Here is a 144179-nt window from a genome sequence, read left to right on the forward strand (position 1 = left end):
AACAAACAGAAGGCCAAAGAAAATCTTCATCCTTTACTGGACTCAAGAGGAAATATTTTAACCAAGGATGTTGAAAAGACTTAGGCACTTAATGCCTTCTTTGCCTCAGTCCTTGACAGAAAGAGCAGCTACCCTCAGGGCAACCAGCCCCTTGAGCTGGTAGACGGGGTAAGAGCAGGACAGACCCACTGTAATCCAGGTGAAAGTAGTTTAATGAATGACYTGCTGCATCGTTTAGGACACTCCCAAGTCTGTGGGGCCCAATGGGAATCACTTGAGGGTGCGGAGGGAGCTGGTGGAAGAGTTGCCAAGACACACTCTACTGTTTATCACACAGCACATACAGGACAATGAGAGGATTGGGCTCAGTCATCATGGATTTAGAAAAGTCAGGTCTTATTTGACCAGCCTGACATCCTTCTATGATCAGGTGACCCACAGATTTGCAGATGACACCAGTTTGGGTGGGATTGTTGATCTGCTGGAGGGTAGGAGGGCTCTGCAGAAGGACCTGGACAGGCTGGATTGATGGGCCAAGGCCAGTGGCATAAGGTTTGATAAAGCAAAGTGCTGGGTCCTGCACTTTCACCAAAACAATCCCTGCAGAGCTACAGACTGGGTGAAGAGTGGCTGGAAAGGGGGATAGCAGGGATCACTGGTCAACAGTCACCTCGTGACCCAGCACATGTCCAGGTGGCCAAAAGGGACAATGGTACCCAGGTTTGTATCAACAACAGTGTGGYAAACAGGACCAGGGAAGTTATTGTCCCTCAGTTATTGTACTCAGCCCTGGTGGAGCCACACATCAATCCTGTGCCCAGTTCTGGGCCCGTCACTAAAAGAAAGACATTGAGTGGGTTAAGCATGACCAGAGTAGGGCAACAAKGCTGGTGAAGATCTAGAAAGTGAGTCTTATTAGGAACAGCTGAGGGAGATGGGTGTGTTTAGCCAGGAGGAAAGGAGGCTCAAAGGAAACCCTGCCACTCTCTACAACTGCATGAAAGGAGGTTGAAGCCAAGGGAGGTCAGCCTCTTCTCTCAGGYAAGTAGTGACARGGTAAGAGCAAACAGCCTYAMGATGCAYCAGGAGAGGTTCAGGTTGAATATCAGGAAGAATTTCTTCACTGAAAGGATAGTCAAGCATTGAAAAGAGCTGCCCAGAGAAGTGGTAGAGTCACCATCATTGAAAGTGTTCAAGAAACAACTGGATGTGGCACACAATAAAACCATAGTGCTATGGTTTAATTGACAAGGCGGTGTTCGATCAAAGGCTAGACTCAATGACCTTGGGGTATTCTCCCAATCTTAATGATTCTATGATTCTTTAACTCAGATATACTTTATCAAACCATGCAGACAGAAAAGAGCCATTGCTAAATAGACTCAGTACAGAAAATGCTTAGTTGCATCGGATACTGAAAAGTCTATAACATATTGAAATAAATATAAGTAGCACTGGTTTTTCCTAAATTTATGTATCTGTCGTGTAGTTTGCTACATGAAAACACTGTCACTATGCTCCAATTATAATCTCTAGAGAGTTAATCAATAGAGTTTGTGCAGTTTTTGATGCAATTTATTTGATTAAATGCAGGGACCTATAATAAAATGACACTAATTACTTGTATTTTCCTTGGATGTTAATGACTAGATTTGCAGTAACTGTAAAAGAACAGGCACTGAGGCTCATTGCATTTGTCTATAGTTAGAGAAAATGAAACTCTCCTGAGATTAGATAGATTAGATATCTAGATGGATAGATACACACACATAAAAATTCTGCATGTCTATACAAAAGGAAGTTCAAAACCAGTGTGAGCTGGCATAGCCATCTTAGGCTGGCTAACTCTGAGAAATRGGTAAAAAAGTCATCATGGTACACATTTCAGTACAGTGTAATAAGAATACATTCCCAGGATTACCAGTTAGCTTGGTATAAAATTTATTTATTACTTTCATTGATCAATATATGAAAGTTAAGATGAATATATCAATCYAATTGCATGTCTTCATATCCATTCTAATTTTAGCATGTTTGACATGTTGCTGTTTTTTTCTTAATGCTTTACTAAGATATGGAAATATCTATGAAGCAATAGCTTCACAAATTCAGGGCTCTATCTTCTCTACCATTTTGACATGGCATGTAGTTACTAAAATGATGGTACAAAATCCTGTTAAATATTACTTAAATCTTGAATTTGTTCTTGTAYATACAAAGTCAAGGCAATTGAGGTTTGTTTTTTTTTTTTTAATATAAGTGGAAGAACTAATAATGGGTCAACCTTTTTCACATGTTCAGAAAGTAATTGGGTGGATAGAAAAGCTCATGACTTTTTTAAAAAGTTGATATCATTATTTTTATTATATTTAGAAAATAGTAGATTTTGTGGTCATTTACCTTGTGGGTATTCAGGCTTTAGTATTACTGGCCTCAAGCTTTTGCTCTTAATCATATGACTGGACTTTTAAAAGTGTAAATTGATCTTTCTACACATTGAAATGATCTCAGAACCTACAGCTTGAGGAGATGCACTAGCTTTCATATGAAGAAAAATGTGAGACTGGCAAGACAGCTATGGAGTTCAGATTTATGAGATTTCAGTGGTTTAACCTCACTGCTTCAACCTACTGATATGAGAACTGGCCCAAGTTCTGAAAACTCAGTTTTAAGAAACCTGCACTGTTCTGTGCTAAACCCTTAAGTGAGTACAATTTGGTGATCTCTTTCTAGGACTGGTGTTCAAAAATCTTGGACTCCATAAGCATCTTATGAAGAAAATTCAGAATAAAAGGAACAAGGTGATTGTTCAGAATATTGCCAGTTTGGGGAGTGGTGAGTCATGGTGGGGGGTGGGTATGTTTTAGAACAAGAGGGTGGCTGGATCACTATTTAATGTGGGTGGTTTCTTTTTAATACAGAATTTACTTATTTGAAATTATTTGACATTACACAGTATTTTTAAGAGTGATACCACAGTGTACCGAAATCACAATGAAAGAAAAAAATTACACTTGGCAGAGCATACTGTTTCAAATATAAATGTGATTCTTAGTACTGATATCTATAGTATGCTCACTGTCATGATGCTGGGTGTCCCCTCTCTCAAGGAGGTAAGGAAATTGCATGAAGCAAACTCAAGCCTATTCCTCTTTTCCAAATTTTTTTGTTGATCATTTTTTTATTAAAACAATTTAGAGTAAAAAATTTACACAACCTGGTACTCCCATCAACTAATGTAGCTACCCATATGCAGTAAAGCACACCCTTTATGTTAGTCTTTCTTTGTGGGAGGAGTAGTCAGCCCACTCATTCTTCCCTAAACTTCATAAGCATRCTGCCCTTGCCCATCATCTCTGAATTTTCTGTCATTGTAGTTGATTGGTCACAAATAGACATAGAATCCAACAGGGAACAGATGAAATGAATGAATCACTGGTATTGCTTTTTTTTTTTTTTTAATGCAWGATGGCACCAGTCTGCACTCTCCATTATATAATATTATCTTAAAGTAGTAACTCATTATATTAATGCTTTGAATACTATATAATATATTTTAGTGAAAGCCATGAGACTTGAAAAAGAGGAGGTGGTTTGGCAGCTAAGTGATTTTTCTTCAGACATTCTGTTTGAGTAAAAATACCTACACACTGCCTGAAGCGTGCTTATGCACTCTAATCACTTAGTGAATGTCAGCCTTACTGGCTTTTCTGAGACTGTCACAAATTAGCAGGTTCCTAAGTCAGCCAGACACATKAAATGAAACATCTGAATCTGCAAGTCTTCGACAAATTCTGGACAGATTAGTGAGCTCTGACATTAGCCTTTTCTGAATCATGAGCTTCAAGAAGGTAATGTTTAAAACAGAATAAACTCAGATTTTTAAAGTGAGGAATATTAGTAAAAAGGGGTCTGAAAGCACTCTTCCTTTTCCCAAACCCCCAAGCCTGTTTTCTTGGAGTAGCCTTGTTTTATTCCAGGAAACTTTGGTGAATAGTAGGGCCTAGGAACACCAGTTTGGTTCCTGCTCTCGGATGTTTCCTGTCTGTGAAGTGAAATGGGAAGTTATATTTATTGGATGGAGAATTTTACTAATACAGATAATTTCAATAGTAAAAATATAAATTGGAAACTAATTCAATTTCCATGTATGCCATTGCCWCACTTTTTAAACTTCCTTAGTCTATATCATACAAAATTTAGATTTTAAAACAGAACATATGTAACCATAATCTAAAATTTATTTCTGTGAAAGAGGGAGTCATTACTATCCAGCAGAGATCAAAATAGTCTTATTGATTGACTTTTCAACATATGTGCCTACCAGTTTCCACTCCCAGCTCCTCCAAGGAACATCATAGTTTGATATATGTATTTAGGAATCATATAATGATATTACTCTGACTAAAAGCTTTATTTCAAAATYACTATCTTAAGCAACATAGTGAATAATAGCCATTATTCATTTAGCAGATGAGAAAATACTACTAGAACAATATTTTTGCATAAAAATTAATCCTTACTGAAAGAAATACAAAGGAATATACAGGACAGGTATATAYGTTGCAGATTTACTCCTTCCCCCCAATTCTTTTTAAAGCACTATCACTTGCCAGAAAGATTCATCCAAAAGAATTAAGGATTGYGTTCTCTCAGTCCTCCCACCAAAAAAGGAAATACATTTTTTCCTAACAAGTCCTACAACATTCATGTCAACAGCTTGTTCCTATGCACTGCACAGAAGATTTTCAAGCTTAAAATGGGATTCCCTACTCAAACAGGAACTCAACCAAGTTGGATGGTGCTGAAATGTCAAGTGGCACAAATGGCTGGCTCACAGAGATAAGCACTAGTATGTGGCCAGCTGCACCTGTTTATTCATTTTGGATCCCCAGCGTGCTAATTGTCTAATATTCTGCTGAGGAAACAAGAAACTTATTTCAAATTTTTACTCTGTATGGTGCTGTGCAGGATTTTACTTCAGAGTCATTGCTGTATTTTCCATGCAGAGTATCCCTCCCAGGATATTTTTCCAGTATTTCTTTTATTAGCATAAATAATAAAAAACTTACAGTAGAAGAGAAAATTATTCATCATCTCACTGCTTAGGGAACCTATAGGAAATGCAAGTCTTTCCTTCAACAAGTTTTGTAACATCATGTATGCTGCCTTTTTCTTCTCCCAAAGCCCCAAGTATCTTTGYAACTAAAGCTAAGCAGTCTTCAGACACTTTATTTTCAGAATACGTTTTAGYAATATTTTAGCATTAGGAAGAATTTTACCCTTTTTACTAGATTAGCCTTGTGGAGGAAAGCTATTTCAATTTTTGTTCATCAGTGAAGGGACTTTGTGATGCTGGGTTTAAAAAATTTATTTTACCAACTTAGCTATTATCCAGTGTACATAATCATTTGAAAGCATTACAGTTGTAGTGGGATTCCTGACATTTGGTGTTCTACTGTTTAGGACATGTAAGCTCCTCTTACAGTTCTGGCCATTTGGTCAGGGTGGGATCAGGAACTGCAGAGCAAATACACCAGCTGCAGACCTGGAGATACACCTTATTTCYACAGTACATATTCTTCACAGAAAATGAGAAAAAAACTGGGGAAAAAAACAGCAATCAAAGCAGAAAAGGGCTTGTGTTTTCCATGTACTTGATGGATAAAAATGAAGAGAAAGGAGGTGACATATTTGTATCAAACAGCGTGATTAAAAAGCAAATGTTCTGTTCTGGGTAAATGACTGCCAGATAAAATATCATCTCCACCTAATGAAGTGAGAGTTCAGTTAACTTACCAGCTATCACTAGTCTCTTATCTTTAATTTTGTGGTATTTGCGATAATGACTATGCTGTGAATGCACAAGGAAACAATAAAATTCAACCATATTAGCTTTGCACCCTCTAACTCTGCAGTTCTGACAGAAATAAAAGAGTTGAGGTTATTTTGTAGTCAATGAAGTGAGCAGATTTTTCTTCATGATACTTAATAGAGTTTTGTTGAGTAAGGTGCCATTAACACACATTTACGCTGAAAGAAATGACCCATCTAATTTTTCACTTCCYTTATAAGAAATTTGCATGGGGACCATTGAACAACCAAGCATCATATCTCTAGATCTTTCCAATATCTCCAACAATGGTGGCTCAACCACTTCCCTTGGCAGCCTGTTCCAATTCTTGATAATACTTTCTGTAAATAATTTTTTCTAATAAATAATTTAAATGTCTCCTGYATAAACTTGAGGACATTTCTTCTCATCCTAGAAGCTTCATGCTTACCCAAAATTAACWTTCATAAACCACAGAGCATTATAAGGAACATATCCCCCTACATTTTTATCAAAATTACAATGATCTTGATCTCTCTAGTTGTCACAGTTGTCCTAGAAAAACAAATCAGAGAAATTTTAAAGAAAAAGAAAAAAATAAATGTATGTAATGCAATGAAGTTTCACTCCAAAGTAATCATGTATGTGGCACCCAAGAGAACAAGACTGACTGACTGGAGAGRGACTATTTACAAGAACCTGCAGTGACAAGACAAGGTGGAATGAGGAAATGGWTCTAAACTGGCAGAGAGTAGGTTTAGATTAGATATTAGGAAGAAAATCTTCATGTGTGAGGGTGGTGAGGCACTCAAAGAGGTTGCCCAAAGATGCARTGGATGCCCTGTCCCTGGCAGTGATCAAGGCCAGGTTGGATGGGGCTCTGAGCACCTGGTCTAATGGAAGATGTCCCTGCCCATGGCAGAGGACTTGGCACTTGATGATCTTTAAGGTCCTTTCCAACACWGCCCTTCTACTATTCTGTGATTACAAGAAGAGCTTTTATCTTCCAGTTGTGGGACTACAGTTGTTAGCAGACACCTCTTCAAAGGTACTTTGTCAAAGGGCAACTATCTCATAGTATAAAACTTTTTTTCCCTTTGAAGTGGTCGTTAATACATAGATTTAAGTCATTTAACACTATGTAAAAGAGAGTTGGTCATAAAATCCACAGCAACAAAATCATAACAACTCCGTGAGAACAAATTTTCAACACATTACAGTGAAATAAAGATTAAGGAAGGAAAACTTAGAGACAGAATCAGAACATAAAGAGATACAAAGCAATCTGATATTTGCAATAGCTCTATTTCAAGCATGATGTTGTCACTAGGACAGAGATGTTGTTCCACAGTGTTGGAAATGAGAAAACACATAAATGTTGGATGCACTAAAATCGAAAGTACATTACAAGTTGCATTTCATTTTCACTGCATGGGCGGTGATGTAGAAGACGTGACTCACTGACTAAAAGTAAGTGGCAAAGATGAAGATGTCCTTGAAAATGCCCTTAGTATTCTACCTGACCTTTTCTCTCTAGGAAATAAAATGGTTTATGAAACATTTGTCTTCGGGCAGGGCAGACRAAAGGAAATGAAAAGCTGACCAGCTTTCCTGCCAGATCGTACCAATTGGCATGCACACGGAGTGTACTGAGCTGGATCCTTCAATCAAAATGTAAATCGTGTGTCATTACTCATTATCCAGGCTCTGAGCAATCTCTCTGCAAGCCAAAACTCATGGCTGACAGATTTTTGAACACTAAATGAGTAGTGATACCAGCAGAAATGCAGACTCAACACAGGAAAACTGATGTGCAATTTATTAGCATACCAAAAGGAAATGAGACCATATTCCAAGAAAGCCAAGYCTCATAAAATCGTGTGGATATTGAGATACAGATGCTGAAGCAGATAYCTTACATGGGAAGAGACATTCCTCTTATAAAGCTTTGAGAGTAGTAAACACAGAAAAAAMCCAAACAAACCATCTAATGAACTTTTATGGAGTTCATGAAAGAGTACAGAAGAAATGCCAYGGTGAATTTGAAAAAAWTCAAGTCATTTAATCAAGGAGTATGGTAGAAAATTATACACATTCAAAGGAAGAAAAATACATTACAAAAATCTCTCTCCATTACAAAGGACATACAAGTAGAAAGTAAGAGATAAAACCAAGGAGAAATAGTCAAGAAATATGCTATTTGGGATATGATTTTTCAGTAGAAGGCTCCACAGAGATYAACTGAAAAAAAGAAAATGTAGAAGCCCGAACATGCTATATGAAAGCAAATTTAAAATTTCAGGAAACTGGAGGTTGAAAATACACAGGATGAACAGAAGAAAATGGRATGATTTTCATAAAAGCAGGGAACATAGAGGTCTGGCAGACCAGAGTATAAGAAAGGACGCACTATCAAAAATAGTTCAGAAAATGATACATATAGCATACTGCTGGTAARAATCTGAATATACTTTGGTAGTAAAGACAAGGAAATACATCCAGCCTAACCTGCTATTCTGAATATTTCAAGGACTTCAGAAAAAGAAAAGAGAAGGTGATTTGTAAGGAAGAGAGAAATTAGCAAATCCAGGAAAGTTCAAAGTTCAAAGTTCAAAGAGACAAATTATTTCGCTAAAATTATTAAAATCATTTCAGTGAACAGAGCAAGCTGGGCAGCTGGGAGACGACATTGTGCCTTTCCAGAACAGTACCTCAGTACAGAGTAGCAAAGATGTCCCCATAATTAGAACAGTAATTGTAGTACAATTTTGGTTTTTTTTTTTAAATAAAATCCACAGGTTTATGACACGGATATAATAATATAATAATATAATAATATAATGCTGATGAGTCAGGCATCCACATCAGATATAAAGCAGTTTGCTGTCATTTAAGTCATGTCACACTGCATGGCAGAGCCCAGCGGGCCTTTGGATGCCCCTCGGCCGCCCGGTGCTGGACCGGCCCGGCTTTTGTGCTCCTGGCTGCTGCTTCTGTGCCGGGAATATCCACAGCTCCACATCCCAGCCCTCTGCCGGCCCTTCCTCAGCCCGGGTAGGTGCCCGACCATGGGGTGATGTGCCCGGCCGGGCTGGCTGGGGCGGCGGGACAGGCTGGGCAGTGAGGCCCGGCCATGCTGCCCCTCTGTCCCGGTTCCTGTCCCCAGGGAGCCGCCCCGGGCAGACAGTCAGCTGGTCAGTGCAAATTCAGGGTGCTACAGTCTCTCATTACATAAGCCTTTGCCACGTTTTCCTCTGCTATGACTCTACACCTGAATCACTGAGCCAACAAAGCCGGCAATGTCAGCTTAAAAAGTCACTGTTTTCCACTCTTTAGGCTCCTTTGTTTGCTTACATAAAATACTCCTACTCTGCTGTGAATAAAAATTTTTTTGTTCCCTGCAAATCTATCACTTGAACAATGACTTCATTTTTAYTAAGCTTTCCCAAAATATGATCATGTAATTTTTCCCATTTCACAGCTTAGATATGATATGCAGCAAAATTACAGTGAAAAGCACGGTCTGATTTTGTGTGCCTGTACCTTCCTTTTCCTAGACTACTGTCACTAACTATGTATTTTAAATCTACTGGATCCAAATAGAGTCCAGAAAACTGCAAAGTTTTGATTATTATAACTTAGTGTCTCAAATTCAATAGTCAAAACTTTCACCACTATTGTGTTAGAAAACTGAGTAAAGAAGAAAACTGAARGCAAGAAATCATAAGAAAGCAGATCAAATCCAAGTTCTCAGACAGATTTCAGCTGCTTTAACTGTGACTCAGTCTTTTCTCTATGTATTTGGCTGTCTTATTGCACATATGACTTTGAACATATCCGAAAAAGAGATATTCTTCCAAAGAACAATATCCATCCACAGGCAATAACATCTTATATTTCATTAACTTAAAAATTTTCACAGTTAATTCCTATATCAAAGACATCCCTGTGTTTCTTCCTGAAAAAAGAGAAGTCAAAGGACACATTTTTAATAAACCTGTATATACATATTTTAAGCGATGTCATTTTGTTGGTGAAATAAATTCATGTGAAAATGCTGAGACAGTATTTCCAAATGTGGAAAAGTTAGTTTGAAAAGGTATGTAGGTCTGACCTTTTAAATGTTTGATAGCTTTTACAAAGAAACAAAATATCTTGTATCCCTTAGACAGTTTACTTCCTTCTTACTGAYTCCCATCTGAAGTTTGAAAGTTGTATATTGGCCTTTCCGAACTTCCACTGGTGCAAAGGGATGCTGTTTGTTTGCAATTATTACCTAGGTTTGTCAGATCTTCAGCATGTGACCTTCTCACAGAGTTTCAGSTAGTCAGTTTGATTAGATTATAGTAACTTGACTACTAACCAGTTGTTACAAACKCATAAAACAAAAAATCATGCCAAGRTTCCACGAARGATCTTAAAGTGTGGCAGATCAATAGGAAACCTACAGGTCTGGGGTTTTTTTCAGTAATGGCAGAAATCATATTTAGCTGTCTATACAGCAGCCATGAAAATACAAAAAGTATGAGTGAAACTTTTAAAAATGAAGACTGTAAGAATATATATTTTTAAAGTGATTTTCATGTTAAATTGTTTTGTATGGTTGGTCTCTTGATTTTTGGTTTTTACTCTAACATCCACCTGTTATGTATCTCTTAGAACAATGTATAGTGAAAAATGATATTTTCTACAACTGCAAGGAKTCCCTTAAATCAGTAAGGAGAATGTCCGTAAACAGGACAATTAGAAAAAGTGTTTTAATTAAACTGAAAAATGTGTTATGGAACAAGTAGTCATGTGAGTTCTAACATCTTTCTTCTGTTAAAATACCACATCTTTAACAAAGTAAACTATGCTTCTTGATTATAACTCTAATGATATAGATAGATTTTGAAAYGCTTTGTGACAGGGTCTCATATTTCCTGGGAACAATGCAAAGTTTCTAAGCTTTAACTAYAATCTCAAATATATCTGTAACCAGGAGACTAATGGTTTTCCTTACTTATTGCAGTGTCCCTGCAGAGGGACTCCRAACATCTGATTCCGGTCAACCAAGGTGACACTGCCTACCCAGCCTGACAGCCCTAAGTGTCAGGTACCTTTCAGTCACTCGTAGTCTAGAGAGGCACTTCTGTACAAAGACAAACAGCCAGTTTTGTGGTCTTGGAGAGGACGTGATTGCAGCTGGGTATTCCATAATACCAGCTTGCTTTGAAGTGGCGAGCAAGGAGCACTTAGTCATAGCTGCTTTGAGACAAAGTATTTTCAGTCATATTAAAAAAGATGACCAATAGCACTTTCGTGTCTTATAGCAAACCAAAAATAGCTATGTATACCTGTAGCTGTATACATGAACAAAGCCCTCACTGGAAACAGAGATCAACTTCCTCTCAAAACACAGATGCAMAAAAATCAAAGCCTTTAAAAAAAACCAGAATTAATAAAATATGAGTATAAGGAAACCCCCAAATTTGGAACATGATATTTTTTTTCTCTAATTTTCCTGAAATGCTCTATGTTTCAATGCTGAAAATTTTGGGGCTTGATGTGGGGGTGATTTTATTTAATAATTAAGTTAGTACATTTTCAAAAGACTTGTTCTATTTGCATAAATAATCAAAGTATATTTTGTTTTAAAAGGCCATTTGGCTAGACTCATCATAGAAATTGGGGGCTTTATTCAATGAAGTAGTTTGGAAAGCCTCACTTGTGGTTTGTCTTTATCTTTAGAGAACATCTGTAGAAAACAGGTCTTCTCTGGTGTTATGCTGTTCATCAGAATTAAGTCTCAATATAGCATCCTTAGAAACTGCATTTGGTGAATTTTATAAAGTGGATATGATTTTTGGTTTGAATTAAATGTTCAGGCATGTATCAGGGGTGAATGCCTTTATGATGTAATGTGATGAATMGGAACAAAACTACCTACCATTGCTTAGGGCAGGGAATTGTAATACACAATTTCATCAGGTTTCTTCCAATCTGAACTATCCTACGATCCTATGATATGCAATAAGAAGATGGGACAGAGATTTACAGTGAGATTTATGGAAAGCTAGAGATGGTGGAGATAAAGGCAAGATATGGCTCAATCATGAAAACATCTAATTTGAGCTCTGAATCTCTCATAAGCAAGGCAAGAAGTATGGTGAACAGGCAAAAACTCTTCTGYTCTAGTTTACACTTGTCTGTAATTTCAGGATGCAGCCAACCTTAATAATAGCACTCAAAACCCACAAGTGTCTGTGTGGTTGCTTAGTATCTTCTTTAGAGGGAGGTGCAATTTTTTGTTCTTTCCTGTTAAAAGAGGCAGATTCTGAGCACTGAAATTTAGTCTCCAGGCAACCATCCAGCTCTTCAGTGGCTGGCTAGACACCACTTGAATCAGCTCTCTGTGTGTAGCAGTTAACAAACAACTGTCTGATGTAAGCCATGTTTGAAATTACAGCAATGAAAGAGACATAGATTTTCTGGTTGAAACTAAAGGGTTCCATCTTGACCTGGGTTAACATTATCCACGGCACCATGTGCTGATGAAAACACATTGTGGAAGTAGTCTTATATGGTATTGTGTTTACAAATTCATATGCAAAACTTATCAAGTTCTAAAAATGGAAACTTTAGAATTGCACTTGCACATGTGCATGTAAATAATCTGCATAGGATATAAATATACATGTATGTGTATACAAAAATGCATAGCTACAGATATAGTTCTGTAGCTAAATAAATCAAAAGAGTAGAATATTACTTAYAGCATTAGAATTCCAGTGTATAACTGTGGCATTTATTTTTCACATTCTATATCATAAAGGCTGTGAAGTTAGTCCAGCAGGCACTCAATTCATATAACCATTTAAAAACTACCTATTGTAAACCTTTCAAAGCATAACATATTTAATACCCCTAATTCCTACTTATTTATCTGGTGTTTTCTGTTTCCATGTCCAGACTAATACTGAATCTCAAGCAGAAAAATACTAATGGAGTAGTCCTCAAGTCAAAATCTTTTAATATAAGCATATCTAAGTTTAATTTTGTATATGTCAAAGTTTTCTTTTTCAGTCAGAGTCTGCTTGCTACTTTTTTTCTATTTTGACGTATTTACTTTCATTAACTTTAATTTTGTGTTCACGATATAATTTAAGCCTTTTTTWAAATCTGAAATTAAGACAAGAATAGTTAAAATGCATCATATTCCCAAGATGGGACTYGTGTACTGTTGAAATACTGATGTCACAGAAAAGAATTGTGTTTGCTTTTTTAATAAGACTTTGATTTTCTCATTCACTTTGCCAATTTGTTTCACAGGAAGTAATCTAAAGAAAAAATGTTGTTTCTCTTAGTATTTTTGGTTTATGTTTCGTATCTTAAGACTAARATATCTAAGAATCTTTTTGGACTGTTTTCTATAATAAATGATAAACTTTATTATAGAAGTAAATCTCTGCAGAACTAGTTGTAAAACCAATAAAAAGAATAATTAAAAAAAAACCAAAACATTGAGCAAAACACATCTGGGAGAAGTGATTTGCTTGGTAATTGTCTCATTTTCCTRACATAGAGTATAGGACTCCGCTTTTACATCATAGTTTAGAACAAATACGTTAGTGTTATTGAACTATATTTTTTCTGTTTGCCATGCAGATGCCAGTAAAATGTGCATGAATGTTTACTAAGAACAAAAAAATGGCTGAGGATTCAAGCTAAGTTCCACCATAAAGTAACAAGATCAGAGTAATTCTGCTGTTCAGCATAACAAGAAACAGGAATAATCTTACCCAAGTATAGAGGATTACAGTGGAACTGCCTAAGTCATTAAGAGAAAGTGTAAACTTGAGTCCTTGGAGTGCTGATTCACTTTCTGCTGGTATCTGTTATGAAGGAGAAATTCTCCATATAGTTCATGGAGACAGTATGTTGATCCTGTGAAGTCTTCTGCTGGCTAAAAAATGCTCCAAACCCTAGACCTACTTTATATTCTAATCTCTTGGATTTGATGTCATGTGAAAGTAGTCTCCCTCAAAAACTATGACTACACATGTTCCCCTACATTGGAGCAACTTAGTGTTAGACTGTAGTTTATGCTGTCAAAACTTGTGTGTGTGAGCAGATGCCAGATTTCCACAGAGTTGATGCACAAAGGGAAAGTGCTACAGCTCCAACTGTCAACACCTCTATTTGTGAGCAGATGCCAGGTCTCGGCAGAGTTACAACACAATGGAAAAATGCTTCAACTGTCAACACCCTATATGGGAGCAGATGCTGGGTTTTGGCAGAGTTAAAAGTAAGAGAAATACAGTATTAGCACCAACCTTGCAAGGGAAGTCTGGGCTTTGCCAGAATTTTTGTCAAAGAATGAAATAGCCTAGTCTTCACTGACCACTGCCTCAGCTCATACATTGAGAAAAGATGCCAGAAGTGTTTATACATTTTTCACCCTCCTCTGAAAATTTAAATTAATGTTWATTGGGAGAACCACTAAATCAAATCAAAACAAACAGAACCAAATAGTTGTCTGTTTTCCTACTGTTGAATTTAATTTGAGATAGCACRGGGTTGTTCAACAATCAACATGTATCATTGTAGCTTGTAATGGTTAGAGAGAATATGATTCATTAAAAAGGCTAAAAGAAAAAAACTCTGCAAACACATAGAGTGTTTCCCAATGGGTGATTGAGATGACTCAAAGAAACATCAACATATGTATCAGMAAAACCACTTATATTGCAATATGATGTTATAAAAGTATGACTTAACAGAGTTTGATTACAGTGTTCACTGTATTACTTCACAAATACTGTAAAAATGATTCAAAACTACCAGATGAGAATCAAAGTTACCAGGACAGAATCAAACTTATCAATACACTATCTTAGCACACTTTAATACAAGGTTATGTGGGATATCAGTCKCTGACCAAAGATCCACAGTTTATAAGAGGAGTTTGCCTCAGTGATGAACCCTGTCTCAGCTCAGGAGACAGCGGCCAGCTCAGAGACATTTCCCAGCTCAGATTCAGCCAGCTCCTGAGCAGGAAGAGCTCAAAGAAAGCTCATTTAGACTGTCATATTTATAGAATAAAGTGGTCAGCTTGTAGTTAAATTACATGCAGTGAGAAGGTGTGCATGAGACTCCTTAATTTTGTTCCTTGATAAATAAGCCTTGAAAAACCATTCACATGTAAGTCACATGACTGGTGCTCCAAACTCACTGTGTCACTGTTTCTTCATGGGTTTTCAGAGAACAGATTGGAATTAAATATGTGCTTGGCCCAATAATGGCTTAGGTTTCTGCCTCTTTTGGAGTTGGTACACAACTACCACTAGATTGATCAAAGATAAACTGAGGAAAATTTTTATGTGCTGAGACYTCTGTAAYTTAAGTCTACTGTAACTCTGTAGWATTAAAGAATYATAGAATAGTTTGAGTTGGAAGGGACCTTGAAAGGTCCCTGCTGTGGGCAGGGACATCTTCAACTAGATCAGGCTGCTTAGAATTCCATCCAATCTGACCTTGAATGTTTTCAGGGATACAGCTTGTATCACCTCTCTGGGCAAGCTGTTCTGGCACTTCACCAACTTCACTGTGAAAAACTTCTTTCTTATACACAATCTTAATCAAACCTCCTACATTTTAAAATCATTACTTTTTGTTTTATAACAATAGATTCTGTTAAGAAATCTGTCCCCATTTTTCTTATAGGCCCCCTTAAATACTGAGGCTGCAATAATGTCTCCCCAGWGCCTTTTCTACAGGTTGACTSTCCCCTGACTGTCTYAGYCTTTCCTCAGAGGAGAGRTGTTCCATTCTTCTTATCATTATTGTGGCCCTCGTCTAAACTCACTCCATCATGTCCACATCCTTCCTGTCCTTAGCTGAACACAGCACTCCATGTGGGGTCTTATGTGCGTGGAGTAGATGACCAGAACCACCTCCTTTGACTGATACAAAAAACTCTCAAGAAGTAAAAAATCATAATATTACTAGTTTTAAAGATATAATTATTTACTACTTACATATTTTAATGGATTTTCTAAACTTTTTTTTTCCATCTTGGGATGTGCAAAGAAATGTTTAGAGGCATGATGGCATGGTGGATTGTTTTGCTATGTGTCTGAACTCAGTGTTCTGTTAGGATTTGAGCTATTGGTTAGATCTTCCATCATTACAATTCATCATATAATAATTATATAATCATTGTAATTCATATTTTTCTCTTGTCACTGTAGATAAGATGTGGAATCTGATTTGACTAAGAATGAAGAATAAGACTTCTAGAGGTGTATTCTAAGAACTTTCTCAGGAGAACCAGATTCTTCCACTTTTACCAGAGTCAGTGGTGATGGAAATAACTCTGGATGGTGTCTCTGGTACAGTTTGTTCAATACCCACTAGTCACTGACATAATTAAGAGTAGCTAGTGGCTTAGGAAATTGAAGAATGAGTAAACTGTTGTTTCACTGTAGGAAGCAGGTAAACATGGCATTGTCCAAATGCATAGTGCATAAACCTGCATTTATTCTGAAGTACACCAGTTATGTCAATATGTCTTATGCTGGAGTCAGGCCAGAGCACAAGGAGGACACCTTAACTGGATTCATAGTGTATAAATACTGCTTATTATTTGCTGACCTTAGGCAACTGGAGCCAACATAGACTAACTCTTCAGTCACTCATAACTTCCTGAAAATGTCATCTGTCAGTCTGAAGTTGTCTAAATTTATCTCCATTCAYGAGTAAACAAGGAGTTATGTTTTTCATTTTACTGGAGAATAATGAAAAATGAAATGTTATGGAATTTTCTGTGTCTTTTTTTTTAAGGTAGCAGCTAATTAATGTAATCAAGCCATTTAGAATTAGAATGCCAAAGGCAATAGATAGGAACAAAGTATTGTAAAAAAWTATTAAAAACTTTGATCAGTGTGAGATATAATAATAGGTAAAATYGATTAAAAATACACATATACTGATKTATTTCCTATATTTTATAATAGTCAACCTAGAACTCTCAAAGGTCACTTAGAAAAACTTCCTTCTGATATGTAATCCAARATTTATGAAAGTTATGGACTTGCTAAAACTAGATTAGGCATTTCTAAAACTTGGTTTTATACAAGAAAAAGTGTTTTTTTCATAAAATTTCTTATTAATAGAACACCTTGGASTTAATTTGCAGAAAGTTTTAGAACATTTAGAATCACTTACTACTTAGTGAGATATGAGCTATAACTGAGTAATATTTAGGTAACTCACAAATGAAAATATGAAGAAATTACTAAATACTTTAATTAAATAAGGACTATATTACTGCCAAAGGCTGAGTGTTCTAGCTTCTGAAATAAAATCAGGTCCTAGCCTGATTAGAGMTATTCAACAAATGAATAATTACTTGCTAAAAATTCTGTTCCTTCATTTAGCATTTACTAAAGCTGGGGAACTGAGAACTCTACCTGCACAGGGCACCAGATGTACTCCAGTTTAATTATATGCTTTYAGCTCTGCTATTGAGAAGTCGTCTCTGCTGCTTCAATTATCTTTGCTAACTGCAGTTCTGTTATATTAAAAATAAATAAATAAATTAGKGTATATCTGAAGTTTTCCAGATACTAAGCCAACCAGATAGGAAAATATTCAGACACTTGACAGTACTTCACAGTGTGGCAATTTGCCTTTGCATATACAAAATGTTTGTCCAAACACTCAGCTTAATTTCATAATTAACCATACTATAAACATTTTAACTTTTATTACCATACTCATAGCATTCTGTGAATCCATCTCTGTTGAATCACTTACATGAAATTTATAAATGTTCAACAGATTACCTGTGAAGATTATTAAGGTACACCATAGCTACCAGGTCAATATCTAATCTAATTAAAAGTTAATCTAAAGTTATGCAAAAATGCAAGGCTAGCATTACAAATTGTCTTGCTTTACAGTAGTTGCGAGGAAGAGAAAAGAAAAAAAAGAATTTTAAAATATTCACATAACTTTTACTACAAAATTTCAGGTCAAATGTTTGCCAAGCACAGTTTTGCAGATAATTAACAGCCTGTGTTAAAGAAAAAAAAAAATCTGTGTTTTAATCAGATGTTAGTTCACATTGCATAAGCACTTGTTTTCTGAGGTACCTAATTAATCAGCACTGCATTCCTATTAAATAAATCACCATTATTATCAATATATGACAGATGAAAAAAAGAATAGGTGTCAAGCCATGTGTCACCAGATGACTGGTGATTTAGCCAACATCATAGAGGAATTTTGCAGCAAACTAGCAAAATGTAACTGCTGAGCTTTTGAATTCCAGACAGTTCTCTGTGGCAAAACAACTTGGGTTCAAGACTGTGGTGGAGACTATTTCTATGGCATTTCTCAGAATCATAGTAATATTTTTTCAGTTCTATTAAATTTAATTCTCTCATCTCCATGCTTATGACTACCATAGGTAAATTTAAATAATAAATAGATTTTTTTTTCCACCACCAAAAAAAAAAAAAAAAGGGTTAAAAAAATTGAAATTATGATGCAGGTGGGAAACAGATTGACACAACAGTTACACTTTCAGAGTTTCAGGATAGCTACTTTCATGACCCTGACTATATACAGAGAAATCTGCTGTTCACCTTCAGGCTTCTTTGCTACAATTAATTTTTTTAAGATATGTTGTTACGTGATACGTAATGGTTCTAAAATCATATAGGCCTGAATCAGGTTGATATTAAATGAATTTGTAAAGCTAAATTGRTGCAGAGGCTGATGTAAAAAGTTCTACTGAAAGCACATCTGTACAACCTAATCAGACAGGATATGAATTCTTTTAGAGCCATAGAAGTTCCCTTGTTAAAGAACAAAATACAATGGACCTTCTCATTTCCATTTCATCAGTTCTGTGGTTTATATGAAAATCTCACTGAAGGGAGGAACTTCAGTTGCATCTTATATTACTTCAGAACTTGAATAAGCTGTTTGAAAACTATAGCAAGACACTTCCAGTTTTCTCTTTATTGGCCACACATGTGAAAGACTGCTTAAACCAGCCCTAATATTCAGTGGGATATGCATGTGAAACACTGCATTGAGTTGATCTTAAAATGTCTGCATTTCTGTAATGGTTTTTGTTAGRTTTTTTTTCCCACTGTCCTTGAGACAATACCAGGCAGAAAACAGTACACGAATTTACTTGCTTATTTCTATCATGGCTTTTTATCAGCTAAATAATGATACCTGACTGTGCAGGCCAATGTTCTGGAAACACACTGCAAGTGTAAGATAAAAAGTTTTCACCAGATTCAACCCAACTAAGTTGTGATAATCCTTGTGAAGATTATTCTCCATTTTAAATTGAAAAAAAAAAAAAATGGCCCTCTATCAGTGAAAAAACTTACAAAACCCAAAAAACTGAGGGCATCATAAAATGTCAACTTTTTATTATCTCATGATACTTTCAGCTGAAAAATACTTTCAGCTGTTTACCAAAAGCTGTATTTTTACCTTATCTCTCTATTTTATCAAGTCAAGCCTTGTATTATTGCTTGCCCACCAGGACTGCAGATAATCAGGTTTTAGGCTCAGCTGTGAACATTCTGCCTACTAAAACTAGACTCAGATTTAAAGAAACCTTCTTTTTCTTCCCCTCCTATTAGCTCCTTACTGGTATTAAACATTGTTCTCACTAGAAATTATTACTGACATCTATATTCTTCAACAGAATGAAGTGTGTTTCAAGAAACTAAAATTTCTTCAATGAAATGGACCRTCTCTTGTTCATGTTTGTTTAATTAAGTGCTTTTCTCTCACAAGAACAAGCTTGTTCCTCTTTAAGTTTTCATATATTGCGCTAAAAGTAAACATAAGTAGGGTGTTTTTTGTTGTTAGTAATGTTGGGGGGTTTTTTTCCAAAATATTAAATACACTGTGGAAAACTTCAGCACAAAAGTATTTCAAAGGTTTTCAAGAATGTCAGGGAGGCTAGATACATCCGGGACTGAAATATCAAAGCCTGAATGCAATTTATAGATCAAGAAAATCTAAATTTACCATTTTCCAGGTGGTAATAGAGATGGCTCAGTTGGGAAATCCTGTTCTTTTTCCTCAATGCTCTCTACTAATGTCTTTCAGAAGAGGGACATTTGATTCACACTTWGGAGAAACTCATAAGTTTGAATCTTGCTTCCATTTTACATTCTTAAAGACATTGAAATACTGATTTGATGGTCTCTACATAGACCTATAATGTGACAATGAACGTAAGAGAAGTTGTTAAAGACTTATAGCTGCATATTAATGTAGACAAGATATGAATAACATAGTAATGAAATGACAAAAAGGATTTGTGCTCAGTTATTGAATAAACTATAGACAAATTGTGCATTCATGAATGTCTCTATGGGAATGCAGAAACAGAGCAAGTGTAACATGAAAAAGATATGTGGCTCTGTATTATTCATAAAATGCAAGGATTGATAACASAGGCTGCAGGGTGCCTGTGTGCAAGGAGGCCTTGAGCCTCCCTGTGCCAGTCAGAGCAGGTYGGGTGACTCTTTAAAGGATGGTGACAGCCCATCATGCCTCAAACCTTCAGCAGGGGAGCACACACTGCCTCTGATCGGGTGTGCTTGAGGAAGGGTGGAAGCTTCTAGGGGTAAGAGACAACAAAGAGAAGGTGAAAAGAGATTGGAGAGGCTGCTCAAAAAAGGACCTGCGAGGAGGTTAGTTAAGAGACAGGTTTGGAAGAATGTGCGAGGGGATATTGTTGGGGATACAACTGAAAATGGCCTGAAGTAAGAACTCCTGAGTCAAAGAGGGATGCTCTGAGAAACTGCAGCCCATGGAGGACCCACRTGAGATCAAAGACACCCCAAAAGGACTTTGGCCTGTTAAAGACCCATGCTGGGGCCTGAGAACTGTAAGAAGCAAGGAACRAAAACTACTGTACACTGACCACTGCATCACCAAAGGGCTGGGAGAGTCTGTCTGTCATCTGTGATGAAAAGAAAGGAAGTTAAAATGAGGAAGTGGGAAAGAAGTGTTGGACTGAAGCAGAGCCTGGAGAGGGAGTAGAAAAGTAGTTTTTCTTCATGTTTTCTTCTTTTCCCTTGTTAGTACCTGAAACAGTAATTAAGAGTACATATTAATTTACAGTGAATTAAACTATGTGAAGTTCAAGTCAAGGCTGCTTTGCTCATGAGAGGTTCATCTGTGTAAATTTTCATTTTTGGTGTACTTTATATACAAATCAATTAATACACACTTAACAACTAATGTATGCATAACCTAGCTATCATGTCTTTCCCATTAATGCATCTCATTTACTGCTGTGGTTTAACCCCAGCCAGCAACTGAGCCCTGCAGCCACTCGCTCACACCTGCCACAGTGGGAATAGAGAGAGAAGCTAAAAGTAAAAGTCAGAAAGCTCATGGATAGAGTTTAAAAGGTAAAGCAAAAGCCATGTGCAGAAGCAAAGCAAAATGAAGAATTAATTCAGCAGTTCCTATGGGCAGACAGGTGTTCAGCTGGCCCCAGGAAAACAGGAGTCCATCACACACAATGTTGACTTGGGAAGACAAATGCCATCAYTCTGAATGTCTCTTTYCTTCTTCTTCCCCCAGATTTATACGCTGAACATGAGGTCATTTGTTATGGAATATCCCTTGGGTCAGTAGGAATCAGCTTTTCTGGCTGTGTCYCAACAAACTTCTTGTGCACCCCAAGCCTGCCCATGGTGGGGTGGGGTGAGAAGCAAAGACCTTGACTATGTGTGAGAGCTGCTCAACAATGGYTAAAACATCCCTGTGTTATCAGAACTGTTTTCAGCACAAATCCAAACCACATCTYCATGCCAACTATGTGAAGCTGTCCCAGCACAACCAGCACATTTACCTTAGTATTTTCTTCTTTTRTCAGGTCTCGTTATCAAGTCTTTTAATCCTTCTCTTACAGGTTTTTCTTGATGAGCAGGAGGAATGYTCAGTCCCTTGACATTTACTGGTTCACATGCAAGCACTTTCTGGCTGAATAGCTTAGCCATTCCATTTTTTTTTTTAATAAACTCATAACACTTTTTCATTGAAATGAAATAGAAATATCACCCCAAAAGGTTTACATTTTCAGACTTAAGGGTAGCTGAAAAAATACTAGGAAGAAACAATTCTGAAGGGCAGAAGATTTCATTATATAATGTCATCTCATTCCAGTTGTATGAGAAAGGAAAGGTAAAATAATTATGCCACTCATAGAATTTACTGTCTCCTCTACTTATGCATGTTATTCTAAAACATTATTATATTGTCATGATGATATTTATTGTTTTTTGATTAAGTGTTGACAATGCTAAATATAYGAACTGTATTTTGATACTTGAAAGCATTTTTTATTGCGTGCGAGGAATGTGCATTCCAGAATGTGATTAACTAATTAAAGTAAGTGAGGTGGAAGTTGAAATCAAAGTCTCACATGTACTAYTGGGCTTGTTTATATACCAATACAGTTTTTAAAGATGGAAAGCCAGCAGAACTGTGCTTGAGAACAATGAARCTGCATGATTTCTGTTAATACCACRTTTGACACAACTTGTTAATATTTGTATATAAACAAATAATCCTATTTCAGCATTCATCTTGTAGTTCTTGCAAACTGTTGTTTCTTTTTCCCTAAAAAGATAGAAGATGCTTTAAATATAGTGTGATTCATCCTTTACAGCTTTTATAGAGCAAAAATTTAGAAGTAAAAAACTGAACAAGTGTTTTAGGCTTCCTATTTAGTTGGTGGTGATAAATGAGTGTGTATCATATTTAATTTAACTCTGAAACAGACATCTAAAATAYGTCAGATGATCAATTTTATAGCATTCTATTTGTAACTGCTGAGGAATCTATAATGTGAAGGTACATAGCTTGCATCTTGTTTTGCAATATTGGCTTAACAATAACTTCTTTAGAAGACTAGAATCCAGATTTAAGGCCAGTTTAGATACCTCCAAATACAGAGCATTCTGTAACAAAATTAATACAAAAAGAAGTATTTTTTGTTCTGTTTACATAATCATCCAACAGCACAAAGTAGTTGTTTTTSTTTCTTTTATATGTTTAACAGTTCAACAGCTGAGGAATATAAAGAACTATTTGATAATTTTAATAATTTTTCTGTGTTTCAAATAAAGCTTAATGAAGATGTTTTATAACATTTTAGTAAAATAACACTTTTAACTTGGCTTTTTTTTCTCATTAATCGGGTGAGATTAAAACTATTTTGCAGAATAGTGATGCAGGAACAGGAGATTGAAACGTCTTTTGAGCTGTTAGCCAAGCTGAATTACRGATTGCCAGTCTTCTTCAAGCCATAAACAGGTAGAAATATTTTCACATCTGCTTTGAATTTATTGCTAGTTAAAAACAAGTCATTGGCATTTTGAAGTACAGTATCAATATTTAATAYAGCATTTCCCATCAAGAAACAGCCCCAGATGGGGAAAGGGAATAGTGCAGAACTGTATGACAGAGTCAGCAAGTAGAGGCTCATTTCCTCTGTGTGAAAGTTATCACCATAAGCCCTTTGCCAGCTTTCTTCTTCCTCTATTATATCTACTCTCTGGTGGATGGCATATTAGAGACTGCAGCCAAAACTCCCTCCATTCTTCACCTACTGGTGCATGAAGGAATCTGTGACAGATGCTGCAGAATCATGCAGTATTCAAAGACCAATGTATTAATTTAATAAATGTTTTTGCAGCCTTATGGCCTTGCCAAAGATTGCATTCTCAGTTAAATGGAAAGATTGCCTCCTACAGGAACTGGAGATTGTGTTCAATAGTGATGTCAGATTGATTTAATGCCATATATACAATGAAACAACAACTAAAAAKAAAGACATAAATAAGAAATTTACATGTTTAATGAGATTAACAGTATTTTTAAAAGTACAACAATTCTACCTGGCATGGTAGTAACTGTGGGAAAAACAATTCAGACTTATAGAATGAGCCCTTTGTCTTACAGTGAGGTGTCATCTGAAAATGAAACATTTGAAGCAGTGATCAAATTAAATCATAAAATTTGATTTTTTTTTCATATTTTAGGATACTTTTTGTGTGAAAAAGGAGTTATAAGTTCATAAGACAAAAACATACATCTGTTTTTAGTAAATTTAAATACATCTTTTCTTATTTATCTTTGTTCCAGATCAGTGTCTGTGGTTTTTTTTGCAGAGATTTTATTTACTGGAATTTGTTTTTATGATTTTATGATCAAGGTTCAGGTGCTCACACTTGTTGGGATGATCATTGTGACTGATTGACTGGATAATCACAGCAAAKGAGCCAGATCTGGAAGAAGAGGCTTAGTAGATGTCACTCCTCTGTAGAAAGGCAGAAAAACACTTGAAATCCTGAGGCAAGCTAACAAACARTACCTTTGAAAATTGTGGGAGAAAAATCACTGGAGAATATTTTCCTAACAACTTAAGTGGCTAGAACTTAGTGATAGGTGTCATGTTGCACAAACACAGGCAAGAAAATCTAATTTCACTAGCTGTTTTAAGCAACAGTGAAGCTTTATAGTTGGGATCTTTAGCAATGCTATTTTTAACACATAAATTTACATAAATGCAAATGTATGCTATATATAATGTTTGGTCAGCTAGGGTCATTTATGGAAAAGGAAAAGAAGTTACAAGCATGAATGCTCTACCTTATTCCATAGAACACAGAAAATTAGAACTTATGTTTTTAGTCAGTATTGTTGACTTGTACTGAATGTGCTTCAAATTGGTACTAATAAAAGGATCTTTGAAAATTTATTAATAAAAAGACTAAACCTGTGAATAAGCAATCTGCAATTTGGAATTTACAATTTTGTCTGTGGTGTTTTTGTTGGTTTTTTTTTTAAATCATAGAAAGTCATGGGTTAATTTTGAATGAATTTGTTTATTCAAGTAAAACAAACAAAAATGAACTTGTTTATTTTTTTTTTTTGTTTTTTTTTTAAATCATAGAAAGTCATGGGTTAATTTTGAATGAATTTGTTTATTCAAGTAAAACAAACAAAAATGAACTTGTTTATTTTATTTATTTGACCTTAACAGATTGAAGTGATGATAATTTTCTGTTTCCCAAGTAACACACAGTAAAATCACATCAGTAAAAAATATATATATAAGCTACTGTATAGATATTATATTGTAAATCATTAGTATAATGGAAAAAAACTTTAAAGTGAAGTGAAAAATAAATTGTTTTAAATCTAAATTATACAGATTTAGACAAGATCTATATTATTCATATAATCAAAGCACAGAAGCAGGTATAATTCTTATTTAGCACAACATAATTTTTATTCCAACAAATGTAAATTTCCTGGGGAAAGCAACTTTTCTTTTTACATTAAATGTCTTTTCTGCAATGCATGAAGCAATTTTTTTAAATCTATCTGATTTTGAACACAGTTTTGTACTTGAAAATTATAGAGACTTATTTCACATACAGTGGTGGGGAAAAACATTGAAATTCATGTAAAAAACCAACAGTATGAAAAAAAAAAAAACCCCTAAATGTTTTAGAATATTTATAGAACTCAATCTTCCATTTTATACTGGTTTACTATCACATTACAGTACTAGCACAGCAGAATTAAGGTTCATTATGTCTCCTGTCTCCTATACTTCACTGTATTTAGACTGGCTGCATTAACATTTAGTCCAGGTTTCATGCACCCTATGCAATCTCCTCTGCTTTTTCTAGAATTTACAGATGGGGTACAGAGATGCACTAAGTTAAATCAAATYAGTCTTAAGACCCCAACAGAATGAGTGGTAAAGCCAAGAACAGAACAGAGGCTCCTGAACTCTTTCAAATTGGTCTAATCAATAACAGATATTTTCTTGACAGCTTCTGTCAGGTTACATTTTCTGGCCTTTCTTTTATATACAAAAAAAAAATAAAACACCATAATGACAGACAAACAAGAAAYGCAAAACCAAAACAAACCAAAGAAAGGGAGATGTTTCAAAGTCTCTTTCCTCAGAATCTTTATGTTGATCTTAATTCACTGTGCACATACACAGAGTATAAAAACTCCAACTTATTCTTTACAGATCACTGAAAGTAAATGCTACATCCTTTTCTTAGATACAAACACTTTCCACTTGAACATTTAACTGTGCTACAAGTCATAGTTCTTTTCGAAAGAAACTCTCCAGACAGTTTTATATCAAAATAAATTGTCTACATTGATACACTTGGTGTCAGTTCAATGACTAATTGTGAATTTAAAAGTCTGAGAATCATGTTAAAATTCAAGCATCCTGTCTCTACATCTGATTAGTCCATGCCAAGGGKCAATGAGCAGTCAGTGGGAAAAATACTGCTCCATTAAACAGTGTCTCTGGGCTTCCAAAGCCCATTTTTTTTTGACAGGCAATCTTTTTCACAGAATCTGAATAATTTCATTCTTGAGAAAATATGTTTTGATTATTGTAAATGATCAGGTGTTATTTTTTTTTTCTTTTCTCACCTCAAGGTTCAACACAGTCCAAAGACACACTCTGATGCTGAGCTGGACAGTAAAAGGCTGTATAAAATAAGGACTCTTCAGTATTAAGTATTTTACTAAATAAATAGTGTTTCAAATATGTAAGCCTGACAGTCATATGCTTTTSTCTGTTGCTCCCTCTGTCTAGCCTCCTAGACTATAAGATTTTAGAGATTTGAATAACAATGTCCGAAACAAAGTCTTTGCAAGTTGGTGGAATACAGAGATAGTTTAATGTTATTCTTTGCTGTTTACTGTATGTGCTAACCTTAAATGCTGGGTTTGGTTTCTGGGCGGTTTTTTTTTTGAAGCATTTTAATTTTAACAAATTGCTAACACCAAAACTGAATTTTGAGTTCAACTCTTAACTGTGAGAAGATAAATTGATTCTGATTGATACAGAACAGGACAGTGTGTCTTGTCACGGTGTGTCAATTCAAGAGAGTCAAAACCTGTGTTTTCTGTGTTTAGAGATGAATAGTCACTGTGATAGCTCATTGTGAAATTTCTTAACAGACTTCTTACCTACAGGTAAATTTGCCAAACCATCTGAAGACTGTGTCCTTTGACAATGCTTCAAGAGGGATATGCAAAAATTTGAGTCAGCCAGAGCACTGAACATTTAGATCAGTGCCTGTTCTTGTCACTCTATGTCTGGGCGCATTTTTCTGATTCTTCTGTATTTCAACATGTTTCAGTTTTTCTCAAATTTCACACCAACCACAACTTTTTACCAGACTTTCAYGGTCAATTGTTACTCTAATCTTATATATACTATATTTTGTGTCTTTATATGTATTTTCAAAGAGGAATAAATGAAGTTAAGAAGATAAACATGTGTCTTACAAAGCTGTGGTGGATTGACCCCGGCTGTATGCTGGGTCCAACAAAAGCCAATCTCACTCCTCCTCCTCAGCTGGAAAGGTGAGAGAAAATACAGTGARAGCCTCCTAAGCTGAGGAAATGACAGGGTGAGATCACTCACCAAATACCATCACAGGAAAAGCAGACTTGACCTAAATTTAATTTATTACCAATTAAGATCAGAGTAGGTTAATAAATAAAAAGTAAATTTTAAAAACACCTTCCTCCCTACTCCTCCTTCCTTGCTTTCTGGCTCCAACTTGATTCCTGATTTTCTCTATAGGGACAGGGAAGGGGGGTCACAGTCAGTTCATCACGCTGTCTTCTGCTTATTTCTCCCCAGGAAAAAGACTCACACTCTTCCTATTTATGATTTTGGGCTTTTGTTGAGGGAGGGCTGTAATTGCAAAACACTGCTAGATTTGAATAATATAAACATTAGAAAAAGAAGTCATYACTACAATTATTTTCTTTTTAAGCACTGTTGGTACTTCTGTTACTCCAGTAGGACATCAGGAATCCCAGTAATATTTTGCAAGGCAGAACACATGTTTTAGAGGACCTTCTTCAGCCTTACTTTTCTTCATGCATGTTCAATATTAAGTTTTATTATACTGTCTGACATTCTGTAAAAAAACAATTTTTTTTTTATTCATTTGGGTATGATTTGGTTTATAAAAGTGGTCAGATATTGAAGGCAGTGGGCAGATGATATGAGGCAGTTTAAAAGATTTTACCAGATTTTTTTAATGTGTCAATATTTTTGCTTTGATGGCTATCAGAAGACCTCAAAAAAGTTTCTCCTTATCTCTTATAAGCTATTCTTATTACTAGTTTAAATGTAATTTTATAAGTGTTCATATTGTTTTAAGTTGGGAAAGTTCAGATCTCAGATTATATTTTCTTGAGAGATCAATTTATTTTTTTATAATTTTTTTTGCAGTAAAAGTTTATAATTTTTAAACTTTTTGTGACAGGGACATTTTTTTGCCATATGTCTATGTACAAAAGTTTGTGAACAGAACCTTAATTTTTATTCAGTTTCCAGAGAAATACATTTTGTACTGTACTTTTAATAAATGTCATGTCTAAACTGTATTACCTGTGTGATTTTTTTCCTACTTAATCTAAGCCAAAGTAATTTTAAAGTGATCAAGTGGGAATGTCAGACAACCTATGAGTTATCCAAAAAGGAAATGTGAAATCTGTTTATATAAGAACATACCCTACCTGGTTTTATTCTGGCTAATAATAATGAAGACAGAAATCAGATACCAGGTCCTTCTGTTACTGGATCAGGAGAGAGATGCAAGAGCTGTCTCAAAAACCTTGCTGAGGGTTGATAGTAATGTATGCAAGCTTGCAGAGGCCTAAATAAATAAATAAATAAGACATTTTCCAGAGGCAGAAATTACTRAAGTTAATATAGGTTTAAAAAATGTAAAGAAATAATAAGATGGAGGTTTGAACAACCTAAACATAAGAGACTATAGTATTTGAATTCTTCTCTTATTCCAAGATATTGTAAAATGAAAGAATAATGCTTATCATAAAGAAAGACAACAAAAATCTMTAGGAGAAAATGAGACATCAAGGTATACTCTTATTAATCTACTTTTGAATGGCCAAAAAGATAACCAAAATTTGTGTTGCCATAATAACCAGTAAAACAGTAGCAGTCCCAATATACAGATACTGACATTTACCACTAAAATACATTTTGTTAATTCCTTAAATTTCTTAAAAAATTTGATAAGGTTCTAAATGACTGACGTTCAAAGATATAGGATGGAATTATATTCCAAATTTTATAGAAGGACCGTGGTCTAAAATGGTAAAATTAGAACTTATTTAATATTTTCAAGATACTTTCTGTAGATAATTTCTGAATTCTTTGAAATACGCTAATATATCTGTCTTTTTCAATTTAGTTTAAATACCAAAAAAAATCATTAGAACTATCAATTGAACTTGAAAGTTATGTTTATGTTATTTAATCTAATTAATTAATCAATTTGTAGGCATTTTTATGATAGGCAGCTTCAGCAGAAAAGGATAAGTAGTTACTGATGCTGAAATGTCTACTTTTCTAGAGGCCTGTTCAGTAGGAGCATACAGTAGAGGAAAAAAGAAATTGTAAATCTATGGCAAAATAATTTTTCGGGCAACAGAAATTTTACAAATTTTCAGAGAAAGCAGTGTTGGCATAAAGGTAATGAAGGMTTGCAATTTTTTTTCTTGTATAAAGGTGAGGACTTGAGAAGCAAATTTCCATATAGAGATAGGAGTTTAACAATTTAACAATGTGGTTAGTGTAATAGCCTTACTTTGAAGTATATTTTTTACTTTTTCTTTTTGTTTCCTAATATCTGTACTTCCTAACTGTACCTAAATATTAACCTATACCTATCTTCATTGTAAAAACATATTTATTTTTTCAGAACTCATGTTTATTTGCCTGAAATAATTGTTTCCTTGATTGAAAAGATTATGTTAATTGAAAATGTAAATATGTGTACATTCAATACACACATAAAATATATTGAAATACCTTACTCTTTCCTAGTGCTTAAACACATGGCTTTGAATATACTCAACAGTTTTTAGCTGGTCAGACAACTTTTCCTAATTTTTTTTTCCTCTCATTATTGCTAAGCAAGTCCTTTCTTCCATTTCTCTCCTCTTCCTTCAGGGAAAAAACACCTAGGGTTATTGACTGTTTCTTGAGCAGGGCAAAAACATAAAACCCAATTAATTCCTAATAAATAAAACATAAAAGGTCTCTTCTGAAAAGTATAAAAACCCTTCTTCAAAAGTTCAAAAACTTTTAAGACCTGACCCTCCCCCCAAAAAATTGCAATACACAACAAAACAGAAGCAAAGCAATGAGCTGTCACTCCAGTTCCTGATACAATCACTTCTCCACTTGGCCAAGACACGTGTCAGTGTTAGCATGAACATGGGAGATACAAATTTCCTCTATTTATTAAACTTCAACTATACGAATCCTAGGCTATACTGCAACTTTCCATTCCCTTCTTAATTAAAAATCTGTTACTTCCCAACAGTATTTCCTGTTCGTGATTTCTGAATTTTTAGTGCAATATTATGTGCTTAAAAATATAAGAGGAGAAAAGAGGAGAATTCCATCCTGTTAGGTAGGTTTGGTTCAGCACAGACTGTTCAGCTCTAAATACTGACCTACTGCAAAGGCACAATATCTGAATATTGGTGAGACAGAAAGCCTGGTAAAGCAGCTCTCCTTGGAASAAGAGAAAGAAAGGGTAGCAAAGTATACTTTATTCTTTCCAAGTTTAACTGAAGGACTTTTTCCTTTCTGCTTTTGCTTTAGTCAGCTGTGAAGAAGAATGATTTTTAAGCCTAGTAGACCAAGGGATTACCAAAGGCTACGCAATATCAAACTACATTTCTATCATTTATAGATGGATGTGTTTACCTTCCTTATTAGAATCACTGCAAATATTGTTACAGATTGAGACAAGAGAAACTTGTCACTTGATTTACCTATTTGTGTTTCCTTGGATAGGTAGAAAAGATGGGGAGTGTAGAAATAGATGGATTGTGTAAATGACACATAAACACTATATGAAGGTTATAGTCCCATCAAGAGTCAGTTTATGCTGTTGGTCAAAATAGCAAATTCCCAGTCCAAGATGTGACAGAGAGCAAAAAACCTTGGGTACCAAGATTAATTATGTTTGAAATATGGCAACAACTTATTTAAAATAAAGAGCTGCATATATCTGTTCACAAAATCCATCCCATAAACTCTGATAGGCCCCACAGATGATTCATGGCTTCTTTCATTTTCAAATCACCACTGACATGTATATGCAAGGCATTTAGTTCTATACAAAAAAATAAAGTATGAATTATTCAAGATTACATTCTAATATGCTCCTTTTAAAATTTATTTCCGCTTTTTGAGAAGTGTGTGTGTGTGTCCCCATTTTCTAGTATACTCAATATCTCATCACAGCTCTATCAGTGGCATGTCTTTGTAACTGAAAATACACCAAAGTATATTTTGTCTGTAGCACAGTCATCACAATAATTGGATAGTTCTGGTAAGTTCCACTAAAACTTATGAGAGTACATGTTGTGGTTTGACCCCAGCAATTAAGTACCAAAGAGCCAGCTCTGTCACTTCCTCCTGGCGAGAAGAGGGGAGAGAATCAGAATCAGGAGAATAAAAGGGAGGAAAGTTTTGGGTTGAGATAAAAACAGTTWAAAAGGTAAAGCAAAAGCTGCACGTGCATGGAAAACAAAACAAGGAATTCATTCAGCACTTCCCATGGGCAGACGTGTTCAGGCATTTCCAGGGAAGCAGGGCTCCATCAGGTAATGGTGACCTGGGGAGACAAACACCATCATTTTGAGCATGTTAGCCTTCCTTCTTTTTCACCCAGTGTTATGTACAGAGTACATATATGGGATGAAATATCCCTGGGGACATTTGGGATTAGTTGTACTGTTTGTGAGCCCTCACAGCTTCTTTGCATCCCCAGCCTCCTCAGTGGTGGGGTGGAATGAGAAGCAGAAAATGGTTTGACTCTTGTGTCAGTGCTGTTCAGAAATAATGAAAACATCCCTGTGTTATCAGCGCTGTTTCCAGCAGAAATCCAAAACACGGCCCCCCACCAGCTACTGTGAAGAACATTAACTCTATCCCAGCCAAAGCCTGCGCAGTACAATGCTTGCACAATCTGTCAGGCATTGCATAGAGATGTATGTTTTTTTCATATTCATATATAAATAATAATTTGCTGAGGGTTTTTAATTTCAAACATGGGGAAAATAACCGATTTTGAAGAATTATTGTACTTATTAACCAGAAAAACAAAACAAACAAACAAAAGAAAAARATCGAAAACCCCACCCACACCCCATAATCTGTAAGCCCTGATTTGCCCTTAGAGTTACATAAAATTGAAAGCATCTTCTAAGGTGAAAAGAAAGAAAGAAGTTCAAAAGCTTTATGAAACTTTTTTTTTTTAGAAAATGAATATTTTTTCTGGCTCAACCATTATGTTTGAAGTATTCATATTACAAGTATATATTTTGAAAAAATAACTAGTCAGAAAGAGCTTATTCTTGAAACAGCAGTTTCTTCAAGAAAATATGAAAATAGATAATGTAGATTAATATATTACCAGAAAAGAGTAAAAATTAAACTCTGAGCTCTTTCCACACTTGTAGATAATGAGACTGTTCAACTCTTCTGTTCCAGTTAATGTACATCTGACCTGTTGAAATCTACTCTCTGATCTTATTAACACAAAGAGAAGATACTTTGAAATGGGCTTGCAACGTGCTGAAAGGGCAAAGTTATGTGTGCAGATGGGAAAGGAGTGAGGCAAGTTCAAATTTTCAAAGGTAAAACACAATTTCATTATAACAATTTAAATAGGTTTTTTCTTTATTATTTGTATTGTCTCTTTTGATTCTTGGTAACTCCAAAAATGTTATGAATGACGATTCAGAAATACATTTCTTCATTAAATTCTCACATTGTAACCATTTTTTTAATTGTCTTAAAGAACTCATATTTAGAGGGTTTAATTTGGAAGCAAGATGCCCGCAGCAGATCTGTTCTCAGCTTCCCAACCACCATCACAAAGCTGAATGAGTCTATGCCCAAAGAAATCTTACTCAAGCAGATGTTGCCAGAACATCAGAAATGAAGAGCTTCCTGCCAGCTCAGCCTCAGGATTTAGATTCCCTGAATATCCTAACAAGAAACCCTCTCTCCATGGAGTACCCTGGCTAAAGATAGACCTAGTGGGTGATGAGGTATCCAGTTTCAGGGCAGATAGCTGACATTTTCAGATTGCCAGAGAGATAAGCTTGCTGGCAAAAAAAAACTTATCCTGGGAAATCTGYCTAGTTACTGTCGAAGATTCAAGAAAATCAACACCTTCTTGCAAAATTTAACAATTTTATTCATAAGTATTCAAATTAAAAGAGATCTGAACAAAACCTCACAAAGATATGTTCTTCCTAAATATGACTCTGTCTAGGCTGCCACTCTGAACCATATCCTTAACATTGACTCAATTAAGTAACTTTAATGAGGTTATCTTACTTCATAGGTATATCTCAAATTTTGCATTACCAATTAAAATGTCATTTAACCAGCACTAGCATTTAACCAGGTCTGTCATAATAACTTGCATTTTTTTACTTTTTAGGGGAGGTTAACTGTTCAGGCTTTCTGTTTTTTTTCTTACTACTTCTTTGGAAAATTATTTAGGACAGTTCAATTGTTTTAAGTATGTCATCAAGCCATCAACATGATAAAATGCCTTTTAAATTAATTAAATTTTCCCAGTACTTTATACACTAGATTATCTAGGTACCACTGACAGCTTTCCTAAGATATATCTCAGGTTTGGGTGGAGAAATTTATCCAGTTTGAATGGATCAATTTGAACTACGTGTTTTTGGGGAGCAGAACAAAACAAAATCAAGAACAACCAGCATAGCCAGTCTGGAATTATAAAATAAATTTTATTAACACTGTGTAGGGATCACAATTCTCTCAAAGTTATAGTCAAAATAATTCTACAATGCTGTCTAGTTTTTTCAGACAAGATAAAAGTCAAAGCTGAAGTGAATCATTTTATCTTCCCATGTTGGAGGGAAATGCTTCTTAGTTTTATGGAAGATGTATTTACATTAGGTAGGGTGAATTTTTGACATTGGAGAAGCCTGAAACAAAAAAAATCTATAGGTAGACTTATAAATACTTTTTTTTTTTTTTTTTTTTTTTTTTTTTTTTTAATAGCTTTGCTTATCCTGGTAATTTCCTCTTCATCTCTGATTTTGTGAGCCTTTAAGACTTTATCCCTTTCCTAGTGCTAGATGTATTTAACACTATTTTAAGAAAATGTATGGCATGTTTCAAATGCTCCTAGATCATCATATATAAAGTATTCCTCATAATTTTATTAACCCTTCCAACTTTTAGGATCAAAGATTAAAAACCCTATATAAACCACATATCTAGCTCAAAAGAGAAAATAAAATGTGTGCCTGTGTCAGATCAGAGGTAACATAATTCTAGGTTATTTAAGTGTCCCTTATATTAAAGAAATTAATTTGAAGGTATGACTTTAGCCTTTGCGCTACATATATTGTATATATATATATATATAGGAAACTTAGCAGTGTGGAGTTTCTATAGTGTGGAAAATCTATGATTTTTTTATCAGGACCTTTAAGTGTACTAATTAATTTATTTAATTTAAAGATTTACATTTGCTTAGCTCCTCGTTGAGCAGACTATCATTCATTAAAGTTACGAGTGAATTATCCATCTGATAATCCCTCCTCTTTGAAACATGTATTCAATTGCATTTCTAAAATAAGTTGCTGACATGCTCCATGTTAACTTAAAATGGTACTTCTTGTTTTCGTGATTGACTCTGGTCTTCAGTTTCACCTGACAATCTTTCAAATCCATATTGAGCTAAAAAATACATTTCAGATTTTTTTTCAAGAGTAATGTTAATTTCACGTGTTATTCTTTTTTTTTTTTTTCTCCCCTCCCACAGATATTATTTTCTACTTTCCCACTAAAGAATGATTATACATGTATAAAATATTGTTGTAGTGTGTTGACCCTGGCTCGATGTCAGTCACTCACYAAAGCCTTCTCATATGGACAGTGGGGAGAAAATATAACAAAAGTCCTACCACGAGACCTGCTCCCATTGAACTTCTCTCTCCCCCAGGACCCTGCTCCARCACAACCTCCCAGGGGTTCACAGCCTCCCTCAGGCATCCCCTGCTCCAGYGTGGGTCTCCTCCAGGGGCTGCAGGTGGATTCTGCTCCCCCAWGGATCTCCATGTGCTGCAGGGGCACAGCTGCCTCACCACGGACTGSACCAGGGRCTGCAGAGGAATCTCAGCTCTGGTACCTGGAGCACCTCCTGCTTCTCCTTCTGCACTGACCTTGGTGWCTGCAGAGTTGCTCCTCTCCCATATTCTTACCCCACTCTTCTGCTGGCCACAGTTGCATCTGCACAATAGATTTTTTTACCTTCTGTTATCATCACAGRGGGATTATCATCAGTGCTGCTGGTCTCCGCCCTGGCCAGCAGCCCCTGGAGAGGATGCCTTTGGCTCTGTCAGACACATTCTCAAAGAAGCCCCCCCCACTTCCAAAACCAAACAAACAAAATGCGATTGGTCACTGGTAAAAACATATTTAATCTTCTGGTTTTTCACTATCTGAAATGTTGTTCAGGGCTGGCAAGTGATCTGAGGCTTAGATCTTTGTTTTGGTTTTTTTTTTTCTTTTCTTTTTTATGAAAGACTTTATGGACAACAGTCTTTTGGARTGAAAACATGTTCACTAAAGCTTGAACTTGCTGCAGTTTTCTTCACATGACATCTAACAAAACAAAAGAAAGCAAAGAATAYTAACACTTGAAATTCACACCCCCTACTAAGTTACAAGAGAGAAGAGGGAGTTGTCATTTCAAAGTGCTTTCCTTTCTTCAAATTCTCTGGATGGTTTCAATAAGGCTTAAGAAACTTTAATATAGTTATTTTTTAGCTTAAAAGGTATTTCTTTAGTCTTTTTTAATTTTATTTTTTCTTCCTATGAGATAGAAAATTATAGAGAAATTCTTTCTTTGGCACCCTTTCGCTAATTCTGTTTCTATATTTTTMTTTTGGGTACAATTTAATCTTCCTTTAAAGTGACCATTATGATGAAATGGTAACSAAACTTTCTGAAAAAGATCATTATAATTCTGTGTATTCATACAGTCAAGTATTTCAGTGAAGGCAAACATTGCATACTTCTGCAAGTAAAAAAACACCTTTGAAATTTAAATATTTGTGTTGTGGAAGATGATCCTTACCAGTTAAAAACAAACAAACAAACAAACAAAAAAAAAGAAAACTGCTTATGTCTACTATCAATTTTAGTATTTAATTGTTTTTATAATATATCACTGATAAGACAATTAGAAAAGTTTATTTTATATCTTTAAAATATTGAGGTTCAACATTTTTTGTCTGTGTCTAACATAGGATTTCTGAATACAAAATCAGTTTGTTTCAAAACATTTTTGGAGGTGGTAAATTTAAATACCTTATCAAAAGACTGATTTAATTGATGTTGATATATCAATTGGTGTCATTTTGATTAAGATCTAATAAAGCAAATAAAAAAACTCTTGACTGAAGAACAGTTGCAGGCTTGGTTAATATTAAGAATCACCAATATGAAGTCTGTGTTGCAGTGTTGTGTTTCTGCCATTGTGTACTTGTATTGTGTGATTTATGTGTGTGACTGCAAATGTGATTTGAAGCTGTTTGTTGAAAATAATGGAACTGATTAAAAATTTATATATAWAAATACAAATACTTGATCTGTGAAACTGTTTCTGTTAGTACATCATTTCTGAAAGGTGAACAGAAAAAGCTGAATGTAGAATTTCTATTTATCTCTGAAAAACCCATAAAATTATCTAATTATCTATGCCTCTTTGCATGTAAAGGTTATTCTTTCGGCCCACTTTTTTTACTGAACAAGGTCAATCTGCTCTCCATTCTTGTAAATCCAAGTATGAATTTAAGAGCTATGAGTGAGTATATGATACATTTTATTTTGGAGGAGGTTTGAWCGTGCTTTAATATCAATGCTCAAGAATATCTTTCCTAATGCATTCCAGGGYTTATGTTTGTACATTTTGAAGTTCGTACCTTAAGGATATTGCAATGAAGCAATTATCATAGAATAAGTTGAAGTCTGTCTGATTAATTAGGGGTTTTTTTTTTAGATTTCCAATCTGTATGACATAAGATCTGTAGACATTGTGAAAGTCATTATTACGTGAGACTGTTGTGCATGTAAAACTCAGTAGATCTTTCCATATGCTAGTAAAATTATGAAACTGGTTTTAGGCTCATTATTCACCTAGTAAATAATACTGAAAGAAATAAAAATCTAAATAATTTACAGAAAGTCCTTTTTTTAACAGTAGTTGATTGCAAAGCAAATGAGATATTAATTTATCATATTGTAGGAAAAAAAATGTTTTAGACCATCTGACTTCTCAAAACTTAAGAATAGAGGAATTTAGGAGGTGAAAATATTAAAAAAACCCAAACAAATGAAAAGAAATAAAGAAAGGGTGATAGGTCATCTGCTTCTTTTATATTACATCTACTTATGCAGCACAGTAATTTAAATCTACAAGCACTTAATACTCTTAGCAARACTAGTTTTTTATACACTATTACAATGGAAATAACATCTGAAATGCATGTTACTGCTCTTTACTGCATCATAATAGTAATTAATTATTAGTAATAACATGAGGGCTAGTGCAGAGCTTTTGAAATGGTGTGGGGAGTGTGTGCATATATGTCTGTTTGTGTGTGTGACAAGGTGACAAACTAAATGTTTCTCTAAGCAGAAGGGATCATTTGGTGATTCATAAGCCATGGAAATTTAGAGGCAATTAGATACAAAAGGGACTGTGGACCTTCTTATGCTGGTTACTCTTCTGAAGTTGCAACAGTTCTAATAATGTTTTAAAGAAATATCTCAAGGAAATATGAAAAAYTGAGAAAACTTTCAAATGCCTCCATAGCAAAAACAAATGCAAAAATTCATTTGTCTAAAATTTCGTTGGATAGTTTCAAGTAGTGAGGAAAAGAACACTGGAAAATAACTGTTCTTGGAAAATTTACCCTCTTTTAGAGCATTAGTGAGCTTCACATGTGAAATTATAGCAGGTCCTTTTTCAAACTGATTATTCTAAAAAAATTGTCATTTTCCTGCTTTAGATGTTATTCTCCCATTTTGAAAACCAGAACATTTTCATTCTGTAGCACGTTGTCATATTTTTTTTTTCCAACAGGCTTTTCGCTTTTACTGGATTGCATCTTTATTTTTTCACATCTATGAGCACTTTCCAATCCTTTCACTAGTGTTAATTTATTGTATCACTGTATGCTCTAATAACCTGTTCTTTGGATGTGTTAAACAGTTGCAGCTCTTAGTGATTTCCACTAAAGAAAGACTATTGTAGAAGTTTATCTAATGTGTTCTTCCTCTCATTGTTTTGGGATGGAGAAATGCTGTGAAGACAGTTAAATTACTCTTCATACATAAAAGCTTGATTATAAAATAAGTGCCAAACACTTTTAAGGCTTTCTAGTATGCCAGTGAGTATGATGACTCCGTTTTATGGACATTTATGAGAGTTTTAAATTTCCGTGTCACATCCATTTTGGAGACATGGTTTTGCATACCAAAAGTTTCAGGATTTGAGGCATCTTGGTCCCACTTTTAGCTATTTCTTCATTATACCAAAAMCAGACAAGCAGAAGAGCCTTGTCAATGTAATTTGAGCAAGTCACACAATCACTCCTGTCCAAAATTTAATCTTGTAACGGTTAAATATCTACTCTGGTATGATTTCTTCATTAAGTTCTCTCCCTCCTAACAATTTTCACAATTTAATCCATGCAGATTCATGGATCTCCTGGGRAAACTACAGCTTATTCTTTGTAACAATGACATTGCTCTATCATCATGATTCTATGACATCTAAGTTCATATTGAGGGAAAAAGGAACTGACAGGAGAAACAGAATAATCTGGGCTTTCATTCATGTTTATAAAATATTCAATATGATAGTGTCGCCAAAACTGTGGGAAAAACAGAAACTCTCCAACAATATCTTGTAAATGTTAGAGAATTAGGCATTGCTTTATTCTGGCCAGAATGTGCAATGGCCATCCTTCCATCCACACATGGCCAGGCTGTGCAGTGGAAATCACTCCATCACACATGGTCCCTTACCAGACTTTTCACATATTTTTACATAAAAACCCCAAAGAAATTCTCATTCATTGGTTCGATATTGCACAATTCTTGGTATTGGATCTCCTACTGATTACTGATCCCTTTACCTTTGATGCTGACTTGGYCCTCATTCTTTGGTTCTCTTATCAAACTGTTTCCAGACCTGGTATCTCTGACCACACCAGGAGGAATTTTATTTAATGTCCATTTATCTCCTCTATCTTCTGGCTACTACAAATCTGTAGATGTTGAATTCTGAGTCTTGGAATCTTCTTTTTGTTGTTTGAGGCTCATCAAACCTCACCATGGGAAACTCAAATCCTTGGTAAACAGAGACTTTTGAAGAGAAACTTCAATTCCTCCGCCCCTGGCCAAAGGTGAACTAAACCATGACTAAAGTTAAAAAAAAATTAAAAGTTGTAGTAATTCCAGCAATAGTATATTAAATATCTTTTAGAGCTATCTTAGTGGGAAATTACTATAGGCTATTTAGGCTGTTATAAATAGCAATTCTTCTCAAAGGGATTGCCTCTAGCACATGATACCTTATAAACAGATGAGACAAACAGGTTAGAGTGAGGTGTGTTCAGATACTTTTTAAGCAGCTATAAAAGTCACAATATATTTATTTTTGCCATTGTCAGGTTGTAGTTCATTGAAAACTTGTTTCAATTTTTGTTCGCTCAAATACTGAATTTCACAACAATTTACAGTTTACAGCTTCATAAAACTGGTTGGCAAAGTTATTAAGATCTCTAAATATATGTAAATATCTGTTCACAAGGTACTTATAGTTCAGGAAGGGCAGTTAAACCATAGAAAAGGAATGCTTGAAGCAAATTAAATTCGGAATAGTTTTTGAAACAAAAGTTGGAAACCCTGCTCAATCTTAATAGATAGAATTGTAAAATAAGGTTCAAATTGGGTAATTAATACTGTATAAATAATCATTGCTATGCGTCTCTTTTTTTCCTGAAATWCTCCTGCACAAATTAAAATTGCTCCCCTGTCATCTCCATCTCCTTCTCCTTTCAAGGGGAAATAAAGGTACAAATTCTTACTGAGTCCTTAGGGTTCAATTCACCTGAAAAGTAGTTGTGACCTTCTGTACTGAGCAAGTCTATAAAAAGCAGCAGGTGGTATCTCTGTGCCAGTTTGACCTCTCCAGATGCAAGGTTATTTGACATGYAAAGTGTGCTTTTGTTATATTGATGAAGGCAATCTCATCCTTCAGAGGGGAAAGTGAAATGAGAATTGAGTTATAGGTAACCAAAGAAACAGAAGTTTTACAGATGTTCTTTAAGGAAACTTCATTGAATCATTTAATGGAATTAACAGAACCTAGAGCATCTTCACGACAACAACAACAACAAAAAAATGCCCTAATTTTTTTTAAAAAGTGATATTTAAATTTTTAGCCCTGTATGAATAATTATTGAGGACAGTAAACCATTAAAAGAAGGGGATAAAATACCACTTACCTTGACACACCTGATCTGAAACATAACAAAATAACGAAGAATCTCTCTCTTCATTTAGTTGGCTCTTGCCATAGCAAACTTGCCTTTTTGGAGTGTCCTGGCAGTGTCAGAACATAACACTAGAGAATTAAGTCTAAAACAACTCTTYTTAGTGTCTTTTTGATTGTGTGTCTTGTTAAACAAACAATTTTAAGAAAAAGGGGGTCTGCAGGACTGAAGACATCCCCTGTTGTTTACTGTTTTGCATTCAATGTCCTGAATAACACCTATTTTAAATAGTGAAACAAAATACCTCATCCAGATCTTATAGACTGGTTGGTCACGTGATCTTTGTCACTAGCCATAAAATACAGTAAATATCGGTCAAATAGTCTTATTATTTGTAGAAGTTTTACACTTCATTGCTTATTGGAACTTTAACTACAAATTTAAAATATTTTTTCTATTAAAGTACAGCTTTGTAAATAATKATAAGGAAATATTTTGTTTTCTTGTTTCCCAGAGCTGCCTTTTTCAGCCTCTACACTTTCTCAGAAGGATTATGTGAATCTTTCTCAAGAAGTTGAAYTTTACTGTCATATCTTGCCCCTTCCAATTTACCCAATTGAAAATAAGGATAATTATATGGATCAGGTTAATTCTGAAACTTATAATTTCTGAGCTATGGAAGAACAGGATTTATGTTCTTTTACAGACCATCATTATTCTAGTCCTAGTAGAGCTCCCTTCCATTTATCTGAAGGGGGAAAGGGAAACAAACAATATAACAAAGGTAAGGAACTGGTCACAGTGATGCAATTGTGGACAAGGGAAGAAGATCAGAGAAGAGAAGCAGCTTCATTTGATCATGGTGGTTAGGTCTGCATAATGACAATCACTGTTGTTTGCTGCTTACAARCCAAGTCTCAGGATTCGGAATCATTAAAAATACAAGAAGAGACAAAGAATAAYGTCAGAACACAAAATATTTCAGTAGCATAACAAGGATGTATTTTTAAGAAACTTTTTCAATCAACAAAAGTACTGAGACATTTTTCCCTGAGAAAAAATAATAATAAAAATAAATGTTGACTAATAATAATAAAAATAATGTTGACTAAATAAACATAGAAATATGCTTTGCTTAATTTAGGCAATTATATTAAACAAGGAAAGAACTGTGCAAAATTACCTGAAATAATTTTTCACAGTTGTAATAATTTACTTCTTTTTTCATATGGTAGTAACCACACAGATTTCTGAAGTCCACTTTCATTATGAGAAAATATATTCTTTACACAGAAGTGTTTTTCTGCAGGTTACATTACTGGGCAGTTTGATATTTCTGGCCATAGATTTGAATGATATTTCCTAAACACTGCTCAAACAGGAAATGTATGTTGTTCAATATATACAAATTGAACTATATAAAGTATATTTTAAAASTAGCTAAAACAACTCTAAACAAATATAAAAGAACTTTCAGTTTCTTATGGGTTGAAGCTAAGACAAACTTAAAGCAGTAAGATCTCTATCAAATCTGATGGGTTCTACATTCATGTTTGCTGAGAAGTGAGGAACAATATCGTTGTAGGTCAGTAATCTTTTAGTGAAAGGAGAAGCAGAAAAGATGTATAAGATTTTCACATTGTTAAACATGAAGATATTTTTTAACTAAGAAATACACTTAAAGTCCTTAAAAAATAACAGTGATGTTTCTTCCTTTCAGTAATTTGTACTCCAATGCCCAATGCTTCCCAAATACCATATTGTGCTGTCAATCTTTAACGAAGGTCTATTTATGCTGAACCAGATCATTGTCCTATTGTGTTCTAAAGCATCAACTTGGTTGCCATTCAGCAGCAGTGTAACACCTTTAACTTTTGTTTTCTGAGAGTTTTTTTCTGCTGCTAGATGYAAATTTTAGAGGGGCATTATTACCCTGTTGAGATGAAATTATCATTGGWATGCAATGATACAGACATAGCACAGGGTAACCTGGTAAAAGTGAGGCTTCCTTGCCTTGCCCAAAGAACATGTGTTCTGATGAGTTCCMTCCCCTTTTGGCCACATGCACATAGCAACTAATGAAGATTAACACTTAGTTTARTGCCAATGTTATAAAAGATAGTCAACATTTAGGAAGAGAGAACTATGTGACTTGCATACATCTTAAACTCTCTTCGAATGTAAAGTACACTAAATTGCAAGTATGGGTGTGTCATAAAAAGGGCAGAAAAATACATAACACTTCATCARCAATAAATGATCTTATATAAAGATTCTAGTTCCTACAGAGAAATCGGTATCTTTTAGTTTAGTTTAGCATCCATTTCCTTTAGTTTTCTGGGCAGGAAGATAAAGTTCTCAATCACCGGAGGTTCCCAACARTAAATCTAGACAAAGAGACCTAGACGTTTTCAGGAGCCTTATAGAGACTTTTCTTCTGAGTAGTTAGTCTGGTAGATAATTTTGAATAATATCCAGTAGTGTTGTTCTGTAAAAACTGTACACATCTCTTCTGAGTGTTGCTTTTGTTGAGCCATTATCTTTTGAAAAGAAGGGTGAGGCCAATGAACCTGCCTCCAGTATAGGAATAGGAGACAGGTCTTCTTCATAGGGAAGAGTATAGTGCAAAATTTCTAATTTTCTTCTAAATTTCTTCTAAATAGAAGAGGAGGAGAGAAAAAAAGGAATTTTCATGAGAAAAAAAAAGGAATTATTTTGTTAGTAAGGAGGGAATTCTTGAAGAAGCTTGATAATGAGCTAGTGTTTGGCCTCTGCAGATCTGTGGTTATTGCCCATGTGCTRTCACAGCAGCAATTAACCTGTGGGGATTTGATTGTGTGTGTTCATGTTGCAGCTGAGGAGATAATAAAGAAATTTATAAAACCAAATGAGAATATGTGCTAAACCTTGTTTAGGGTTTGATTATTATCGCCACTCCCTTTTTCTTTTTTTTCCCTTAATCTTTATTGATAAAACAATAATAAGCAAAGATCTTAAAAAAAGTTTATACATTTTCAGTTTCCATCAGTGATAATAGCTTTGATGAGCATGTTAAACCTTTCCAACCCTATGATCAGCTGTGAAATATAAGGAGTTATTGATCAGAGTCTAGGTCACAATAATTCTAAGAACCCAAATATTATTACCAAATAATATATTTCTAAATAATCCCTTAGTTGCTTCAGACACAAATCACATTYTGCATGAATGAATGCATTTTTAAGAAGAATTTTGTATTCTATGAACTATTTTCTTGAAAACAAAATATTTGAGAATTATTTAGCCCAATCTTTTTCTTCCTGTGTTTTTGTTTGTTTGTTCTATTTCTATACAGAATAAAGTAAAAACATAAAAATATTCATTTTCAGGATGCTAAAATAAAATATTCTGGCATTTCCAAATGGAGTCATTCTATTGAGGAAGTAAAATATGTTGATATTTTCAAAATATTACCCCTAATTTTTGCAGGAGGTCAGCTGAAATTATTTAYTGAGTTTGGCTTATTTCTTAGACAAGTCCAATTAACTTCTGGCTCAGTAGCTTTGCTTCTTATAAAACAATTAATACAATAATTAAAAATATATTTATTCAATTATTAAAACATAGCAACATTTTCATATTCTAAAGTTTACCACTTCAAAAGTACAGAATCTCAGAATCATGGGTAAGTTTGCAAAGGACGACAGCGGATCACTTGTCAAACCTCCCTGATCAAGCAGGGTTATCCCAGRRCACATKGCACAGGACTGTGTCCASATGSTTCTTGAATATCTCCAGTGAGGAGCACTCCATAGCATCTATGGGCACGCTGTTGCAGTGCTCWGTCATTCACACAGTAMAGAAGTTCTTCCTCATGTTCAGGTGGAACTTCCTGGGCATCAGTTTCTGCCCCATTGCCTCTTGTCCTGTTGCTGAGCACCCCAGAGCAGAGCCTGGCYCCATCCTCCTGGCACCCTCCCTTCAGACACTCACAGACATTGRTGGGKTCCCCTCTCAGTTGTCTCTTCTCAAGGYTGAACAGGCCCAGCTCCCTCAGTCTGTCCTTGTAACAGAGAWGTTCCTGTRCCTTAAYCATMTTTGTCACCCTYCCCTGACCTGTTCCAGGGGCTCTGTGTCTCTCTTGTRCTGAGGAGCCCAGAACTGGACACAGCACTCCAGTAAAGCCTCACCATGGCTGAGTAGAGGGTCAGGATCCCTTCCCTCAACCTGTTGGTAATGCTTTCCCTAATGCATCCCAGTACTTGCCAATTTAATTCAGAAATAATCCTTCCCAAGGTTTTATGCATTCTACATTGTATCATGYGCATCAATATCAGTCAACAAAAGTTTGACATATTCTTCTTGTTCATAAATTAACTAAATGCTAAATATCTCATAAGCTTAATTTAAACCACTTTTATGGTCAAGTAATTCAGCATTAAATCAGCTGCAGCACTTAGAAAATATATTTTTCAGCAAAGAAATGGATACAAATTCTTTTAAAACTAATAAAATTATTATCTGTAAAAATAAAATTATTTTTCTCCTCTTCTGTGTACATCCTATAACTGGTACTGTCTGATTTTTTTTTGTACAATGCATACTCATTTTGCATCAATAATGCCTTCTTTAATTCTTCTAAGTATATCAAGAGCATTAGCAATATTTAATCTCTGTCTTATCATGTTTTCTCTTTCTCTCTCTAGGCTTGATGTTATTTGTCTCTTCATCTATTTAAACATGAGTCAATCTATGAACCAATGCATTAAATGCCCACATAAAGATAAAATCCTGCAAAGCAGTTTTCTCCTTATCATTTGATTCTCAGGGGTTTTGCTTTCCAAAGGCAATAACAGTTTCTGCCAGAGTTTTTGTCCCCAGTCCAAGTTATTTATTGAGAGTAGCAAAGGTTTTATCCAAAGCTGCAAAGTTACGCCGAATATTTGATAAGTAAAATTATATAATGTCCTTACTTAATCCAAACTCACAAAAGTTYATAACAACTAGAAATGGCAAGAATCCCAAAGAAAAGATGTTGCACAAGTGAAAAATCAGTTAAGACAATCCTGAGACTAGTAGCCATCATTTATCTGTTAAACAAAGTAGTTGTAACCATTTAGTGTAGTTGTACCATTTATGTAACCATAACATTTGCTTATACATTTTTATGGGACTGCATATGATGAGGTCAAACAGATCCAAAAAGGCTGAGACACAAAAAGATAGACAGAAACTAAGGCTAATATTGGCAAATACTGTCCATAATAAGGGATTTTTATATATATACATATATGAACATGTATGAAATCTCCTAGATTCCCATATATTTAAAGCAAGCTGGAAGTGTGATAGCGGCTCCTAATAATATATGCATTTGCAGTGTGAGTAGGCTAGATGGGATAAGTGACAAAGGATGACATATTAGCAACCCAAACATCTCACAGAATTAYGGCCCTGATCTTTATCTTGCAAAGAARTCATAGGGCTCATGGTGATCTTTTGTTGAGATGGATGAAAGTCATAAGATAAGGTTTTGAATTGTTAAAAACATGATTTGAAGAAAAAGTAAAAATTCTTTTCATAAAGGATGCCGACTATCCCTGAGGGACTTCATAACACAATGAAAACAGATTTGATAATACCACTAATAGATCAGTACAACAATTATGAACGTGACTATAATGTCTCCCAGGTTTGTATTTCAGTGCTGATTTTATCTTGTTTTAAAATGTCAGAATTAGCAAAATGTTTTATTCCTAGGTTTTACTAATGTTTTACAGAAAAATATGTGGAAATATTAATAGGATAGAAAATTTAATATTTGTCAGCATATTAAATATATTTTAATATAATGCTCATTTTTCAAAAAGGCTTTAGCAAGACTTACTGAATGTAAGTCTTTACGGTACTTGTGAAATCTGAAGCACACCCATCATTATGGACCAAAATGAAGTACCAGGCTTATCATAAAACAGGGGAGCACAGCACAGCACAGGTTGAGCTTGACAGATGAAACACAGRCTCCTTTTGTAACTTGATGATTGTTTCTATTTTTAGTAAATAAGATTTAAGCACCTTCTTTGCTCCCTCATAATTTCAACATCTGTGGAAGGTTTCATGTGCTTTGTCATTCAGTTAGAGGCACTAGTGACAATCTCTGACTGCTTCATTTATCACTGTACATTCCGTTCCGCGTTTGGAATTGATTCTTTCAATGATGCAGCCTACTTTGAGTTCAGTAGSCAATTTTATGCATTGTCTGAAATGTCTTGCTTCATGCTAATAATAAAATCTTTTTGTAAGATATTTATCAAGGTCTAAGTAATAAAACAGTTTGGAGTAGGCTTCAGCCTCTAAATTAAGATGCCTTTCCTTTTTCAACAGAGACTGAAAGCCCTGTATAGTGTTCCTCCAAGGAGCATCTCCATTGTTTGAACTGTAGTGGTTAATTTGCAACAGAAGTCAGAATTCTTAAATTGCAAAGGAGAAACATGCACTACAGCACTGACTGTTAATAAAATTCCTAATATGTTCCCTCTTCATAAAAWTAAAAGATTTCTTATAACTTAATTGACTTTGTCATCTTTTTAAGCTTCTCTAGGGGCTGCTTTTTAAACCTTGAAATTTTGCCTGCAGGCTGCCACARAGACTGCTCTTTGTATATTACATACCACAGAAAAATAGATTTTTTTTTGAAATGTACAATGCAGCATTTTGTGCTGAGGTGAACATTTGGAAACATCACAACAATAACGGTTCAAAGTGGGAGAATTTTGATGCCTGAGGGTTTTGGATATGGGAATTTAAATTCATTAACCTTGAAGAAATTTATTTTAAATTCTGTCATTAATTTCACAAGCCAGTCATTATAATTTTCAATGCTATGAAAAYCCTTTTCAGTTGGGTATTAGAAGGTTGTTTTGTGCCTGAGAAAAAAAATGTATCCTTCTTACCCACTGCCTTTTTTTGAGCCCTGGATTTGTAAAAAATTGCAAGTTTGTAATGCATTTGGTGTTGGCATGATCTGAAAGTTAGTTTGCCAGTTTGAACAGCAAATACCAATATACATTTAAGAGGGAGGATGTAGGATTCTTTTTAATGATAAACTACTCTGTCCCATTTTTGTTTTTATACAGTACTTAAAAACATGAATAATATTATCTTTGATGGCAGTTAACTGTTGATTTCTTCAGCTTTAGGTTAGCACTAGTAGTATTTACTAGGCAATCTTCAAAGTTGTGTTGATTTTATCTTGAATAAATTTTCTTTCATTAGTAGYTCATTATCAAGCTATTGTAGAAACAGTCTCTGTATGATGTATAATTTCCTAAGAAATTAAAACATGATAAATATTCCAGTAGCAGGAACAGTAAATTTGCTCAAGTCAGGAATAGGAAAAGTAGTTTRAATACATGTTTCTGTATACTGTCTTTTTTCTGTTGTCACAGTGGTTAGAATATGGATGAAGAATTAAATTAATCCTATGGGTTCACCATTACAGAAACTTCAGAAACAGCTGTAAGTGTTAAAAAATGACAGTGAATTCAAAGGAAAATGGATCTGCTAGGTTTAACATGTAGGAAATTATTTCTTTTTAGAATAAAGGTCAWATTATAGAAGAACTGTAGTTTTCTTTTATTAATCTTTAATACAAAACACCAGAGTTTGTTTTCTGCAAACAAAAAGAATTGATATAGTGGCTTTTATATTGGAAGAATTAGTGTTAAAGATAAAATACCTCAGTACTTTTTGAGAAGTCTATAGTGTCCTACAGACATTGGAAAAGACCAAATAAAAGTYAAACTACCAATTTCCTTTTCGCCCCAATGTTTTTGTCCCATACTTCACTATGGAACATGAGATAGTGTAGTTTACCCCCTCCTGCAAAATAATATCTAAGAGCAAAAGTGATACAGGAATTCTAGCAAAAAATAAAATAAAAAAATTTTCCCAAGACTCTCGTCTATTGCAAGAATGAGATTAGTTCCAAAGAAATGTTGTGTAATCTTGACCACTCTAATTCACCTGAGTTATCTGCAAAGAATCCTACAGTTTGATTTTCTGTCTACAAACAAGTCCAAAACCACCTAAATTGGAGAGGMAAGGATTACAGAAAATAATATCATCCAGGAAAAAAAAGATCAAGATCAGCTGGTTTTTTTTTTTTTTTTCCTGAAATACAACTGCACCAAGTTTAACATGTTCCCCCCAAAAGCTGTTCTCTGTTTTTCCTGACCTCAGGCAGAAAAAGAAATTTCTCAAGTATAAACTCTGAAGTAAAAGGAAAATAAACACTTAAAACTTCCATACTCAACAAGTACTTAGTACTTTAAAAAACACAAAAAAACCTGAAAAAAGTAAAACTTGGAAAATACAATAATAAGAAATCTCAGTAATTCTGAAACAAGGTTGCTTTAATCATATTAGAGTATTAGAGGAAACKTCTGAATCCTTTGAATTCTTATTATACAATAAACATTGATTTTTGTCTTATCCTGATGCTAGACTTGTATTATATCCTTTCATACCTTTTCTTAAGAATTAAACTTAAAAGAATGTATTCATTTTCTTTCAGATATTTCCTTGGTTATTTTTTCATCATTTTCTGTGTTCACAGTTTAATTTAGCTACACTCATTATCTCTGCCTTTTTTGTTCTTTCTTTTCTTGTATCTCAGTAGTCTATCTGATATCTTTTCTGTGTGCAGGTTATTGTAACTGCACTCTGTGATTAGTTTAGTTTATTACAGTGCAAACTTCCTAGAGATTTGACCTTTTCCTGTAAATTGAGGTACAGCACATTTGAATTATATACTTGGGGGTTTCTTGCTGTCTCTTGTTTGGAACAAACAATTGTTATGATCAAATTTTTCAGTGATAGGTTTATTTGTTCTAGTAATTTCCTTTGCATTTAATGTGGATTTAACAAAGAGCTAGAGGAAAAGTATGTTAGAAAACTTGGCTGTAAACCATCTTTGAAATTTCCTGATATTCCTTGTATATGAAASCCACATTCAAGAAGGGAAAATAAGAATCTGTTGATTCACGGAATCCAAAGAGTAACCATGACATTCTTAAGCATGTGGAAACTACCACAACATACTCTCATCTGGGTGTGTCACTGAAATGGCCAACCTTGTTTTMCCCTATCCTATATTTCTAAATAGAGAGAAAATTGTGGGGTTGGGAGACAGGTAGGTTAGTCTGAACACGATGAATAAAAACCTTCCATAAAGCCTTATTTTATAGTTCAAAAACTGCTACAGTTTTCATATAGATAATTCTTCAAAGTTATTTTGGTTTTATTTCTTTTTTTCTGATTGATAGTATAATGTTGTTTCCGTTCATGAAAACTTCTGATGGAAAACTATAGCCTTTGTCCTTTTTTTGGCTAAATATTGAGTGCTCACCTGTTTTGTATCATTGGTTTCTTTCATTCCAAGGTGGAAAAACAAGTCACTTGCTAACTCYGTATAATTAGCAGTCCTTCAAAATGACTCCATATTTTAGCTTGCTCAGTTTAAAAGTAACATACAAAAAAAGCCTACAAAGTCTACAAAACCAACCTTTACATCAAACCATTACTTGTTTAGCTTTATCTAGTGTAGGGATGTAAGGCCTGAATGGGACAAGTAAGCAGAGAGAGAAATTGAAGAGCCCCACCCAGAGCTGTGAGCTGACTGAGGCCAAAGAGACMGACCTGCAGCTGCAGAACAGCTTCATTCACAGCAGCCCTGTCAGACGGAGAGGGAAGAAGAGCCTGGAGCAGTGCCAGAGCCAGCCAAGCCCAAATGAAAGTCAACAGCACAGGAAAGCAGCAGGCAGTGATAGTTGGAGCCTGTTTCCCATGGGGAATGGATGCCCCATCTGCCARTCCTATTTGCTGAGGAGATTTGCTGCCTGCCCAAGGTTCAGATGCCAGATGATAAGGACAGAATCCTGAGATTTGACCAGCCCTTGGATTATTTTCTGCTGCTGTTCAAGCACTTGGACACTGGTGGTACTGAGGGGAGATATCAACCACATCAAGAGTGGTTCCTTAGCTATGGTGTGAAGGCCACCATAACCCACAGTGTTTCTCCTTAATCCCAATGACTAAAGAAAAAGGCTTGATTAGGAGCAAAGGGGTACTGCAGGTCAATCACTGGCTGCACAGGTGGTGACATGCAGAGATTTGGCTTTTACATCATGTTATCTGTTTTGAGACTTGAGGACTGCTGGACAGGCCTAGCTTTTAGGGTCAAAATGTGGGAGGAAATAGCAGTAGAGGAAGAAGAAAAGAATTAGGGACCCCATTCTTATATTGTGACATTTTAAMATGGAAATTTATTAATAATGTCCAAAACAGCAAGAATTTTCTTGTTTCATAAAAGAATTTATTTCCCAACAATTTTATTTTAGAATACAATTCCGTTTWTATCTTTTCCCTTTCTTTGTTCCCTTTTTCACGTATCTGGTACAGAGACCTAGTCGTCCAATAAATAAGTGCATGTTACGTGTTTTATAAAGATTCAAGGATAGTATCACAGTTTACCCTTGATGAACAGTGAGAAAGTCATACATATTGGTAATTAGTGAAGATTCTTCTTGGGTATATGGTAATCATAACTGCCTAAGGCTGGATGGTGTGCTGATAATGACAGGAATGTCCTTTATACAAGAAGAGAAGAAAAGCAGTACAGAGATGAGAAAGAATTCAGGTTTAGAGAGCTGTAATGACATGAAGGAAGGTGCATGTTTTCATCATTTGACAAGAGGACGTATTCTTTTTTAACCTCATCTAATTCACTTTCTCTGCTGATTTGCCAGGGGAGGATGCTTGAGGGGAGAGTGGTTGCACTCCACTCAAGGCTGTATCATTCAATTTGTAGGTTTTGTTCAGAATATTTAGAATATATTGCCCTTTTCATACATATTTAACATGTACAGTGCACTATCCATATATATATATGTATTTATATSTATCTGTCCTCCTATTTGTACCCCCTAAAGAAAAATCTCTCCACCAGGCCTCTCAGAATGAAACCCCTTGTGAGCTCTCAGTTGCAGAGGCTCTGTCAGTGGTGTTTCAACAGAATATTGATGCTTAGAAGTGGCTGAGGACAAGAAAGCAGGACATGTGAGGAGTTATCACAGAATTGATCTGGTGTAACCCAAGGATCTATATATATGACAATATATATTCATAAAATTAGAMAAATTAATTTAACAACTAAGGATAAATGATCATGTAAAAATTGACTGAGCCACCAGAATCAAAGGGCAGTGCTCACTGGTTTGACAGCAGCAGTGACCTGTAACAAATGGAATTCCTCAAGGGTCAACACTGGGAAATGTTGGGCTTTTTTAAGTCTTCARTATCTTAATCAATGATCTGGATAGTAACAGAATTCACCCTCAGCAAATGTATGAATATGACTATAAAGGGAGTGACTGATACACCAAATGTCAGAGCCATTGTCCAGAGGAACCTGTGAAAAGCTGACAATTGAGCCAAAAGAAATCTGTTAAATTTCAGCAAGGAAATTGTACATTAGTACAGGTTAGAATACCAAACAGCTAAATAAAAATGTATCATGCATCTAGCTATGATTTCCTCTTATCATCTCCCTGTCTCCAGTTACTTGAAATTTAGAGATTATGTCAACCAGCTGTGTAATCTTTATGTAAACCTCCTGGAAAAAGTTGTAACAGACTTCCAGGAGCAGAACTGGCTGTGGACAAAATAAGTCAACAACACTCTGAAGCTTTTGCTCCTTTTGTTTTTGTTCTATAGAATTGGAAATATATATGATATCACAACTGATGGCTCATCTCCATTGCCATCACTGGTGAGAGAAGGCACTGGTCTAGGCTGGGCTTGGGAAAAATTTCACAGAATTCTTGTTAAATTGCAAATTCCTTCAGTAAATCTCTAATGCCAGCAATCTCATTCAAAAACTACTGAAAGCAGTGTACAAGGAATAGTGAATTATATTCCATATATACATTTCATGTATGTTCACTGTTTCCATACATGGTCAGTAAMTCTGCAGCAGTAGCAAGTAAGTGAATATGAATATTCATATGCACAAGGAGTAACATGCTCAGACATTTACTGAGGAATTATGATGTGAAATCAAAGCAATCAAATTAGATCCATATGCCAAAAAATAAAAATATTCCTGGAAATATTTCTTCTGAGTTCCTTTTCTGAATGAGTTTTGGCCTTTTAGTTGCATGATAGAAACTATTATCCTGAAGAGATGAAGAAGGCTGCTGACTCATGTACACTGATCTATATCAATGAATTAATGAGGAAAGCAAATTATCCAGTATACATCTAGTAATGTATAAGGTATAGTTCATGACAGAGAAATTCGCACATTATTTCTCAAAAGAACTTGGAAGTGACAGGAAAAAGTGTGACACTAACCAAAGATGGTAATGTGTTGTATGAGCAAGGAAATGCTGAATATCAGTATAGTGATTATATRATCTGCATATCAGTTAGCATTGAATAGGATGGTTTATCTGTAGTTAATATGCAGAAATGATGTGGCAAAATTAGGAGAGTGCTGTAGAAAGAAGCACAGAACTGAAGATTTACTCTTGAAGTACTAAAAGAATTAGTGTAATCATTATGCAAAATGACTTGATGTAAGAAAACCATGATTGATATAGGCTATGTTTCTTTTAAAAATGTTTTGGCACAAAACAAATGTATTGGTAGATCAGTGTCAATGCTGGGACTCATTTCTGTCATGTGCTTTTTAGAAGATTTCACTTCTCATTAGTCTTAATTTGGTCTCCTATGTGTAAAGTCCCAACTATACATGTAATTCAGAGCTTTCAGAAGAACTTTCATATCATAAACCTTTGCTTCTTTGAGTGTGGGCTCTTTGGGGAACCTCTCTGGATGCCTCACATTCTATTTCCTCCAGTCTCACGAAGATGATGACAGCAGATCAAGAGAYGGCTGTTGTCCCCACCACCATGGCCTACGCAAATACTAATGTGCCAAATCTTTAAATAAGGTCCTGTGAAATTTTCAAGTGGTGCAATGTGATTGCTATCTCCTCCATCTTCGCACTAAATTTAGCAGTACTCAGCACGAGGCACTTTACACAGTGGGAGATTTATTCTGAACACCCAGTCAATAGATTTGCCAGCAAGGGAATGGGCCAAGTACTGACTCCAAGGTCACAGGGCACCTTCTTTCCTGGACAGGGGAGATGTGTGGTATAAATAAACTAACTAAAACTCATATGAGAAATTGGTGCTTTCTTTCTGAGCTACGATAACAACATCTCTGACATTTTGGTGATTCCGTTCCAAATTTTGGTAGATGTTGTTTGTCCCTGTGCCRCTGGGTCCTGAGCTTGCCATCTGACAAGGATAAATATGTAAATGGTAAAGGGGCAAGATGGCACAAAATTAGTAAAAGCTGGGAACAGAAGAAGAAATCTGAGAGAAAAAATGTGATGGCCAAAATCATCATCATCATCATCATCATCATCATCATCATCATCATCATCATCATCATCATCATCATCGCTAGCCAACATGATTCCCTAGAGACTAACTCTGGAAAATCTTACCCGTATGGTCCAACTAAAGGGGAAACAATAAGCTTGCAGTGGTGCTAAGAATGAAGAATCCTTAGCAATTGCTACATTTCCCAGACCCAGCAGTCCCCTCTCCTCCAGGAGATCTGAACATCTAAAGAACTCGTACAGTTCTGAAGTCTGGGAGTGCATCTTAGCAGATCAGGTTGATCTCCACTTCTTCCTGTCGTCTTCTTTTGTTATCTGGATGTATGGTTTGGCAGCTCTGTCAGCRCAATTGTCCCCTACCCAGTGCATCCTGCTCCTGACTTTTCATCTCATCTCTAGAAGGACCCAAAATTATCAATCCTGATGAACATCCTGGATAACACCTGCAACAACAGGCTCAGTCATTCCCTCCTCTCTGTCTTCTCCTCTGCCGAAATCACCACCTGGGCACCGGGGCATTATACCTGTGTCAGGATGGCTTTTCTGGCCCAAGCTGCCTCTCTTCTCTGGTAACATGGGGACAAATCAGTGAGGAGTGCATGGATGCTGCAAAACCTCTTCATCAGAGGAGTGCAAAAGAATAAGCCTGTCAGTCCTTAAGTATCTTTGAAGACACAACACATTAACTTTCTAATGTCATCTTTCCCACAGATCACAGCTCCTGAAGAACACAGTTTCTGCCGATAATAAACCTGATCAGTTCCTGTGAGGGATGGTTGAAAATGAGCTCTGAATAAAATAGGTAGATGAGGAAGGATTAGTGGTACCTCAAAGACTTGAGGGCTGGAAGCACATATGAAGGTATTTTCTCTCCATATATCAAAGAAAATCACTTTTTGAAGTCCAGAGTTTTGGAAGACTCAAGTGCACTTGCATAATAGGTGTGAAGTACTTTGATATTCATTGAGTGCAGTCATTTGTTGGTTTAATTTCCCCTGGAAGGGGGTGGGTGWGGGTGTGGGGGGTGTGTGTGAGAGTGTGGTCTGAGCAGCTTTGAGAACTAACTCAGCACATAATAAGTGAAGGGATTTTCTTCAAAAGCTCATTACTTCTCCCATCCAGACTGCAAATGCAGACATGGCCTTAGACAACTAATTTGATTCTGGAACACTTAATACTTGTCTTCTACTTCCAATGCCTCTAAACTACCTTTTTTTTTTTTTTTTTTTTTACTTTTTTTTTTTTTTTTCCCCACAGCTTTTCTATCTAGTGCTGTGAAAGAAATAAATGACATTTGAGTTTGTGGTTTTGGTTGATTGCTTGTATATTGTGAAGGTGGTTAGACTTCATGCAGTCAGACTCTAATATCAGGGCTTTGGGAAATGTATAAAAACCATGTTATATATAAAACATGGAAATATATAAAAACCAGGCTACCTTTGCAGAGAATAGATAAGCTCTGTAGTTCTCCTGGAGACACGTCATATCATTTGAACTAGCTCATACYTCTAATGCTCTGCTGGTTGATGCTTTTATTGATTTATGGCAAATATAATTAAGCAACCTGTCGGTATTCAGTTAAAAATTTTAATGGTTTCTGAAGAGAAAACAGAGAAACAAGAGGGATAAAAACACAGAAAAAGAAAGAAAACCCTATAAAGAACCCCCTTCATTAGCTTTAACTGCTTCAGGGGGTTGTTATTTTGTTTGTTTTAACGTTGAGGGTAAATAAGCTTCTCCTACAGTGCAGCTCTGCCAGAATACATACCTGTACTAAATGAAGGTGAGGTGAAAAGGAGTAATCAGAAATAGGCAGGATGAAATTAAGTCTGCCTCTAGGCATGTTTATATATGCAAATTAAGCAATAGAATATTACAAGGGCTTTTGCTAAGTGTTTTGGAAAACAAAAACTTGTGGACTATTTTGTAAGGGTCAATTCTGAATGAGGCATCAGAGCACACAAGTTTAGTGCATTTCCAAAACTCAAAAACACTTTTTTTTTTCATATTCCCTTCTACAGAATGCATATCAATTTAAAACCATTGAAATATTACATACAAATATGTAAAAATGAGTGGAAATTATTGTACATGTATCAAAAGAGCAAACACAGCCCAGGATTTGGCTGGACAGAGTGCTGGACCATTTTGTGCTGGACCTAGATTGTACATTTGCCAAGAAAGTTTGGACCAGATGATCCTTGAGGTCCCTTCCTGCCTGGTTTTCTATAGTTTGGTAGTTTGAAAAGGTGCAGTTTTAACAGTGTTTAGCGGTGTTTAGTATTTTAATGGTATTAATTTATTTTGAATTCTTAAATAATATATTTCTCTGATAACATTTTYAAGACGGGATTGAGAAAGCTGCGGTGCAACTGCAGTCAGATAAGACAGGAGTGAGAAMATGTGAGAGAAACAAAGCTGCAGACACCAAGGCCAGTGAAAATTGAGGAGGAGGAGAGGCTCTAGACACCAGAGCAGAATGGTAAAAACCATGGTGAGGCAGCTGCTCCTCTGCAACCCATGGATGTCCATGTGGGAGCAGAGATCCACCTGCAGCCCCTGGAGGACACCATCCTGGAGCAGGGGGATGCCCAAAGGAGACTRTGACCCCATGGGAAGCCTGAGCTGGACCAGATTCTTGGAAAGGCCTGTAGACCTTTGGAGAGAGGAGCCCATGCTGGAGCAGATTTGCTGTGAGGACTTGTGACCCCATGGAAGGGGCCCCCATTGGAGCAGTTTGTAAAGAACTGAAGCCTGTGGGAAGGAGTTACCTTGCAGGAGTTAATGGAGAACTGCCTGGAGCAGGCAAAGCGGGAGAAGTGCTCTCCCTGAAGGGAAAGGAGCAGCAGAGGCAACATRTGATGAACTGACCACAACCTCCATTGTCCTGTCCCCTGCAGTGCAGAAAGGGAGGACATAATTGAGTGAAGGATACAGGCAGGGGGAAAGCAWTTTAAAATTTGGACTCCTTACCCTACTATCATTTCACTGGTAATAAATTAAACTAGTTTTCCCAAACTAAGCCTGTTTGTCCTGTGATGGTGACAAGCAAGTCATCTCTGCCTGTCCTTATGTCTGTCCTTATGCCCAGCCAGGGCCAGCCCAACCATCCCACAGTGCTTACTGAACCCAGTCGGGACAAATATGAAACGAAAGCAAGACAGTGCTATAGTGCTATATATTGAAAAAAAAAAAAAAAAAAAAAAAAGAAGAAGAATCACCCCAATTGAAAAAGTTTTAAAAGCTTTTGAGTTTTACAGAGACAGACCTCATAGGCCACACAGACTGTGTGAAATTGGATTCCATGTGATTATTTCTGGGCAATAATTCAGAGCAAATAACATCAAGAAAGCCTTGCATAAATCCTGACAGAAAAAGTGGATTTAAATCAAACTAATAGGTTGCAAAACATATGAAATATGCTTTGTACTGTGCCTTGGAGACACATGGCCAAATCCATATTCAAAAAGTAAAAACAAACCAGAGTGATTTGAAGAATAAATCACTTGTCATCGTGATCTTTAAAAATGCCAGAATTTAATGCAAAAATATAATCCTAACATTTATTGCAGCAAAAATAAATGTCAACATATTAGACTTAACTGGCTAAGCCTTGTGGTAGCATTTCTACAAAGTGAAAGGAACATGACAAGTTGTATTTCACATTTATTAGAATAAGATTTGCTCTTCTTTATCATAAGCAGTAGATTTAAACACTTTATTTTAATTTACTTCACAGTATTGAGAAAAACATTGACTCAGATAAGAAGTGGAATACCATATACACTTTTCTCTGAAGCAATCAATCAACTTTAGAAGCTAAATATGTAATATGACAACACTAGAGTTTTGCAGTGAAATACAAAATGTAACATAAAATGTTTGTGACATTTCACAGACACTACTTGGAAACATATCTGCTGTATCTAGAACATTATAAAAGTTATAGACTACTGTTGGTTATAGCAGATATATCTTCATAAGCATGTAATTACACGTTAGTATACAGAAGGGCTACAAGAGAGAGCATCTTTTGAGGGCTGCTGGGGACATATCSAGACACGATCATTGTTCCAATTCCTTCTCAAACCTCGATTTTGTGTAATGCTTGTGTGCACTACCWCTCCCTCCTTTATTTATGACGTTAAGTTTTCCAAAGTGTGTTCATACACATTGCTAATATAAACAGACATAAGAGACTTAAGCATCATAGAGATTAGCASTTTTAAAAACCTTGTATTCATAAGAAATAATCCAAATTCATTGGAATTTAATGCATTTCTTCCTGTTACAGCAGTGGTAGCTTAGCCTTCAARTGATTTTAAAATACTGTTCTTTGCCTCACAAGTTAAAATGTTTAGATCATTTTCTTTCATACAACAAATAATATTTACAGAAGTTTAGAATAATAAAGTAACATAARTATTAAAACATCAATATGATAACTGCATTAAATATCTATATGAAGTAACACTATAAAAAAGTTTATAATTGAAACACACAAAAATATTTTAAATTTATATTTAAATTTGCAAAACTTAAGCACTTAGAAGATGACACGTTTGTACTTCTTCATGCACTATTACTTCAGCCACTTGTTTTCCATCTGACAGTGTCAGAGGTAGTTATCTCTTTAAGAGAAAAAGAGAATGGCATGTGAGGTCACATAATTAAAGAAAAAAGCAAACAAGGTTGTCTAAATACAACATATTTTTGTATATTAGAATTACTTTTTAGTATAAACTGTCCATTTTACAACCTTAAAATTTATTTATACAGAGATACATAAAATATAGCATCTAATTTCGCTTTATATTTTCTTTTAAAGTTCAGTGTTCAGTTTTTTTGAAAAGATGATAAGAGAAAGAAATGTATCTCATAGTCTCCMAACGACTGAGGGAAGATTGTGTGTGTTTCATGAAAGAATCTACTGTATCTTTCTTGCTCCAGGAGTGGCAGTGACACAATCGTGCATGTGCAGAGCTTGCGGGAGTCACTGATGTGTCTGACTGGGGCTGCTGCTGGTGCTGGTCTTGTTGAAGCTCCCTGGGAAACCTGAGTGAAAGGGGAAAACCTAGAGAGAGAAAAGAGTGCTGGAAATGGCATGAAGAGGTCTCTAGTAATGTAGATAAACCCATTAAATGTGTCCAGAGTCACAGCTGGTCTTATTTACTAAAGCTAATAGGTCCAGGTAACAGAAATTCAACAAAGGAACCGTTTTTTACCAAGTAAAAAACTTCTCCCTTCAGAAGTTCAGAAGTTCCAAGATTACTTTAAAATACTTTTTTTTTTTTTTCCTAATATAAGACACAAACATTTGTCCCAATATTTTAGTTGAAATAAACTAAATTATTTTAGTGTTCACCTGGTTTTCAAGCACTCATAGGTTTGATTCGTAAGAGGCATGAGCYAACTGACTTGTGGTGGATTTGTCCAGGGAAATGGATACTTTTGTTATCTTATGTGGGACTGAGGGAAGCATTTTCCTTTCTGGGACACACAGGCAGAAAAGCTGGTACAGAGGGCTAGATCTGATGGAAAGCTTTACAGCCTCTGCAGTCTCTATTTTTGAGGAGAGTCTCATATAAATCATCTCCCCACACTTTTTGGCAATTGGCATAGGTCAGCTTTGACTCTCAGGCATTTAATGAATTTCACTCCCTTGGAATGCARTTTCTGAAATGGGCCCTGTAAGAGACACATTACATCCTTTGTTGTTTGTAGGGGGCTTCAACATTCTTGCAGGCAAATGCCTCCTTTTTATTCACATAAAATACTATAAAAGTGCACTCTATATAGTTCACATTATCAGTGAAATAGGAAGTTGTGTTCTTTCATCTGAATSACCAAATGTACAATTACACAGTTAACTCTGCAGTATGAGCTAAGAAAAGGAGTTGTAGCATATATTGATTATTGCATTTAGGTTTGAAACTAGTCAGCATTTTTGATAATAAATAAGGTTCACGTATGTTTACAATGCTTTGTAATGTCACAATGCATTGTAGACATGCTTTGTAATGTCACAAAGCAATGTCACAATGCTTTGTAGACATAATAACGACAAAATTCTAATTACATACACTAAAATTATGCTGCAAAGAGTGATAAGATAGTATAATATACTTTTTTAGAGGAAATCAAGCTTCACTTTCAGTGGAATCTTATTTCTGTCCAGATTTTATATCCTTCAACTTACAGATACATAAAGGTGTTTATAGACCTGAAACTGGTAGCCACTTAAAAATGTTTAAAAATTTATATGGAAAAAAATTCATTGAGCTTTTGACATATCACAAACTACATATACTTCTGCTCATATACTTTTGTAGGTTACATGAAAAATTCTCCTTTTCCTCTCAAAAAAATCCCCTTTGTATTTTTATCTCCTCATAAAACATTCACTAAAGCAAACAGAATGTTCGGGTGRTAATATTCTATTTTATGTTTTCTCTACTTTGTATAGGAGCTTTTTTTAAAATTTGATTTATGTTTCATTGCCCCCTGCTGTTTGATAAAGAACCTTTTTTTWWWAAAAAAAATCACCATCTCAGTCTGCTTTCTTTACTAATGAAAAAGGAATTGTACTTGAAATCTTCTCTAGTTATGATCTCAGATTCAATATGCATTTTTTTTTAATCTGAAAGACTGCAGCAGTCAAATAGTGAAGTCATTCAATTAAACTATAGTGGAAATGCTGCAAAATGAAAAAAAAGCATTCAAGTGCCATTTTCTGTCTAACACAAAATATTGAGAAACTGTAATATTATTTTCAAATGCAGTGTTTCTTCCTTTTTTAGTGACTGTCTTGAGACAGAGAATGCCTCATGTGAAAAAGGAGTTTTCCRTACATAAGCAGGTCTTTTAACCCCTACTCCTTGAGAAGGATTCTCTGTTGCTTGATGACACTTTTCACTTAGATATTCTCATCACSTGTCTCAACACAGTTCTTCTGATTTTCAAAAATATTTAATTGAAAAAGCTGAAGTCCTTAGTGGTGTTCATTTTTTTCTTCTGGAAGTTACACAGAAATTTTGACCAAGCGATACTTTTWTTTACTTGAATAAGAATATCTACAAGACTTCTCTAGTGGCATCTTAATATTTAAAACCTAGATATGACAGWTATTTACTGTCTCCACCAGCAAAACATCTGTGCACCCTATGAATGGTTCCTTTCTTCAATTAATCTCTCTCATGCTAGAGGAGCATTGGCTCTACCAAAATGAGATTTTTAATTTTTTTTTCTTTAATAAATGCGATATATAGGCAATGACAGGAAAATCTTGCTGCAAAAGGCTTCCATAAGGCACTAAATCTCATCTATGTCATCAGAATTGTGGGATTATATTTAAAATTCTGGCTTACTTTAAAAACAGAGTTTGGTAAAGTTGTTTGGGCTTCTAATGCAAATCCACAGATATTCCATAAGGCAGCTAAAGGCCATGCAGAGCCATTTGTACCATTGTCACTACACCTGAGGGGTCGATTTACTGACATGAAGGGGAGCCTGAAGAGTCAGGCTAATATCTGCTTTACCTTGGCTGATGAGATAGCCTGAATTAAAACCTCTGGTATCTGGCTGCATCAAACAGAGAGAGCATGACTTAGCCACAACACCTTCTTTCAGTAAGATGTCATTTTATTTCAGTTTGTSAGAGGCAAACTAAGAACACAGCCAATTAATTAGCTTGGATGACTTGGATGACTTGATAATTTGTCTGAGCCCTGAGGCTTCTTATTAAATATCCACAGTTTATAATGTAGTACAGAGCTGGAATACCCAAGCCAGATCAGATGCTGTGTAGGTGTGTTACATCAGTATAAATGCTCAGCTCTGTACAAGTTAATTTAGAATATTCCTTGCTTAAGGGAAAAGGCAGCTACAGATAGAGCCACAAATGCACTTTTTTCTGCCTTTCAGCTAACCAGAATCACGAGTTCTTTTTTCAGAAAAGATTTACAGCCTCTATCTGCCCACATCACAGAAAATTGAGGAACTAAGCTGATTGCACAAGGAATTGCTTCAAAATTTCCAAATGGCAGAAAGATTTACTTCAAAWAGAAGTTTTGTGTATTTCAGAAAGAGTTTTTATACTGACCCTCACAGCATCCTTCTGAAGCAGTTGTCCAACTGCGGGATGAACAGGTTCATGTTGTGCTGGCCAGGACAGAAAAACGATGCTCAAAATGTTGTAATGAGTGGGGCTACAGCTGGCTGGTGACTGGTCATTAGTGGTGTTCTSCAGAGTTCAATTCTAGGGACAGCTCTGCTCTAGGGACAGTCTCTGCCTCCTAATGCTGGAGTTAAAAGCACCTTGGGGTGCAAAGAGTTGAATTAAATATGTTGATGATACTAAACTGGGAGATGCTGTTGRCTCTCTTGAGGGACARGAGGACTTGCTGAGGTATCTGGATAGATTTGAGCTTTAGAAAATCATCAATGGTATGAAATTCAGCACAATACTGGGCACAGCTGGGAGAGGAATGGTTGGAGAGCAGCCCTGCAGAAASGGATCTGGTGGCAGCAGCTCAGTGTGAGCCAGCAGGGTGCCCTGGCAGCCCAGAGAGCAAACCCATCCTGAGGTGCATCAAACACAGAAGCATCAGTCAGCTAAAATCTGTGATCATTCTGCTGCATTCAGCATCGGTGCAGCCTCACCACGAGCACTGCACACAGCTCGGGGCCTCACAGGTTAAGGAGTAGGTTCAGGTGAATGTGTCCAGAGAAGGGCATCAAAGATGGTGTAAAGGGTGAGAGGGATGGTGTAAAGGGTGAAAGGGATGGTGTAAAGGGTGAAAGGGATGGTGTAAAGGGTGAAAGGGATGTCATCAGGAGTGGCTGAGGACTTCTCTGAAGACCTCTTTGTTCTCAGCAGCTTCCCGAAGAGGGGAAGGGGAGAGGGACCCACAGATAGGACATACATGAATGGTTCAAAACTGTGCCAGGGAAGGCTCAGACTGAATATTAGGAAGCATTTCTTTATTGACAGGATAGCCAAACCTTGGATCGGGAATACTAGAAAGGTGGCTTATGCCCCAAACTTGTCASTGTTTAAGAGGTATTTGGGTCTTAAAACATGCTTTAACTTTTGAYCAACCCTGAAATGATCAAGCAATTGGACTAGACAATCATTGCAGATCCTTACAACTGAAATATGAACTTACAACTGAACTCTGTTCTAATTCTATTCCATTATATTGTATTCTGTTCTAATTATTACTCACCCAGCCATCATCTCTTTCATCTGCAAAAAAATGAAAAGGAGCTCAAGACAAGCAGCAAAACAGAGAAAGATTCTGGAAGAGAACGAGAGGATAACTTTGAAGGAGAAAAAAGAATATTTAGGCTGGTGGAAGACTATAGTAACATGCTTTTGTTGGAAGCAAGGAAGGTACAAGATTAAAAAAAAAAAAAAAACTTTGGAGAAATAGGAAGGTGACAAAGGAAATTTGGGAGAGAAAGGAAGAAGACAAATGTGCACAGAGGCATTTRCATCCTCATCAGTAGGAAAAATAAACTGTAGGTCTAGCACTGGAATCTTTGGCAATAGCATTATTATGAATTTACGAGTCTGTTCTTGTTCCTCTTGCAATACTCCCATCCACTCATACATGTCCATATCTCTCAGCTTTGTTTGCAAATACACCCCACTGGATCCAAACCTCATATCCATGAAATAAGAAAATGTGTATTTATCTCTCCAGAAATTCCTACAGTCTTTGTTCTGGTTCAGTGTTGCTTTGTTTTCCTGCAACAGAGCACAATGTGCTAGAAGCTTTCCAAATTTTGTTTAAAGCATCCTTATAATGTTACCAACTAAGAATTTGCTTGCAGTCTTGTCCACAGCTGGAAACTGTTGATGGAAAAGCTTGAAAGGACAAATTATCATTGTTATTTATATAGAAAGTTTTAGCATGTTAGTACAAATCAATGGTGTTAATGTTTTTCTCTTAACATTCTGGCTGCAGCATGTATTGTTGTGATGTTTCTTGGCTCTTATTTTTGAGTTCTGGAATCCGTTTATGCAATTATGTAGCAACAAAGCTATTGGCTATGAAAGTTACCTCACCTGTATAAAGACTTCCCTCCAGCATATTCATCATTTACAAATGACTATCTTGCTGCAGAGCCTAAGATGGATACCAAGTATGCATTTTCACGTTTGGGATTACTTTTAGTGAGTTTGCTTCCTCAGTGACATTTTGCTCTGATTTTCCATCCTGATAATTGCCTTCATCTGTTTCATAAATCTTTCACACTTTTTAGAAATATGTGTTCTATATGGTTTTCCTYCTAGATATTTGAAACTTTTCCCAAGAACTATTTTCTTAGGAAATGCCTTTTTGTGACACTTTAACATCCCAATATTTGTGTCACTTTAATATCCCCATATTTTTCTTTGTTTTTCTTAGGCGTCTGTACCTCTTAAAAGAATTGGCTGTTCTTTATATATCCATACTTACTGTTATTGTTTTTTTACTGATTCTAGATTATAGTGCAAGTGTCAGAGATCATTTCCTTTGTCCAATATATATATATAAAATAAATTAGGTCAAATATGTGCCAAATCTGAGGCTAAGCAATGTGGAGGCTTCATAACAACTGTGGATGGTATAAAATACCATGAAGACTACTGATTAGTTTTGTAGATATAAAGAATTCTGTACCACAGCCTTTCTTTGATGGTAGTGGCAAATTTTYATATTCTCTAACAAAGCCAGTTGAATGAGGTAGAAAGGCTTTTTATTTTTATAGAAATGGAGGAAGTAATCAGAACAGCTTCTGTAAAGGTTTTGTTTCTCTCAGTCACMTTCTTCTCTCTTGCAGCACACCTGAGGTCTGGTAATCGTCCCTAACAATGCCAATTGTTCCAGCTTATTGGGTTGCTCATAGAAACAATAGCAGAAGCTGTTTTGAGAACATAATTTGGCAGAATATTTTTTTTTTTATTTTCAAAATAATTGTGCAAGAATGCTCATTATGTACTTATGAGACATAAGGACATATCTGGAGTAYTTCTCAGCTTACATAATTTATTCTTCTCAAAGAAGAAACTGCACACAAACAATCAAATATAAATATGTAAAAATCTTGATGACAGACAATAATAAAAAACTAATATAGATATTGTGTATCTTCTATTGCAGGTTACACTTTAAAGACTTRTTCTTTCCTATTATTTGCAATAGAAAAGGCATTCTTTTCATTAAGACAAACAAGAACAAGTCATAATAAAGTAGCTCACCATAGCAATAGGTTTGACATGTTAGGTTAAGAATATGCTTGAGGCAAATAAGAACCAGTTTGTGTTAATATCTGCTAATTATGATTCTCTGAGTAAAAATACATATGTACCTGAATATATTCATAAAATGGGGCAAAAGGCAAATATACTTCTAATYATTGTTTTCTAAAAATTCTGATCCAGATTACAACCCTAGTATTCTATCTAAACTCCAAATAAACATTAATAAATATTCTTCATTTCAAAAGGTCAATGTAATCAATATAGGAAAAAAAAAAAAGAACCAGACAAAAATCGTTTTTACATGTGAAGTTAAAGAAAACAGTGGTTCACAGAAGTCTCAAAGAAAGGTGATAGAAAGARCATCTTATTTCCAAAAGGGATTCAAACTTTTTATTAGCTATAACTTATACCCATTTAGAAAGAAAAAAACTATCAGCCTTCCACACATACTAAGAGAAAATATATTACATTGTATTTTTTTCACTCTTGTCTGCAGATATTTTAGTTCTATAAACAAGACTAGGCTCCATTTATAGAAGTCAAACAGCATYATTTCAAAGCCAAGGAGGAATGATTTCAAAYTGAAAGAAAGCAGGTTTAGATTAGATATTAGGAAAAAAWTTCTTTACTGTGAGGGTGGTGAAGCATTGGAAGAAGTTTCCCAGAGAAGTGAATGCCCCATCCCTGGAGGTGTTCAGGGCCAGGCTGGATGGAGCTCTGAGCAACACGGTCCAGTAAAAGGTTACTGCCCATGGCTGAGTGATTGGAACRAGATGATATCTAATATCCCTTCCAAGCCAGGCCATTCTGTGATGCTGTGAATATTGACTTCCTCATATGCATCTTCTTATTGTTTTCTGTTCTGCATGACATCTGTAGGGTTATGAGAAGTAATAAGTAGAAATAAGCAAGGACACTGAAGCAGTCTTACCTCACAATTTATTAATGGAGAGAAGACTCCCTGCTCAGAGGGTGCTTCCACCAGGTAATTATAGGCAAATAACCCAGATGTTCAGATTTAACTCATAGACTTTGATGTTAAACCATTTAGGTTGAAAGATGGAAAACCCATTTTACCTGGATTGTTTACAGTCATGCTTACTTCTCTTTGCATTATTTGCAGGATRGGAGCAGATGTGTGATGATTTGAACCAGAAGTGTGAAATTTGAACCAGAATGCTCTGGAAAGTTCAAGCACTGAGTCAAAACAAGAAATCCTGATCAGAATCTCTGCTTCTTAAGTTTTWCATGAACTTTTCAGCAGTTTCATCACAAAATCAGAGAATTCTCAGGTTTAAAAAGGACTTCTGAAGATCATGTAATTCAGCCTACCAAGGCAGGTTCATGTTTGTTTATGTGTTTATGAGCTTGATAATGGACCTTATTAGAAATTTTTAGGGTTTCTTTTATTTTGGATTTGGGGTGAAAAGCTGATTGACCTTTATCTCTGGAAGATATACTAAATGCACAGCCATGCTATGTCGGCCAAAGGAAAAAAGGGCATTTGTGGATGTTTATGTAGAAGTATTTTTATTTATCTGTAYGTATCTGGGTATATATGCAAAATCTGTTGACATATATATAGATATACTGCTATTCACCCATGTGTATAGATACCTGAAAAAAACATAGTTTCTGTGTAAATGTAATAAAGAATGTAATAAGTATTAAAAAAGTGAGGCAACTGTATACTATTTCTCATTATCTTCACCATTCAATGCATAATTCTAATATGCAATTCTGCTCAGTGTCAAAGGTCTACCCTGAATATAAAATTATTATTTTATTCATGAGCTTCTCCATTAGCATTGTAATATATATAAGTTTTCCCCATATCCTCTCTGTGAGGCAGAATACTTAGTGCAGATACAAAACTGTACAAGCCTTTCACAAACTCAGTGAGAATTAGTCTGCATGAAGGTCTCATTCCCATGTCTTTACTGATTCTTCCAGCTGTCAGTTGCACAAATCACTGGCTCTMCCCCATAGTTTTGTTTCTTGTGTCTTATTAAGGAACCCTTTTTCAGGTGGATTAACTTTTCATCCAGATAAAGGAGTCACAAATTGCAAAGGTTACATTTTAGGTGACTTGACTGGTCTTAAGACTGTGACAGGTATTTATCTTTCTATGCAATTTTAACAACTGGATCTTTCTGTTGATTGGCCAGATGTTATATACTTACTACACACCCTATATAAAATTCTAATTTAAAAAGTGAAGCCTTTGGTACTTTGTCAGGATGGCCTGTATAYTGAAATCTCATTTTACCTAAATTTTCTCACACTCTGTTACAATTCCAGAGAACAAATTCTGTGATACTCACATCCTTTCTTTTGTAAATGTGGTGGACTAATCTTGACCGGTAACCAGAATGCCAGGTACGTRCAAAAATGCTCCAGCAATCCCCTCCCCAAACCAAGGGGGAGAAAACAGAACCAAAAGCTCATGAGTTGAGATAATGACAAGGAGATCACTAAGCAGTTACASTCATGGGCACATTAGACTATACTTGGGTGAAGTTAGTTTTGTTTGTTAGCAGTTAATAAAAGAGTARGATAAAGAGAAGTTAGAACAAATCTAAAACCACCTTTCCCCCATCCCTCCCAGGCTCAGCCTCATTCTCATCTTTTCTACCTTCTCCTCCCTGGTAGAGCAGGGAGACTGGGAATGGGGTTTGTGGTCAGTTTGTCATAAGTCCTGCCAGCAGCYTGCTCCAGCAAGGGCTGTCCCTGGGTCACAGCTTCCTTTGGGGCACCTACACCTGCCCCAGTGCGGGATCCCCTACAGACTGCAGTGTGGCAATGTGCTCCACTCTGAACATCCACGGGCTGCACAGGAGCAATCTGTCACCATCACCTCCTCCATGTGCTGCAGGGGAATATCTAATGCTGGGAGCAGCTCCTCMCTTTCCTCYGTCACTGACCTTAGTGTCTGYAGAGCTGTTWCTCTCAYACTCCAGCTCCTCTCTCCCAGYTGCTGTTGAACAGTATTCCTTYCCCCTTTTTWAAACACATTTTCACWGAGGTGTTAYCAACATCACTGATTGACCCWGCTTTGTCTARTGAYRGGTCTGTCCTGGAGCCAGATGGRACTGCCTGCTTGACATGGGGRAAGTTTCTGGCATGTTCTCACAGAAGCCATCCCCCTACCAAAATCTTGCCCCACAAAACCCAAATATACAACCAGACACCTACTCGTACTTTCAATCACTKGTCTTTCCTAGATGATGGGGGGAAAAAAATTGGAGGAAGGCAAAAATTGCTGTGGATCAAGGTAATAACTGTCTCAAAAAAAAGCAAAACCCTTTTTCTGGACTACAGAGCTGCAGCATGTGTAACAGTGATTGAGAAAACAGAATGTGATAACCATGAACATCCCCTATTCCTCTTTCCTTGTCAGAACTTCTTCATTTTTTGGTAAATCCCTTTGGTCAATTTGGGACCCATTCCAGATTCTAACCCATCCCCAGCCTACTCATTTTGGGAGGGGAAAATAGAGGAAACCTTGACACTGTGCAAGGGCTGTTCATCAGCTGCCAAAACACTGCTATGTTATCAACGCTCTATTAGCCACAAATGCAAAGCACAACATCACAGGGGCTGGTTTGTGAAGACTTTGTGACTTTATCTCAGCCAGACCCAGTACAATGAACAATAAGATATGTGACTAGAAGTGCTATGCTATTTTACACAGCCAGGGATCATTCTCCATCCAAAAAAATAATCCTTAGTGTGCTATTTAAAAATTAAATAAGTCATTATTAAATAAATAAATGAGCAAGTCAAGCGCTTACATTTAGAATGATAGAATCTGTCACCAAGGAATATTTTAAATCATGTTAAAAGCAAACAAAGTTACCTTTCAAAAGTTTTCTGATAGGAAGAGATATTTAATTCTTTGAACTCCTGACAATAAAAAGATAAAAACTTGAAAAAAAAATCAGCAAAGACAAAATAAACCCAACCAAACAAAAATGCTTCAGGGAAACTTCAGAAAATATTTTTTTTTCTTTCCCCAAYATACTGATTATTTTGTGACAGCCAAGCAAAATAGATTGTATAAAATACTGGAAGCAAATAGCAGAACAGCATTACTGGGTTTGTGATGATGATATAGAGTGATGAATTTTTTTTGTGAATACAAAAAAATTTGAAGATTCACATTTTTCCTAAGTTGAAATCCATTGGGGATTTGAGAATGTATTCAAAACTGTAATTGCAGATGAAGTCTTCATATTCTAAAAGCCAAGAAGACAGAGATGTCAATAACAAAGAAGATGGCACCAAGCTATGCCAGAGAACTGCATAAAGGAAGAATCTGCTAGACTTATTTAGATTTAATTTAAATTAAGAAGACRCACACAGGAAAAAGGAAATATCTTTAATTTCCCTTAGAAGTTTTTTATAACTGCTTAGGGGAAAGCAGAAAGAGAAATAAACATAAAACATCCCACTCTAAATAATTGGTTGTAGAGATTGTGTATAAAAGAAATAGCTATTGCAAATTTCTTATATTTAAGTACAGGACTCTGGGAAAGCATCAGGGAAACTGAAGAGGAGAGAATCAATATGTTCACGAGAATAKGAGGCAGTGAGAGAGACAAATATGCTGACAATTACCCAAAGAATATGGCTGATGCATACTTTGAGATACATAAGAGCTGCACCTATTACTGGGACGAATATGTCTAATGTTCATGACTGAAAAGAAGCTATTAAAAATAGAATAATGCGTAATGTAATGTTAGGTTTTCAACCTGAAAGTTCATGTTTTCACACTTTGTAATATTATACAAACCGAGACTTACATGGAGCAAATCTCAGGCAAAATTGATGGACTACATATTTATGTCGGAAGCAATAGGTAAACAACACTTGAACAAATTTTCCTCCTCAAGATTAAATTAACAGGAATGCAGAAAAAAAAAATTGGAAACTGAATTTATGTTTAAACACAGAACCTATGTCAAGTGTTTCTGAAGCATTTCCCATTCATGAGCTTTCCTTCCAGGCAGGRAACATAGAGCATAGAGTGTATGTTAATGCTTGTCTGCACAAAAGGTGTGCGTGTGTGTCCCTCTATCAGTATGAGGGAGAAAAGGGATTTCTTATAGCAGGAATATACATGGAAACCTCAAGATTAAAGGAAACTTGCCTTTCCTTGCCTTTTAAGATTTTCAATTATAGAATGAGAGCTGTTCAGTATTTTTCCTTTGCTTTTTTCTCTGGCTCTATTTCTAAAGTTTGAACTTGCCATAAGGGGTTCTCTTTCTGATTAATTTGGAATACATGGGAGTATTAACATTAAATTTACATATAACTATTTAGGAGGAATAWAAATATTGACATCTTCACAAGCCTACATATAAGTTCCATGTCAAGTACTGACTCAAACTCTGCTGTGTTATGTTTGTGTAAACAGAAGAGAGTGAGAGACCTCACTGCAGTTACAATTTCCTCATTGGGGGAAGAGGAGGGGCAGCAATTGGTCTCTTCTCTCTGGTGACCAGTGACAGCACCCAAGGGAGTGGCCTGAAGCTGTGTYAGGGGAGGTTTAGACATATTGTTGTCTAATGGACAAGAAATGGACAATTAGTCCATTATCTTTACCTGATCTTTTTTGACATGAATACAAACAGAAGAAAATTTCTCAAATATGCTTTATAAAGTTAGTATTAAAAGCAAAGAAACCATGAGGACATGAACAAAAATCTAAGCTTTTTCCATTTTTATAGTTTTRTAATTATTTTTTCAGTCTTGTATACATACACTTGTTCTTTTATAATATTYCTTCTAGCACACTTTCAYAATTTATTGTCCTGGATTATTTAAWCCTTAAGGCTTCCTACTCACTTKCAGTGACACCKGTACATTCAGTAAAACTTTATGTAAAAATTAAAACTCTCTCAATATCCCAAACTTATGAAAAGAATTCCCAAACAACTGTTTACATAACATAGGAATTAAATGCTGCATTTCAATTTTTTTAATGGAATTAAGTTCCAGAAAGTGATAAATCATTTTTATCACAGTATTTTTGAGTTAAAAAAAAATCAGCCAAAGTTATTGATGCATTCATGAGAAGAAATCACAGTCTTTGCAACTGTCCCATAGAGAAACTTGTACTTACAGTGATACTCCCTCAGTACTCTGTACTTTGCTTGAGGGATATTCTATGTTACATTGAAGAAGTGATTTTCCAGAGCCTTTCACTAGCTGAATTTAAACAGAAATCTTCTTATAAGAGCTAATTTACAATTTAGATTAACCTGAAGACAAATCATTATTGTTATTTAGAAAAAACTGAAAATGAAACTTTTCATTGGGTAGCTATTTTCTAGGGCAAATTAGTGATAACTTTCATAAAAATGAGTGCTTCCATCAAAGTGTTGCAGAATTGGGTCACTTTTCTAATTGCAKTGAAAACAATTAAGAATTTCACATTGTCTTTTGTTAKGTATTTTATTGAGAGGTTTTGATCMGAAGTTTTTATGGAGGTTTTGATSAGAAAAGGAACAACAATYAGATTACYTGGATTACTGTGTTGAATTACATATACAAATACATCACAAAAATGCACAATCACCACATTGTTTAAAATTAAATTGACAATTGAAGGTGGAATACTTTTTAAGTATAGTTTTTCCTTTAAGATATTTTTTAAGTTACTTACCAGAGCTAAAGAATAATAAAGGACTTTGGGTCATGGTTGATAAGCAGCTGAGCATTTGATCTCTGTCTGACACTGTAGCACTGCAGGCCAACATAATTTATAAATTATGTTTTAAATCCCTTTACRTGAAAATAGAAAAGTAGGAATTTTGAGGTTGTATTACTTTTGTCAWTAATGAGATTATTATGGGATATATGATCTTGAGAAACTAGAGAATGTTAGCCATAATTTGAAACGAGGGAAACCATGTTTTATAGCAAAAAAAGCAAGACTTTTACTTTATATGGTTGACTTGATCAGTGTCCACAAGTATCCACAAGAACCAGATTGCTGACAGTATAATGGCCTTTGATCTAGAAGAACTGAACATGATAAACCCACTTGTAGAAGAGAAACAAATTTCAGTAGCATCAGCTCAATAAGACCAAATGTTCTAATTACTGAAACAGCTTAAGTGGGAAGCAGTGAAGACTTAATAATAYATGTTAATTGAAGATCAGGACATATGTAGCTGAGGCACATATTATTAAAGGGGAAAATGAAAAAATCACTTGATGTGTCAGAAATCTACATTATTCAGAAGGTCACTATTCAGCACCCATAGCAGATCTTTTTAGCCTTTAAAAATGTAATAATCCACATACTTTAATGATCTTTGCATCACTAAACAAGGATTTTATTTTTTAGCAGTTTTCAAGTTTTGCAGTACCACAATACTTCAGTTTTTTTAGTGCTGTTGAAAAGAAAAATAAAAGTAGATGCTGGAAAAGCCCCATATGATGGCTTAAATCTGTATCTTCWTTTCTGACACTTGCTATGTCATTTTGCTCCATATCTGATATCYATAGCTGATATAAATAACGTAGTCTTCTCCTGGGATTTATACACAGTTCCTCTGAATATAATACCATCTACTAGCCTCATTTTGCATTTTCCTATTAACTGCAATGTATGTAYGGCTTAATGATTTTTGAGTTCTTTATTTACTGACCCAGCCAGAAAGTACATTACACAGTCATAGTTTACTAGTCTTTAATGACAGCTTGTATGCRTGAGAAAATCACCTTCACCATAGCTGCTGTGGAAAATAATAAAAATACTAAAAATGTTTTAAGAAAATATATTAGATGAGCTGATACATCCTGCATCTGGTGTTCTGCCTTGTATTGTTTCACTGAGGTCAATATGGACTGGTGCTGGCTCACARCACAGCTAATTTAGATGTATAACACTATAAAATTTTTGTTGTATTGCTTAGCTAGGAAGCTCTTAAGATAAAACTGGTGCTGATTTCCCTGAGATGAATGTGTGATGACTTTCAGTGTGGCAACTARGAAAAATTTGACCTGTTGTACCAAGCAATTTTAAAACTTCAAATTCTAAAGAAATTTATTGTTGGATCAGTCTGAAATCTGCAACAAGATGATGCTCTAGAAATGTCAACTGTTATTTTAATTTTCTTATGGTAATACTGAAACTAATTAACAATACTTAAACTGCTTAATGTAAATGTCTGTTGTGGTTAAAGAAAACTAATATAATTGGTCAATGGTCTTTAAACCTGCTGGAAACTGTTAATTCTAGATAATGAAAAACAAAAAAAGGAAATTGTCTGACATTTAACAATGTGGAAAACCATTACAAATTATTCTTGATTTAAGCACACACTATTCTTTCCTATATGCCATGTATGGAAAAAAACCCCACAGAAATCTAACAGATACTGCATAGGCTTGTTGTGTTTAAAGTAAATAAAGAATACAAAAGCTACTTTGTTACAGTCTTTATTTAGAGGGACTTTAACATTATTGCAAATGGATTAATTTCATCCCAGTATCTTTGGGATGAAGTCTCAAGTGAGCAAGGAGAAATCAATATGTATTTATTTATTGCACACTGCCATAGTTCTTAGAGTCACTATTGGCCCACTTAACAAACTCACTATGCAGTTATCCCTCTCTGGTGCAATGTCACTGACAATATATTTTAGACTTTCACTACAATTTTCTTGGTGCTCTAGAGAACCAATGGCTTTAGAAAACACTTCAGAACCTCATGTCAAAATTCTTAGTTGATATAGATGTATTTATGCTCCTTCAAAACAAACAACAACAAAAAACTCAACCAAARCATCAAAAACCCCACCAAAACYAAAACAAAACCACCAAAAAAAACCCAAGCCAAAAAATTCYATTCCAACCAAGTTAGATTAGWGAAATTTATTTTCAGAATTAAATGTTTCTACACACTTTACAACTAGTATCCTTTGAGCTTTAAAACATGTTAATGTTTGAAATATTTGTGAATATGGATTACTGTGTACTCATTCAGAATGAAGAAACAATGACATAAAATGGAGGTGGTTTTTTTCTTAATGTGAACTCTAGACTTCTATTAAATGCAGTGTAATATTTTACAGGTGAAATAGGGATGAGGGAGTGCAATGTCACTCTACCTCTGAAAGGCTATGCTAAACACAGAARTTTTCTAAAAATGCTGGACCAGAACCTACATGGTGCTTTCTCTGAACTTAGAATGCATCTGTGACTTTTTTGTTGCATAGTTTCTTTTCTGGCAATCCTTGTTATCCCAAGGTTCTTCTAGCTCACCATAGTCATGTGTCCATTACCTTGCAAATGGACTAAGGTCTGGTTTTCACTTAAATCCTAATCTTTTGCTCATTCCTGCTGTATAAATACAGAATAATTTTCAAGCTTGTGTGTGAAGTTTTTCTCAGAGTTCCATGAAGCACCCCAAAGATTTTGTACCCAAAACCTGTAAAAATATCTAAAGGTCTAAAAAGGTCTTAAAAAGTAGGGAAAGATCAATTATACTGTGCCAATCCACATCTTGCCAGGAATCACTATCTATTTTTTTTTGGAAATTCTGTTGGCTGGTATTAAATAAATCAATCACTTTGGCTTCTTTCTGGAAGAAAGCTGTGTGGTRTGAACAAAGTAGAATTTATATGTTGATGTGGATGCATAAGACAAAGTTAAGAAGTGTGAAGGACTGTAGGCCACTTTCTCATTAAAAAGATGACATATGGCATAGTTATTGTCTTGGACATGCAATTTTTATGCAGTATTACTTCTTTTGTTATTCATTGCTCAGCTTAGCATGCAGTGAATCACCAYCTCTATGCAGAAGACACCTATGAAGCTAATTTTTGGGGTGTATACATGAAACCGAGTGAGTTCCCTTGGACATGCAAGTGAGATTGCAGCACTGAAGGTAAGAAAACAGTTTAAAGGACACTGAAACATTTAACTTTCAAACAAAACTTGAAAGCATAGTCTGTAGGAATTGCAGCCTTTCAGATGCACAGCTGTAAAACAGCTGAATTATTACAGGATACCTCTGGATGACTGATTTAAAACCCCTCTTGAGACTGAACTAAAATTGACCATGATATATGGTTGTTTGGGCTTGAGATAGGTAGGTGATTTGGAATATGGTACTGTTCATAAAATTGCCATCTAGGTCTGAGATGTGTGCCACTTTGATAGTTTAATTATAAATCTATCACTTAAATCTTCCTGAAAGATGGGTTGTTRTTCAAGCAAATTCTGATTTAATCGAGCAATACAAGATGAGGTTCTATGGTTTATAAAGGAGAACAGACTGGACTGCTATAATGTGCCAAAGATGCTTTATTTTTCCCAAATTTGAAATGTGGAATGCTATCCAGCTTAAGAAAAATAAATGTACTATAGATCAGACTGCTTTCTATAGTGCAGATTTAACAGCTCTTGTTAAATTTTTAAAATCCACCTTTCCTTGGACTCATTTTAATTTTGATGTGTCTCATGGGCTTTCTAATTAGGGTAGTTCTACACCTAGTGAGCTGACATAATTTCAGTAAAAATTCTTGTGATTTCATTTTGACAATATCACTTATTTTGAGTCAGGTTTTTTATATTTTTGCAAAACTAGTGCTCAGACTTTCTATAAAGCTTACAAAAGGATCTGAACTTCTGAAGGGTTTATTTAATCATTTGTAGCTCATCCTATTCTTTAAGGGAATCGTTATTTCCTAAGTTAATGAAGTTAAATTAGAACTTTGAACTGGTACTAATTAATATAGAAAAGACAATGCATGATGACCTGGATTTAGTTCAAGGCTGGTGGGTTTGTGAGTACTGTGTTATAAGAATTAGGTTACTGAAGAGGATATGTTTGGATGATCCTTGCTGTTCAGTAGATATGGCCAGTGTCTTCAAGACCTTTTCTCAAAAGTTGCAAATCTGGTCAAGGTGACTGAAGCAAAACAAGTACTAGAGAAGTATTTGTTAAAATAAGAATTCATTTGAAGTGTTATATATATTTCTTTATACATAACATTACATATTTGTCTGCATATGTATTTAATTACATGCATTTATATAACACAGACTCATTGAATTTTCATGTCAATTACTTTTCTGAAGCCACACTTCCACAAAGCAATCTGTTAAGGGCCTGCTAATAGACAGTTCTGCTGCTGTCAGACTGCKGACAGCTCTGCTGTGTAATCTGTGTGCCACACATATTTTCATGTGYTTGGGAAGTGTTGTAATTGTCCAAATTCTGTTGACTGAGAACTTTGATCCAAGCTTTTCATTAAAGCTACCCAATTTTCCAGATGATTTCAAGGCTACAGCTCCAAGTGCTCTAGGATCCTTTGTGTTTACTGGGTTCACAGGCAAGCAGTCATCTGGAAATTTCACTGGGTCTTATACCTATCCCAGACCAAAACTCCCTAAACTATTGGACTTTTTTGAAGAAGTGAGACAACAGTCCTAAGAATCTCTGAACTGTCTGTGGCTCAATACCATGTTTGCAGTAACAATCAATAGGAGCTGTCTAGGACAGATCTTCACAGAACAAATTCAGTGAAGCTTTTCCCATGATCCTGCCCTGATTTCTAACCATTTCTGGGGCAGATTTTCAGAGCAGGTCTAGCGTTAACTTTTTTGGGGGTGTCATTGATTAACTTCAGCCAGCAGTTAAACCTCACACACACACACACACACACACACACACACACACACAGAATTGTGGTAAGATGAAGGCAAGAATCATAAAATAATAGAGTTGTTAAAGTTGGAAAAGACCTGTAATATCATCGAATTCAACTGCCAGCCTTGTTGACCACCACCATGTTCACCATTAAAAAAAAAACCCAGGTGCCATATCCACACATTTTTTTTAACACTTCCAAGGATGGTGACTCTGCCTCCAGAATCAGAAAAGTCAGAAAACTCATGGGTTGAGATAAAAGGTTTAAAATGTAAAGCAGGAGCTATGCATTCAACCAAAGCAAAACAATGGATTCATCCACAATTTCCAGGTGTTCAGCCATTCCCAGAAAGGAGGGCTCCATCACATGTAGCCATCACTCCAAACATCTCCCCTTCTTTTTTTCTTCCCCCAGCTTTAGATGCTGCTGCTGATGTCATGTGGTGTGGAATATCCCTTGGGTCAGAGGGGTTCAGCTGTCCCATCTGTGTCCCCTCCCAATTTGTTGCATACCCAACTCCTCATTGGTGGGTGAGAGGCAAAAAAGGCTTTGGTTCTGTTCAAGCAAGGCTCAACAATAAAATATCAATGTTTCCAGCATAAAGCCAAAACACAGCTCCATACCAGCTACTATGAAGAAAATTAAATCTATCCYAGCCAAAACTAGTACAGAAAGGATATACACTATTTAATATTAGGGGTTAATAGATATAAGTTCAATAGCAAAATGAACCATAAATTTTAGCTTAGGAAAGCAAACTCTCCCAGGACAAATATTGTTTCTGTTAAAGCCCCTTCATGTGACCCTTTATTGTGTGCAGTTCTTGTAATGCCTTAAAGCTAGTAGAAAGGATAAAAATGTCCACTGTGTCTGTTTCATCTATGATGAAAAGCAGCAGCAAAAGCTAAGTAGCAGTGAATTAATTTGCCATGCTTTCTGTGGCTCTATGCAGTATTCTTTACATATATAACCTTTCAGCCTTSTGATACCTTGGAAGAGAATGACATTTTTTATAAAAATAAAAACCTAACTCCATGATTTTAAAGAAATGCTATTAGTATGTTGTATGTATTGAAAACACTTTCAAAATGTCTATTTTTAGTACTTTAAATTGGAACAATCACTGGTTTTACAAGCATAAAGTACAAAATAATGACTCAATGAAAAAGAAAATAAAAAAGAGAAAAAAGAAAAAGTCTAAAATACTTTCATTCGCTTTTCTACTATTCCCCTTTCCTYCACAAAGGAAAAACTGTATTGATCATTGAAACTCTTCTCTCGAGAGATGYTTGAAATGACTGTGTCCTTGAGAGCACTTGTCCTAATTTACTGTCTAATTAAGAGCCACATATCTATTCTTTACTTGCTGTCTCCTACAGTACTTCTGGTGGTCAGAGRGGCTCAGGATATTACAATTCTTCATTACATAGAAATATAATTTAAAAAAAAAAATTATATTAAAAAAAGTCCTAACAAAACAAAACAAAAGCCACAGCTCTTGACTTCAGAGAAAACAGACTGACAAAATAGTGGTGGAAATCTCTGCAAGCAGTTCAACATCAGCCTAATGAAGATATTTATATTGCTTTGKACTGTAATGTTGTAATTATGATGATGCATTAACAAAATTAAGAAAAAACCCACTTACATTGAAAAATTAGCTTTTCAAAGTTTGTTTCAGGTCAAATATTGGCACACAGTCACATCCCTTGTATTCGTTTTAAGTACAAATATTTGGTAGCTGGCAGGGGCTCTATGGGGATGGCTTCTGTTTGAACATTCCAGGAACTTTGCCCTGTGTCAGAGTCAATTCCAGCTGGCTCCAAGACAGACCCATCACTAGACAAAGCTGGGTCAATCAGTGATTTTGGTAGTATCTCTGTGAAAACAAATTTAAGGAAGGGGAAAAAATACTGTTCAACAGTAGCTGGGAGAGAGGAGTGGATAAGAAATAGAAACAGCTCTGCTGGCACCAAGATCAGAGAAGARGAAGGGGGAGGAGGCACCCCCAGCACTGGAACAGAAACACCCCTGCAGCCCGTGGCAAAGATGACAGTGACAAAGTTGTTTTCCTAGAGGCAGATGTGTCCCAAAGGAAGCTGTGACCCCATGGAGAGTCCATGTTGGAATAGGCTCTTTGAATGAGCTGTCACCCTGTGGGGAACCCATGCTGGAACAATCTATTTCTGAATGACTGAGCCTGTGGAAAGGACCTACACTGGAGCAGTTCCTGAAGAACTGCAACCCATGGGAAGGACACAACTTTGAGAAGTCCATGGAGGGCTTCTCCTGTGGGTGGCACCCCATGCTGGAGCAGGCAAAGAGCATGAGGAAGACGAAATTTATTCATTTATATGTAAAAGTACACTAACTAAATGTATGTTTTCAGCATTCTTTCAGTCTCAGGATTTGGTGTGAAAAAGAGAAAGTGGTGTCTGATGGATTTTTCCCCCCAACTTTAATTAAAATACATACTGCAAGTGTCTGAGCAAGGAATAATATGTTAAGAGGTATTTGTTATATAGGACTATAAGTTTCTGGACCACTGTATTCAAATGGTTGAAATTATCAACAATATAGAATTCTAATCAAATCGAGTAACTTGGTGAGGTATCACAGCAAAAAGCCTGCATAAAACTCAYACAGCTTTTATCAAATCAGATTCAAAATAGTTTATTGTTGCTTAATTATATATCATCCATCATTCAATCATTAAATTACAATCTCYCAATCAATGTGCCATATAACAGAAGCTGCAATTCTAGGTACTTTCAAAAGGTTAATAAGCACCTACACTTTTCTAAATATTTTTTCATAAATAATCCCCAAATTTATATCTACACRCAGTAGATATACACCCTCCCATACACCCCTGCCTCGGGATACGTGGGTTGTAAACATATACACCCTCTGATCAGCACTCTTCTAAAGAAGATATRATGGGATATAAATGGCTGAGAAATACATGTCCAAAACTACAAAAAGACATGTAGTAATATAAAACAAAATGGCATATAAACTGTAAAAAAAGGATTGWGTAGAATTTTTTGTAGCAATACTCAGTACAAGAATTTTTATAGCAATACTCAGTATATGTGCCTTCAGATCAGTGAGTGGGGWTACTGCTAATGTCCAAAAGCATGTGGACATAGGCCATGTTGCATTACCATTATTTTTATTAAACAGAGCTCTAGTAGTATATGGGCTCAGAAAAAAAGCTGAAAATTCTGAGTACCTCAGTGCTATAGCTTATAATTAGCTATAAATAGTGAAACTTCATTCTTGGAGAGACACTGAATCCCTAAACCACTGACAAGGTAGATTKGCCTAACTTTTGACAATACTTGCTATGTGTCTTGTTTTCTTTCTGTCCACTCTTAAAGATGGTCTTATGCTCATGGTGACTGCCCAAGGTATAACAAAGATACTTTTTTCCTCTCTTACCCTGTCAAACTTCGTCTCTTGCTTCTATAAAAGGTGAGTTTGGACAGAAGAGATTATGCTCTAGGTCTTATGACTTTGTGGGGACATGTAAACGTACAGATGACGCCTGAAAAACAGGGTCTGGAAAAGCCAGAAGAGGAACTGCAAAATAATCTCTTCCCTATGCGTGTGTACTATTCCTCTCCTTTCCTCTCCTTGTCACTTTSTGTAAAGCCAAAGTGTGCAGAAATATTTCCTGGAGGTAATTCTGCAKYAGACAAACTGGAAATCGTGCAGTCTGCTACAGGAGTGGAGGCAGGGSATAAAGACTTCTGAGAAGCATTTTGAAGTCTTGCAGGGTTCAAGAGGATTTCAGGTAGGAGAGGACTTCATCATTCAAGGTGAGACATGCATCTTGGAAGACATTGGTTATAACAGGTGACAGTGCCGAGAGTGCCTCACAGGATCCATTTTACCGTGCTCAAAATGTTTTACAGRGTTTTCCTGTCTTGATGACATGTCCCTCAACAGACTAAGAAAAAAGTCTGGCTCACACATGGAAAAAGAGTTTACATACTAAAACTAAGAACTAACAACAAAAGAACAAGGAGGTTACTCGAGACTGCCAGCACAGCCTCTCCAAAAGTGTCTTGCCTGACCAACCCAGTTGGTTTCTGTAATGGAGTGATGGCATAAGTGAGCAAGGATGACACCTGTCTGGACTTCTGAGAGGCTTTTGACATGRTCTCCCAGAGCATTCTTCTCTCTAAATTGGATTGGCATGGATCAGAAGGGTGGATAACACATTTGTTTTTTATGTGTTACCTTACCAAGTAAGGTAACATTTGCCTTTCTAGGTGTACCATGGTGAGATGTCAAAACACAGGGCACTCTATTAAACATTGAAGGGATTATATGATATTTCATCTTTCATATTTATCTTGGAAATTTTTCAAGGCCTTATTTTACCACTAAACTCTGAGTGGCAWGAAAATGGCACGTAAATCTTACAGTGTCATGATATTCTCCTGCCTTTTTCAAATTATACTTATTTTCTTATGGTCTAGGTTTGAGACAAAGSTTTCAGAGAAAAAATGTTACAGAGTAAATGTTTCCTCTGAAGTGAAAAAACTTTGATAATTTTTCCCTACCAATATAAAATAGATTTTTTGGCAGAAGTGAAGAGGAAAAAAAGTAGTTTATTAACAAAACACAGTGCCCACAGGACACAGTTAAAAATATTAGRTATTTAAAAGTCCAGGAATGCATGCCGCTCCCTCCCCCACAGACACTCAGCCAAATGGATGAGTGCGGAGAAAGATGGCAGACCCTGTCCCTGGGAAAAAAAGAAACAGAAGAAAAAGAAAAGTCCAAATGGCACTTGCGCAACAGTGGAAAACCTGATGGTAACCTGTTCTCTCTATGGATGTAACAGAGGGCTCGGTGTGTTTTTCTGTCGCCAGCTTGGCTTCTTCCAGAGTACGGGACGAGATGGAGAGGCACTGCTTGTCCCCGTCGGCCGCCGAATTGCTCCAGAAGAAAAAGTACATCAGCTGCAGAGGGGGTGGCAGACCTCAGAAAACTGTTTGCCCAAGCTAACACGAGCTAGCTAAATGGCAACAATAGAACTCTACTGCACGCAGCGAGCAAGGACTCCCGCAGWGCTGATGCTGAAGTCCAAAAAGCCAACRGCTGYGCRGCAGCCCCGGTTTTTAAACTGCTGCACTGCCCCTGCCCCTTCTTCCGGGTCAGTTTAAAGGCACAGACACCTTTTGGGCATACAAGCTGRTGGAATRYAGGAATACAGAATTGGCACAACMTCAACCCAAGACACTTATWCACATATATTCTGTGTTCAGTCTGATTGCTTTGATTACAAGGAGATTYGGTCATCTGTATGAAGAAATGAATCTTTACAGCTCTAAACTGGCACTTACAGAAGTAGAATCTCCTGACATGATGTAAGCATTTGATACAAGATATTAAACCTTTCTTTGACTGATAAAACAGAGGTCCAGTTTAGACTGCCAACGCAATGCATGAGATTATTTTTGTGTTCACCCTAGTTGCACTGAAGCAACTCTGTCATTTCACATAGTAGAATTTCACTTTTTTAACCCTTATCTCCCTTTATTTTAAACATTTTTTTAATTCTGCAAGCCTCATTGAATAGTTGTTTTCCTACTAAGCAGAATTAATGTAATATTTTTGCAAAATGTCTGAAGCCCATTACTTCATTCTATTAATGACAATAAATATAACTGTTACATTGCCTGCTCATTATGAATAGAAGACTTTGTTTAATAAGGGTGAAAACCTTAAAGCATATCTCAATACATAGCAACACTTTCTTAATAATTTCTCTGTATAATTACTTCAGTGTTCTTAGCTTATGGTTTGGAATGGAAAGTTTTACCCTACTTCTCCTGTCTCATGAGTACTCTTTCTTATTTCAATTGCATTTGAAAAGAGGGATTTGCATTTTGGTAATTTGTCCCTTGACTATTTTCTTTAAGTTCCTTGATTCTCCCAGTAAAGAATGGCATGGGTACAAATTGGCAGAGGTTTGAGAACCTTCTTCCAAAAACTGGAGATTTTGTAATAAGAGAATATAATCAAACAACACCCTCAGGGCATAATGTTCAAAACTTCTTTTACTAGCAATATACATGAATTTACTCTTTAATTAAAAACTTGGAGTGTGAGAAGGAAATTGCATGATTGGTAACATATGATGGAAATTAASTATGAAAAATTTTCTCTGGACCAATACTGCTGATATATGAAAATCTGGTATTATCGCCATTCCTTAGTCTGTATTCTGCAGCTGCAGGCTGATTAAAACTCAGCAGGAAGAGCTATAATAAACAAATACCACCTGCTGCAAGAACAGGTGTTTGTGTCTTCATTTAGAAACCAAAAAGTAAAACAGAAGATGCCAAGGGGCTGAAGTAGATCAGTATTTGGATTGACATAATTTGTTACTACTTGTCCTTGAACTTAAAAGCATATTATYCTGCTTTCAAGGCTCCTTGATGGGGATTCAACACTAGTTTCTAGTAATTGAGAAGCTTTTTGCCCTCTCTGTTCAGCTATCCATTCTCCATATTATGTGCACTCAGTGAAAATATTTGTTTCTCCATTCAGCAGTGTACAGCATAGTGCCTTTAACTAAGAACATTCTATGAACAAAACTAAGTAAAACTAGCATTTGATATTTTATTTAATTTCACTAATCTCAACAGTGTTATTTCTGACATTTTTCGTCCAAACAAATCAAKATAGTCATGAGAATTTATCATGATTGATCTGTTCCTTGATGGATTTAATGCATGTTTACAAAAGAAGATTTGCAATCCTGAGAAAGTACAAACCATTCCATTTCTGATATTTATCTCAGTGACCCTTCTGATACAGGTGAGTATCTTTCCCAGGGAAATTGTCTGTTCAATGTGCATCTTTCAGTGTGCACTTTCTAATTGGTGACTTCCAATTGCAGAATTTTTTCTTCATTGCAAYGGCACTTAAGCAATAATAATCAGATACTGTCTAGATAAAGCAGAAATTGACAGGYKATRTAATTGTTCATGTAAACAAAATGTRGTAGAGCACATAGCAATGATTGTGATATGCCTTTAACTAAACCCAGAATCAGTTAGACTAAATGCATTCATCCTGTACCTGGAAAGTTACTTTCACATTATTACAAGTCTTAAGGTATGCGGCAAAGAGATTTGTTTTTTCTCCTGGTTGTAGTTTACAGTGGATGGCTTCAAGATAGTTCATGGTAACAGATAAAACTTTCAGCCAGCAGGCAGAGAACTCCAAGGTAACAGTTTCTGAGAGCTCTATATTTTTTTTTCTTTTGCAAGAGGTGTTACACATAAATAAGTGCTGAAATCCCATAATATTTAAAGCAGATGTGAAGAGTTATTACTGGGAATACAAGCAATATCACAAAGTCATTTAAAATCTGCACACTGCCAGAAGTGTGGATTATAAAAAGGAGAAACTGAGAACTGGAAAGCTTTTGGGAAGATTTAGCATATTTAAGATGTAAAAATTACTTTGCTGACTTATTAAGGGAGCCTTCATGGGTTGAACAGGAGCTGGAGCAGCATGATGCCAAAGGTAGGATTACCTGAGGGTTTTTTGTTTGTTTTTGATTTTCTGACAGTCCAAATACTTAATAATCTTGGAAGTAAACGATATTTAAATCATTCTTAGATCAATATCTTACAAGAGAGAACAGAAAAACTTTTATTTGCTACTATGGCCATAAACACATTGCTAACAAAGTGACTGCATCTCTTTTATGTTATTGAATATTGTAGAATAAAACTTGTCTCTTTCAAGAGGAGGAGACAAGCAAATCTCATCATGTCTATAAAACTGACTTGCACTAGTATTAATGATRAGTGGAACTTATTTTAAATTATGTTTGCTATATTAAATATAATGAAGTATTAAAATGAGATTTAATATAGGTGAGAATACATTTTCTAATAGAATTAAATATCACTTCTAATTTTGCTCACAAAAGCCTACAGTTTTGTGTTACTTTTTAAAAGAATTTAATAACTAGTATAGTTAAATCAGTAATACAAATACATTTTTAATATAACTGCATGCAAGTATGAACCAAGGAGCTGAAAAAGAACTTGAATACATTTTGAAAATTAAGGCAGAAAAAATGATAATTTTTGAAATGGCTCTGATACAGATTATAGGATGATGTAACTAAATTGAGTGAATATTCAAATACATATGGAAACATAAGCTATAATAATGAGCCTTTGAGAAGTCAAACTACATGTTTAGTTTAACAAAATAAAAGTTGAGAGAAATCTCAATTAGCCTGTAGACTCATCAAAACCAGTAAAACAGATCTGTCAAATATTGTGGGCAACCTTAAAATAAATGGCTCACAAATATTMATGAAACTTTTAAATTTAGGTGTAGATACCTATTGGCTTCATAGTTATTTTTTTTAATAGAAATAAAAATTTCAGAATTACATGTAAAGTTATTACATGTAAAGAATTTGAGTTGAATCAGCATTTTTTAAACTTACAATCTATAGAACTTTGAAATAGTTTATTAGAAAATGAAGGTCCTATAAAATTGGAAAACGATATCAAACAATATAGCAGCATTACTAGCTGTCTATGATGTAACAGACCACTAAGAAATCTCTTGCACTTACCACCGGAATTTTCCTTCAACTTTTGTATATTTAAATATAATTTTTTATTTTGCTTGCCAACCTGTTTCTCCTGATTAAAATCTTTATTTTTTTTAAACCTTCTTGTTTATTTGAAAAGTTATTGTCATTATATCTAGCAAAACAAACAAGAACAAAAATTTGTGCATATTGGGGATAATTCTGTGATAAAATATGTTSTTTAATGCTGAGAAATAGTGCTTCATTTTCTTACTTCCCCTTCATTCAGGCTGAGGCTTACAGAGCTGATCTTGTTTTTTCCCTTCAGTATCATACAAAGCACCTCTCCCTTCTCATACCTATTATTTCCCTGTGCTGCTACAATATATAAGTTAAGCAATGCATAACTGATATGTTAGTTGTTTGGGTTTTTTTTTTTTTTTGGTTTTTTTTTCCCCCCTAATGATCTTAAATGTTAAAGCTTTTGCTGTTAGGAAGTGTTCCAAACTGAGGCAGCCCAGGAATGTAGCACTGAATCCTTGTCACATTCAGGTAGTGGGACACTGTGAAAGTGCATCATACTTTACTAAGGTAAATAGACATGGAGTGATGTGCTGAAGGCTCCAGCCCCAAACTGAAGAACTGATCACGAACRATCAAAGGTTATCTTTGCCTGCCTTGATTTTTGTTTACACATGTAATTTCTTATTTTACCTCATAGCTGACAGTTTTGGGACAAACCAGAGTGAACCCTTCTGCCTGATTTTATCTCCAGTGATGTAATTGGACTAGGCTATGAAGGTTTCTTATGAAACTAGATGCATAWAAATATTAAACTACCAGTATGTGTAATGTCTTGACTAGTTAGTTGGCTTGTTTTCATTAGAAAAGCTGTAGCAAACTGAATTTTAAACACTGAGATAGTATGAAGTTTACCCTAAATTACTGCTCAAATAAAGGATTTCAGGTTTGAATAGATTARCTCAAGATGAGATGGAAAACAAAGGAGTAATGGGTAGACTTTTTATGTTATGTGATTTTTGCTGACTTCACACATTTATAACATATTTGAGGCTCAAAACTAGTGGGTAAGGGAAAGCCTGATGAAAACTGTGACAGGTGCTAATTGCTGTTGGATGTAGAGCAAGTCAGAGGTTGGCCTCAGGCTACTTGATTAGCACAGGCAGTGTCATTTTGGGCTGATATTCTGATTTGTAATGCAATAAGAGAGAAGGCAGGTGCCTGATATGGGCTGAGATCAGCACAGACCTCAGAGGCTGAGCCCAGCAWGGAACAGTTTCAAACAGAGCCCAGGCCACCAGGTGGGTGTCCATCAGTCAGCACGAGCGTCCTGAGCCCCTGGGTCTGTGTGCCAGCCTGACCTGAACTGGAGGGACAGCGACTGTGGCTGTGTAGGATAAACACACTTGCCTAGATATTGCTATCCATCACTACACTAAAAATGTTTAGTAAACAAACTCTAGATTATGTCAGAATGATGATGTGGTTCTGTTCTCAGAGGTACTGCACCCAATTACCTTATCACAAGAGTTAATTGCTCTTTAAATACAAAATGTCAGGGTAAAAGTGTTTTCTTGTCCAACTGTTTATGTGTCATGATTCTTCTCTTCAAGAGAATGTGGAGCATTAGAGCTTGAAAAAAAACCAAACCACAAACAAACAAAAAAAACCCATGAACCCAATCAAACCCTGCTTCTGCACCAAAAAAAAAAAAAAAAAAAAAAAAAAAAAAAAAAAAAGAAATCTCACTGTTTGAAAGAAAGTACTGAGAGGTAGGCACCTGACACAGAAATTTTCTTCTAGAAAGAAATATTTTTTCCTTATTCTTGCTACAAAAATTTAATGCACCTGTCYACACCTAAAAGAAAACCTACAAAAATCTGTTAAATTTTCATTTTTGTATTTTCACAGAACTGTGAAAGAGATGTACATGAATTCCAAAGAAGTTACAAGSTCAGGATTATTTTGTTTTTAATTGTTAAATCATACAAAGTATGGAAAGTGGTGTGGGGAGTTTCTTAACCTTGGGTCGTTTTTTTCACCTTTTGTAGTAATGGAAGCTTTCATGTACTGGATTTATTTAAAAGACAAAGCAATGAACCTATTTCAGTGCTTTCAAAAGCCCACAATGGTAAGTGAATAAGGTTTTTCAGCAAAGGTTTTCTGAAAGCACTATTCAGATTCTTCAGATGCTCTGAAAAAGTATTCCCTCCATTCTTCTTTAACTGAGTTTATTAAATAGCTCTTAGTCACAAATTGTTCCCTGTGCCTTCKATGTCAGATGCACTGTTTATTCAGGAAATGCCTGCAGTGTTGCTGGTATATGATGTACATTCCATTAGTGGCTGTTTCACCCCCAACAGCTTCTGTGAATTATTTGAGACAGAGTAAAAAATAAATTATTATTGAACTATATGTTATTAGAAATAAGTGTTCGAGGTGGTGAATCCTGTTTTCTTATCTTCTTCTGGGAAACAGACTTWGCCTGCTTCACTGGACTTAAARGAAAAACTCAGGAAAGCTGCTAAASGTCTGCAATGACCATACAGTGTGTGCATGAATCAAATATAGAATCTATTTCTCAATAATTAATATTTCATATTTTCAGAACCTGTGTTCATATCGATTTTATTCTGTGGTTCCTTAAGCCCTGCTCAATTCATCAGTGCACACCATGTGGATCTTTATACTCCTTCACATTTCCTCTAAAGCTAATGAAGAAATCCTGGATGTGGAAGCCTGTATTCCTAATTTTGTTTTAAAACTTCAATCAAACGCACACTTTTGCAGACTACATGCAATGGGCCTTTGAAGCCTTCAATTTATGACTCTAAGCTTGCTCTCATTTATTGAGAGAAATTTTCACCAAAATTTTCCTTATAATGGAAACAACAAATGGATAAACAAACAGAAGGATTCAAATCTTTGCTAGGAGATTCTGTTGTTTTGTAATATYAGTTCAGTAATGTCTGCCATGTCCTTATGCACACAATGTGGCTGTGATTAGGTTGTTTTTCTTTATACCAGCACCTTTGATGATGAGCTTTGGATTTTTGGCTTAAACAGTGTTAGTAAAAATTCAGTAATTTGGCTATTGCTGAGTAGTTCTTGTAAAATGTTCTCTCTTTTCTACTCTGCTTTACTCCCCAGCCAAAGGGAGTTACYGGGGCTGGGAGGGGACAGAGCTGGGATAGTTGACCCGGATTGGCATTCCAGACCMGATGATGTCAATAAATGCTGAGGGAAAAGGTGAGAAAGAGGAGTGAGTGAGTACTTGTGCAGGCATTTAAAACTGATTATTTGAATTTTAAAATCTCTAAAATAATTTTTTAATTAAATTTAAGCAAATTCTCTTTAAAGAGATCCCTTTTCTCTGCTGTTTTATTTCGAATCAAGTCTTTTTTAAGAAATCAAAGCATTAAACAGAAACTTAGAAACCATATTTGCAAACATTTACAATGTTTTTCACAGACTAGTCCTGATTTCTTACTTGAAATAGTAACCTTAAAAGTATTCTATTTCATATTTCATATTCATTCATTTTYCATAGTTTACAGAAAGGTTTTGAGAGTAATTCAAGAAGCAACTACTCAAATAATTGTTTTATGATCAATAACTGTGATGRAACATAGAGTTGAAAACCTTTTTCTCTATCCTTGGAAGTCCTCAAGACAAAGATGGACTAAAAGMAAAGCATAAGGATCTAAAAGTTTTATACAACTGAGTCAGGCTTTTTACCTATATGTCTGTCTTCTATATAATCTTATAAATATCAGTTATGGTGCCATRTGAATGGTAAAAGCTATTAAAGGCCTCATATAAAGCTATGGACCAGCATTTTTGAGAAATGAATGTTCATTATGTTTTTATTCTAGTTCACTTGTCTTCTGAAGCAAAAAGTCATGATCAAACACCCAAAGATATTGTAAATTAGTTATCATATTTAGAGATATGCTTTCTCTCAGGCCAAAACACAAAAATCTTGGATATTGGTGGAGCTACTATTCAAGCTAATAAAATGTATTGTATTGCCTATTTGTAGACATTTTCTTGAAAGAAATTAGTGAATATTTTTCAAGGGAAATTCTTAAGATCAGGAAAGCAGAATTGCAAGATTTTATTATTTATAAAATCAAATCTTGCAATCAAAACTATAAACATACAGTTTCCTAGTGTGTCCTCTCCCAAATCAGTCAAGTTGGTTTGCAGTTTTGATACCAATTTTATTTTTGGATTATCTAGTATTGTCTGAGAATTGGAGAAGTGCAGGACAGCCTCTGTGCAATAAGGAATGATTTGGCTGAAGCATAACAGTGGAGGGTAATTTGATTAATTAAGCTTCCTTGTAGGACAGATSTAGTTAAAACAGTAGACTGGACAATTCTAACATACATGTAGAGCATTGAAAAATTGACTTGAGTCTGCTGCTGCCAAAATGTYTTTGGAAACATTGCATCTCAAAAGTCTTTGTCCTAAATTCTGTAGACTAGAAACTCCTGGAGTTTTCTAAAAACCTGCCTRCATGCATGTGTGCCCATTCAGCTCACAAGTGGTTTGATCCCTACCTGAGTCACAGACACTCAGAGATCTGAGCCTTTTCATTGTCCCCTTTGTCAGTGATGAGCCTAGTGAAAATGTGAACAGAAAGACAGATGTGGAGAAGGGTGGCTCAGGTAGAGTTATTACTCCCCATTAACCTTTTCCTAGAGAATTTCAGATCACAGCAAGAGAACCATCTTCGGTTTCATGTTGACCTAGAATTCCTGTGTTAATAACACCAAGATGAGACAGTGGATTGAAAACCGTTTCCCAGAGCTCATGGTCCTATTTTTAGCCGTTGAATACCTACCAGTATGTTGTTAGTCTAGGTACCAAGAGATGGATCAAATTCCCATTACAGTCCTTGGAAAGTCTCCTAAATATCCCTGTGGATGTTAGTGCATGCCAATAATACATACAGCAAATTCCACCAAAAGCAGTTTCCAATGGAGTACCAAATCTGCAAAAAAGTGAAAATATTGGCGCTTCTAAGTAAATTGTTTCTCCCAAGCAGCATTCATAATTTAAAACTATAGAATATTATCAGTCTGAATCAGAATATTTCTTGTAGCCAGACCCTCTACCTACATCATAAATCTGTAAGAGCTTTCAGAAGTTCTTTTCAGGGRAGGTTTTCCATGAGGAACTTCTGCTGTAGAAGATGTGTAGATTTTATCTAGTTTCACCGAGTGAAATACACAACCAAGTTGTGCCAGCGTGTGTCCTTGCTGCAAAGAAGGCTGAGAGTATCCTGAGCTGTATTAGGAGTGCTCAGCAGACCAAGGGTGGTGACAGAGCAGCAGGGGTGAGATCCACCAAGTCTGGACCACCAAGATACTGAAGGGCCTGGGACATCTCTGCCCCGAGGAAAGGCTGAGAGAGGTGGAACTGCTTATCCTGGAGAAGAGAAAGCTCGGTGGAAAGTCTCATCACTTTATATCAATATGTGAAGGGAGGGTAGTAATGAGACAGAGACAGGCTCTTTTTGGTGGTGGATTGCAGTAAGAGGCCACGGGCACAAGCTGAAACCCAGGAGGTTCTGTCTGAATATCAGAAAACACTTTTTCATTATGGGACAATGAGCTCACTGTTTGTGCCTCACTGTCACAGTTTGCCCAGGGAGGTTGTGGAGTCCCCATCCTTGGAGATTTTTAAAAGATATCTGCAAGTGTCCCTCGTTCTAGCAAACACTGCTTGGGCTAAGGGGATGGGCCCGATAGTCTCCAGAGGTTCCTTACAACTTAATAAATATGTGAGTGTATGAGTTCTGTGATCTTAAATGTGGACCCTTGTTCAGAGATCTTTGGRCAGGAGCCTTTCCAGCTTTATTTTAAACCAATTTCTCTCTCTGGTTTATTTTAAAGCGCTTCCTCATGGCCTTAGTTTAAAAACTGTTGACTGCCTATCTTGAAAGTAAAACTGGCCCTAAAAGCATTTCTCATGTTTGATACTTTTAACTTTCTTGTATATGCTTGTTCTTTTAATGAACAAATCTTTTTATAAATCTAGCTACACATAATTCAGCTGCAGGCTGTTTTAATTTTGTATTTCTCTGGCAAAATTCACCTGATTAAGCAAAATGTATTTTCATTGACTGAAATTCTCAAAATGTTGTACTTGCAACAAGCTTTCAAAGAAACATCTGTTCAGATGGAAATACCATTTTTTTTCTACCATCAAGCACTTGCCTTTCTGCTCTGCTATTTTTTACTTTGCTCTTTAGAGCTGATACTTTATTCATGAGACCTACAAATGTGCTTAAAAGCAATTTAACATTTTGTTTTGAACTCCAGTTGCTTAAACTACTATTTCTACAACTTTCTAACAGGCTTTTATGTTTTCTGGACAAAACTAAAGTGCTGAGAAATAGCTCATCTGTCTGAAATAGATTTTTTGCCAATTTTCTCATGTTTCTTTATAATAAACAGTAATAGAATGTTACCCCAATAGTGTAATCTGTAATTTCTAGGCCTACAMCTAAGAATAGTATTTTACATCTAAAAATTATGCAATCTCTTATGTTCCTAATTTATAAATATGGTTTTTAATATTTTTTGGGAGCTGGGGGGTGATATGCTTTTTTCAAGATTTCAAAGGCAGAGGCTTTTGAAGGTATAAGGAAAACTTTTCRACTTCTAATGTAATGCCACTGTCAGAGCCTTGTTTTTTCCTAAGCCTTTGATACAGAAAAAATGCTTGTTCCATAATACTTTGGAGACTGAAGCGTTGTGCTAGTATGGGAGGGAATCAAAGTACTGTGTTGTATAAGGAAAAATATTTTTGGGCAGTTTATCTGCTTAGTTTTCCTTTCATATGAGGAAGTCAGCATTTCTTGTGTGTTGATTAATTCATATCACAGTTCTAGGGGAAAAAAAAATTCCATAAGTTGTTCCATTAGCCTAACTTTTTGCTTAATTTTGCACTTAGCAATGAGATTGCTTTTCCAAAGGGATTCCTATAAAGGTACTTACCTACTGTGTCTGGCCTCTTTACACAAGTATAGTGCACGTTGTTCCACACAAAATTTCCTGTTGTGATGGTTTTTAGCCTAGATTTTCCTTTAGAAAAATGTCATGTTGAAATATAAATAACTTTCAACCATTTTATTGCTTCTAGTTCCAGTTTTGTTATAAAATGCAATCTTCTCTAAAAGGGTGGGGATTTTTAATAGGAAAATAGAGAAATTGTTGTTCTGGAAAATTTTATGCAAGTCTACTAGTTGTTTATGCTTGTTTGCTTTTTAAGTTATGAACTGCAAAAATATATAAAATAATTTGTCATCTATTAAGAACAGATATTGGGAAATAATGGAAACTAGAATTCTCTTACTTTCAGTAAATAGTTTTAGAAAAGCCATTCTCATGGGGGGACGGTGTATAGAAAACTCTGAGGTTCTGTAGATTAATCCCTGTAGATTTTTTAAAAATTTTGTTTTCTGAGCTATTTATATATGTAACAAAGTAGCCTTWCTGTGATGAAAGAAAAACAAGAACAGAAGGTTACTTATAAAGTTGAAAATGAGCAGCTGAAGTAGAACATTTACTGAAAYACTGGAAAACCTCTTCCTGGTTGTTCTTTATGCCTTTTGCTGCATGTAAACATAACAAACATCTGTCTTTATACCCTGCAATTTCAAAGGTCCTAAGGAAGTTTGGTTTAGGGTGTGTATGTAGTCCTCTTAGCTGTGTGAGAGTAGCTAGGCACATGTTGTTGTAGGCCATTTGGTTCCTTTCACTCTTAAATGGAACTGATTCGTCCTGTAATAATTYTAAAATCACAGATGAAATGTTTCTTATCGCTTGGAGAAAAGACTTTTCTGAACTGCTTAGAGAATGGTCTTCAGAAAGAAATTCAGCTTAAAGTTAAATAAAGATGATATTCCCTGGAATAGGAAGAATGGAATCAGAAGGAAAGGAAGTTTGTCCTTCAAGCCAGTGAAACAGAGCCATATGACCTAGTGTTTAGGAATTCCTTTGTGATGCTGAAAATTTGCATTCTATTTATGGAAATGATAGCATCCTATTCATTCCCATTTTACCCTAATACTGCCTATGCATTATACWAGACATTCTTTTAAATAAGTGAGTGTCAGGGTCAGAAAGGTACAGTTACACACATTTATTCTTTCCTTTGCTCATGAATCTATTTTCCTWAAACACTGCAAAGCTTTACAAGAATAAAATTGAGAATGTCTTTCTCTTATCYTATTCAAAAATATATTTCTGACAGGAATCCAGAAAAGTGCACATTTTGTGCTGCAATACTCTTCAGCAGATGCAAATCTTTAGTCTCTATTTTTGTATAATGMAATTATACAAAAGGCTGTAACTATAAAAATATTTTAGAAGTACTCCTGTGTAAATCTGCTTCCATGAGGAAGTCATGTGTATAGAAATTAATCTCCTTGAGACCCACTTTTCAGCTTCCAGTTGTCTTAAAGTTCTTATGAATGTTTCAATTTTACAGAGTGAAAGAACATACCCTGACTTGGGCTCTACTTTAAGGCCAGATTCTCAGCTCTAGATTGATTTAGATTTTTTTCTCTCTCCCTTATTTTGAAGAAGATATGTTTTCTACTTCTAGGAGTAGTAGCTTTGCTATTACAAGCAGCATAAAAGTAAAATGATCAGCATTATAATACCAGTCTCTAAACACTATTGTTGAAAATATTACCTTAGTAAGTGTTAGTGTTAATCATTTTTGCACAACAGCAATTGTGGTTTKTTCCCGTTCTCAGATAGTATCAATTAAACACTGAATACAAACTAGAATGTTTGACAATTTTTGGAACAGGTGTTTCAAACTGAATATGTTGTTGCATGTTTGGGCCTGAATGTAGATCCTTATCTTGTTAGGTGTGCTTGACTGCAAGTTCTTTAGGATGGTTAATTGACCATTTTAGTTTTCAGGGAAGATATGCATTCACTTCTGTGTAGCACTGCTCATGAATAGGTGACTGCTAAATAAGAGGGTAAAGCTAACATAAAACAGAAGTTGAAATTGTGATATATGAAAAAAGCCTGTAGCTAGTCCACTCAACTTTTGGGATTATACCAGAAATGCAGAGGGTTTGAGGAATTCTTATATTTCCTTTAGATTTTACAGAACCAGCATGACCCAAGGAACTTTCCTCCAGTAATTGCTCTTAAAATCACTTCATGAAATCACTACTCTTCTGTTCAGCAATTGTGGGTCAGGACCTAGTTATTTCTGATAGTCTGRCAGGCTTTGAAATACAGTTTTCAGTGTGTGAATCCAGCATGGAGTGGGAGTGAATTACAAACTTCTGCAGTATCCCAAAGTACCAGATAATTCTTTTTTTTGTGAACACAGCACAATAATTACTCACCTGTGACTGTTGAAATTCTTCTTACTGCAGAGCTTGAACTTGTGAGTCTGTATTTAGTCTGGCTGAGATGGAGTTAATTTTCTCCATGGGAACCCTCATAGCTTTGTGCTGTGCATTGGTATCTAGAAAGGTGTTGGTAACACACCAGTGTTTGGGTACTGCTGAGCATCAGTGCTGTGTCTCCAACATTTCACCTCCCTCCAGTAGACTTGAGGAGGACATTGTTGACCAAAACTGACAAAAAGGAATATTCATTCCATATAACATCTGCTCAGACGTRAAAGTTATGAGAAAGGGTGAGGAAGGAAAGGCATTCATTATCATGACTTGTGTCTTCTAGAACTCATATGCAAAGCCCTATTTCCCTAAAAGGGACTGGAAATAGTTWGAAGATGGGAAGTAGAGAATAAAATAGTGTGATTTTTTTCTTTGCTTTGTGCAATTAACCTCACTTTTGCTTCATGAAACTGCCTTTGTCTTGACCCACAAGCAGCTTTTTTAATCTTATTTTCTTCCTCCTTGTCCTGCTGAGGATCAGACTGCTAGAGCAGCCTGGTAGGGAACTGGCATTCAACCAAGGCCAACCTACCACAGAGGACATTTCTGAGATTCAAGGGCAGAACCTTTAGTTGGAGTTCTACTGAATTGTTAAGCTGTCCACAAACTGATATGAGGGGTTAAAACTTAGAAAATGTGTTCTACAAACTTCTGAACTAGCAAGAATTCTGCAGTCTATCTTTGAATATAAATAATTAAATACTTGGGAGGAACCAGTATTAGCAAGAAATAACAAGCTTTGTACAACTTTTCAAGGCTTGAAGACTTTGTCAGTTTTGTCTGTTTTTGTCTTAGCCTGTCTGAATAAAATTAGCTTGTTTAACCATCAGTTTTCTAATGAAATTTATTATTGTCCAACCTCTTAGTTTTAATTTAGATTTATATAATCATATGGCATATTTCTTCAATTGATAGTAGTAGAAAGTAATTATCTTATATAGAAGCAAATATTTACCACACTAATAGTAGTAGCAATATAAATACAGATATAGAACAGGAAGAGTCTTGAAAGGGGCACARTGCAAAGGATACAGACACATGACATGAAAAGGAAGGTACAGGAATATATAGTTATAAATAACTCACCAGTCATTTTGGAAAACATAGACTTGATTGCTGGGTAAAAACAATTTTAAGTTCAATAAAGAAAAATTAAAATAATTATCCAAYAATCGCAAGATACTCCATATGTTTGGCTATAAAGTAGCATTTCAATGAAGAAAAGCAAAGTGCATACCTTTAATACTACTTTTTTTTTAAATTTTCTTCTTGTTCTATTACTAAATGTGGGCCAATAATCATTGATTAGTCTTTTCACAAAAAAATTGGCTTGACATATGAAAGTGTGTTTCCTGTGTTTCTCAGTTCCTGCCAAGCACTGCATTTAACTGATTTCAGAGGAGCTGTGTTGCTTTGTAGCAATTAGAAAAATGGTTTATGATGTTTGAACCCTTCCAGTGTTTTCAGTGTCAGGAGATGATTCCTGTTGGCAACAATTTAATGGCTTCTATCAATTTGGCATCCTGGGTTCACTCCAAAAACAGAAAGAATAATTTCTGTCTCTCTTCAGACTTTCTTAAAGGAGAAATAGAGGTCTTTATCATTCCATATTCAATTGGACAAAAGTAAAATTGCTGTCCTCCAGTACAGAGAGAGTATATTACCATTCCAGTAAGAAGCCACAGCCTTGCAGGCCACAAGCAGTGCTGGGGAAGGTTCAGGTTGGACATCAGGAAGAATTTCTTCACTGAAAGGGTWGTCAAGCATTAGAACAGGCTGCCCAGGGAAGTGATAGAGTCACCATTCCTGGGAGTGTTTAAGAAATTACTGCCCCTGGCACTTAGTGTTATGGTTTAGTTGATATGATGGTGTTTGGTCAAAGATCTTGGAGGCCTTTCCCAACCTTAATGATTCTGTTATAGACCATATATGTATTTGAAACTATAACAACTCTTTAAAAAGACATATAAACTTTTAAAATATGTTACTGTATACTACTAATTCTAAGTCACTCTAACATGTAGATGGTGCAAGATAAAGCTTTTAACACTTGGCATGTTCAGAAAATTATTTTCTTTTTCTTTTCCACAGAGATATTATTTTTTTAAAACAGAATAAGAAACCTATCTCAAAAAGTACAATTATCACACAAATATGTGATGGTAACTTACCTTCTATCTGTGAGCCTTTATTTTTGAGAGAAAGTGAAAGCTGTGAAAGTGTATCAACTTAGCCAAATGAGTGGTTTCTGAATAATATTCATTCAACAGTAGATTTACATTAAATGCTACACTTCTGCATTGTATGTCAAAGTCTTGTCTTTGTTCAGATTTTTAGATATTTTGAAAAGTTTAGAGGCTTTGTCTAAGCTTTGCCATAACTGACAACTGAGATGAAATAAAAGAGATGAACGGTTTTCATATGCAACTGGCAGAACTGCTGAATACTGTTTTTTTCTGCGGAGAATGGATTGGCAATGGAATGAGAAAGTTACTAGAGGAATCTATACAATGCARGCTGACAAAGGCTTCATGGCTATAGAATATAACAAAAATACAAAAAAAAAWTTTATTAGACCTTAAACGCACTGCACATATTAATACTCTTTGTAAGTGTACAACAACTTTCTAATCACATTCAGAATATTTCTTGATAAATTAATTTTGTTTATGTAATGACATTGTATCTATTCTTTGGTAAAATTTGAAGATACAGTACCAGCTACAAGAAGCAGCATGGTCACATTACTGAATTGTGTGGTTCAAGCTAATGAATGGGAAACAGTAAATGAATCCAATGAAATCTGCTCTCTCCCTCTGCKGTTATGGTATAGATCTTATCTTGGAATGGTGCTCCATTGCACAGATGCAGAACTTCACAACTGTTTGGAAGCACCAGARCTTGTTGCTGAAAAACTTACAACTTTATTTTGTTTGAATCCTGCATAGTGGCCATAAATACTAAATGCAAGATAAATATTGGTTTATTATTTTATTACTGAAGCAAGGACATGGGTGGAAGAAGAAGCAATTTGTTATTGTCCTGCTCCAATGTTGGGGTTTGTGCAGCTTTATCCAGACTCTTCCATAAATGGCCGGTTTTTAGCATTGTAACTTCACAGTGTTGCTTTTCAAAATACACTTTCTCTACATATCCCCTTAAAGTATTGGATTGCATTGTCCTTCCACTTTGCAAGAGATGTATTTTATGATCTAAAGATCAGACACTGCAGGGAAGGCTGATCTAACTCCATCAGCTTTTGTTTCACTGGGCTCGGTGATTGTCTAATGTCACTTTAAATCTGGAAGGAAACTTACTCAGGTGGGAAGGGRATCCTTAGCAATCCAGCCTTATAACTGGGAGTTTGGATTGAATACCTGCACTAATAAAGCACATTGTACGTATAAATGTTGATTATTGACCTGTGAAAAATTTCATTCTTCTTCASTTATTTTTCAGAGGCAGTCTGAAAGTATTTAGTCGGCTTATCAAATTTGGTAATTTTTATTCTGCAAAGAGAAGATGTATAACAACTATGTTCATAAAATACTTCTGAGATTGACAGAATGTGTTGCAATGCAGTCTCTCACCTGAATGTCTAATAAGCACATCCTAAAAATGTCAAAATCTTACACTGAAGATTGGAATAGCTTCAGGCAACCTGCGGCATTTTGGGAAAAGCTATAGAGAGATAGATGGAAATAGTTGCATATAATTAAAAATTACAAAATTAAATAATTAAATAGTAAACATGGTTAAATAATGAATGCACTATTTTAAAACTATTAAGTATCACAGCTAAAATTTGTGTATTTATGTATTTATTCATTATATTTACATAATATATTAAAGTTTCTTTAAAGCCTCTCTTTCAGAGTTTAAAAAAACAAACAATACCAGAAACCAACCAACCAAAAAAAACAGATGAACCTCCTCGCAACACATTAAAAATTACAACTTGTGTATTTGTTTGGTGGCATTACATGCTTACTGAAACCAGAGAGATATTTCAAAGTGTTGTTCTTCTTTTTTTTTAATTTATCATACAGATGTGTAAATATAGGCTAATGTGYTTTGCTTTCTTGTATCTTCTCTTTTTCATGTTCTAAAAATACTGAAATAAAGGATCTATATTTGAGGCAATGAATTAAAATAATTGGGGCCTTACAAACTTGTGATAATTATCAAAAGGGAACAAAAATGATCAAAAGATGTGAAAATCACTATCAAGCAACAAAAATAACTTTGCACATTTAGTAGTTAATATCAACAAGAATGCTAATGAGATGATAAATAATTAAATTATCWGGTTGTTGGAGAAACTAAAAAAACGACATAACAGAGAGAAATAGATCTTACCTGGGAATTATTTAAAAAAAAAAAATTTAAATTGCAACAGTCACAGTGATGATATCAGAGTTTCCCCAGCAATTCTTTATGTTTTGGGGGGTTTTCAGTATATGTGAATTGAATAGATTTTAAATGAAGAAGGAAGGGGAAAGGAGACTGGAGTAGAAACACTTATTCATATTAAATATTGCTTCATAATAATTACTATATGTTTTATCCAAAACAGAATATTTGAAAAAATAGTGTAGCATAATATTTACTATTTCTTTTAATATTTTCTGTACTTTTTATTACATTTCTTGATTGATAAAGGGCTTTAGTGTTTGATAGCCAGAAAGAGAGTAGCTACCTATGTTAATGATGCAGATAAATAACTTGAAGAGTTTCTTGTTGGTTGTGACATATTTTATATATATCCATTTAATTTTAAGAAGGGCAGCAATWTTTAAGTTGAAGGTTTGTTTACTACTTAACAAATTAAGAATCAGYTCAGTCTTGACAAAAAACACAGCGTTCTTGTAGGGTTTCAAGGAGGATAAAATAACTGTGGCAAGCTCCATACCTGCGTTGGAGGTGACAATGATCATTTCAGTAGCCACAGTTTTAACTGTTGAGCTTGTCCATATTGGCTGAAGGAAAAGCCATAATGACTTTAGCCATTAGCAATAAAATCCATGGCAAAACATGATCCTAGACACCAAARCTCAAATGTTTTATTTAAAACATTACAATATTCATCATATGGCTTTGGCCCAGAGATCTCTCTCAAATTAATTTCTGGCAGGATTAAAGGTTTAAAATAGCTAAAAAATCTCTCCTATTCACAGGAAGCCACTCTTTTCCAGCTCAGTTTCAAGAGCCTGGTAATGGGTCATTAGTCTCCCAGTGCATCTGCCATTAACTAGGGAATCGTTGTATTCCTGTTGATTCACAGTGCTTTAATTTGAAGTACATGTACACAATAAATACCCATAGGTCAAACTGTATTAATTACCAGGAATTCATCTCATCCACTTGTCGGTACCAGAGTTCTTCAGTCCATATACAGCCTTAAATCAACAAATGAGCAACCCAGGAGTAAATAACCTTAAAGTCAACAAATCATCCCCGTGAGTGTAAAGTGGTGGTGGTCTTGATTTGCCCATGCAGGTCTAAGCATTGTCAGCATTATTTGTKTGGAAATATCTACACACTGCCATCTAAATGTAGTTCAGTTTCATGTGAGGACATAATGTGGATCCTTTCCCACCTGAAAGCAGTACAAAATGAAAAAAAAAAAAAAACATTTAATAAACTATGAAATTAGGAAGCTAATTCAAGAGCACTGAAAATTAGTCTGAAATGTTTGCTGAATAAGACAGAGATTCATGCATATGAATGACCGTACTTATACACAGACAAAAGGCTCTCTTATACATAGGAGTTTTTAAATGACAGTTTGTTAAAGGCAMAAATTAGTTAATATTGATCTTTGGGAACACAATATGCTTTTCTATTCACGGTATTTCCAATTTTTTTTTTTTTTAAATTCAAATACTTCATAATGAACCTTTGTCAATCTATTAGGGATTTATGCAAATGTAGATCYTATTCAAAAATCACATTTTCACAGCTTCTGTGTATTTGTTAATATATTTTCAAACAGCCTACTTAAAAGGGAAATTATAAGAATGATCCTTAATAAACAAACAAACATCTAATTCTTGCAACTATGATGCACTTTTAGGCTGGCATTTTTTAAATGGAGAAAGTAAGCAGAATTATTAAAAAAAGAAATCTCACACAGCTCTCCAAATTTTCAAGGCTTTTCAGCTTATCTTTTCTCATTCTTTTTCCTTTGGCTTATGTGCATTTTTTCTCCTTCATCTCATTTGCTATGAATAACATGTTTTGAGGTAAAAACTGTTAAGGAGACTCTGATCCAGGTGTCAGTGTGAGTTGGTTGCGAATTCAGATCAAATGCAATGTCAATGAGATACTTCAAAACAGGAAGCCTAGAAACTTAGAAAGGAATGTGCTTATTTTTTTTTTTTAATTGCCAGGTCTTCTATGGCCTGCTTATTAATGTGCATAATAACTAGGGAAAAAAAAAAAAGTCATTGTTGTTTGTCTATTGACTAATTAAGTACTCCATGGCTGCACTTTTAGATTAGCCTTAAGACTTTGAATTCAGTCTTTGAATGGCTGGAATACACAGAACTCTGGCATGCAACCAGTCCTCTCTGTAGTGAGGCTCTTTTATGCAAAAACAGCTGCAACTTTCATTAAGTGTTTGGRTGCAGCCAAGCAAGACAGAACAGTTAAGATGTAATGAAAAARTGGTAGAAATTATGATCTCTATTGTAAAATAATCACCCAGGAGAAGGAGTTGTCTTCTGCTCCTGCAGTGACATTCACTGCAATATCTGTATCTGAAAGTAACAGAATTTCAGAATTAAATTGAGGTTATGCATTGTTTTCACAACTGCTTGATGTTTTCTGAGGACACAATACAAAGAGACAGTAGCCTTAACTTCAAARCACTGGCACTTTTGGACATCATCAGGTCTTTGGTCAAAACCAAAGAAACTCTTTTGAGCTGCACAAACATTTARCACAAATGCAAGAATGAATCCTCATAAAATTGAAGTTACAGTTTAAAATGTAATTAATTACTTGAGATGAATATGTCCAATAAATTTGTCTTTCCCAACAGTTTGTAATGATAAGTTATTCAAAACTGGATTTTTTCTATGACCTTATTATATTATCATAAATTCTGCCAAACAATATTTCTTACTACAGCTTCATTATGTTGCATGTATATTTTCATCAATAAAAARTGTTAGAATAGCTGAACAYCATATACTCCAGATGGTTCCTCCYACATAGATACTACATTCCTCCTACATAGACACTGTGGAGATTYCATATATTGTAGAATAGTCAAAATGAAGGCCTTTTACAGCAAWGAGAAGCCCTTATTCATTATACTGAGCTGTAATTAGCAGGGTCCCTTTTAAAATGTTCATATATTTTCTGCTTGATTATGATCAATTAAATTAAATTCACTACAGAAAATTGWAGCTCTCTTTCAGCAGAAATAGAGAAGCAAAGTTTACATACTTTATTCTCTTAATCCAATTTCATTCTTATGAGGCACCTTGTGTTTCACCCCATGATCTGCCAAACAAATTGCTTTCAAATATTAAAGGTATCCTCTGCCTTTATCAGGCTCTGGAGACATCACATCATACATGTTATGGCAGCTTGAACCAGGACAGTTTTACTGTGGTGCCATGGACTGAAAGCTCTTCAGCAGTTAAGTTAATTAAATTCAATTCTAGACCACTTCTTTGAGTTTGGTTTCATTTTAAAGGGAATTAAGTCTGCATGATCCAAAGTTGATCCACAGTGAACACCACAATTAAGTAAAAGAGATGATGTGAAAATCCTGCTCAAAAGCACTCTCCAGTTCTGAATTAAAACACTAATGTGACCATTTTGCTTTGTGACTTTTATCTAAACAAAATAGTGTAGGTTTGTATTTARAGAAAATAAAGAAGAAAAACACAATTTATAGAACGAGTGTCATCTAGGCCTCAAATTATTCTGGTGTTGAGAATAATAATAAAATACCTACAGGATGAGAATAGAAAGACTGACAATACCCAAACTAATAGATAATGATTTTGTAAAAACAGTTGATCATATTTAGATGGCTAAGAATATCCACATTCAAAGCAGCTGAATTTTATATATCTTTTAGAACTTTTCTGAAGGAGAATTTTCAAAGGTGGCCTTTTTTTTTATTTTGCTAAGTAATCTGTGAGTGCTTTTGAAAATTATTTCATACTCTGCTTATTACTTTTTGCTTTGATTTTAGTAATAATGTCAGCTCACATCTGGTATGGTTTCTTTTGAACATAAGTGCAGATTTATAACAATAATGTTTCCATAATTGTTCATAGGGTGTACTTCATACTAGAATMATTTTACTTCCCACGTGTCTCAAGTCAGGATATTTAGTAAGAAATAGGCTTTCTTACTAAATAACTTTCTTACCAAATTCTGCTTATATTAGGGTAAATCCTGTATAATCAAGCTATAAGTGACTCATGTGCACCACTGTAGGGTGAAAATTCCATTAATTTCTCCATAAAGTTTTCGTATACATTTCCATGTGAGTTGATATTAACTGTAGAAATCTTGTATGAAAGAAAAAATAGATGTACCATTGTGACCTTGACGTACTAACAAGCCCACAAAAGTTCTTTCATTCCATTCAACACTTCTATGATATACAGGCAGGCACCCATTCACCACATTATTTATAATTAATTGATTGGTCATTTAAATTCTCTGGCATGTATCTTGTATCTTTTAATTTGAAATTACTGGAATGGTAGCTATATTTATTCTTTTTCATGTACTTTCTCTCTTTTAATTCCCTCTTCTCAGAGTTCTGTGTAACTTAAAATCAGATGGGCTTGGAGTTTTCTAAGTTGAAATGGCTAAGTTAGTGCTTTGTGGAATGTTTTATGTTGAGTGAATGCTGCTCTAAGTTTTTGCCAAAATTCTCTGATTTGCTGAAGTTGCTAGTAAAGGTTTTCTTTTATTTTGGCCTCTTGAGACTATCTTGTTGGTATAACTGTTGTTTAGCTCAAAGTACATGAACAACCARTAAGCTCTCTTAAGAGAGTCATTGAGCAAGTGTTTTTGGGCTGCTGGCCCAAACTGAACAATGCAGTATTCCACACCCTATATACAGCCTACAACATAACCATAAAGGTTGAGGGAAAAGGGGAGGATACAGAAACTTTTGTAGTTATGCAGTTTTTCTTTCCAAGAAACTGCTACTCATGTTGAAGCCTTTCTTTTGGAAGTGGATTGGTGTGTTGTTGTTGATGGAAAGTAGTGACTAAAATAGTTTTTTATATTTTCTTTCATGTRCATTTTTTGTTTTTCCTTTCAAATTGTCTTTGTCTCAATCCATGAGCTCTTCCRTCTTATTTTCTCCCTCTTCCCTGTTGAAAAGGGAAAGCAAGAGACCAGCTGATTGAGGTTCTGGTAGCCAGGTACCTACTACAATTTACACCCTCCCTTCTGACATTTGCATACATTGATGAGACCCTCTGAGCCTTCTCTTCTTCAGACTGAATTAAAGAAATTAGGACAGTAATTTCTTGTGGTTTAAGATTAAAATGATAAAWTTTTCAGAAAGAAAAGGCAAAGGCTCAAAGACTTCCTCCTTRAGCAAAATGAAATTGACTTTCCCTTATGCAAGAGAATATTTTTGTTTACATATCATTTTCATTACACACAATTCTTCTATGCCTTCCCAAGTACAACACTTGTGTGAAAATATCTAGAATTATTRTGTATTGCTGCAGTCTTTTATAGTTCATATTCAGGAGAACTATATTTAAAAAAAATAAACCCTGAGAAATATTTGCTTTCTCAGTGCATTGAAATGGAAATCTAGCTAGAAAAATATTTTTAAAGCAATCTTCAGGAAACATCCTCCTGTACTTGCGTTAGGTGTGGAAGAAACAGATTTAAATAAATAGAATGAACTGGACAAAGAGCACATTTCAGAAAAAGGTCTTGATTCCTCAGATATTAATTTTACTTGTTTGCTTTTAGCTTCTATTTTAGGATGACTTAGGTTACATGCTGGGATTGTAAGCTACAGTGATCAAAAGAAAGTAGGTTACCACTTAAAATAGCTTCTTAATTTTTGACATTCTAAGTCAAATCAGAAAATTTTATCTGTCTAAATGTTAGATGATTTTAGTAACTGCACACACCCAAACCTCCTAACCAAAATTAACATTAGCTTGGAGGTTGTAGTAGGCAAAAATAAGTCAGATTGTGAACACTGACAGGGATCAGTTGATTGCRTGTGTAAATGTTCAAAACTGAACTTCTGATCTCTCAAGAAGACTGCTTGCTGCTTGCTAGCTACAATAAATGYGGTACACAATTGGTTTAGGCTGGCTATACATTTTGGGTAAAATGTGAGCTAAAGAGAAAAGTCCTGAATCCTCCAAAAACAAAAAAATGAGACAGAATTATCTTTTAGAAGGCTGTTCATAGGTTCTGCACACACACTACTGAGACAGAGAAAACTCTGATCTTTAAGTCCTGGAAAGGAGGTGAARACCTCTGTTGAAGAAGGGGTCTGGGAAGTGGTGGAAAATTGGGGAAATGAGGGAGATTTTTCTGGCTATGGCCTAGGGCTCTGCTCGTAACACCTGGGACTAGTAACTGCAAAAAAGGTGCACAACAGAACCCTGACTGAAAACAGTCTCTTCACTTGGGGAAGAGAAGGCCAGATGTAGGGAATATAAGTCTAGATGCCATCTAGGAGGGTGAACAGCCTAGTAGGATAGCCTAGTTTCAGAATTTACTGTCTTATAAATTCTGAAACTAATCTAGTACCCAGGTCCACTACAGATTTTTTTCTTTTTCCCACCTGTGACAAGGATTTAGTTGTGTTTTAAAAGGAAAGAAGGTTTAAAGGACAGAAAAAAAAAAGAAAAAAAAAAGATTATGTATCTTCTTTAACAATAATATCAAAGGTTCAAAGGTAAACTTTATTATTTGATGTATGGGTAGCTCCTGCTTATGAGTTCCTTTTTAAAACAGACACTTCTGCTGAATTACCAGAGAAAAAAAMCCATATTTTTGTAGTGTTTTCTAGGGACTAAACCTAACAAAGTGACTGTACAGCTGATTCTTGCCTGGCATGGATACATGTAGGGCTTTATGACACCACTACAATTCTATCACTTTCCTATTCCACAATTAATATGGCACTTCTGTCTGATAAGGAATCAATGGGGCATTTTCCTTGTTATATCCAGTTGTTTAGAGGACTGATTAATGTTTGTTGTTATGGAAACACATTTTTTAGTCATTGTGTTCATCAACCTGTTACAGTTAACCTTTCAAATTAGGTTGGTCAGAAGATGCTGTTGATTGATGACCTGGTGTTACACAAAACATTTCTAGATTATTCATTGCGAATGATATGGCTTAACAAGGGGAAAGATTTACTAGATGTTTATCTTTGTGAATACTGAATATTCCTATTTATTATTTCTCTCCCCTCATAACTTCTTTTCCAAAGTAGTATTTCCAATTGATGAATTTAGAAAATTTACTTCATGTTGTATTATTGAGAAATTGAGACTGGAATATAGCCAGATATCTGACAAAGATAGACACATATAATACAAATAAGGAGTACTTAAATCTTAGTACAGTTTTTGCAAGCACAAAATGTCTATTAATGTCAAGCATACTAATCTTGCCAAAATGAACTTGTACAGATTCTTGGGAGGAAAAAAATATAAAGGAAATACATGAAGACAAGTAGGGCTTGGGGGAAAGAGGCACTCTCTAAAACTGCTGACTAAAAGCACTTTGCAAGGGAAAGGGCCAGAATTATGTTCTAAAACAAACAAAGAGAAAATATAGCGGAACAGTTCAAAGAAAAATGCTCTGAAAGAATTTACTGCCTTGTGGCTAGAGGTGACATTGAAAGTAACACGGACACAAGTTGATTAAGCTGCTGTCAACATATTTGGCCTGAGGAATCAGTTACTATTGATTTACAGYTTACAGTAAAGGAAAAATGCAGAAACTTACAAAAAGAGCTGTATTCAGTAAATTCTATTAGCAWATTCACTGCAAAGGATGAAAAAAAACCTAGTTGGAATTAATCTAGGGAAAAATTCACATCAAAAGATTCTATTAGAACCAAAAGTTTCCTTTGTGTTGCAAGCCCAGGAGAAAAATGAAAGCACAACAGATTTTTTTTTTATTATTTTTTACTTTCTTCATCCTTAAAATAGTGAACTTTTTAAAACAGTATTTARTATATTAAATCAGTTTGTTTCTAAAAATAAAATATGATTGCTGTGAATGTTTTGTGAATGAAACATGTTTATTTAGGCATTCTGAAATGCAAAACATGACCCTTCTTCCCTGAATAAGTGATTGGCTTCTCAATTGTTTAGACCCAAATATGARTAGAAGCCAATCAGACCTGCAGAGCATTTTGTGCCTGTCACATGGGGAGCTATAGCTGCCAGGAGTGTCGTCAAAGACTATCACAAAGCACCTTGCAAAAAAAGATACAGATAGTGTTACTCTAGAAATACAMATGGAAATACAGGAGCTGTTAGCAGCTATAGGTCATTTCTATGGGCTAGCACCTAAAATGAAAGTAAAGCATGGACAGCATAATTTATAATACCAAGGCTTGATAAACTGATGTTTTAGTAAAATTTAATTAGGAAAATTCTATGCACAATCACAGAATTAAAAAAAAAAATTAGAAAGGTGCTTCTTTCCCTCATTATATCATATAGAAAAATACTTTTCTCTATAAGTATTTATTTAAAGGTATCATCTACCCTCTTAAGCATGCCATAGAGATGCAAACCTACCTGTAGTTATATTTGTCCATATCTAATTCTTTTAACAGCTACAAATACCACTTAATTTTCTTTTTTATAGTTTTTGTTGGTTGGATGTTTAACCTGCAAACTATGTGGTGAATCACTCCTTTACTTTTTTTTTTGTTTGTTTGTTTATCAAAATATAGGTGATTGATAAACAAAAAACTGTTTTATTGTTGAAAGTATGTTGTGTTTCTTGATTGCTTAGTACAGTTTCTAATTTACATTTCTGCTACACTTTCTTTCCAGCCCARTATATGCAGAAGAAAGAAGGAAAACATGTAGTTACATGATCTTATTTTTGAAAACCAAAAAATACTTGAAGCAGCTGGACCTGCTCAAATGAAAAGTTGTAACAGATAGGGGCCTGGAACATTGGCGAGATATTTTTACTTGTTTGAGACAGGCAAACTCGAACTAGATACTGTGAGCTGTGAAAATTAATAAGGTGCTCAGGAGAATGGATAGTCTATCATGCAAAAGAAGAGTAAAAATACTCATTTCATGAAGCTAATAAATAATGTGTGAAAGAGGATATGGTAGCAACTCTGGGATAAATGAGGAACAATAAGGTTTTATTAAGCTTCAGGATAGTACTGTGGCAGCACTGTCTTATAAGATAAATATTCCTTCCTGAAGTTTATCAGTCTACCCTTCACTGGTATGACACGTCAGATAAGAATAAACGAGAATCTGTGAGCAGAGGGAGTGAGAGTATGAGATAGTAAGGTGGTTCCAAGAATCAGAATTGTAGTGACACTATCTTAGACCACACTGCTTTCTCAGTTACTAAAGCTGAACAACTTTGATAAATATAGCCTCCTAGAGAAGTGCTAGATAACTCAATCATTTTACTGTACTCAGGAGATTTTAGGTGCTGTGAACTGAGGAGATTTTAGGTAGTGTGAATCACATGATCTCATCCATATATGCAACCCTACTCCACACAACCAGCTGTCTGAAGTAACAAGTTGCTTTAACAGATTTATTAAATAAYATTTAGTTACAAATTTAGCAATCTGCTTGCTTTCTCCTGAAGGCTTGGTTCTCACATTTCGCTGGGAAGTTTTACTTTAGAAACTTGCAACTGTAGGAATGATTTTTCTCTTTCTGCAAACTCAGTGAATAGTTTCTGCTGAGCCTTGTAACTCTGCACAAACTTAACAGACCTTTCATCCACCATGCAAGTTTTCTCTTTATGTGCAGACATTTTATTTTGGGGGAATGTTAAAGTAACTTGATCTCACTCATGTTAGCAGAAAGCAATTTACTGAATGAAACACAAGCATATAAGAAGAAATCTTACTTAATACGARTGGTCAGATGGGACTTTTTATTTAAGTGTTCTAACCTCTCTAAATAAGAACTGTGAAAAGGCAGGAAAATGGTCTCAGGGAAGTATTTCTGAATCATAAGATTTCACATGGTATTACCCTCTTCAAAAGCATGTTCACAGTTTGTGTGTGCTACCTCTGAAGGCACAATGGCACATACAACTATAGATATATATATTTATATTTATATATATTTATATATATATATATATTTATATTTTATATAAATATTAGCCAACCATAAGCTGTTTAGATACCTGGAGGGAAAAGCAAAATAATTAACTTAACGACTGATAATAATAATATATTTTGTTCTCCATGAGTATTAATGCATGAAATAGATTTTTTTGTTTTGTTGTTTGGGTTTTGGGTTGGTTTTTTTTTTTTGCAAAAGCAAGCAACGGTATAGTTCAAACAAAAAGGGAAAACAATTACTGAAAATAAGAAATTACTTCCAGGTTAGGGTAAAGGGGACTTTTAAATTTCCCTTTTAATGTACAGTAGTAACAGAGGCCATCTCTACTGAGATCTGAAAGGCATTTGCCTAAATTTCAGTTTCAACTCACATCAATTCCTCATTCTTCAAGAGATGTATTTTATTYAAATAAAACCCATTTTATTAAATCACAAATATTCATCAAAGATTGACTCMTTTTTCAGTAAGTGATGCCAAATGACTTCTTTGSTTTTGGATATATGRCTTCACCAGACCCARCTTATCAAAGAACSAGTCTGGTTTCATATGATTGGTGCAGYTACCATTTTCTTGTCTATTAACAATATGGTTTTCAGTATGTAAGTTTTTGGTTATTGAGATGTTGATAAAAATTTTGGAATATGTTTGGGTTAGTAACTATCTTGGTAAAATGCTAGTAGCAACATTTTTATTTCATTGGTATCTTTTATAGACAAAAATTTCCTGAATTATTTTGGTTAGTCTGCTTTTAATTTATATATTGTTTGCCATCAAAGACAGATGATTGATCTTTCAGGCACAACAGAGCTTAAGCCTTGGGATGGGGTTTGTTCTAAGAARGATCACTAAAAGCCAGTTGGTGGGATTTTCTGGAAATGATGAGATTGTTTAGACAAGTTCACAAGAGTGAAGCTAGGGGCATCCTACTKCTTTCCTCACATTTGCCCTGGATTTTTTAATTTTCAGCTACTTTTACTTGACAATAAAACAAAATAAAAGACTAGTTTACTATTCCAAGCATTGAAGTGTGTAAAATCAGTTTTAAATTTATTAGGAAGTATGTCAAGCATGYATAGAACAGAGATTAATCAACAATGTAATCAGAATATATGATATATTTTAAAAAATGCAATTTCTTGTAATAAGGCATAGGTGAAAGTTGTGTCATGGATTCATTAGATATGCTACATCTTGGCAGATGGCATTTCACCAGTAATAACAGCAGCACTGACTTTAATAATAAATTTCTTATATAATATTTTGAATGTAAATTTACKTAGTAAATTGTACTTAGTAGCTTGTACATTTATGTAGTAGCAGAGTATRCTATATTTTTAATTAGTTTTTATTGATATAAAAAAGCCAAACTTAAGTCCAATGAAGGCCTTTATMATTTCAGAGACTTTGGGCAACCCCTATGTGAGATGTTAAAAGCAGTCAAATGAGGAAAAATAGATGTAATGCAATGTTATGATTGTTTTAAGGACTATTGGTAACATAAGACAAGCAGTCATGGTGAAATAGAATGGGCAGGTAAGATTAAAGTGTAGAAAACTTTTGGAATGGGAGTTAACTCTGCAGAGGCAGCTCAAGTAATAAATGTAGAGAGAGAGAGGATGTATAAATATGAAGAGTAATTTGGGAGAACATGCACTGAAAGTGTCAGGTTTCTTCATTTCTGATGATCCATAACATGGTCGAGAAAGACTGCAGAAAATACCATGTTATACTCCTGGGTGATTAGGAAAGTAGTGAGATTTTCAAATAGCATTAGTGATTATTGTAATAAAGCTTAAAGCCTGCAAGTCTGTTTTTTTCATTGTACCTAAGTCATGGCTAAGCAAATATAAGCAGAAAAAGCAACACAATTCTATAATTTGAATCTGACCACTAAACAAAACATTTATTTCATGCCACAATAGTGCTTACTACAAAATTAGTACACTGAAGTTTAGAGTGCCAATAGTGTGTCATTATATGAAAGCCTGCCTTATTACTTATTGGTGTCAGGAAATAGCTCAATATTTATGAAGGAGTCRAGTACTTGGCATAAGAAATGAAGAAATTCTTGCCATCATCAAAGCTAATCACTGAGTAGTTAACAGATTTTTAAAAACTATGTTATAAAAAATAATGAAATATATATTTWGTTACGATTTGAATTCATAATATGGATATAATTTCAGGAAGAATTGTATTAAAGGAAAAAAAGGTCTGTGTAATACATTTTCCTTCTCGATTTGTGTAATAAAACCTTAAATGTGTTTGTCCTTGAAGAGACCTAACAGCAAGAGTCTTCTGTATGCCACTGTTCGTAGCTACCAGATCTAATCAGAACTTGCATGTTTAATAAAAAGCATAGTAAGATATTACTCACAATGTGGTAGAACCAGTAATATCAATATTTGGCTAAGAATCTACTATCCAACATGCAGAAAAGTATTGATGTTGATTTTTTTTTTTCTAGATCACTCTCAATTTTAAGAAATGTTGATCATTTCCCCTTCACATTTAAGAAAAAATAAAACTGTAATCTAGTTCAAACAAGATGATGCACAACACTCACAGTTCAATGTATATGAAGTAGTTYTGATAGCTCAAGATATTTCAGGATAAAAAACCATGGAGTCCATCTTGACATCTTAGAAATCCAAAAAAACAGAACTTGGTGATGCATTAATGAACTTGCTGAATCATGATACTCTTTTATCATGATATTATCTGGTAATTTTATTTTTACATGTAACATTTTTTATAAACTGCAATAGATCTATATGAAGAAAGAAGTTTCAATTGAAACATTATTCTATTTGATCAGTTAGTCTGAATGCTCTAAGGACCTTTGTGTGCAATTAACAYACACCCTCCTTTGATACAATTATATACAGCAAAAATCCCTAAATATATAACTTTCATTTTYATCTCATAGACCTATAATGATGTAGAACTTACTTCAGACAATCTTTAGGCTTGTGATAGTATTTTCTCCACAGTTTTGATATTTTCTAAAGATCTATCAAAAAATAGTTGAAAACAAAACAAAACAAAGAGTCTTTGAGTCTTTTATGCTTGTTATTTCTTAGCCTGTACAGATTTTTGTTGGTTTTTTTTCAAAAATTATTCATTACTCTTCAGTTAAGGTTCTAGCTGTGTTGATAACCTACTTTAAGTTAAGCGGTTCTGAATTCTAATTTAACGATAGTGGGAAAAAAAGTAAGATATTTTAGAAATAATTAAGGAAAATAACAATCCCTCCAGGGCATATCCATGGCCCATATTAATTAATTTCAAAAGGCTAGCATTATATCTCTATCCTGATCTATTGACAGGACAGAAAACAAAGAGCCACAGTAACACCAYATTTGTATCAAATAGCAATTGTTTAGGTGACAGCCACACTTTTTKGTGTTCAACTCATCGTGAGAGATATCCTTGCACTTAGCAAAGCAAGTTKTATCCTAAAAAGCTTCTTGGTTGAAGTTATATATTATAAGTTATATATTATGGTTTATATTTTTATATTTATTTATCTGGAAAATGTAAGCAAAATCTTTCATCAATCTCAGGTAAAATTCTAGATTATGTTGCATAACTGTTCTGTGAAAGACTCTAAGAGGAAACCAAAATGGGAATGAAATCTTCCTTCCGCTCAGACTAAAGAAATAGATTATTATCAAAATTCTGAGAAATTGGAAAAAACAACCTGTGTAGTTCATATATAATCTTCTTTTTCACTATAGGTCTTGTTAAGTTTACATATCCTACTAGCAAGAATAATTTATAMATGGAGGTCCAAAATTAACCATTTTAGTCTTGATTTTGAACTATGTGTTTCTGCATAAAAAGAAGCTGTTAGGCGMTGTCATTGTCTCATCTTGGGAAATTGCTTGTCACATAAATGTACGCTTAGTTCTGAAGTGGAATCATAGAACAAGTGRTAGCATCATTCCCAGAATTCTCTACTGAAAGTTAGTTTGCAAGTGTTGAAAATAGATACATGAGTGAAATGGCAGAGTAATGTTGATAAGGAAAGTGATGCATAACATGCACAGCAYAATGAACTAAGCAATCTCTGTGTGTATATATGTAAAATGACCTCAATTCCATTTCTTCAGTGAGCTTTTCCTGCTGGAGAACATATTTCTCCTCCCCCATGCCTTTGCAAAGGAAACTGTTCTCCTGCAGGGCCTGAGATCAAACCAAAGTTTATAATCCGGTGGAGAAGCAGAGCAATTTTTAACTTGTAGATCATCCATAAGTTATACTTTGTTGTATGTTACTCTTTTTGCTGATAGAAAATGCAATTTAGTCTGTGTAGAGCTTTTATTTTTCTGGAAACTTGTATTAAATATTAAATTAATACAGCCATCTAGCAACTGAAAATGATTAAACCTACTGTAGTAATTCAAACATCTTATTCTTTACAGCTAAATAAAATCCTAATTCTAAAGACTGCTGTAATGAATCATGATTTATTTGCATTTCAAAACAACAATAATGACAGCAGTGAAAAATATTTCACTGTTCACTTTTTTTGTAAAACCAGATATGGCTTTAATCTTTATTATAATGTCACCTGCTGCTGCCAATATGCTTAAACATCTTTCATAGTTTTCTCGTATCCTCAAAAATTATTATTCTTATGCATATCACCTGTGAAAATGATTCCTAGCTTCACAGGGGTGTGACATCCTGTGCAAAGCAGAAGGCATTTTCTTAGCCTGTTTAGTCAAGAATTGTATTTAATATGACTGTTTTAAATAACTTTCTAAACCAATTAGTTAATTTCAACGAATACCAAGTAAAATTACAAAAAAAAAGCTTATAGAAAATGACCACTTACATCTAAAGACTCAAGTGACCCTGACAGGGAGAGGGCAGAAATCCRTTTGCATACTTCTTTTAGTTTTAGCTCTCTACCCAAAGGCACACACACTCTCAACATTTTGAATTTGGCTGCAGACTGGAATTGATGGTGCTGTTTCTTGCCTAGAATGAATATTGCTGAAATATGGGAAAGACTTGGGGAAAGGGAGGGAAAAGGCTTTGATGGAACAGCTGGCTGGGTGACAAAACAMAGGGAGTCATATGTATTGATTTCACCATTCAAAACCAGTTTGGTTTTCTTTTCTGTTTTATTTTCATCATTTTAATTTGTGGTAGAAAAAAATGAAAGATTCACACAAAGGAATTCCTTTGTTTGAATGGTTTTTATTCTGAAAACAAAACAAAAAATCCCTTCAAAAAATGTGTGCTTTCAGGACAAAAAAAAAACATAAAAAGTTCCATTATTACATGTGAATTTGACACTTTTGAAAGAGRTGAAGGATCAAGTTCCTCATATTCCTAAGTTCAGTGAAATTATTGTCAGGTTTTCTAGGAATATATTATTATTTTTTTAGCCAGAACACTCTGAAACAACAGCAGTGTCATACAGCTCAGATTCCTCTTCTCTCTCTTAACCAGAGCAGATAATTCTTGTATACATTTATCATRGTCCCAAACAGAGAACATACTTTATAAGTTATTAGGATATGCAAATATAGGCTCAAGGCTTCTGTCAATCCTCCCACAGGATTCCTGCCAGAGCTGGCAAACATCTGACCTACAGAGATGGCACAAGGTACAACTGACTCCAGGAGAACATGTAACCCTGCCCTCTGTGGAGGCAGCTACAGTGACAATTGCTGCAGCTTACAAAAGATTCTGGTTGCGAAAAATAATTTATTAAACAAGCAGTGCCAGTTAGATTGGCAAGTTATATTCTTTGAGGAGTACAGATGCTGTCCATATCCATGGTTTAGCCAGGATAAGCTCAGATTGAATGGTAATTGAAAATTTTTCCATGAAGTTGGCATAAAATATTTGATACTTAGTTTTTTAAGCCAAATGAAAYGCATGAGTTTGTTGCTGAAATGTTCAGTTTAGCCCTGTGAAAAAAACCGTTGCTTTTGAGAGTAGAAACTTTATTTTGGTATATCATAGAAGTTTCATCTTTTAGAAGTCCAAGTAATTAGATAAAGACGCATTTGTTCCCCTCAATTCTCAATTAAAAAAACCTACTTTAACTTTATCATATCAGTACGTTTCTAAAGGTCCATTTTTTTTTCCATATCCCTAATCTTACATTGCACATATGCAGATKAACAGACATCCTTAGAACTGTAATGAGCTTACATATGGTCACAATTCATAAATGAAATAACTTCTCATCTAAAGCTAATCAATATTCTCTAGCCATCTTCAAATTTTAACCTATTAGAAAATTCTGTTGAGATGGAGGAACACACTTTCTACTTTCAATCCTTACTCAAAGCAATTTACCCTATATAGAAGCAATTGAAATATCTTGAACTTTGCCTCCTTTCMTTTTAGGACAATTAATTGTTCTTATCATAACTCAAAGGCTGAAAAGTTTTCACTACTGTTTTATGAAATAGTTTYCGAGTAAATACACTGTCTCCTTTTATATTCCCCTGCAGCGTAATGMAAGTTAAATGTTTTTTTACAAAATAAGTATTTCCAATAATTAAAAAAAATAAAACAAAAAGCACAAAGAGGTATCAACTACTTAGGAAAATCCTTTCYTACTGCTTAGTTAGATCAACTGTAAAAATAGCTACCAAGTTCATAAACTGGGAAACAATCTAGAGGAAGATGGATGTAGGATGATAAAGGAATAGAATGAAGATTCATCCAGCATAGATATAAATCACTAGATTAATTTCAGAATCTTTGCACAGTCTCTTTCATCTAAAAAGAAATATGGTAGGTAGAATTAAATCCTAATATAACACTTACACAAATTTCTGATAAAATAAAGCTCAATTACAAACTATGAATGCATGCCTCATTTTATACTTCTGTGTTACCATTAAGTTAATGAACACATAGCATTTTGCTTGATATATATGATGAAAATATGTATCTGGACTGCAGCTAGTACTTACACAGCCCTATTTGCCAGTGGAGTCGATTGCCTAGTGATCATGGCAATCCTTGGATTATGGAACAAGCCTTATTTGTGTTGTGGATCACTTATTCATCTTTAGCACACAATTGGAAGTTTCATTTGCTTTCCAACTCTGCCGTATAATGAAAATTCTTTGTACCAAATAGCTTGCTTGGATTTATTTAGCAAGAAATATTTGTTTTTGTCTTAAAATACACCTCAATTCCAAGTATTCGAACTTAACTAGGACTCAAGGAAACAAATAACAACCAAAGACGGCTGTTTGTACATCCAACCCAAGGACAAACAGAACAGAGACACTGTGGAGTCAGAAACTCAGCTCCACTAAAAGGATTTTCTCTGCTCATCCATTCTTACTGCTGTCTTAGTACTAAAATGCAAAGCAGATGGTCCTATTTGGTAGTTTTATATTTGAGAAATGAAACTTTGTATCACTTGAGGAGTTTTGATACTTGCTGAGGTGAGCTTTTAGGAATTTTTTTAAAGGAAACTGTCCATCATAATAATGTAAGAGTCAGTGAGCCCAGGATCAGATACACTGCTTAAAGGAACTAATTAATTAAACAAGGTTGAATAGAACAGCATGAAACAGAAGAAATATAAAGCACCTTTTTTTCCTCACTGTTTCTGCACCATGGTGACTAATGTTTATTAAGTTCCCACAGTGAGATGCTGAGAGGTTTTTCTCAAGATCTCGTGCTGTTTTAAAAGGAAACAATGGTTTGTGGTAAAATCAACTCATGCTGAGCTACATTAACTGCACCGAGTTATCAGCTGATAATGGTGTTATTAACACATTACCCACTGTGTGTATTTGTGGATTAGGATATTTCCTTGTTAATGGAATTGAGCCATTTTCTTTGAAATGGCAAGTATTAGGCATTTTGACACCATTTTGGATAGGTTGAGAATACAGCTCCATTTATTGGGTGGATTTTTTTTTTTTTTTTTTTTTTTTTTTTTTTTTTTTTTTTTTTTTTTTTTTTTTTTTTGGATCTTCACTCTTTAAGCATCAGGAAGTATATTGACTTTTACTCCACTGTCTTGCTTTGAGATTTCATCGAGACTATTAAAAGAGCATAATTTTTACAATGAAAGAAAAATATAGAAATATGTTATGTTGGAGAATACTCACACTATAAATTAYAAGCATTTCAAAAGGTCACCCTTTCAGAAGAGTAAATAATGACACTTACATTGCATTATCCAAAAGCTCTTGCTGAAGTATAGCAATTGTTTTTTCCTAGTTAGGAAGCACTGGCCAAACTCTGGAAWGCAGTAGAAAGTCCAGTTTCCTTCTCATTAGAGGAGAGTTGGAGGTAAACACTTTTCCTGTAAATTCAACATAATCAGTAAGCCTACCCAACCACACATTTATTACACATGACCAAATAAAACAAAATGTACTCTTCCTGAAAACAGTAAGTCAAAACATGTTGCTGTGATTTTCATGCTTATTTGCTCCCTCCTGAATCTAAGTSCATGACATGAATAATGATGTAATCATTATATAAATACAGGGAAGCAAATGACAGCACAATTATGTGATTAAAAATGAACTTTATTTGAGCTTTCCCATGTAAGGAAAAGTACATACTGTTCAATTTGTAAACATTGRCAAAAACAAAGCAATACCTTTCATCTGTGATAATTTCATGAAATTGCAATAGGAGGCAAATTAAAGCATTTTAAAAAAATCTGACAAGTAAAAAGCCATGAACTAGTATTTAAGACTAGGAAACCATGGATAGTGAAATTTTAGCTCTCTGTCTACTCACGGCTCCATGATTTTTTCTTGAAAATAGTTCCAGCTGTWAGTAATTAAATAATTAAATAGTCTTAATTAAATAGACAAAGGTKCATCTTGCTGGAAGCCATAAATTTTCAGGTTAATCAAAAGGTTTTGGTCTTTTAATTCAATTCTGGTTATGCAATGAGGGTAAAGACTCAAAATCAAACAATAAGTGTTGATATCAAGYAGTATTATGTATTCTATGACATATCATAGAACTTCACATTTCAGTAACATAAGCCTATAACCCATAAATCCCAAATGTCTCAAATAATGTARCTTAATCATTATCTCCTAAAGGTTTTGTGAATTAGCAGTAACTGATATTAAGAAAATATTGGATTATCTTTCTAGCTCTGTTATGCTTATTTTTCAAGCTTTTGGCTTCCTGCTTTATCCTCTCTGACTAAGCTCCTAATTTGTATCATGGATGTAAAAAATTTTTCACTTGTCAGACCCATCTGTATTTATATTTATTTTTTTAATTCAGGCTTCCTCTTTCTGTGTACTTGGATAGCAACAATTTCAGTGCAATTCATCTCTACACAAGCTTCTAAATGCTTCTACAAGGAAAATAAATCATGAGATAATATAATTTCCAATGCAGACAGTTATATCAAAATGCCTTAAGTTTACCTAGGAGCCCTACACTTCCTTGGATCTCCTGGACCACTGAAATGGAGATATGAAAACTGTCTTTATACCTTTGAGAAAACTTAAACTGAAGTCTTTTGTTTCCTTTTCTCTAAGCCAAAGTGGGGTAGATTTTAACTCTTTTGGGTTTTTTTTTCCCCCAGATTGTAAAGTATGAATGCAAGACAAGACCATCTTTCTTTTATGCTCCTTTTATTTTTAACCTGAAGATGTYTGCTGCAGTCTATATAGTTCAGCCAATGTTTTGTGCTAAATACAAACATTGCATCACACGATATTCAGCACTGCCAGTAAGACTCTGTATAGTTTTATAGCCTTTTTCTAGCATATTGTCCTTAAACTATCCAAGTGTTTATATTGTTTCATTCTGTGAAGTGAAGCAGTACCATCCAAATTCTACTACTAAATATGAGAACATGTTTAGAGAACAATTCATKACTTTAATGTGCAAATATCTAAATATTTATTTACACACATAGTCTGTTTATATGGTTTATATATATMTAYACATATATACAATGTATACTAAAAGTAGACCCAGCACCCATCTTTCAGTAATCAATAAAAGATARATAATTCAGAGCTGGAATTAGAGTTTGGAGAATAGCCCAAAATGAGACATTATCAAACAGTAATAAAAATATCTGATGCCATCAATCAAAAATAGTTAAATTCAAGTGGCAGTGATTTCACTAAATATATATGACTTCACAGCCTACCTTTGCTCATTCATACATTTTGGTAACCTGGAAAAAATATCATTTTTCATGCTGATGAATAAATGAAGGCCAATGTACCACAAGTGCAATGCTGGGGTTTTCTTGTATATCTCTTACCCTCTATAGTTTCTTCTTGGAACTCTTTGTATGAAAATCCATTGCCCACTCAGGAATAGCAGAACTGGAGTTACAGGAAGTATTTTGTTGTCATCCCTCTTTGCTTTTGTGTTTTCTTCTCCCTGTTTTTTCCACTCCTGTCTGRCAGGGAACTGAAATGATAAGACAGTGTTTTGTGCAATCACATTTTTAATAAGTAGACTGGAAATCCTTTTGTTATAAAATATTTATTTCTAAATTCATTTATTTGCAATAAAGCAAAGGACAGGAAAAATGTATTTAGTTTGCAATTGAAACAATATAGTATTGCTTTCTAAATGTATGATGCTAGTTAATTTCACTACTAAATTTCCATATTAATTTATGCAGTTTATTAAGTTTAACTTGCATCTACAGAAAAATGATCTTACAGTTTGATTTGCAGCAGGGGGAGATGTACTCATAATGAATATCTTAGTTGTGCTTTACCCACATATTTTTAGCTTGGAAAACTGTATTTCTAGAGCGGCGTCCTCCGAACAACAACAACAACAACAACAAAATTCTCTTTGCATTTTTATTAAAATAAAAAAGCAGTGAAATGATGAAAAAATAATTATGTGCTTTCAATTTTAAATATTTAATTACTTATTTCTAGGTACAAGTTCTGAAATTTTAAAGCTATTCTGAAATGAAAAATAAATGTAACTGTTTTTATGATTATCATGCATACATATCTTGGTCATTGAGGACTGATGCAAGAAATGGGATCCACTTGAGTAAGAAGGCTGAGTGACCAAGTAGGGGGACTAAGGATTCCTCATATCAATGAAGAAAAAACAACAACCAGTGTGCAACTGGTAAAGCCAAACTATGTACTTAAACAGAGTTTGCTATAGATTAAAATTGCCATTTCTGCTGAGTTTCTTTTTTATTTTACATTTTTCTTTATAAAAACTGGGGAAAAAAAACCCTGAAAATTTACTAAGGCTTAGCTGTGTCTGTGTATATATTTCAGTATGACTGCTAACAGCAAGACCATGAGGGGGAAGGGTGTCATGCAGTAACAAATGAAATTATTATTTTAATTATATTATGAATGGTTAAATGTACCTTTGTTTTACTAAAGCTTTTATGTGTACATAATCAAGATAACAGTAGTTCAGTCAAGCAGTATGTGTAGTAAAAGGAGAAATGTAGCAAAATGAGCATTGTTTTGAGATTTAGAAACCATGGCAAGTAATTCTTGTATGAGTTTCTTTAGAAGTATTGTGAAAGACACAGYTTATAAAGTTGAAAAGGGAAAGCATTGGCAAAGCTAATATGCAGCCTCTAAATCACGATCTTCTTTGTAGTTAAAGAGAAAAACAAAATAAACAGTAATTTCGGATRTGACTTTCTTTTTAAATGAATACTCAATTTCTTTGCTTTAGATATGAAAAAATCAGAAATAAGACTGTAAAAGAAAGAGTGTGGCTCAGATAAGTYGGGTGGAACTAGGTTTATTTAAAAGTCTTTATTAGACATTATTATTGTATTACAATGTAAATATATTTTGTCAGTATCAAAGACAATTGATGAGTAGCAGTCTCATATCCACAAGTATTATCCCATAAAACCTCTGATGCTTGAATGAACTACAAGTCTGGTAATTCTAGGACAATTCTAGGCTGAAAGAGAAAATACTAAGTGAAAAAAAAAAAGTCAAATTTTAATACTGTGAAAAAAATGCAAATGGATATTACTTTTCATTCACTTACAGTGGTACACACATTCAGTCCAAATTTTCTAATTAGTACAAAAGAAATCACTAGCAAAGCTACAGCTAGCAGCTGTTATATCTTAAAAAAAAMCCCCAAACATAACAAAAACCACCAAACCCTTATGACAGCTAAACCTGTTTGTCATCTGCCAGGTTCAGAGACAATGAGCAGGGTCAGACACGGCCCAGTGACTGCCCARGCTGTTGGTGCCAAGACAGGCAGGAGGTCAGGCCAGGACCTCAGCCCGTGGCTCAGGGTCCCTGTCTGGATAAATGAGATAAGTGGCCCAGTCACGCCCTTAAGGACCCAGGATTAGTCTCAAATGAGAGCTTTTCCCATGGACAGATCATCCAGAGTCTCCCTGCTGGTTGTCTGGGAGACTCCACCGCTTCCCCTGCTACATCATTTCTTCAAAGACTGCACCATCTCTAAGTGGGCCATGAGCCTCAGCAGCCAAATCACCAGAGGAGGGATGTTTTCATGGCCATTCCCAATATTGTCAGAGACCCCAAGCCAATTCTTTCAGCACAGGGTCTGAGATGTTGTGATAAGTTGTTGGCATTTTCTCAGCATCCCAGGAATGGGATATTAATTAGGGGATTGTCTTCCTCCCCTTTTTCAGGAAAAAACACATTCTTGAAAGTGACAGGATTTGTCACTTTGTCCTTGTTCTAGGGTCCTTTCAGGACCATTTTTGTCTGTTTTCGAATAGATTTTATCCTTTGCTCTTTCTTTACTCTTCTSTAACTCTGTGTTTCATATGACTTTGGCATTAATGGTTCTTTGTCCCTATGTTGGACACATTAGCTTCTTTCTGTTACCACTAAAATCTGTTTTGTTCCTCTTCTAAGTTTTTATTATTAACAGAGGAGCTGTTGATATCCTTAATAAGTCCAATATGATATTCAGTATCCATACTCCAAAGGCCTCTGCAGTCACCCCAGTCCTGTACTCTTAGATGTTTCCATGATTATTATTGGGGCATGGATCACACATRCTCCACAGAATAACTAAGTGAGGGYCTATCTATGTAGAATTTGTTAACAAAGTTGTAATACAGACTCATGTAAAGCCAAAGTCAACAAGAATTAATTAAKAGCTGCTTGGTCATTAGATAATTGCTCTTTCAACTTAACTGATTAAAGCAAAGCTCCAAGCAAGACAACATTGAGTCGGGGAAAGGTAAACCCCATAGCCCAGCCTGAGGCAGTTAGTAAAAACTCTTATTACCAATGGCAATACAGAGTTTGCATGCTCTAGCTATTTTTAACTAAAATATATATATTTAAAAGTTAGCTGTCTTGCTCATACTTTCCAAGTTCAGGTAGAATCATTGAACCTGTCATTTACCTTCTGGAAAGCTGGTGTCAGTGTAATAGTGTTCATAGTGCTGGTTTTCTAGGACATGTCTTAGTACCATGACACCACCTAAACTCAGAACTTATCAATGTGAATGTAGCAACTTAAACAATAAGTGGCACATGTTGACTATGCTCCTTTTTTTGAAGTGTCCTTGTTGAAAACAGGACCAGAATGGAAGAAGTTAAATGAATTATTAACTTTGTTAAATAAAGAATAATTATGCAATAATATGTCTATCATATATTGGAAATAGGGAAATTCCACTTGTCTTGAAATATTTCTGTGCTATATCTAGGGCTCATATGAATCATTAACATTGTTTATCATTGATACCATCCATGAAGGGCATTTGTCTGATCTTCTAAATTTTTCAATATTTGCTTTTAATAAATATGTCACTGACCCATAAAGGCCCCATAATACCATTTTCTGTATTTGTGATTCTGTTTAGGAGCTATCATTTCACTCTACTGTATGCAAAGCCAAGAGAGTAGTCATTTCTATAAGCAATACCTCAAAAATCATTCTTTTGGTATCAAAAGAGTATATTCCTCTTTATAATTTACATGCATACAAAAACAAGTAAAATGCACTCATTCTTTATAGAACATGTTTAATAATAGAACTTGCATTAAGWATTATGTGTGGATTGAAAAGTTTTCAACTTCAGAAGGTGATGGATAAGAGAAAGTGTTTAAATATGCACACACCATTTACAACTCAGAAATCTGTGATCCAGTGAGACTAAGAAAGTATCCAGGGGAAGTATTGCTACAGATTTTTATAGTCTTTCTTCTCTGTGTCTGCATTTCGCTACTAGCAGGGAAAAGGTTGGATTAGGTTTACCTTTGAGCTAAACTAGCACAGTCATCTTATTTGTCTATATGACTTGCCACAAAGGCATGCCTTATTTATAATCACATCTAGTTATTTGCCTGAAACCAGGCAACACAGGAACAAAGGAACTCTAAAAAACATCATAAACACTTTCCAGTTCCTTACCAARTGATATTTAACACTTGGCTTTTGAAAATAAAATCAACACATTTTAAATTTAGATAAAATATCATTTAAAGTCCTATAATCTCCTGAATTAGAATCACTGCTGATATACTAATCGTCATGTTATTGTGAGCCATGTCAAATTTTCTTCAGATGGAAGATTCCAGATAGAAGATTCAAGAGAATCTACAGAAGGAACAATATGTCCTCCAGAAATATGACCTGTTCCAAGGATTTCACAGGCAGCTGTTGCCTTCATGTGTCCAAAATGATTTTTTTTGACTGGGAAAGAACATGGTATAAAAAATCTGAGATAAGACAAAGATGGTAGCATAAMTTATAAGTTGCAGTAACAGGKAGAGTCCATAAATGGAGAAAAGAAYRTACACAAAACCACAGAAGAAACACCAACCAAAGAAAAAGAACCAAAAAAAATTAGAACAACCAAGAAGTTGTCACATTAAGATCAAAGCTATCACATTGATAAAGTCCTTGACAGACTAGGATGAAAGGAGCAAAATGAATTTTAGATACCAGAAATAGTAAAGAGAGTAAAGAATTAGTGCTAGAGAGACATGGGTACATAAAAGAGGAAGGAGACTGACTGCGAAACAGGAAGATAATGATGCAATTTGGTCAAAAGATTTTAGAAATTTGGAAAAAAACAAAACTTTTGGAACAAGAGTGGAGGCTGGGATTAACTAACAAGGAGAATTGGGATCATAGTGATGGACAGAATGAGATAAGGTRTTCTGGTGGTAGTCCTGTAGAGCTGCACTGCTGAAAAATATAATTTAGTCTAAACCAATTACTAATATTCAACGAGAAAAATCATGTATGATGCAGGTATTAAATGCTGTTACAGGGCAAATCAAGTTTAGAAACCTCAGAAGTGCTATTTTAGTAAAAGTGTTGAATGTCATAGGAACTGAACTGGATTATTTTTGTCCATGTGTGARAAAATAGCACTGTGAAGAAATTAAGGAAAATATGAAAACCATAACATTCATAGAGATTTCATTAAATGTGGTCGCTTTTGAGATGCATAATTTCTCTTTTGTGCCTCATTGTGTATCACATTAAGGAAGTGATGGCTCGAATTCATTTTGTAAATAGATAGGTAGCAATGGTCAATAAATTCCTTTCACTGCTTGACTGTGTATATGCATCTGTGTCATCATTCATGTRCAATTTTACAAGCAAATGATGGGAAACTCCACAGGCTGGGTTTTTTTTTTTTCCTTTTTGCCTTTTCTCCTATTTCCCTGCTTTTCAAATGGGAAGTTTCAAAAGTGTTTTTGTTCCAAGATAGCAGGATAGAAGGGAAACAACCAGGTAACATCCAAAAGTATTGACTAATTTTCAAGACTGTAGCCCAGGCAGTATCCACCCATCACAGAGCAATATCAGCTTAACTATGACCTTACAAAGAAGTTCCTTAACAGGACTGCACTGGTGTAGGTACGGAATTGCTGCAGGTATACTATGTGAGTCTTCTATAGAGCACCTTGAAAATTTTATATCACCTGCTAATTTGAATTATATTCAATCTCTACTCAAGAAAAATGCATTTAATCAAATAACAGTAAAGATCTCATGTAGCAAAAATTACAAAAAATTCCATAAAGGATAAAAGTGTTTTCTGGCAATTCACGGCATATAYCTGACAATTTGCTTTCCCAAAAAATGGAATATGTGTGCAATTTTAAGAAATGGGAATCCAGCTGTGCTAGGTTCACATTTAAATTCTAGATTTGCCAAGTCCTTTTTAAAATGTTAACCTGCCAATTTTATTTCTGTTTATTTGTACAATATGTTTTAAACATAAATTGCTTTACATGCCTATGTTAAATCTTCTCTGTTTTCACACAATATAATTCTGGAATTATTTATTTTACTTAGTATTTTCTCAATGTATTTTTTTCTCCTCTTCATGCTTCATGTAATTTCATGAAATAATTTGAAATAAAATTATGTAGAATATTCACAGAGATTTTAGTTCTAATAATGAAAAATATAAAACTCTTTTTTTTCTTTCCCTCTTGAGGAAGGGTAACTGGTGCCCAAATCCCATTCTCAAACTGAGATCCCTCCAGTTTTATTTTCCACCCCACTGACTTGAAAAAAATTATCTCTGGAAGCAGTACAAACTATATTTTTTTTATCTTTTATTTTTCCYTCCATTTTGTGACCTTCTCATTCTTCTCCTCATACAGCTCTACTAAGGACCATATATTTGTTATTCTTTAAGACAGAAAGCAGCGCTCAGAGTTGCCTGGCAGCAAGTTTGCAATGTTCCCAGTAATTAGGTCATGGGAACTGGGAGACAGAAGAAATRGATCTTTGCAGCCCAGGGGGAAATCTGCTACAGACTGACTGATTCCAAAGTTTTGGCATGGAAAACTTGGCATTTGATGATTAGTTTCCAAASCTCTCTTATGTCAAATAGTGTTGTTTGCTCATAAAACATGCTACAATGGCCTGTCCCCAAGGCTCACTAGAACAAACTGTGTGACAACAGAAGGTTGCTGGGAATATCAGTAATTGCAGTCAATATGATTTAACCGACAAYACAGTTTAGAAATTCTTTGCCTAATTGCACTTGTCCTGTGCATAGAAGTGGAGCAGAAGGCTTCTACACAACRTATACATGTATATTTAAACATTATTTATAGTGTATTATATGTACTATAAATGTTGAGATATCTGTTTGAAATGCAGAATAGATCTGGAAGTTGCACATATGTATTTTATRAATTTATACATTAATGTAATCTTAGTGATCTTCCAGGCTAAGGAAGTTTCAATATTACAAATTTCAGAAAGACAAAAATTATGAAAAATATTTCAAAGGATTACTTGGGCACAAATTGATGGGCTTAAATAAGTCATCACTGAATGCTTCTTTCAGATTGTTGCACATCTCTACATAAAACCAGAATACTATATGGTAAAATAAAAGCAACAAAAAGCATTTCCACTGCTGGTACATTCTAAACCAGAGCATTTTCAAGTTATTGAAAACATCTCAGACTTAGAAACTTATCCATATAAATTCAAGGACAAAGTTTAAAARATTTAACTATGCTGAAAATTCATTTGTATAATTTGCTTCTTTTAAATTTACACAGTAGAAAGTTTTCAAAAATCCCTACACATTCTTAGTTTCATACTAATTAATGGTAGTGTGAGGCAAGGATTCCTGAGTACATGCACAGAATGACAGAACAAGCCGTGAAAATACAGTGTTAGTATGATAACCAGGGCTGAATAAACTTGGGTGCCACAAGTGTGAATATGAAATAATTTCTACAGCACAATTGAATACAGACKGTGTATTAGGTAATTCTGATCTCAGGCCACTCTGTTACTCTCACAGCAAGAGATTTAGATCTGACTAAATCTTCCTGCATTAAGAATATGAATGACGATGTCAAAAGATGGCAAAGATGATTTACCTATGTGCCAAAAAAAAATAAAAAAGTCATTAGGAGCTGGAGAACCTGGTTCAAGGTGCTAAAAACCTAGTAGAAAACAAGGTAGGAACAAACTGGGGCATTAGTGAACCTTCTGTCACAGATCACTAAAAGACAGGGGCAAAGGGGACAAGAATAGATTTTGTCTGTTAATGTTCTCAGGAAAGGGAATGATGCTTGCCACGGTGTTATGTAGTTCATAAATAATAATAAAATACAATAGTAATTATAATAAGGTGAAAACTGAAATGTTCTCATATTAACCATTCATATGCACCATTTTAATTTTTTTGTCTGTAACAACAGTTAACATTAACATGTAACAAAAATTGTTCTTAGATATACATATGAATTTGGAAGGATGTAAAAGAGATAACTAGGTTTCACAAAATATGAGGCAATTGAATCAAATTAATCTATAATAGCTTAGGAGGCACTTGTGTTATGTAGCTAAATATATAGAAAATGTGGTTCAGACAGGCAGGCAAAGAGTTTTCCCACGGTACTGTGTTTCTGTGATAAGATTTTGGTAGTGAGGAGGCTACAGAGGTGGCTTCTGTGAGAAGCTGCCAGAAGCTTCCCTTGATGTCCAACAGAGCCATTTCCACCCAGCTCCAAGATGGACCCACCACTGGCCAAGGGCACCAGAAATGGTGGTAGTGTCTGCATGATAACACATTAAAGAAGAGTAAAAAAAAAATGCTGCAAAACAGCAGCTGSAGAGAGGAGCAAGAATATGTGACAGGAACATCTCTGAAGATGCTGAGGTCAGTGGAGAAGGAGGGGCAGGAATTGCTCCAAGTGCTGGAGATGAGATTCCCCCGCAACCTCTGGCGCAGACCATGGTGGGACAGCTCTGTGCCTGCAGCCCATGAAGTTCCACTGTGGAGCAGAAATCCACTTGCAGCCCCTGGAGGATCCCTTGCCAAGGCAGGGGGATGCCTGAAAGCAACTCTGACCCTGTGGGAAGACCRCACTGGAGCAGGCTCCTAGCAGGATCTCTGACCCGGTGGAGAAGTTTTGCTGGCAGCACTTGTGGCCTCATGGTTTGTTCCTGAAAGACTGCGCCTGGTGGGAGGCATCCGTGCTGGAGGAATTTGTGAAGGACTGAAGCCATGAGGAGAACTCACACTGGAGAAGTTCTTGGAGGATTGTCTGCTGTGGGAGGGAACCCTTACAGGAGCAGGGGAAGAGTCTGAGGAGTCCCCCCCATGAGGAGAAGAGAGTGGCAGCATGAGATGAACTACCGCCATTCACCATCCCCCTGTCCTGCTGGGGAGAGGTGGAAGAGAATTAAGTTAAACTCAGAAGGGAGGAATGGAAGGACGGTGTTCTAAGATTTGATTTTATTTCTCATTACTCCAGTTAGGTTGGTATAATTTCAAATAATTTCCCCAAGTTCAGTGTGCTTTACCCATGTTGATAATCAGTGAGTGATTTCTCCCTGTCCTTATCCCATGAGCCTTTCATATTTCCTTGTCCAGCTGAGGAGGGTAATGGAGTAGATTTGGTAGGCACCTGGCATCCAGCTAACATCAAACCACCACACCTGTTCAGATTATTTTGCCTGAATACCAAACTAATTTTTTCTGTTCATGAAACATTAAAAAAGGTGACATCTGGTAGGACTAAGAAGCAACTTTTTAATTTATCTGATGACAGTTACCTTGTGCACAAAGAAAAATGGTTTGTTGCATAAATAAGATCATCAGAATGGTTGTGTAATAAACACCTTATTTAAGCACTTCTATATTTTAGCATTCTCAGTACATGCTGCACGTTAAATAATGAGTTCATGTTTTTAGCATCATTTTAATTAGATAACATCTGGGTGGACATTTTTCATATTCAGATATATTTTTTTGCTGGTTCACTTAYGAGTGAAGATGGATGTTGTAAATTTTGGGACATATATAGGAAAGTTTATTGTTCAGCCAGGCAAAGCTGTTGTATTACACTACTAGTTATCAATTTCCTCAGCAATCTAGAGTAAAGTGAAAGTTCCAGAAAAAGAAACCCACACAGTTATATTCTTTTATTACATAGAAAAAAAAATCAGAAAGCATCTGACTGAAAACTTAGATGAATCTGTGTCACTGAGGTGAAGTGTCCAGTTTTTTTCTGGTTCTGAGCTATTCTACTGATATATACCCTTTGGACAATGCAGAACAAATCTAGTTTTATATCTTCTAGTAAAATTTCATATAAATATCTGGTTATATAAATACTAACTTGTTTTCCTCATAAATTTTCAAAATTCCTTCTTCATTACATACCCCTCAAAACATTAACCATTAAATTAAATATAAGCAAACAATGTTAACAGCAGTGTAGCAAGCAGGGCAAGGTGCCCTCAGCAGCAAAATTTCACCCATAATATATTTTATCTCACAGCTAGGTCATCAATATTTGTTTTGTAACCTAACACAAACTGTAATGATTTTGCATTAGTTTCTTAGATGCTTCTAAAAGCTCTGGAAGAACGTTGTAAGGGAAAAACATATAYGAAAGCAAAAACCAGAAAAGCAGAATAACTAAGATAAAACATCTGCTGAATAACTTTGAAATAGTGATGTTTGCAATGCTAATATGTTTAGCCGAATCATCCTACAATTCTCATGGTGCATTTTCTCCTGGACCATCATTTCCTGAGCAATATTCACTTCCAGGGTCATCACAGGATACTTTAGGACTCAGTTGTTGAGGCAAAATTATTGTGAAAGAYCTGTCAAAATTAGTTCTGTTCTCCCTAACATTTTTACCAGGAGGAGTACATAAGGCCTGATTCCAATTTGCTCTAATTACTTTAAATACATGGTATTTTACTGATTCAGTATTTTGAAATTATATTGCTGTTCCACAATTATATATGATAGATTAGGCAGGTGTGTTGCAAACTAGATTTCACTAAGTCATTTACTGGTGATCCAAAATCTCCTGAATACACTTACCTTGTCAGTTCTGTATCTTTCATACACAAATCAATGTTCCAGTCATACAACATAATGTAATGCTGAAACATGGTTGATGACMGAATTCCCGGTACTTTTTTTAATGATGTTCATTTTTAAACTAAGAAAACTTAAGTCCCAGGTAAGCTCATGCATAACAAGAAAATTAAACAAAGGAGACATTCTTAAGATAAAAAAATATTTTTCCCATGCAACTATCCAATAAAAATTTATTATTTATTTAAACCAATAGTTAATCAAGCTGTAAATTAAATGTTTTTTTAACTTTAACTGATAAAAGTGTTCCAAATGAAATGCAAATGAGTATGGCTCCTAAGAAACTGATATGATTTACCCCCACCAATAGCAGCCATTGTCATCAATATCATTTATCATCTGCCAGCATAATATAACATATACAAACTGTGAGGTGACAACATTACATTTCCTCYGGCACGGTGCTTTTTCAGATGTAAACTAATGCATTAGAAACTGTCAATCTAGGTAACAAAACTAAACATTTGAAGACAAAGGTGTATATAAAATATTTCTCTGCCTAGATATTTTTATTTTGAACAGTAGCTTCCCTACACCTGATTCTGTTTATTAACTTCTTTTRTTTTGAACTCATTTTTGTTTTAAACTGTATAATGGAGAAAATGGGTGCAACTGTAGGTTCTTTTAAGTCATTCTCAAAATCCCATTTATKTACCAGAATATAACCAAAGAAATACATATATTTCTTGTATGCTTATAGGCACCAATAGAAAAAATAAGGGTTTTTTATTAATTAAATACTTAAGTCTTCATTCTTTCAGAAATTTAATACATTCTTTTTATTTTAATTACCATTGAAAAAATGAGCTAAAAAAGATAAACTATGTCTGTGTTCCATAGTTTGAGCAATAAGCACAATGCTTTTGTCACATTATTGACAATATTTAGCCTGTGCTACAAACATAACTGCCATTATACTCACACCTTTAAAGCAATATATACTTGGAAGGAGAAWGTTTTCAAATCTCAAAACTGGTATACAGGATCCGAAACATTTAATTTTTTTTCTTTTTTTTTTATTCTTAAAGCATTCACTGAGAAAACTATTCTCTAGTCTTTTTTCACACAATAACTCTTATTTCTAAAAGACACTGAATTCCTTTAACACAATTTCTTTTAGCTTGAATTTCATTGCTGACTCTATCTGCTATGTATGTCCTTTATACCTGAAGAAATAACTTAACATGCTCCAAAGAAATTAATGAGGCAACACTAACATTGTAAGTATAAATTAAAGAGTAATAATAATATAGGCTATGTTTTCATCCCTTCAAATATCAGACATAATCTATTTTGAGAGTGAAATTTGTTTTTAGTAGAATAATTGAATACCAAGGAATTGGACTCTCCTCACTTAGTGAAGGTCTATTAATTTCCTTCTCTCTACTTATCCTTTTCCCCCAAGCAAAAGCTTTAATTTCACTTTGTCATAGCAAAAGACAACTTTTAACAAATCTGATCTAGTGTTTTTCATGAGAGCAGAGGTATAAAGCTAATTATTAAAATATGGTATCTACCTGTTATGACTTTTTGTTTGGATACTCATGCCAAAAYAATGGATTTGTTATAAGTTTCATCACAAACTATTTGTACTGCCAAGCTTTCACAGTAGGTGAATGAGGTTTTTCTCAAGTGGCTACTGTGTTAGATGAACTTTTTATTATTTCCTCCTCAAATTCCAAGGTGCATTGGCTTTGACAGTTAGCAGACMTCTGCAGGCAGTCTTGTGTATTTCATTCATGTTAGTGTCTAAATCAAGATCATTGTCTTTTCTATAGCAATTTATATTCCCTCTTTTTTCCTCATATTTCCAGGGCTTTGCTACTTACAAAAACAAAAACAGAAACAAAAACAGAAACAAAACTCTTATGATTCTTTTTGTATTGTTGTCATTGCCTTATTTCTTCTCTGGATATCAGCAGAAATAGAGGAATAGATAAGCAAGGCAGTGTTCACAATACCCAGCTATCTTGTCTACTGACTAACCTGGTAATAGGGCAACAAAAAATATTCTTTGCTCTGGCAGTTTCCTGGTGGTGAGTGAAAATGAAACCTCCAGGTTGTTGGCAGGATTGGTCTGTTAATTCCCACATGCAGTAGCGTGGTCAATGTGCCACGTGRTGGACCACAAAGTGATTTGTAGATCAGAGCAGATTCTGTGCAGCGTGTCCACCCTGCTTTACCTCTAAGAAGACATGCTTTTCTAGGCTTAGGAAAAACTGAACCTTCTCTGAGGAATACCAAGCCTAACTTTTGCTTTTGAATGTCAGAAATGTAAGGAAAGCACAGAAAACAATTTGTTCTGTGAAAAAAAAACAAAAAAAACAAAACATCTCATAGACTGTAAGATCTTTTCTAGTCCTATGAACATCCTTACCCAGGTTTGCCTAAGTTTCATCTGGAATTCTTCAGTGGGGTTGCTTAAAATTAATCAAGTCTAAAATGTTTTAAAAAAAATTATGAATCAAATAATAAGTAAAAATTTCAAAATCCCCAGAAACCTCCTGACCAGCTTTATTCTTGAATGCCCAGTAGAGTTGTTTATTTCTCCAAGAGTTTTTAGCCATGCAAAATYTGCTGTTAATGGGAAAGACACAAGAGATAATGCCTTAATACAACTGTTTTACTGGCTCATAATTAATTTATACTTGCTTGTCTGTTTGGGGTTAAAATTCAGGAATGGTGCCAACATTTTATATCTACATCCATTTTGCTTAGTGCATGACCCCTGAAAAGAGACTTTGGGCATGAACATTAATGGAAAATTATGCTTTGGCACTGACTTACCCTTCTTTCATGTTGACACTGATCTGGACAAGAAATTCGTTCTTTTTTCTAACTAGGGCATATCTTTACCTGCCCATGTGGTGTAAATACATTTTGTTAATTAGTCTTTGTAAATTAAGCATTTTTAATAATSTTATAACTTTTTATCTTTTCCTTTTTTTTTCATCCATAGTTATGTTATCATGATTTCACATATCACCCTGGATCCCAGGAGATATGACAGTTTAGAACAGTTAATGATCTGTTTCATAATTATACAGAACTAAATACTGTGTATGTTGGCACTGCAATAAATTTAAATAYCCAGAAGCTAGGAAGGCCATATGTTTAAGTTTCCAGCTTAGAGGTGTATCCTGGTGGAATTTCTTACATTTGCTAATTTATCCCAAAGTTCTGATTTTATAGGTAGATTAGAAACAATGCATTTAATCCTGTCTCAGCGTATGTTCACTCTTTTGTCTGGTCYCCACACCTTCATCACTTTCCCTCTCTTGAGTTTGCAAGGACGGCCTCCTGAGTGTGGAAGGAGATGCAGCACAGCTTTAACACGTGTTTGTGACTCTTGGTGGAGCCTGGGCACTGAGCACATGCAATCAGCTGTGAGCTCATGGAAATGAATTGCACATAAATCAAGCAGGAGATTCAAGCTGCATTRCAAACTTGATGCTTGAAAACTTGAAACGGAAAACATTGGAGACTGTATTTGTTGTCTTGGCAAGCGTTTGGGTCTGTAGAAACAGGAGCAGCTAGGGAAGATGAATAGGAGTGTAAATTATCTGAGACAGTTTGGTTGTCATCATGAAGTTTCCTCTGCCTGAGTAGTTATAATATGTTCTTTTGGGGRACAATAACAAAGCATAGTGTCTGTTCCCAGCCCTCCTCTCTGTCTTTGCAAAACTTCCGCCACTAATATCCTTCCCCAGTATTTGCATATTTCATTTCTTTTTTAAGTCTCAGAAGTGTACTAGTGCTGGTAAAAATGCCAGCTGCAATCACTGCATACCAAGGACAAAATTGTGTGAGTGTGCTAATTAGAAATCCAAGACTTTTTGAGTACTTCACATGTGAGGTAAGACTTTSTCCCTGCAAAATCAGCACTATTACCCAGTTAAGTAGAAGGGAGATTTATTTCGACCTACATAGACAAAATAACTTTCAACTTTTAATGTCTTCATCACATATGTAACGAAAGCTGGTTAATGCAATGTGTGAATCATATACTGAGATGTATTAAGGTTTTTATCCAAGAAATAAATAAAAGAACAAAGAAATTTTTTATAAGTTCAATGAATATCACCTTATATCTATGAGTTTACCATGACTCATATTGTGTTACAGGAAAAAAAAACATGCAGGTTATGAAATATGAGTCTCTGTTCATACTGTGCAAAGTATTAAAAAATGCAGGGTCTTAAATTTTATGAATATTAGCATACACCACATGAAAAAAAAAACATACAGATTTCAAGAAACTGTGTTCTGGGTGATACTTTTTTTTATTACTTCCTCATTCTATCATTTTAATGGATCAAATATTCTAATATTACTTTTATTCTAGATTGGCATGCAATGTTGSTTAAGCTTATAATTAGCCTTCCTTTTGCTATCAAAATCATAGCACAGTAAACTGACWCAAACTCACAGTTTTTTCTGTACCAAAAAGCCTATGTTTAATTTGATTAAATTAAATCAAAACCAAAATAAATAAGTAGGAAAAAATACTTACAATATGATGTTCAATAACAGCTTCCATATTGTTTGAAGTTAATCAGTTTCTTAGTTCATTGTTGCAGAGCTTTACATTCACTTTATGGTTTACTTTACRTGTGCTAACGTTTTATTTATCCTAGCTGGTTTACATTTATAAGATTAAAGTCATGGTGTCAGCTCTGTRAAGACGTGGGGAACTCAAAGGGAATGTGAATCCCTGGGTTGCAGGGATATCTGTTTTGAGTGAGAGAGTATGGGATGAGTACTCTACTCAGTAGTAAACAGAAACAACAGATAGGAAAAGTAATAAGTAAATACACATAATGAATCAGGCGATAACAACAAGCATAAGAAAGATAAGAACTCCCACGCCACCAATGGCTGAGCCAATGATGCAGCCGCACAAGTGTCACCATGAAGAAGCTCAAATATAACTTTGTAACTGATAGGAAGGGGGAAGCTAGATTACCAAGGGACTCAGGGGAATGAATGAACTTTTTATGGGATTGAGACGGACAAGTTTGATTTTTATTTACACCTCAAYATGTGCTACCCATGGGGTGTAAAATGTCTCTGGGGTCTGTCCCGGTGCTGGGAGCGCTGTCCCTGTCCCCGGGGAGGCTTCGCCTGGCACCGCTCAGGGCACAGAAAGCTTCCACCATCGGGCTGCGAGYGACCCCCCCTTGCCGGCGGGGCAGATCCCGGGATGGCCGGGAGAAAACGCCCGGGAAATCGGGCTCTGGAGGAGCCTCGGCACACAAAAGCGGTGACCCGCGACACCGGCGGGGCCTTTTCCTTTGGCTTTCTCGGAGGGAGCGGGGGCTCGCCCGGAGGCTCAGCTCGGCCCCSCTGCCCTTTCCCCCGGCTCTGTCCTGCCCGCCCCTGTCCTCAGCCGCAKCCCCGGGCCCTGCAGCCGCAGCCGCTCCCCGAGTGTCCCGGRGCCGCGTCCYGCTCCTTCCTTGGCTGTGGTGTTCCCTCTGCTGCTTCTCACCCTTTTCTGTTCTGTCTGCWTCTGCCTGTCTGGCATTTTCTGCCCTTTCCTAGACATGTTTCGACTGAGATGCCATCACCCTGTCCGAGGGGCTCAGCCTGTGGTTTATCCACTGCCATGGCCTGCAGCCGGCTGTGTCCCGCATGGGGCAGCCCCAGCCTCTCCTCCCTCAGGCCGGACTGCAGCCACCGCTGCCAGCCCCTTGCTACGTATGGCCAGTAAACCYTCCCAGTTTATAGCAGGTAAATACAAATCTCAATTCTGAACTTAAATCAGATGCTTCATGTATTGGAATAACTGAATGTGCAACACTTTAAGGAAAGCTGCAAGTTTTTAACAAAGACATATCTTAAAAGTGTTTCTAATATAACTTACATAGTGCTTCATGAAGTATAGAGCCATTTCAACTGCAAAATAATATTTAAAATACTTATTCTGTGTTAAAATTCAAACGATAATTCATGAGTAAAATAGTCATATTGCAAGATATAAATTATTTGTAAAGTGGTATGTGATTTTATCCAGAGAGACAAAAATGCTCATGCTTGGGAATTTCCAGTTAAGAAGAGATGCAGCTATGCTCTCATTTCTCAAAAGTGAGAGCGTGACTGCTGTTATCTTTCCCCTTGTAGCTTGGGACAAAATCAAAACAAGGAGATGATCAGCATATCCTGCTCGGAGCTCCCCTTTCCCCCAAAAGGAATTCACATTACCATGTACCTCATGTCCAAGATAAAATACTGAGATGTTGTATGATAGAGGAAARTATTTTGATGCCTCAGACAAAGTATTTTCAAAGTCCTTTATGAATAGTTAAGTAGGCAGTATCTCTTTTTGAGCTAACTAAAAAGTGAAGGGAGAAAGAAAGCATTTGTTTCCCAAAGATAAGCAACGACCTGTAGCTCCAAATAAGACCCATGAGATTATAGCTCCAGGTACAAAGCACTCAGGRATTTAGTTTCTGAGCTATTCCATAGAAATGGAAAGATTGGTTTAGTTTATTTCATTTCCTTAAAAGAAACCAAACCAAAACTACATTAGTGTGCTTGTGTGGCAACAGGGAAATGTGCCTCCTGTGTCTCAGCAGCCCGCATTTCAGCTCACCCCATCTGGGACAGTGCCGTGKTATCCCCGTGTGTGGATGGGCCCTCTGTGCTTCGCTTCAAGCTGCCTTTGCTGCTGCATTGCCAAGAGTGGAAAGAGTGGGGACCCTGTGAGGCTTCATTTATCTGTGGAATTCTAACACAATTGAGCTTCTTTTACTCCTTTCTCATGAAGGAGAATATCTTTCTTACCACAGGTCGTTGGTGTGCAAAATGAATATTTTCAGTACTATACTTTTGTAAATTTTTTTGGGATATTTTTGCATATTTTAACATTTAATATGCAAGAATTTATTTTCTTTTCTCATTTGTTTCTAATGAAACCATCAAAAGAAAGGCTGTTACTTTTTCTTTTGAAGACAACTTWAGATTTTCTTGTGTACTGTTAATAGCACATTATCTTTAAAGTAGTGTAAAATTAGACATTATGCATAGTTGCTGAATTATAACAAAAAAGGAAAAGTTCCTAAACCATTATTTAAGGTGACTGCTTTTAAAATAGACTGTTTTTCTTTGGTGGTAGAGAGCAATAGTGTAGAAATGTTCATTCAGTGCATATTATCTTTAACACTTGTCAATACGTCTTAAATTAACCATAACTTTGAAGTCAACATGATAAAAAAAGAAGATTTGCACACCTGGTTAAGGAATGTGTTGACTGAAATATAATCCTGCAAAATACAGAAGAACCTGGAATTTTCTTTTTTAAGTCAATTGATAATTTACTAATATTTTAAACTGTGAATAAGAAAATTGTATCTTCTGCATTTTAGTTGCATATGTTCACCCTTTGAATGATACAATTAGGAAAATGAGCATTCATGTCTCTAATATTAAAACAGTAAGCAACAGAAACCTAGGACATCCTCTTTCTAKCTAATAAATGTGGCTCCCAYCAATGACTTTTCATAAATAAATTATGATTTTTATATTAAAAATTGTTATTTTCACTTACTTATTCAGAACTGAGTATTACATGTTACAGGAGATTTTCACATCTTAAGTGACTGCACTGCTGGGGTGCGTTACCCTTGCCATTCACCTGTCTGATTATGTGCTGAAAATGCACACAAATAGTCAAAATATTTCAGTTTGGGCTTTAAATCAGAAGAATTTGAAAAAAAAATATATTTCAGCCTAAAATTTGCAAGTTTTAATTTCTTAGCTGACATGCTTGATACAGTGTGTCACCCCAGATTGTAACAGTGTGATACAGGAAAGTAATAAGGGAACAGACAGGTGATGCAACATTTCTTTTTCCATTCTGAACAACAGCATGATCTTGGGTGATATCTAAGGTTGTACTACCAGATTTATTAAATGCTTTGGAAGATCCTTATGAAAGTGACTTTGAACACAAAATGTCAAGTATGTATAATTTTTAATTGTGCAGAAAATATGTAAAGTCTGATGACTAAATAAAATCTTTGAAAAGTGAATAAAAGAAGAAGCATATTAGTAAAATACTCTTGTCAGCATAAGTACTTCATAACAATGTACATTTAACCCTGATAACACTTATGTGTGAGAGCAAAGCAGTTCATAAAAGAATATGCAATGAAAAGATTAATAGAATGCCTACTAATAGAATGAAAGGCAACTTGAGAACTTTACAGCAAACTTAAGATCTTTAAAGAGAATTTGAATCCTTCATTGAAATGACATGTCCTTTTTCCGACCTCTCTGGGCAAACAAATTATATTTATAGTAATTATGTTGGAAATTATTAAATTGAATTTTTTTTATATAACTTCAGTCAGACATCCTGTTTGCCTTTGCCCTGGGGGAAGGTTTCTTTCCAGGGCATTGCTCCACCCTAAGGYTGATGAAGTGAACATCTCAACAGACCCAGGAGTGGCACGGAAGATAAGGACCATCAAAAGCCATCAAGAACTTACAAACGGGCCATCAACAGAACATCACCCTTGGTGTGGTCAGAGCACCTGGTCTAGGAAAAAAAGTTGAGAAGAAGCACCTAATTAGCATCAGAGGTGAAGAAGTCCAGACCCAATACGAACTCAAAAACTGAGAACTGCGCAATGTTGGACCAATGAACATTAAACCAATAGAGTTCTATGGGTTTTGACTGTATAAAGTTTGGGGAAAATCTTGTAAAATTTATGTGTCCTAGAATGATTTTCTCTGCACACCCAGGCTATGTGTGGATGAAATGATTTCTGTGGCACGTCCTGGCCAGAACAACATCCTAGCCAGTAAATAAAGTAATGCCTGATTCTCTATCACTCCAAATAGTGTTAGAGGGTTTTCTTTTTCCTGCAATTTCAGTGAGAAATATGTTAAATATAACATGCATAATAAAACATAGGAAAAGTTTAATTTCCATTAAAAGAAAATGCTAWGGAAAAGTCCATAGAAAACCCTAAAAAAAAAATCCATTTAAATGTTTGTGTTTCATAGCTGTCATTAGGCTGGATGGACATCTGCCTTATTTTAAATTTGAGATTATTTAAGAATTATGTGTTCTCTCTCAAGATATGCAATGGAACAAGACTCCACCTTGATACAAAGCCACGTCTGATGCAGAAGTTTCCAGATGCATTGAATTTACCATTCATGTATGTTTTCCTATGTGCTGTGACACCAACATACAAGATTTGCTGTATATAAAATTCTCCAATGAAAGAAGTTGTGTGCTCTAGTCCTATGGAAGTCAGTGACTTCAATGATTGACTTCAGTGGATGATCACCCAAGACCCTTTTACAGTGTGAGACAAATGTAATGTATATGTGTCTCTTTTCTAAAATCTGTTACACACTATTTTATCTAAATTCATTCCACTTTTTTGTAAAATCCACACTTAAAAGTGAATCATAATACAGATTAACTACCTATTGATTTTTAACCGAAGTTGAARAGATTTGATGGACTATCCACTTGGCAGTACTATACTAGACTATATATGTCACAGTCAGGCAAATATTTATCTGCAAATAGAAGCTCTCAGGAGAAAAGTTAAGAAGTGAGTTTTCAGTGTTTAACTYCTTTTTAACACAGATTTTCCTCCCCTTTCATTCTCCATAAATAGATTTTAATGTAAAACATTAATTTCTAAATTTTGACAAATGTCTCTCCTTTCATCTTGCAGTTTTCTTTAGTTAGAGCATAATTGCAATGTTCAGACAGCACAAWGAAATAAAATCTAGCTGAAAAATTGAGTAGCTATATTGGAGATAACAAGTTCTTCTCTAAAACAGGACAAAAATCTGGATAAATAAATGGATAAATAATGGATAAATGTGCCATTATTCAAGGATGGATCCACTACATGTTAAGTACTGTACTATTTTCTCTTTATAGTACTAAGTTGTGTATTGCCATCTCTTTAAGATAATRAAATTGTCAATTCTTTAATTTCATCATATAGTGATATTTTATTGTTATACTTACTTTTCCATGAATAATGAGTCTAATTATCCAGATAGTATATGTATAGACCACTTGTATATTTTAAAGGTTCAAGCTATTTCTTATTCTAGTGCATAATATGGTTTTTGGTTTTGTTTTTTTTTTTATTATATTGCATATAATTTTTTTGTAGCCAATATACAGTTACAATAGTGACTGTGTCCAGCAGGTTGGGGAAGGTAATCCTGCCCACCTACGCCGCTCTGATGAGGCCACATYTGAACTACTGTGTCCAGCTCTGGACTCCCCAGCTCAAGGACAAGGAACTACTGGAAAAGGTGATTAGTGGGACTGGAGCATCTCTCTCAGGAAAAAAGACTGAGGACTGGGCTGGTGTAGCCTGAAGAAGAGACAACTGGGAGTGGATTTTATCAGTACTAAGAAATATCTTAAGGATGGGTGGGGTCAAACTCTTTTCATGACATCCTGCCCAGTGGCAGGACAAGGGGCAAGAAGCACAAACAGAAACAYAGGAAGTTCCACACGAATATGAGGAAAAACCTCATTCTATTRAGGGTGAGAGAGCACTGGWACATGCTGCCCAGAGAGGTTGTGGAGTCTTCTCTGGAGATATTCAAAACACACCTCAATGTGATTCCATACAACCTGCCCTGCTTTACTGGGGGTAAAAGTACTTRGATTAGTATTACTTGGATTAAATGATCTCCTGAGGCCCCTTCCAGCTGCAATCATTCTGTCATTCTGCGATTCTGTGATAAATGTAGATCAAACTGTTGTCATTTGTAATTTATTAGACCTAGTGAGTCAGTAACCTTGGGTAGTGTAAAGCAAAAAATCCTGTAGAAGAGTAGGATAATATCAGATTAAAAAGCTACACACTTTTAAAGGATTAGATGCTTTGGAATATTTTGCACAGGGTATATCTTCCTTAATTCCACTCTTTTGTGTAAAACAGTAACCAATTCTCTATTYCAGTTTCTTATTCCAGCTTTTAAATATCACTGAGCTCTTCAGTGTCTACTTACCTGCAGTTCTAAAATACCCGGAGTCAGTCTCGCTGTCAAGACTATTCATGCATTTTATATTAATAGTCACTGAACAAAACCAGAAATGACCCTGAGAGTCCCAAAACTAGTGAATAATTAATTTATTTTAARTAACTAATTTAAATAAAAAGTGAGAATCAGCAGAATGGATTTGCTTTAACTTACAGAAGAGAAAATGAGTAAGGATAACATACAGAAAATACAATACTAATGTCAGTTGGAATAAGATAGGGATATCTAAAAACTATGCCCAGGAGACAGACTACTGGGAGAAGAACAGCTCATAAAAGCATTTATTAAATTGAAAATACTCAGTACAAAAAAAAAAAAAAAAAAAAAAAAAAAAAAAAAAAAAAAAAAAAAAAAAAAAANAACAGAAACATTACAGTTAGCAAAATGTCGTGATTGAAAAACAATATTAAATTATGTGTTGTGTGTTGTGCCTATAAATAAAAGGCAAGAGCAATGTGTTATCATCTGTGATGAAATATGAACAGATAATATAGATAAAGGATAATACATTTGAGTCAGGATTGGTCTGAGCCAGTGTGGTGGTTTGATTTTGGGTGGCCAGCAGATGCATATCAAAATCCTCTTATCACCCCCCTTCTCAGCAGGATGTGGAGGAAGAAAATGAAAAAAATGGTAATAAACTGCCCTATTTCGACTCCTAAATTAAATACATCAAAGTGTTATGTTAACTGGCATTATTGAGTCTCATTCCTAAATTAAGTATTTTAAGTCTATTTCTAATATTCCTCAATGTGAACATTTCTGATAGCAAGATTTTTTGGGCTGATGAAAGATTTTGTTTTGAAGTTTCTTATGTACTACCAGCTGACACACATGGGTTGAGTTTCCCCTCTAAAAAGAACTTGTAGTGAGATTACTATATTCTGAAACATTAGGGCTGTCTGACAATCAGCAYTAGCAAGTTCATTGTTTTCAAGACGAAAATATGACTAACAAATTCCAGGTTAGAATTAAGATAATTAGAAGCTATAACTTTGGATAAAAGAAATTCTAGAAAGATGTTAAGCAACATAATGTTTAGATCTTYCTCAGTCTTTCCTCATGATAGATTTTTAATTAGATTATCATCTTYATCAGATTTAAAACATACACCGAGGAGGCTAGTTTTACAATGCTCAGTGCAATAGACACTGAGGTTTTAATCTGAGCACTTCCCCGTGCAGAGAGTTGGGAATATTGAGGAGTCTGGGAGCCAACACTTGGAAAATTTCCAAACCTKATCTGCTGCAAAGCTGGCTTTGAGTGTCATGGGAGTTGGCATGTTCTATACTCAGGGTTTGACAACACCAGTCCCCTGGACTTTCCCAGAATGGACAGGAAATTACAATATTTTGTAACAATCATGAAAATACCTATTCTACTGAATAGCCTTAGGATTTCAATAATCTGAAAAGTGTTTGCAGAACACCTCTTCGAAGCAGGCACAACTGTTAAAGTATGAATTATACATTATACTGCCTCATTAGTTGCATTCTTAAGAATAACTGAGAAGAAATCCATGAAATTCATGTAGCATGTTTGAACTATATTAAATGCCAAAAAACCATGGCACTATAAAGGTTAACAAAATAAATTAAGATTGTTTAAATCTTGGTTTTCAGTGAACCACGGTTTCTCAGAATTCTCAATCATGGAGGTTCGTCAGAATGATAAATTGTTCACTGTTGTTTCAGTGAGGGGCATTATGCAAGGAAACACAATGTTTTTTTATTAATAATGTGTAACAACAGGTTATGCCAAGAAAGACACATCAAGTCAAAGAATTTAGAAAATTCATGGTTCACTGAAACTAGTGGTAAAAAATATTCCCATATCCTTTCATAAAGTGTAAAGAGCTGAAAGAGTTTAATTTTAAAGCATTAATTTTTTTCCTTTCTCTCCCCATCGAAATTTTCTGCACTGGATTAGGATATTCAATATTTGCGCGGTTTCCTATTAATATTTCAAGGAGTTTTTTCATTTGTTTGGTCTGCTCTCTCTTTCAGGATTTCATGATGATTAAAGAAAGATCTCTGTGAGTCTTTTTACACCCTGTTGGGTCTGATTTTGAATGCTTTTGGATTCATTCATTCAAAAATATACTGATGCCTGGAATATGGATGATTTAATGTATCTATAACCATAAGGGTATTCCATTGTCCATGCAAAATAAATCCCAAGCAGTTAATAAAGGGGTGTACATACAGAGATACATTTTCATGCAAGAACTTTTTCTTGCATGAAAATTTATTGTTCAACAATTTAATTTCAACAAAGTTCTGAATTATTTTCTGTGATGTAACCTGTTTGTTTGAAAATGTGGCTAAAGAAAAAGGGGAATATAAGAAGTATTAGTTATTGCAGCGTACCCTTCAAGGATTAGCTAATACACTATGAACAAGTCATGTTTCCTTTAAGAATTTTCACGTATGTCTTTGCATGTCTTTATGTGTGAGCTCCATGTGTGTTTACCCTCCAAGAACGAAGAGCAGAGTTAGCAAAGCGCTCAGCAGAAGGAAATATATCCAAACTTTGCACTATTTGCTAACACAGAGGTTAGTGGTAAGTGCTGTGTTAACAATTTTTCACACATATGTGGAGTATGGACTGAACATGACCCTGTCTGCCTATGAAATTTAACAGTTACCACCACTACATGTTATTGCTCTTTGGAAGCATTCCATCAGTCACAGACATCTGTTCTTTAAAGGAATGTAGCAGTAGTGCATGTTCATCACTTACAAGGMGAAAAAGAAGAATGAACTTGATGATATTTGCACATAAATTTCACAGATACTCGTTCACAGCAGAGTAATAAGATTTCAGAATGCTGCTCGCTCTTGTACATAGCAGAGATTTTCTTGAATGTGRATTCTTCTACAAATTTATTTTTTTCTTTCTATTCCCTTTGAATCTATTCTTTGTTCTCACAGACGCATCTTCCATCATCCTACTCAAATAGAAAGTCCAGTTAAATAGTTTG

This window comes from Malurus melanocephalus, unplaced genomic scaffold, assembly GCF_030028575.1.
Source record: "Malurus melanocephalus ecotype Western Australia unplaced genomic scaffold, MMel_1.1 scaffold_47, whole genome shotgun sequence".
NCBI classification, from domain to species: domain Eukaryota; kingdom Metazoa; phylum Chordata; class Aves; order Passeriformes; family Maluridae; genus Malurus; species Malurus melanocephalus.